The sequence below is a fragment of the Neomonachus schauinslandi genome, chromosome 9 (assembly GCF_002201575.2).
Source record: "Neomonachus schauinslandi chromosome 9, ASM220157v2, whole genome shotgun sequence".
NCBI classification, from domain to species: domain Eukaryota; kingdom Metazoa; phylum Chordata; class Mammalia; order Carnivora; family Phocidae; genus Neomonachus; species Neomonachus schauinslandi.
Window position 1 is genome coordinate 119,820,559 of NC_058411.1, and position 144,179 is coordinate 119,964,737.

General features: G+C 36.8%; 3 protein-coding genes, 1 long non-coding RNA gene, 3 other non-coding genes and 1 pseudogene across 10 annotated transcripts; 2 read left to right on the forward strand and 6 right to left on the reverse strand.

Moving 5' to 3' along the window:
* Positions 1–47,064: 47,064 nt before the first annotated feature.
* LOC110572236 lies at positions 47,065–51,418 on the reverse strand. The gene is made up of 4 exons (XR_002479838.1): positions 50,945–51,418; positions 50,379–50,490; positions 49,035–49,191; positions 47,065–48,032 (listed from the first exon to the last, which is right to left on the reverse strand). It is a non-coding gene; the product is annotated as an uncharacterized LOC110572236 (long non-coding RNA).
* An 11,771-nt stretch (positions 51,419–63,189) lies between these two features.
* LOC123325950 lies at positions 63,190–63,259 on the reverse strand. Its single transcript, XR_006540783.1, has one exon. It is a non-coding gene; the product is annotated as a small nucleolar RNA SNORD108 (small nucleolar RNA).
* Positions 63,260–64,999: 1,740 nt separating this feature from the next.
* LOC123325944 lies at positions 65,000–65,066 on the reverse strand. The gene has a single exon (XR_006540777.1). It is a non-coding gene; the product is annotated as a small nucleolar RNA SNORD64 (small nucleolar RNA).
* A 3,593-nt stretch (positions 65,067–68,659) lies between these two features.
* On the reverse strand, positions 68,660–68,732 carry LOC123325951. Its single transcript, XR_006540784.1, has one exon. It is a non-coding gene; the product is annotated as a small nucleolar RNA SNORD107 (small nucleolar RNA).
* A 4,084-nt stretch (positions 68,733–72,816) lies between these two features.
* Positions 72,817–84,282, reverse strand: SNRPN (small nuclear ribonucleoprotein polypeptide N). The gene is given in 9 exon segments (XM_044918343.1): positions 72,817–72,989; positions 73,096–73,221; positions 73,587–73,725; positions 74,164–74,181; positions 74,183–74,317; positions 74,736–74,856; positions 76,733–76,884; positions 78,112–78,258; positions 84,229–84,282. Coding segments are annotated over 8 exon segments (732 nt in total). The 5' UTR covers positions 78,115–78,258; positions 84,229–84,282; the 3' UTR covers positions 72,817–72,951.
* Positions 83,305–99,465, reverse strand: SNURF (SNRPN upstream open reading frame). Of its 4 annotated transcripts, none has more exons than XM_021680479.1 (4): positions 99,341–99,465; positions 89,934–90,029; positions 84,229–84,381; positions 83,305–83,491 (listed from the first exon to the last, which is right to left on the reverse strand). In XM_021680479.1, the coding sequence occupies exons 1-3, from the start codon at positions 99,352–99,354 to the stop codon at positions 84,276–84,278; spliced, it is 216 nt and encodes a 71-aa protein (XP_021536154.1). In that variant the 5' UTR covers positions 99,355–99,465; the 3' UTR covers positions 83,305–83,491; positions 84,229–84,275. The 4 variants fall into 4 exon arrangements, with proteins under 4 accessions (XP_021536154.1, XP_044774280.1, XP_021536156.1 ...); XM_044918345.1 differs by having other exon boundaries at positions 83,436–83,462; positions 99,341–99,429; XM_021680481.1 differs by having other exon boundaries at positions 83,439–83,491; positions 84,256–84,381; positions 99,341–99,429.
* A 2,986-nt stretch (positions 99,466–102,451) lies between these two features.
* LOC110572175 lies at positions 102,452–119,726 on the forward strand (annotated as a pseudogene).
* Positions 119,727–123,424: 3,698 nt separating this feature from the next.
* On the forward strand, positions 123,425–123,703 carry LOC110572239 (40S ribosomal protein S26-like). The gene has a single exon (XM_021680483.1). It carries the CDS (start codon positions 123,425–123,427, stop codon positions 123,701–123,703), a length of 279 nt encoding a protein of 92 aa, XP_021536158.1.
* Positions 123,704–144,179: the final 20,476 nt, after the last annotated feature.

The following is a 144,179-nucleotide window of genomic DNA, read 5'->3' on the forward strand; positions in this document are numbered from 1 at the left end:
ATTGGTTTATTGACCATATCTGCACAAGCACATATTTGTATCATTTTACATAAATGAAATACAATGTTATTGCCTCAAACATACTTGGTACTCAATAAGTGGTAGATAAACTTCTGAAAAGCTTGGATTTGCATATCAATTTAAACATACATTACCATATATAACAATATAATCCAATTGGATAAATGTATCAACATTAATTTACTTAGAATTATGATTTTAGGTAAACAGGTTACTTACAATTTTAAAAGTACAACTAAAGCTGTAATGATTACCCTTGAGTTTACATACATCTTTGAACACCTCCTATTACATACTTAGGTAAATTTCTAAAAATAAAATTGTTAGTCAAAATGTGCTAATTTCCACCTAATATATTATTTTCCACTGTCTTCTGGAAAGACTATAACATACCAGGGGTTCCCAATTCTCCACGCTTGGTTAACAAATGTACCTGTTAATCTGATAGGTGAAAAAAGATTGTTGATTTATTGCATTATGTGTGTGTCTATGTGTGTTCACACACATTTAAATTTCATTATATATTTATAATTATTTCATATATATTTAATCATTTAATTATAAAGATTGGTAGAGTTGAGCATATTATTATATGCTCTTGGCCATTCACAATGCTTTTCTCTTATGAATTGTTCATTTATGTGCTTCCCAATTTTGTACTGGGATGCTTGTCTTTTTCTAACTGATTTGAGTGAGGCTTTGATAGAATATTAACACTAAATTTGTCACATAAATTTTAAGCAAATATGCATATGTATTTTTATTTAACTGCAAAGAAATAGCCCAATCTTAAGTTACAAGGTTTTAGTGATTCTGTTTTTCTCTCCTCTAAACCCTCCATGCAGATAACATGAGAAAACAAGAGTAAACTTAGAAAACACAGTTTAATTGGGTTAAATATTGTATCCATTGCCTATGTATATTGTTGACTCAAGTTTTTATAAACTAGATTAAATATTAGCCTTGAAATATAGGAATCTTACTTTGAGATGTTGAAAAATTTACACCTGCTCAGATAAAATCAAAATAGACTGAAGTCATTGCATAAGGAGACTGGATACCATGAAGGAAGCTTAGAGACAACATTTCAATTCAAACTATGCTAAAGGAGAAAAGAAAGCAGGCAAGATTTTGGTCACTAATTCCCTGGTGCCATTACAGATGAAATGTGGCAGAAATACATTCAATTTTGAAATTTAAATTATTGGTTATAAATGGAAAGGGGTTCATATCACTAATTCCTTATACAGTGCTGGTTTCACATTGTTTAGTTTATGATGGCATGTAGCACTGATTTATATGACTCTCTTGTGAGGAAAATACAGCAAAGGAGCTAAAATAATTTTAATGAAAATAAAATGGAGATATAATTCTCATATATTTTTACCATGTGTCTGAGTTAATCTGATCATTGTTCAGGTTCTTGTTTAACCAATGCTCTAGTTCAGGGATTGGTAAACTCAAGCCCACAGTCTGCTGTTGGAAACAAACTTTTGCTGGAATACAGCAACACTTATTCAATTACACATTATGTTTGGCTGCTTTCATACTACAACAGTAGAGTGGAGTAATTGCAACAGCCTGAAAAACTAACATGGTTATTTGGCCCTTTACAGAAAAGATTTGCCAACCCTTGGTCTACTATAATAGAGACTGAGGTGATAATTCCAAGTAATTAAAAATTGAATATTAAAATATGGAAGTATAGGAAGACTGGAAAAGTAGAGTCCTCATATTTAGTTTGAATTTTCTCATGTCAGGCTGACATACAATGGAGGCAACTCTATTTTGATTTTTTGAGTTCAAGCATAGTAATAAGGCCAGAGTTCCTGCTAGGCAGGTCCCTGAATTAATGGTCCTCAGTCATGCTTTCTTTTTGCTTTCTCCTTCTATACATCATCACCACAGAGACCACTGTTACCACTGTCCTCACACATGGGAAGTAATTCCATTGGTCCTCCATTTCTATGTTCTTCTGCCTCTTAAATCTAATGGCAGAATGGATACACAGATAGACAGGCAGACAGATAGATGATAGACAAACAGGTAAAATGGATGACAGACAGATTATTGATAGGTAGATATATACAGATTGATTATGGAAAATAAATTGGCAGGTAGATAGATAGATGAAAGTAGAATTGGGCTGAATTTGAGAATCATTAACATAAGACCTAACAATATCAATCAGAGTGTTTCTCAAAACAGCATTTGTTTCCACAAAACCATATTTATCTTACATGTCCATTGGAATGCTAGTTCTAAATTTCTCACAAGATCATAGAAGAACAATAGTATGTTTTGTGATGGTGTGCATGGCAAAAAACTGCAACAGCGTTCCTCTTCTGCATGGTTGTCATGGGGGTTGACATGTTGGAGTCATGCCAAAGTGAAAAAAAAATGCCATTCGTATCAAATTTTATCTTTCCCAAATTCAGAAGTTATAAAATGCCTCTGCCCCACTTATCTTCAATAAAAAGATGGTATTTCAAGAGCTAGATCAATTCTGTGTTAAGAGAACTCAATTCAAATGTTTACAATACAGGACAACTCACAAAACATTCCATATTTCTATGCTTTGACCATAATGGTAGTGTTATCAATTAATTAAATGAAATTATTTCTATCATCAATTCACCCCAATCTTTTTACCCTGCTTTTTCTCATTAACACTCTTGCAACTATAAGTCATCCACACACTCTCTAACTTATTTTTTCACTATACATACCATGAAAGCAAAACCAGACATTTAAAATGTGGAATGATTATTTTTTATATGACTTTGCGTGTAAGATAAGAATGTTAAAAAAACTGAATTCCCTGTCAAAGGAGCTCATTTTTTTAAAAGATTTCATTTATTTATTTATTTGACAGAGAGAGACAGTGAAAGAGGGAACACAAGCAGGGGGAGTGGGAGAGGGAGAAGCAGGCTTCCCACGGAGCAGGGAGCCCGATGCGGGGCTTGATCCCAGGACCCAGGCATCATGACCTGAGCCGAAGGCAGACGCTTGGTGAACTGAGCCACCCAGGTGCCCCTCAAAGGAGCTCATTTTATCAAAACCATGAAACAGAAACAGAGAGGAAAACATAAGACAAACTGTTTAATTAAGAGCTCTTCGGAACTACCCTTTGTTAAAATACCAAATCCTGCTTTGTTAGCCAAAATTTTTGTTCCTACTATTTTCTACAACTATCCAAAGAAGGAAATGGTTTTCTCATAGAAAAAAATGTGCAATATTGTTTTTATTATCTTTAAAGTACTAGGGATAAAAAAGTCAAACCAGAATTCTACATTCAGTAACAACATTCCTCAATAAAGAAGGCTAAATTTTTTAAAAATGCTAAATAAAGCTACTGTCAGTTAAAAGAAAACTGTCATATAACAGAAAACTGAGAAAAATTGCCACCAGTAGTTCTGGTGCTAAAGAAAATTCTATAGGAAGATATATAATAATAACAGAAGGAAACCTGGATCTTGAGGATAGAAAAGCACTGAAACTGGTTTATATTTAAGAAATAGGATTTTTTTCTCTTATGTTAGGAAAATATACCTATTTAGAACAATTATATCACTGGCTGTAGAGTTTATTGCAAATGTAGATACATGACAAATCTAGCATAAAAGGGGACAGGAACTAGGGAAATGGACATATATGGTTGTAAGATTCTTATGTTTATGTGAAGTGATAATATTTAGTCTTAAAATATTGAAAACAACTAAATATGTATATTTTAATCACTAGAATGTGCACTAAAATATGCAAAGAGATAGAGCTAAGAAGGTAAAAGAAGATGGAATTCTGAAAAAAAAAATGCAATCAAAGAAGGCACAGAAGAAGGAATAGAAGAACAAAAAACAGAAGAGAAACAAGGGAGGGGAGTTCACACTTAAAAATAAATGATAAAAATGGTTGACTTAAATCTACCATTTCAAAAATTATATTAAATGTAAATTGGAATAAATAATCCATCTGTTAAAGCTTAAAACATATACCCACTATATGCTGTCTAAAATGACAAAACTTTACATTTAAAGATATAGGTTGGGAAAAAAAAGATGAAAAGATATACCATGCAAACAGTAAGCATATGAAGACTAGAGTGGCTTTATTAATTTCAGATAAAGTAAACTTCAAGACTATGTTACCAGAGATAGAGACATTTTATAAGAGGGTCAAATTATAAGGAATACATTAATAATTATGGATGTTTGTCAATAATAACGGTTTCAAATTACGTGAAGTGAAACTGATAGAAATAAAAGGAGTTATAGACAAATCCATAATCATAGTTGATGATTTTAAATTCAACTCCTTTGGTAATTTATAGAACAAGACAAAGTATCAACATAGAAGAATGCAAAAATACTACCAAACCTCTCCTAATGGACATTTATAAAACACTATAGCCAATGACTTTAGAACATATGCACTTGTTCAAATTTTCCATGGTATGTTCACCAAGATAAACCACATATTAGGCCAAAAACCAAGTCTCAAAAACTTTAAAATCATTCAACTGATAAAGAATATGTTCAATAACCATAATAAAAATTAGAAATCCATAAAATAAAATATCTTTAAAGAAAAAGAAATGGTGAAGGACGTATATATTTGTGTAGCTAATGAGATTTGTATAGCTAATGAAACTCTATGATTTTTCACTGTTTCAAAGTTTCATCCTCACATGAAAGAGTAAGTCTGCAAAGAACTAAAATGCCAATTCCTGAATAATGGTTCCACAACTCAGGAAAAGCTTTGGCAGAAATAAATATTTACTGTCATTAAAGTAAGGCATCTTACCTAAAGCTAAGAAAACTCCAGTTATTAAAATATCATTGAGTAAAATACTTCAAATTTGGGGAAAAAAAAAAACAATGTTAGAGCAAAGGGAATAATTTTGACTGAGAGCCACAATTCAAAACTATTGAGAATCAATAAGATGGTGACTCAGGAGGTTCCTGAGTTTATCTCCTCCCTCAGACAGACTGAATGTATAGCTACAGATTGAACAATTTCCTCTGAAAGAGATAAGAAAATAGCTGAGCTTCTAATTGGCAATCATCTAGGAGCTGGCTGCAATCTTCTACAGAAACCAAGGATGCAGGTGGATACTTCTCACACCTTTTCCCTTTATCCTACTCCAATAATAAAACCAAGTTTACCATTATTTCCCACTTTTGCAACATTCACCTGAGTGACACGCCCTAAGATCACCTGGCTTTAACAGCCCAGAGGGCTTGCATTTACAAATTCCACAGGACTTTAGAAAACAAAGTTCTTAATGGGTTCAGGAGCATACTTCCATGGTTATACACCTAAGCCACAGGAGAAGAAGCAGGCAAAAAAATCCAAATCATGTGTGGAACATAAGGAATAGCATGGGGGACATTAGGAGAAGGAAGGGAAAAAGGAAGGGGGGAAATCGGAGGGGGAGATGAACCATGAAAGACTATGGACTCTGAGAAACAAACTGAGGGTTTTAGAGGAGAGGGGGTGGGGATGGGTTAGCCCAGTGATGGGTATTAAGGAGGGCACATATCGCATGGAGCACTGGGTGTTACACAAAAACAATGAATCGTGGATCACTACATCAAAAACTAATGATATATTGTATGGTGACTAACATAACAAAATAAAATTTAAAAAAATCCAAATCATGAAAAGATTTGGGGGGCGCCTAGGTGGCTCAGTCGTTAGGCGTCTGCCTTCGGCTCAGGTCATGATCCCAGGGTCCTGGGATTGAGCCCTGCATCGGGCTCTCTGCTTGGCAGAAAGCCTGCTTCTCCCTCTCCCACTCCCCCTGCTTGTGTTCCCTCTCTCGCTGTGTCTCTCTCTGTCAAATAAATAAATAAAATCTTTAAAAAAAAAAGATTTGGCAGCAATAAATATTTTTATTTATTTATGAACACACACACAGGTTCCCCCTGGAAGGGGTTTAACTATAAAGTTTCACACCTGCTGCCTAAGGGGCAAGCTTCTAATCAGCCTGCATCTAGGTGCAGACTGACCCTCCCCTTTGGGACACTTATGGATCTTTCACACCCTCAATTAATGAGAGCCACAATGGTACAAAGAAGGCGTGGACAATCATGAAGGTTTGAAAGACAACTAGGAACTCAGGATGAGTTGATCAGTGTGGTTCATCTCCTATAAGAGACCATTCTGTCTAATTAATAAATCTAATTAGTCTTAAAAAATCTTAATAAAATGGAGATAAGTGATTTACCTGATCAAAATATGATCAAAATAATGATCACAGATACGTTCACCAAGGTCAGGAAAGCAATGCATGAACAAAGTAAGAATTTCAACAGAGAAAGAACGTTTTTAAAAATATTTTATTTTTAAGTAATCTCTACACCCAACATGAGGCTCAAACCTACAACCCTGAGATCAAGAGTCACATATTCTCCTGACTGAGCCAGTGAGGTGCCCCTATAGTATTTTTTTTCCTAAATACCAAGCAAATGAATGGATAAAGGAGATGTGGCATATATATACAAAAGAATGTTACTCAGTTGTAAAAAAAGAATGAAATCTTGTCATTTGCAGCAACACAGATACACCTAGAGGGTATTATGGTAAATAAATGAAAGGAAGAAAAATACCATAGGATTTCACTTATATGCGTGATCTAAAAACCAAAAGAACACACACACAACAAAAAAAGTCTCATAAATACAGAGAATAAACTGATGATTGCCAGAGGGAAGGGTACAGGGAGGAACAAAGTAGGTGAAGGAGATTAAGAGGTACAAACTTCTAGTTATAAAATAAATCACTAATGAAAGTAGAGCTTGGGAATGTATAGGCAATAACATTGCAATAATTTTGTATGGTGACAGATGGTAACTACACTTACTGTGGTGAGCACTGCATAATGTACAGAATTGTCAAATCACTCTGTTGTACACCTAAAATGAATGTAACACTGTATGTTAACTAAAGTCCAATAAAAAAGTGTAAAAAAGGGTGCCTGGGTGGCTCAGATGGTTAAGCGTCTGCCTTCGACTCAGGTCATGATCTCAGGGTCCTGGGATGGAGTCCCACATCGGGCTCCCAGCTCCTTGGGAGCCTGCTTCTCCCTCTGCCTCTCTCTCTCTCTAATGAATAAATAAATAAAATCTTAAAAAAAAAAGTGTAAAAAAAAGTAGCAAACATGAACCACAAAGGTAAAGAATACAATAACTGAACCAAAAAATTCTATAGAGGGGTCCAATAGTAGACTAAAACAAGTGACTCTGGATTAGCAAAATTGAGGAAAGGGTAATTTTTCAGGCAGGTTAGCTAAAAGAAAAATAAATGAAAAAGTGAAGACAGCTTAAGGGACTTAGGAAACACCATCAATTTGACTAATATACACTATATTATAGAGGTCCCGGAAGAAGAAAACAGAGAAAAAGGGATCAGAAGACTTATTTGAAAAAATAATGGTTGAAAACTTCCTTAAATGGGGAAAGAAATAGAAAACCAGATCCACAAATCCCAGACAATACCATAAAAGAAACCTAAAAAGATTCACATGAAGACATAATTACATTGTCAAAGACAAGGAAGAAAATCTTAAAAGCAGCAAGAGAAAGCAACTTGTTACATACAAGGCAATCCCCATAAAACTATCAATAAATATTTCAGCAGAAACCTTGCTGGCCAGAAGGGAGTATGAGGATATATTCAAACTGCTAAAAGAAAAAAACAAAACAGGGGCACCTGGGTGGCTCAGTCATTAAGCGTCTGCCTTCGGCTCAGGTCACGGTCCCAGGGTCCTGGGATTGAGCCCTGCATTGGGTTCCCTGCTTGGCGGGAAGCCTCCTTCTCCCTCTCCCACTCCCCCTGCTTGTGTTCCCTCTCTTGCTGTCTCTCTCTCTGTCCAAAAAATAAGTAAAAATCTTAAGAAAATAAAAAATTTTAAAAAAGAGAAAAAACAATAAAAACTACCAACCAAGAATATTCTACCCAGCAAAGTGGTTCCTCAGAATTAAAAGAGATACAGAGTTTTCCAGGCAAACAAAAGATCAAAAAGTTCATCACTACCAGACAAGCCCTACAATAAATGTTAAAGGGTGTTCTTCAAGCAGAACTGAAGGCATGTTAATTAATAATAAGAAACTGTATTAAAGTATAAAAATTAATAGTAAAGTTAAATATAGAGATAAATTCAGAATAGTCTAAAGTTGTAATAATAATGAGTAAATCACTTATAACTAGAATAAAGAGGGATGCCTGGGTGGCTCAGTCAGTTAAGCATCTGCCTTCGGCTCAGGTCATGATCCCAGGGTCCTGGAATCGAGCCCTGCATTGGGCTCCCTGCTCAGCAGGGAGTCTGCTTCTCCCTCTGCCTGCTCTGCCTGCCACTCCCCCTGCTTGTGCTCTCTCTCTTTCTGACAAATAAATAAATAAAATCTTTAAAAAAAAAAAAAGATTAGGGGCGCCTGGGTGGCTCAGTCATTAAGCGCCTGCCTTCGGCTCAGGTCATGATCCTACGGTCCTGGGATCGAGCCCCGCATCGGGCTCCTTGCTCGCCAGGAAGCCTGCTTCTCCCTCTCCCACTCCCCCTGCTTGTGTTCCTGCTCTCACTGTCTCTCTGTCAAATAAATAAAATATTCAAAAAAAAAAAAAGATTAAAAGAAAAAAATTAAGTAACTATAGTAACAATTTATTGTGGATACACAATGTAAAAAAGATGTAAACAGTGACCTCAAAAATATAATAAGTTGTGTTAGGGCATATTTGTATACATTTGACATTATTATCAGCTTAAAATAGACTGTTATACATAAAAGATGTTTTATTTAAGCCTCAAAGTATAAGCCTATACTAGAAACACAAAATATAAAAACAAAGGCATCAAAGCATACTACTATAAAAATTATCAAATCATAAAGGAATAGATTAAGAAAGGAAAAACAAACCAAAGGCATTACAAAACAATTTCTAAATTGTAAATAAACAATTAAAATAGCAACAGTAAGTCCAAACCTTAATTAACAGTAAGTCCAAATCAATAATTACTTTAAATGTAAATGGACCAAGGTCTCCAATCAATAGACAAAATGGATAGACAGATTATTTTTAGTTGATAATTAAATAAACAAACAATACCTAACTATATATTGCCTATAAGACCCAATTATATATTACCTACAAGAGACTCAAGTAAACATTAAGGACATACATAGAAATAAAGTGAAGGGATGGAAAGAGATATTCCATGCAAATAGAAACCAAAATAATGCAGGGGTAGCAATACTTATATCCGAAAAAAATAGACTTTAAGCCAAAGACTGTAAGAAGAGACATAAAAGTCATTATACAATGATAATGGGATCAATTAAGAGGATATGTCAACTGTCAATATTTATACACCCAATTAACACCTAAATACATAAAGCAAATATTGACAGATTGAAAAGGAGGAATATATGACAATACAATATTAACAGGGAACTTCAATAATCTATTTTCAACAAGAGATAGATCATCCAGATGCAAAATCAATAAGGAAACACTGAATTTAAACTACTTATTGGACCATATGTACTCTAGACATATACATAAGATTCTAACTAAAAGCAGCAAAATACAAATTGTTCTCAAGTGAACATGGAACATTTTCTAGGACAGATATCAGACTACAAAATAAGTCTTAATATATTTAAGAAGATTGTTTATAGCAGCAATGTCCACAATAGCCAAAATATAGAAAGAGCCCAGATGTCCATCAACAGATGAATAGATAAAGAAGTGGTATGTATATACCATGGAATATTATTCAGCCATCAAAATAATGAAATCTTGCCATTTGCAAAGGTGTGGATGGAACTAGAAAGTATTATGCTAAGTAAAATAAGTCAGAGAAAGAAAAAATCGTATGATTTCACTCATGTGGAATTTAAGAAACAAAACAGATGAACATAGGAAAAATAAAATAAGATATGAAGGAAAAAATAAAATAAGATGAAAACAAAGGAGGTCAAACCATGAGACTACTAACTATAGGAAACAAACTGAGGGTTGCTTGAGGGGACGTGAGGGGGATAGGGTAATTGGGTGATGGGCACTAACAAGGGCACTTAAAGTAATAAGCTCAGGGTGTTATATGCAACTGATGAATCACTAAATTTTACCTCTGAAATAATATAGTATATGTTAATTAAATTGAATTCAAATTGAAAAAAAAATTAAAGTAAAAAGAAGATTGAAACCATATTAAACAGCTTTTCTCCACAATGGTATGAAATGAGAATCAATTACAAGGAAACTGAAAAATACACAAATATATAGAGATTAAACAGTATGTTCCAGAAAAATCAATATCTCAAAGAAAAAATCAAAAACAACATATAAAAACTTAAATATGCAGCAAAATCAGTTTTAAGAGGGCAGTTTATTGTGATAAACACCTACATTAAGAAAAAAAAAAGGTCTCAAATAAGCAAACTTCACACCTCAAGCAACAAGAAAAAGAACTAAGCCAAAAGTTAACAAAAGGAAAGAAATAACAAACATTAGAGCAGAAATCAATAGAGACTACAAAAACAATAGAAAATCTCAATGAAACTAAGATATAGTTTTTGTGAAAAGATAACCAAATAACCAAAATAGAAAAACAAACAAAAAACCTTTGGCTAGACTTACCAAGAAAAAAAAAGACTCAAAATTATAAATGAAAGAGTAGACACAATGGCTAATAAAAAGAAATTAAAATAATCATAAGAGACTACTTTAACAATGTATACCACCAACTGGATAATCCATTAGAAATGGACAAATTCCTAAAAACATAATACCTATGAAGACTGAATCATGAAGAAATAGAAAATCTGAACAGATTAACTACCAGTAAGGAGGCTGAATCAGTAATCAAAAATTCCCCAACAAAGAAAAGCCCAGGACCAGATGGTTTCATTAGTAAAATTCTAACAAACATTTAAGTAAGAAGTAATCAATGCTTCTTAAAATATTCCCAAGAAATAGAAGATAAGGGAACACTCCCAAACTCATTTTATGAAGCCAGCATTACCCTAATACCAAAACCAGACAAGGACACACATGAAAAGAAAATTATAGGCTGATATCCCTGATCAACACAGATGTAAAAATTCTCAACAAAATATTAGCAAACCAATTCAACAATACATTAAAATGATCTTAAGACCATAGATCATAGACCATCAAATGGGATTTATTCCAGAGATGCAAGGTAGTTCAGCGTCTGCAAATCAATAAATATGAAATACACCATATAAACAAAATGAAGAATAAAAATCATAGAATCTTTAAATAATTTTTAAAAATCAACATCTGTTCATGATAAAATCTCTCAACATGATAAAATCTCTCAATTTTAGAGGAAATATATCTCAACATAATAAAAGCCATGTATGACACACCCACAGCTAGCATCATACTCAAAAGTAAAAAAAAGCAGAAAGCTTTCCCTCTAAGTTCAGGAACAAAACAAAGGATGCCCACTCTTGCCACTTTTATTCAACACTACTGGAAGTCCCAAACAACACAATTAGGCAAGAAAAAGAAATAAAAGGATTCCAGATCAGAAAGAAAAAAACTAAAACTGTCACTATTTGCAGATGACATGTTATATATAGAAAACTCCAAAGACTCCCAACAAAGAACCGTTAGACGTAATAAACAATTTCAGTAAAGTTACAGGACACAAAAATCAATACATAAAAATCACTTCTGTTTCTATACACTGACAATAAACTTTTGAAAAGAGAAATTAAGAAAATAATATAATTTATAATAGCATCAAAAATAATAAAATACTTAGGAATAAATTTAAGCAAGGAGGTGAAAGATCTGTTCACTGAAACCTACAAGACATTAGTGAAATAAATTAATGAAAGAAATATTCTGTCTTTATGGATTGGAAGAATTAATAGTTAAAATGGTCATACTAGGGGCACCTGGGTGGCTCAGTCGTTAAGCGTCTGCCTTCAACTCAGGTCATGATCCCAGGGTCCTGGGATCGAGCCCCGCATCGGGCTCCCTGCTCGGCGGGAAGCCTGCTTCTTCCTCTCCCACTCCCCCTGCTTGTGTTTCCTCTCTCGCTGTCTCTCTCTCTGTCAAAAAAATAAATAAAATCTTTTTTTAAAATGGTCATAATACAAGCAATCCACGTTTAAATTAAATCTCTATAAAAATTCCAATGGAGGGCGCCTGGGTGGCTCAGTTGGTTAAGCGACTGCCTTCGGCTCAGGTCGTGATCCTGGAGTCCCGGGATCGAGTCCCGCATCGGGCTCCCTGCTCGGCGGGGAGCCTGCTTCTCCCTCTGACCCTCCCCCCTCTCATGTGCTCTCTCTCTCTCATTCTCTCTGTCTCAAATAAATAAATAAAATCTTTAAAAAAAAATTCCAATGGAATTTTTTTAAAAAGTAGGAAATTTTCTGAAATTTTTGTGAGACCAGAAGAGACCCTGGTCAGTCAAAGCCATCTTGAGAAAGAAGAACAAAGGCAGAGGTATCACACTTCCTGATTTCAAACTATATTACAAAGATATAGTAATCAAAACAGTATAGTATAAAAACAGATACATAGATCAATAGAACAACATAGAGAGACCAGACATAAATCCATTCAGCTTTGGTCAATTAATTTTCAACAAAGAAGCCAAGAATACACAAGAAGGAAAGAATAGTATCTTCAGTAAATTGTATTGAAATCCTGGACAGCCACATATAAGAAAATAAAATGAAATAAAACTAGACCCCTATTGTACACAATACACACAAAAAAATTAACTCAAGATGGATTAACAACTTGAATATAAGACCTGAAATCATAAAACTCCATAGAGACAGGTCCTTGACATTGGTCTTGGCAATAATTTTTTGGATTTCACCTGAGGCTACATCAAACTAAATAGCTCCTGCTCAGCAAAGGAAGTCATCAACAAAATGAAAAGGCAACCTATATAATGGGAGAAAATATTTGCAAACCACATATCTGATAAGGGGTTAATAGCCAAAATACACAAGGAACTCATAGAACTCAATAACAAAACAAACAAATAACCCAATTTAAAAATGGGCAAGGACCACTCTGGAAAACTGTATGGAGGTTCCTCAAAAAGTTGAAAATAGAGCTACCATATGATCCAGCAATTGCACTACTGGGTATTTACCCCAAACATACAAAAGTAGGGATCCAAAGGGGTACGTGCACCCCGATGTTTATAGCAGCAATGTCCACAATAGCCAAACTGTGGAAAGAGCCAAGATGTCCATCGACAGATGAATGGATAAAGAAGAAGTGGTATATATATACAATGGAATATTATGCAGCCATCAAAAGGAATGAGATCTTGCCATTTGCAACGACGTGGATGGAACTGGAGGGTATTATGTTGAGCGAAATAAGTCAAACAGAGAAAGACATGTATCATATGATCTCACTGATATGAGGAATTCTTAATTGTAGGAAACAAACTGAGGGTTGCTGGAGTGGGGGGTGGGGTGGGAGGGATGGGGTGACTGGGTGATAGACACTGGGGAGGGTATGTGCGCTGGTAAGCGCTGTGAATTGTGCAAGACTGTTGAATCTCAGATCTGTACCTCTGAAACAAATAATGCAATATATGTTAAGGAAAAAAAAAAGAAGAAGAAGGTAGCGGGAGGGGAAGAATGAAGCGGGGGAAATCGGAGGGGTAGACGAACCATGAGAGACGATGGACTCTGAAAAACAAACAGGGTTCTAGAGGGGAGGGCGGTGGGAGGATGGGTTAGCCTGGTGGTGGGTATTAAGGAGGGCACATTCTGCATGGAGCACTGGGTGTTATGCACAAACAATGAATCATGGAACACTTCATCTAAAACTAATGATGTAATGTATGGGGATTAACATAAGAATAAAAAAAAATGGGCAAGGACCTATGTCTTCCAAAGACATACAAATGTTCAACAGGCATATATAAAGGTGTTCAACATCACTAATCATGAGGGAAATGCAAATCAAAACCACAATGTGATATTACCTGTCACCTCCTAGGAGTTCTATTATTAATAAGACACCAGTGGCACCTGGGTGACTCAGTTGATTAAGCTTCTCACTCTTGGTTTCGGCTCAGGTCATGATCTCATGGGTTATGAGATAGAGCCCCAAGTCAGGCTCTGCGCTCAGCAAGGAGTCTGTTTGAAGATTCTCACCCTCTACCCCTCTCCCCACTGTCACAGGTGTGCACGCTTCCTCTCTCTCTCTCTGTCTCTATCTTTCTAAAGTAAATAAATTTTTAAATTAAAAAAAACAAGACATGAGATAAATGCTGGTGACAATGAAGAGATAGGGAACCTTGTACACTATTAGTGGAAATATAAATTGGTACACCCACTTGGAAAATAGTATGCAAATTTCTCAAGAAATTAAAATGGAACTACTACATCAACCAGCAATCCCACTTTTGGGTATACATACAAAGGAAATAAAATTATCTTGAAGAGGTAGCTGTACTCCCATTTTCACAGCAGCATTATTCATAGTAGCCAATATATGGAAACAACTTATGTGTCTGTTAACAAATGAGTCAATAAGGAAAAATGGTGTGTATATATAAGATAGATAAATATAGATAAAATGGATTAAATTATAATTATATGTAATTTATAATACATAATTGTGATTATGTAATATTTCATTATAATATAATGGACTGTCATTAACCCTTAAAAACAAAGAAATCTTCTCTTCTGTGACAACATGGATGAACCTGGAGGTCATTATGCTAAATGAAATAAGCCAGCTAGAAAGACAAATCAAATACTGCATGGAATCACTTACATGAGAAATCTTTTTACAAAAAAAAAGTCAACCTCATAAGCAAAGTAGAAAAGCAGTTTCCAGGGGCTTGGGGATGTGGTAGATAGGGAGAGGTTGGGAAAGGGTATGAAGTTTCAATTATAAGATGAAGGACATCTGAGGATCTAATACAAAATATGGTGACTATAATTTGTAACATTGCATATGTTAAGAGAGTAGAATTTAAATATTCTCACCAAAAAAAGAAAAGCAAATATGTGAGGTGATAGTTGTTTTAATTAACTTGATGGGGAAAATCCTTTCACATTGTGTGTATGTGTATATACTATATATATACACGTGTATATATACACATGTTAATTAAAACATCTATATACATATGTGTATATGTTTGTGTTATATAACATACATATATATGTATATATATGTGTGTATTATATATATCAAATCATCTCTAATTATCACTTTATAGATCTTACAATTTCATATCATACTTTAAAGATCTTACAATTATATATGTCAGTTATATCTCAATAAAACTGACAAAAATTTAGGAAGATTTTTTAAGCAGTAGCAACTGACACAACTAAGCCCTTATATTTCCATAAGCAACAAAGAGAGCATTTCCCTTGCATCACAACAAACCTGAAGACAGACCCAAAGTGGTATCAGTGCTGGCCCTCTCCCTTCCCTGCATAAATTCAAGAGTTAGCCAAGTGCCAATGCTAAAATAGAATTATACAACATGCACATGGAACATACTTAGAAGGGAGGCCCAAAGAATAATCCTGTTCTTAGGTAGCAAATTCAGACATGTTTAATGGGTTTTATCCACTATTTTTAAATACAGACATCCCTGACTTACGATGGTTTGACGTACAATTTTTTGACTTTATGTTGCTTAAAAGTGGTACATACTCAGTAGAACTGAATTTAAAATACTGAATTGTAATCTTTTCCAGGGCTAGTGACATACAGTATGATACTCTCTTGTGATTCTAGGCAGAGGGAGCAAGTAGCAGCTCCTAGTCATCCAGAGGATCATTAGGGTAAAAAATTGATAAACTTATAACCACTCTATACCTATATAACCATCCTGTTTTTCACTTTCAATAATCAACAAATTACATGAGTCAACATTTTATTATAAAATAGGCTTTGTGTTAGATGATTTTGACCAATTGAGGCTAATGTAAATGTTCTGAGCATGTTTAAGATAGGGTAGGCTAAGCTATGATGGTATGTTGGTATGTTGGGTGTATTAAATGCATTTTCAACTTATAACATTTTCAAATTATGATAGGTTTATCAGTACATAACCCCACTGCATGTTGAGAAAGATCTGTAAACCATTTTATTCTCAGAGTTAATATCTACATGTCTATGTCTCAGAAAAAAAAATAATCACTAAATTTTGTTCTTCTCTTTCAACATTGTCAAACATGAGGTTCTCAAATTACTCAAATAATATCACTTGTCTCTCTGAATCACACTCTCATTCCTTTGTTATATTCTCTCTCATTATTTATGACCTCTCATTCTTTCACAAATTTGTTTATTTCTGAACTTTAATAAAATTCTTACTTTTAGATATTGCAGCATAAGACAATAGAAAAAAAATCCCTGTCAAGTAGGAGCTCATTTTATATGTGTGTGTGTGTGTGTGTGTGTATATATATACATATATATATGTAATCTAAAGGTAATGTAGTCAGAAGATATCTTAAACTTACTTGGAACAGTTGATTAAAAGCCAGAAGGAAAGCAAGGAATACAGATCCTATTTACCTATTGTTTTCATTGTCTTTCTAGAAATCAACACTTTCTGACAACTTGGTCAGCCCTTACTGAAAGGGCAGTATTCACCTCTTCACAGTCTCCACAAAGGTGATTGTTCTTACTCTTCTGGACTTTCCAACCTAAGAGTAACGAGAAAGGCTCATGTACAGTTCCTTCTTTTCCTTATTGTTTCTTCTGGACTACCATTTAAAACACATAAATATCATTCTCATTCATCATTAGTCAGTAGACTTCTCTTCAGGACTCCTTGAATCTTAATACTAAACAAATAAACTGGATCAAATAAATGGTTATAACTAACATACTCTTTTGGGAAATACCCATCATACATAGCATGGTAGAATCGCATATAGATACACAAAAGAATAATTTTTAAAAGTTAGAAAATTCAAAGACAGCAATATTAATACAATATTATAGGGACACTGAATGGTCTCACTGAAATCAGTCATATAGGCTGTACTATATTGTTCCTTTCCATGATTGCATGCCATCAGTGACTATATTGTACAACTTAATGTGTTATTAAACTGACCTGTCCACAGTCTCTCCCCAAGAACAATTCTTCTCTTTCAAGGTCATTTTATTTTATTTTTTCCAAGGTAATTTTAAAAGTAGAGAAGTGTAGAATACATAGAAAATAAATGTATTCTAGGGACAGATTACACATAAAAAGATAAATACTACAAAACATGTTCATTCTATCCAGAGGGAAAAGTCTACCATCCATAAGGCTTCCTATCTGGATTATTTTTGTATGAGGGAACACCGTAGAAAAAAAGGACACCAGTGGTACATGCCATATAAGCAGGAAAGAAAACAAGGGCCGCATTCTACTCCTCCACAATTATCAATGGGAATTTTTAACTCAACCCATAATGTTCAACATAAAAAGTCTAATCCAGCAGATACTCAATTTCCCTATACTATAATCTACATTTGCAATTTCCAACACAGCAGAGTCTAAAGAATCTATGATTTCCTCAGTCATGGCCAAAACATTCCCAGAAAATATCCTCAAGGAGCTGCCTCATATTGGGTCTCTATAAATTTTAATTTCTTAGCCCTTTAAGTGAATAATTCATCAAAATCTTACTCATCCACACACTAAACAAGATGTTAGTGAACACAATTATAAAATTACATTATCTGCTACATACTAGGCTCTGTAAGGTAATGGAAAGTTAAATATGAATAGGAAAACATCCCTGTCAAAAGGAGCTCATTATTTCTAGTCTATTAAGACACATAAATAAAAGAAAATTTGGTAATTGAAATGTTAGAGGCATAAGAATGATATAAATTAAACGGTGATAATTCAGACTGGCTGGATAAAAAATTTCTAGACTCATTCTTAAAACATTAGGGAATGAAAATGTATAATAAATTTATAGAACTATTCCAGATTCAATTTAAAAAGATCACCTTCCACATTCTTATCTTCTCCTTGACCGTAGAGATGTTATTTACATTTATTATCCTACAGAACTAGTATTTAAAATGTACCTTCAGCACACTTTGACCTTGTTCTTATAGTTCTTTCCTTCAAAATTCTGCCTTCTGTACATTTTGTCTTGCTTCACTCACTTGATTTGTAACACCATCCTTTCTTCATGCCTTTTCACTTGTTCATGATTAGGCTGTTAATTTTTCTTTCACTTGGCTCCTCACCTGTTCCTTTCTTCAACAGTCTTTGCTCAACATCTCACAAAAACAAGACCTCTGGAACTAGCAAGCAATTTTACCTTAATGAAATATTCTACTGTGTTCAATAGATGTAGGAGCCGATCAACACAATGTAAGTGGGAACTCAATGGATAAAGTCACACAAAGATAATTATTGGAAGACAGAGTAGTTGTAATGAAGACAACCAGCTCTGTCCCATATGCATATAATGTGCAATACTGAAAAGGATCTCAAATTGTACAACTGAGATGTATCTTCATTTTATTATGATTCATGCAAGCAACTCACAACACATCAGCATCTGTCTGTGCCAGGTTGACACTGGTAACAATATTACAGAGCAAATTGTGGACTCAAGAGGGCTCCTTTGATTAAAAGCACTACCTACCCTCCCCACCACACAGCACTTTTACTTAAAATCAATGACATTCTCTTTATTTCCAAAATTAACTGTGCCTTCCAATGTCATTGAAAGCCAATTGCTAACCCATTATTATTATTATTTTTTAATTCATTCACTTCCCTTCAGGAACAATGAAATCCTTTAATTTTCATTCAGTAACTCTAGCCACGCTTGACAATCTCTTTTAATGAATTCTCCTCATTTACTCAATATCTAAATTCTAGAGGTGGCACAGTCTTAAGGTGAATATATTCTTACTCCCATGTATACACCATCTCAAGATGTCAACCTTTCACATGGCCATAAGTAACAGCCTGTACCGACTCATCCAAAGTAATATCCCAGTCCCCAATCTACACCCTGTGCTTCTGTCTGAGTCCTATTTCTACATTAAAATTCAACATCTTAACCCATAGGTTTAATATGAATATGAAACTGGCAAAACAGATCAATTTCTTACTATGCATTTTGAGGAAATAAGCATTGCCTAGCATAGTAAATGGTATTACCATTTACTCAGTTGCTGAGGTCCTGATCATACTATCCTATTTGAATCTTCTTGTTTCACCCAGTACCATTTCAATACTTTATCAAGTAGGACTGACAATACTTTCAAAATACATCCTAAATCCCATTACTTCTCAATACTTCCATAGCATCAACCCAGTACAATACCTTTCATATGACTTTTGAAATAACCATGTACCTTGCCTTCTTATTTCAGGTCTTGCTATCTCATTAGTATTTTATTCACAGTGATCTTTATCTTACATAACTTGTTTATATAAAAATGTAGAAAACATAAGAATGATAGAAGTCAAAATTTGGAAATTTTAAAAAAATGAAAGAAGTTGGCATGTTAATTATGAATAAAATACAGCCATTGAACAGGACAATAATTCTTGCCCCAAGCACTAAATGAGAACACTCTACCTTAGAAAATGTTGAATGAGAAATGATGGGAGGGACTTCTTAGGGCCTAAAATTTCTGAAAAAAAATGATGTATCAATTTTAGAATTTATTTTGTGGTAAAATGAAAATAAAGATAACATGACTGTTACATAATCTCATATGATGAACTATATAGAACAATATAGCAGAGAATTATTTCAAACTGTCATAACTGTAGTATTTTTAACCAATCGCATAGTTTTTCCTTGGAACTAACTTAATGTCCTATCCTATTAAACCAATTACCAGAAAAGCCACAGGCCTGGGTTTTAGTGCAAATGATCTATCAAAGCAACAAAACTCAAGAGACAAGGAGAGAAAAGAAACTCCAATCTTCTCCTTAAATTTTTTTTCTTAGTCACTTCACACTACTTCCTTTGGGAGGAAAAGGCTTCACCGTGATTGAAGAAACTTTACAGTAATTACCGGGCCTCTCTTTAAGGGGACTTCAGTGTTGTGAGGTCAGCCTTGTGTTTATTCTCATTTGCATTCTTATTTGAAATTCAAGGGCTGCTACCTTGACAGTGCCTTGCTTGATGAAAAGACCCAGCTGGGCGCCTGGGTGGCTCAGTTGGTTAAGCGACTGCCTTCAGCTCAGGTCATGATCCTGGAGTCCTGGGATCGAGTCCCGCATCGGGCTCCCTGCTTGGCAGGGAGTCTGCTTCTCCCTCTGACCCTCTTCCCTCTCATGCTCTCTGTCTCTCATTCTCTCTGTCTCAAATAAATAAATAAAATCTTTAAAAAAAAAAAAGACCCAGCTATACTGCCCCCCTGCCTTCTTCTACAGAGTAGGGCCATATTGATTCCATTCAGATTTGAAATTTGAGAGGCTGTTTTCTTTGGGACTACTCTACTACTACTCAATACTTTCCTGTATCGAGAAGTTTTTGGCAGCACAGTTTCTATTATCATCTCAGAGAATAATTAAATAGTAACATGCTCTCCTGTTGTGATCTATTTATTTTTTTAAAACTCCCTTCACATCATCGAAAATTGTAAGGGTTTGAGGCTCAATTTATGAATCTGGTAATAAAATTGGTCTTAATCACATCAACACCAAAACAATAATCTGATACATCTGGCCTCATAAAAGAGAGGAGGATGTGTTGTAGCCAGGCAGATTTCAAAATTTCCAATATACCCTTATTATGTTATATATGAAAGTAACAATATTTATATTAATACAATACAGACTTCTCTTGGACCCTGGCTGCCTTCTTAAACTGTTTTGCCTTCTTCACATGACAGCTTTCTTCACTGGTTATTTATTTACCTATTTGCATATTCATTTAGCTGATACTTCATTTGTTTACAATCAGTAATTTTTGCCTTGCTTCTGTTTTCTCCTCTATGCATTTAATGATAACATTTACTGAGCCTCTGCTAACAGGCTTGTCACTAAAGACAGTACAAAGTTAGATACGGGAAGCAGGGAGAATTCAGATTACCATTTGGATCCAAAGCCTTGGGCCATATCCATGCTTCTGTAAATATACTGCCTTAGTTTACAATTTATAAATTAGTATGACATTTCTATTCATATCAGGTGGCCTGCACTTCAGCAAAACTGAGCTAGACTTTGAAAATCATATTCAGATGACTAAAAACATTTCATCAATTCAACTAAGTCATTTTTGGAAGCTTAAAACCTCTTCATTCTGGAAACCTTCCTTAAATAGCATGAAATTTGTGATTGTGAGTAGATTTCTTAGAATTCCCTGGTTACAGAGAACATAGAACAGACTTTATGGGTATATAGGTTTTAGCCAACATAACCACTGCCACAATCCATATCATCGGCACAGACAGCACCACACAGAGCTGGAGAAATAGTGAAAGTTAAAACATGAATAAAAGCTCAGAAAGCGGGGCACCTGGGTGGCTCAGATGGTTTAGCATCTGCCTTCGGCTCAGGTCATGATCCCGGGGTCCTGGGATCGAGTCCCGCATCGGGGTCCCTGAACCTTGGGGAGCCTGCTTCTTCCTCTTCCTCTCTCTCTCTCTCTCTGTGTCTTTCATGAATAAATAAAATCTTAAAAAAAATACTCAGAAAGCTGAGTGTTCATCTTTAGATAACACCTCAAATAAAGTTCCTTCACCATCAATCTCAAACTCTGTAAAGGTTTATGGAAACTTAAAGCAATGAAGAACAAAAAGAAGAACACTATTGATTTACCATCTGCATAGAATATCAGGTGCATCTGAACCTGGGCTCCACTGCCATGCCTCACAGTTCAAAAAAATTTTAAAAACCACCGTTGAACACCTTGCCAATAATGATGGCACCGTCATATTCCCTTGCTGGAACTTATTGCTAAAAACATGCTCTTCTCGAGTGCCTGGGTGGCTCAGCTGGTTAAGCGACTGCCTTCGGCTCAGGACATGATTCTGGGGTCCTGGGATCGAGTCCCACATCAGGCCCCCCCTGCTCTGAAGGGAGTCTGCTTCTCCTTCTCCCTCTGCCTACCACTCTCCCTGCTCATGCTCTCTCTCTCTGTGTCAAATAAATAAATAAAATCTTTAAAAAACAACAACAAAACAACATGCTCTTCTTCTGCCATGTGAATGCATTTCATCAACCAGCTCTAAAAAAGTTCTACCTGCCACCTCCATTTCACTCCATAGTTAGACATAAACTTCATTAAACCCTTTAATTAACTCTTCCCTGCCTTGTCCATGATCTCATTTTTTCGCTAAGTATTTTCAGTAAACACTTTGTTGAACATTTCTCACAAGCCATTATGCACAAATTCCTCCTACGAGAATACCAACTAATATGCGTAACCAATTACAGAGATTTTGAAAAGTCACCAATGATTCTCCCTAAGAATCACCTGTAACTGCTAAAACTACTAGCATAAAAGTTTGATGAGAAATAGGAAATTTACATAGTTTCAAATGATTTCCCTACAGAATATTTACTAATTACAAAGGAATGTTAACTTTAAAGTGGATAAATCTAGTGGACATCAACTGAACCAAGAGATCAAAATTAATGCCATTAATAATAGGATAAAATGATATCATTTTCCACCTGTTGTGAATCACTGAGGTAGACGGACATAAGTTATGAAATATTCTTGCCAAATTTGCATAACCTAAATCTAATCAGGAGGAAACATAAAAAAAATTCAAATTCAAGAGATCTTTCAAAAACTATGAGCCAATATTTTTTCAAGAATACTGATGTCATCAAAAGACAAAAATGAATGAGAAACTGCTCCAGATTAAATGAGACTAGAGAAACATGACACTTGAACACAATACAGAATCTTTTTTCCAGGTCCTGAAGGATGAAAGAAATGGACATAAAGAACAGTATTAGAACTGGTGAAATCTAATAATAGATGGTATATTAATATAGCATGTTAGTACTATTAATAAATTTCCTGATTTAAAAAACTGTACCAGAGTTAAGATAAGAGGATTTGCAGGCTCTCAGAAAGTGAATGCTGAGGTATTTTGGGTTACAATGACATGATATCTCTACCTTATTCACAAATATTTAATAGAATAAGAACAACATAAGGTCGGGGAGAGAGAGAGAAGAAATAGAAAAAAAGAGGGAAGGAGGGATGAAGGAGGAAGAGCAGGAAAATAAGAAAAAAAGAAAAAACAATGTAGAGAAAAAGTCTGGGTAAGAGTGTCTAAGGGTGGTCGCTATATGATTCTTGCCACTCTAAATTTAAAATTATTTCAAACATAAAAAGTAAAAAAAACCAAAAACACACTGGTATAAGGTATGCTTAAGAAGTTCATGTACAGGGGCACCTGGGTGGCTCAGTTGGTTAAGCATCTGCCTTCTGCTCAGGTCTTGAGTCTGAGTCTTAAACTTGAGCACTTAGGAAAACATCAACTCTGGTCAGGATCCTGGTATTGATCCAGCCCCGAATAGGGCTCCCTGCTCAGTGGGGAGCCTGCTTCTCCCTCTCCCTCTGCTTGCTGCTCCCCCTGCTTGTGTTCTCTCCCTCTCTCTGACAAATAAATAAAATCTTAAAAAAAAAAAAAAAGAAGTCTATGTACCTCCAAGAAGCACTGTACAGAGAAAAGGTCAATGGTTTCTACCTCTAAACAAACAGGATGACTCTTGTGATTGAAGGAAATGTGTACTATTGTTTTTTTTTTTCTTTCTTAAATAAATAATATACCCCTTTTGGTCTTTTTTTTTTTTAATCCATGGCCATTTACTATTTAAATTATACTTAAGTTAAAAGTATGGTTTTCACCTATTAGATTGGTTAAAAATTTAAAGGATTGATAATATATACCCTGTACAGGTTTTTATGAAAATTATGCACTGCCATTACACCACAGCTGTGTGCTGGCAATTTCACAATATCTACTGAAATCAAAAGTATGCAGAACTGCTGATCCAACAATGCCATAACTAAAAATCTATCTTACAGAAATAGAATCCCAAGTGCTTTAATATATTATATATATATAACATATATATAAAACATAATTATATACATTAAAACATTTTATGCAGCAACAAAAATAAATAAACATTTAATCTGCACTTCCCAAGATGGAGAAATGGCTAAACACATTATGATATCTACTTTACATCCAATGAAAAGTTTGTAGGTAAGCTACATTTATTGGTTTAGAAATATATTGGTCCACAATATATTAAAGAAAAAATACAGTTGTAAAACCATAATGATGCCATATATATATATATAATAAATTCCAAATAACTTATATAAGCTTAGAAATGTTATAGACCACTGGCACAACTGATTAACTCTTGACACACTTAGGAAGTAGGAATGAAAGATGGGAGGATGAATGACCACATTTTGCTTTAAATTGTTTAATAACCCATTCATTCCTTATGGCCTTGATTCAATGTACTAGGGGTCAAACTTGTCTATTGAGACAGGCTGGACAATGCACTTCGTAGTTCTCTGATGACAGTGCAGTTTGTGTTCCAGAATGGTCAATTAAAACTTCCAACAAACACAGCCATCTATACTAAGCCCATTTAGGTTAAACAGAAAACAAATGAAAATCAGGATAATGTGAATGAAAGTGAAATATCTTTGTTGCTTGGGTTTTTTGGTCCAATTCTAGTAATAGCAATAAAATGTTAGAACCGTGTGTTCTACAGGATGGCAACACCATGGCTGTAAATGTCAGTGCAAGAATCTGGCTCTACCTTACATAACCAGAATTGTGGTAGCATCTGAGTCTTAAATTTGAACACGAAGGAAAACATCAACTATGTTCAGGCTCAGATCCTGTTCTAGAGGGAGACCTACTAGGTTCCATAAAAAGGAAAACTACAAATGGTCTATTTTCAGGTAACACAAATGTTTGAAGAGGATCTTGTTTGGGACCTCTCTAAAAACTGTGAGCTCATGATTCAAATGAGGAACAAAGTATTTTACAATTAGTATCCAACTGGCATGTGGGAGGTACTCAGCTTGTGAGAAAGCCTGGTTATAATGCTTTAGTGTGACCAAGGTGTCCATGGGATTGCATTAACTACATTTACCACATACAAATCTTACTCCCACTTCTAAAGTAAAACATAGAGAAAAAAAATCAATGAGGTAAATAACAATAGAGGAAAGCATAAGATATATTCAGAGAAGAAAGAAGTACTTAACATTCTGGGCAGTTACTTGCCAAAAAGCAGACCACTTCTATTCCTGGTGGTACATATATAAAACTTGTGCCTTTTGAGATATAAAGATGCAATGAGCTTCAAAAAGGGGAAATAAATGACAGCAATTGGGTCATTATTCTGTGCATGGTACCACCGCAGAAGGTATCGATGATCCTCTTGTACACATGTTCACCACCTGGGATAGTACAAAGGGATAGATTGCAAATGGAAATAAACAACAAGTTATCACAAAGCCATGCATCGGGACAGATGGATATCATCTTCAAGTCAAGTATTCTACTGGTATCCATGAAAAACAATTCCCATGATCCAGACACTAAGTATCTCCAATCTACAAAAAACAGGTATATTTACAGTAGGAAAACGACAATACCATAATTTTACTTCCTCAGCCCATTTACTATGATTTGAGTACCAATCTTATATTCCAAATAATTTTCATGTCATTTAACCATCCATACATGCATTCTTTGAACAACCATTTCTTGTGTAACTTCTTAGTGTTAATTTATATACCAGTCTAGTGTTAAAAAATAAAAGCCAATGATACAAGGAAATACTAATAATGTGCTCTGTAAATTTCATAGTGTTTCATAGAAATCTTTCCAAAAACCAAAACCCATTATCACAATACCCACATATCTATTCTCCCTGCTTTCCCAGAAGCTTATGGTGCAGCTTTTGACAGCCCTAACTAGAAGAAAACTTCTATACCATTAAGTGTTGCTTACAAACAAGTGACAACACTAAAACTCTAGGTTAAACTATAACCTCAAAATAATCATGTAGGCCTTATAAGAGGTTTGATGAAAAAGAAATTTAGTGTCAAATAACTCAAATAAAAGTCCAAACCATCAATATAGCCAAAAAAAGAACTCTTAAAAATCAGAATATACGCCTTAATGTCCTTACCTGTAGACAAAGTCTCTTTGGTCCTTGCTTATGAAACATGCTTGTGAAAGAAAAAGAAAGAAAGAGGGAGGGAGGTTGAGGGTGGGAGGTAAGAAGGAACAAAGGAAGGAAGGAAAGAAAGAGAGAGAGAGGAAGGGAGGAAGGAGGGAAGGAAGGGAGAGAGAAGCTTGAAAATATCTGAAAAAAAAATCTTCATTCATTCATCAAATGAAAGGGTGTTAAGGATCTACTTCATTACATTAATACTGGAATATTCCACAACGCCTGTATATCCACCTTATCTACCCACTGATAATATTAGCAATACCCTAAATCAGGCATCTGGAAAAAAATTCAACTTTCTGCTATCATTAAGACCCATATTATTTGCAGCAAATTGTACTTCCTAATGGCTTTTCTTTCTAGTGCCTTTTTATCCTCCTTTCACTTTTTTCCCCACCTGCCTGACTTCTTAGTCTCCCTTTATCCATCCATCACTAATGCATGTGCTTCAAAGCATTTAATATTTAGGGGCCCCTTGGTGGCTCAGTTGGTAAGGCAACTGCCTTCAGCTCAGTTCATGATCCTGGAATCCCAGGATCGAGTCCCGCATCGGTCTCCCCGCTCAGTCGGGAGTCTACTTCTTCCTCTGACCCTACCCCCTCTCGTGCACTCTCTCTCTCAAATAAATAAATAAAATCTTTAAAAAAAAACATTTAGTATTTAAATAAATTTAACATTTATGGAGTGTGCTGACAGAGATTATAGTCTCTGCACAACATCACATTTTATGGTAAGAGTATATAAAAAGTAGTAAATGAAAACCTACACAATCTATGTATCAACACTGCATCAAAATTTAATAGCTTTTTAAAATCTATTCTATTCCATCTAATTGGCAATCACTCCACAATTTATAATACTGTTTTTTTGGAATTCATATATGGCTTGGAATCTTAAAATATTACAAATTGATTCTACAACAAACTGGTCAAAAAGTAAACAAATAGTACACCGGTGTTACTGATTCTTACCAGTACTTTTGAAGAACGAAGTCCAAAGAAATGAGAAACAAGCACAAGAATTTGGACTGATATAGAAATGTCAGGTATTGAAGCATCTAATATGTCTCACTTCTTAAGCTGGTTAACACCTCAGTTAAAACTGTGGAAAATATGGGAAAATTGTCATATATACCATGACCAACATAAAATACTGAAGGTAAAGTTGACTCTTTGATCAACCTCTTAAGAGTCTCCATATTATTAAAATATAAAACACTATCATAGAAAACTACTCTCATAATCTCACTATATTTGGTTTTTGGTTTCTGTTTTTTGGTTCTGTTTCGCCCCCCGCCCTTTCTTTTAATTTACTATCAGAACACTTTGAGACAGCAATCATTAAATTTTTTCTAATTTTATAAATAACAAATTGGCCTATATCCTTCAACAGTCCCTCCATTTTTTTCACTCAACTTTATATATGTGATTTTATTTTATTAGTCTATTCTTCCAATAATAAAATTCCTGTACCATCCCTTCTTGAATTAAACCATCTATGAATCAGCATATCTATTAAGCCACCCTGAAAGCATCAATGATGCTATCACACTCACACAAACCATTTATGCATGCATTAATCCCTACATTCACCATTACTGTAGCCAGCCATATTTGCATCTATTAATCTAAAAACCCATTTATCTGTTGATGATGCATGCATCCAACAATCCATTCTGGAATCCACTCAAATTCTAACATCTAGGTATCTGATGAACTGTACCTTCACTGAACATTCCACCAATCCATACATACCTCCAACATTTTTTTCATAACATTAATTCTTGATCCTTGCATCTAGCAATCCAATTAATATTCTAGTTTCCATCCATTCTTTCACTCATCCAATTTTGCATTAATTCATCCACTGTTGTACCCTCAATTACATAAAGCAGTAGTTCCTTATATCCACCTTTACAGCTGACTTTTAAAATACTCCATCTGCATTCTTTCATCCACTAATTTTTAAATCCATGTAAGTTCATATTATGCAGAAATTTCATTTACCATCCTTACATTCTTTCTTGTATCTATCCACCACTATAACCAAGTTATAAACCACCAATCCAACCCTCCATTCTGTGCATCCATCCACCAATCCTTGAATTCTTACATGTAATTTTTCCATTTATATTAGTGAGTTTGAAATCACAGCAGCTTCAAAATATCACTGGCTTAACAAAACAAACATTTACTTCTCACTCATGAAAATTCTGTGGATCTGATTCAACGTATACCCAAAATAGCATTACTACATATGACACTTTGTTATTCCAGGCTATTCTCTTTCTGGCACCTCTGATTCAAAACATTGTTCTATGATCACCACCAGTAAGAGATGAAGGAGAATCACATATGGGCTACTCATGGCATAATTTGACTGAGTTTTACTGCCCAAGGAACTAAAAAATGTGTGATTATTTAAGACTTAAAATGAACTTTAGGCCCCCACTCTCTATGAATAGAAAAGTTCTGTAGCTCCCTCTCTACACTGCGTATCTTAAAATTAATTAAGCAGGATAATAGGAATGGAACAATACATCAGAAGGCTGAGTTAGGGTTAGGAAGAACACAGGACAAGTAAGCATCTCCCAAGTCCTAGTAAAACATTCTCCACCCCCAAGGTATCACAATAGATAATGTAATATATTCCCAGTGTATATGTATTTCTCATTGTACACTTTATGTTTTGTAGCTTTTATTATGGTTTCCTTGTTCTTGCTCCATAATTAAACACTGGGAAGTGATTTACAAATAACTTCTTTTGTAAAGTTCCTATGTCTCCTTTCTGATGAATACCTCCATTTGCATCAACATGGATGGAATTGGAGGGGATTATGCTAAGTGAAATCAATCAGAGACAGACAATTATCATAGGGTTTCACTCATATGTGGAACATAAGGAATAGTGTGGAGGACCAAAAGGGAAGGGAGGGAAAGCTGAATGGAAAGAAATCAGAGAGGGTGACAAACCATGAGAGACTCTGGATTCCAGGAAACAAACTGAGGGTTACAGAAGGGAGGGGCTAACTGGGTGATGGGTATTAGGGAGGGCACGTGATGTAATGAGCACTGGGGGTTATATGCAACTAATAGTTGAACACTACATCAAAAATTAATGATGTACTGTATGTTGGCTAATTTAACATAATAATAAAAAATAATAAATAAATAAATAAAGTTCTTATGTCTCGGGCTGCCTGGATGACTCAGTCAGTTAAGCGTCTGCCTTTGGCTCAGGTCATGAACCTGGGGTCCTGGGATCAAGCCCCACATCGGTCTCTCTGCTCGGCGGGAAGCCTGCTTCTCCCTCTGCCTCTGCTGCTCCCCCTGCTTGTGCTCTCACTCTTTCTGACAAATAAATAAAATCTTTAAAAAAATAAAAATAAACCCTTTAAAAAAATGAAGTTCCTATGTCTCTGTATCAAGAGTAGGCAAAATGAGACCTGACACACAAATCAGTGCAAATCACGTACTGATAACAGTGCACAACTGAGAAATACTGGACTTTTAGCTAGGTGAGTCTTTTTTGTTTGTTCTGAGAAGGCCACATAATTTAATGTGTAAGTAGAAAGCAAACTCAGTATTTGAAGGTAGAGAGGTATCCTATGGTAGACATTACTATTGCTTAGTGTGTTCTTTCTACTCTCCCTTTGAAGACATGGAAGAAATACACTTTGTAAACCCTCTAAGTTTACAGATATTTATATGATTGATTTGTTTTGCCCAAGACAAAACTTCTAAAAAATTATTTCTCAAGTTATCGTGCAATTTTCCATGTTCTCTCCCCACGAATAAACTATAAAATCTTCTGTTGTGATGGTAGCGACAGGCGACAATCATGGTCTTTCTGATATTTGGCCTATTAGTGACTGCCATGAACACAGGACCCCTAACAAATTCCTATTGAACAGTTTCTGTAAGAAATACATCTTTGTAATTTAAAGTAACTGAGATTTAGGAATTAACCCTTCCTGGATCCACCTACCTATATATTCTTTGAGGCCTATATCCATCAAATCATTCATCCTTATGTCCATCTATTAATCTGTTCATTTTGCATTATCAATGTATGTCCACACATCTGTTTCTTATCCACACTCACTTCCACTTCCACATCAACAGAGCCGTGAGTACTAAATAGGTCTTAAATTATTTGCCTAAATGAACTTTTGTTTCACTAAAGGGCATCAAATCAGCCTGACCCACAGGATTAACCTCAAGTAACCTCTCTTCTTTACAATCTTTGCATAGTTGTGATGAGCACTGGGTGTTGTATGTAAGTGTTCAATCATTATACTGTACACCTGAAACTAATATTACACTGTATGTTAACTGAAATTTAAATAAAAACCAAAATAAATAATAAAATGAAATCTTCCCATAGAATCTCAGGTATCTCTCTTATGAGTTTGCAATATTGACCAAATCCTTCAAGAGCTACCTCAAATCAGTCTGAGGGAAAATGAAAGAAAATCTCAGGATTTTGGAAATGTTCATTATTTCTGGTATAAAAAAAAAAATACTGCCTTTACACTTACACAATTTTTAAAGGAGTACCTATTCTTTTCTCTAGGATACTAACAAAACCACGAATCCCTTGAATTCCTACCTAAATCAAAATTTATCCCATACTTTTATTTCTAACTTATTCCATAAAAACACCATTTATTACATAGGACATTGAATGTGAGAATTAGCTATTTATCAAAATTCTGTTGAACGCCCTGTACTATTTTTAGATACCACCCAGGCAACAGAAACAAAGACCATTTACATATTTGTGATGATAAAAACATCATTTTGGGGCAACTGGGTGGCTCAGTTGGTTAAACATCTGCCTCTGGTTCAGGTTATGATCCTGGAGCCCCAGGATGGAGGAGGCTCCTGGCTCAAACTTGGGAGTCTTCTCCCTCTGCCCCTCCCCCGCTCATGCGTGCATATGCGCGCATTCTCTCTCTCAAATCAATAAAATCTTAAAAAAAAAAAAAACACATCATTTTAGGGACACCTGGGTGGCTCAGTCGTTAAACGTCTGCCTTTGGCTCAGGTCATGATCCCAGGGTCCTGCGATTGAGCCCCCCATCAGGCTCCCTGCTCAGCGGGAGGCCTGCTCCTCCCTCTCCCACTCCCCCTTCTTGTGTCCCCTCTCTCGCTGTCTCTGTCAAATAATTAAATCTTTAAAAAAAAACACATCATTTTGCTGTCATCACTTCCTATATCCTGACACTATCTTATTTATACTTATATCTCAAAAATTATTCCATAGTAAATTTCATGTATTCACCAATTCATTATAAGGTTACATATTACTATATGATGTATTATGTATTTGCCACAGATTAATTCACTAAACACTTAATTCCTATCCATAGAAATTTTACATTTTACACTACCACCATCATATGATTTTGCCAGATTCCTCTCCCCTCAGCTTGCTGAAAGAGAATGTTGTCAAATGTCTGGACTTCCTGCAAATCTAATAGTTGAGACGTTTATTATATCCTGTTTGTATTGTTAATTGTAATTATACTTAGTATAAACAAATCCAAGGATACTTCCATATGATTAATAGCAATTTCCATTTCTTCTGTGACTATCTCTTTATGAGTTTTCCTTAGATTTTATTGGTAGTTTTCTTCCCGATTATTAGGCTCTGTCTATATTAGGGTATTTCAGCATTCTTATATTACAAGTATCTTTCCTGAATTATGATTCGGTGTTTGCTTTGCCCATTAAGTTATTTTAACATTATCAAATTTATCATTCTTTCTTAACAATTCTAGAATTTAAATAATCAGAAATAAAATTTTCCTCACTCCTAGGATAAAGAGAAAATCATCATGTTCTGTAATTCTGTAATTTCTTCAGTTTTAATTTAAATCTCTGATTCACATAAAATCCTTCCTGTTCTATACCAGAAGAAATGGGTCGGGCGCCTGGGTGGCTCAGTTGTTAAGCGTCTGCCTTTGGCTAAGGTCATGGTCCCAGGGCCCTGGGATCAAGCCCCAGATCAGGCTCCCTGCTTCGGCGGGAAGCCTGCTTCTCCCTCTCCCACTCCCCCTGCTTGTGTTCCCTCTCTCAGTCTCTCTCTGTCAAATAAATAAATAAAATGTTAAAAAAAAAAAAGAAATGGGTCAAACTTAATTTTTCTGCATTTGGCTAACAACTTCCTCCAATGATTGCAGATAACTCTCTTGCATTTTCTATTTGCTAATGCACCTATAAAGTTCTTGATTTTCTGTACTATTGCATTACTGTGCATTCATGTGTAATAAATTACTTTCTTTGATTTTCAATCTTAAGATAAACTTAGTGTCAGTTATGATTGCCAATTTTAAAACCTCAACTCTGAAAAGTATTAGGTACATCCTACCTTTGCAGTGACAGATATGAGGAATAGATCTATTGAGAACAAGACTCTTCTGTGACCTATTTACTCCAAATATAAATATCTGAGTCACCCTAGAGGAACCAGATAGCCTGTACTGACACATGTTCTCATAAATATAATGCTATCCTTATCCTGGAAAAGAGCCTTTTATTTGACGTACTGGGCTGTACTGAATTTCATTAATACTTCTGTCTACTCTTTCACCTTAATATCAAAAAATGTTGCTTTGGTGATTACCAGACACGTGATGTAACTAGAGCAAAAGGTAAAGAAAAAGATAATAGGAAACAATAATCAAAGAAATGGTATTGTTGTTTTTTTAAAAAGCTAACCAAATATCATTATTATTTCACTCATATGTGGAATTTAAGAAACAATACAAAGAAAGAGACAAAAAGAAAAAAAAGTCCTTATATGAGAACGGATGGTTACCAGAGGGAAGGTGGGTAGGGGGATGGTGAAATAGCTGAAGGGGATTAAGAGTACACTTACTGGGATGAGCACTGAGTAATGTATAGAATTGTTGAATCACTATATTGTACACCTGAAACTGATACAATAACATTGTTATGTTAACTATACTTGAATAAAAAAATTACATTTAAAAGCTAACCAAAATAAATTTATGTATATACCTCCAGATTCTTTGCTGTCCACTATTCATCACTTATCTACATTAGAAATTGTTTCTCTATCATTTTCCATTAAGAAGTGACTAAGTCTTCTTGCACTTTTTCCTAATCAAAATCTTCCATGCATTTTCTACCCATGAACACAAAGAAAGGGGCCAGATATGTGAGATGAAATGCAAACAGACTAAAGATGGCAGGGGAAGGCACTACACATTCAGTGTAGAATATTATGTGACTTCTACTCTAAAACAAACCTGAGAAAGTACTATCGTTTATAACTAAAAGAAATTAAACACTCCTTTCTGGGTGCCACTTGCTAAAACTTATAGACCATAGAAAAACAAAAAATAACAAAATAAGATCCTCCACTATTTTTATGAACTAGTTTAGGGGCGCCTGGGTGGCTCAGTCGTTAAGTGTCTGCCTTCGGCTCAGGTCATGATCCCAGGGTCCTGGGATCAATCCCTGCATCAGGCTCCCTGCTCCGTGGGAAGCCTGCTTCTCCCTCTCCCACTCCCCCTGCTGTGTTCCCTCTCTTGCTGTCTCTTTCTGTCAAAAAATAAATTAGAATCTTAAAAAAAAGAACTTGTTTTCAGAGAATAATTCAACAAATTGCCACTGCAAAATGGCATCAGAATCACTAACAGCAAACTCATTTACTCAATTCTGATACATTTATATTCATTTTTATTTGCTAATCTAATGCACTCCCTCTTCTTAAACATATGAAAACTAATATTCATGCAACCTACAGTCTTCAAGTAACATATGATGTATTACTCTTTATATTGAGTTTGTTTTGTGATGGAAGTTGCATACAAATTTTAAAAACATACAACTAATTGATAATGAGCCTTTCTATTTTTTATAAAGCAGACAGTAAGTACATTGGGATAGAATTTCAGCTGACCTTTGGGGGACCCATTCTTCTACTTTTAGAATATAACCAGATAGAGGCCCCTGTGGTGGCTCAGTTGGTTGAGTATCTGACTCTTAATTTTAGATTAGGTCAGGATCTCAGGGTCCTGGGATCAAGCCCATGTTGGGCTCTGCACTCAGTGGAGAGTCAGCTTGAGTTTCTCTCTCTCCCTCTTCCTCTGACCCTCCTCCTGCTCGCACTCTCTTTCTCTAAAATATATATATATGTATCTAGAGAGATAGATAGATAGATAGATAGATATAGATAGATAGATAGATAGATATAGATATAGATATAACCAGGTAGAGTTTTGGACCTAGTAACTGACCTCTACAATAATGAATCTCTGGCCATAAAATAAGAAGCTAACACTCTACTTGCTACATATGGAACTGCTTCTTAACTGGGCTTCTGTTACCAAAAAATCTGACTGTATAATCAATTAATTTATAAAGTAACTTAATGAAAATGGATATACTAAATATATATTCAGTGGCAGCAACCAAGTATTACTCATGAGTATATGGGATTATAGCATTAAAGTTATGGACCAAAGACTTAAAATGAGATAAACCAGATCCTACCTGAATAACCTACATTACAAGTATAAATACAGTTAGAAAAAGAGCACTGGGATAGCCAAGACCTCTTCTTAGCTGTTTGTGTATAATAATCAATTACATATTCATGAATTTTTTGAGATAAACACATTATTTGTCCTTACTTTAATGCTGACTAAACTAAGACATATCTACGGATGGAATAAAAGTAAAGTACCTGTATCACAAGAGACTTGCAAAGCTATAGAACAAAGTATGTAAAAATAATAGAGTGACAGTTAAATTTGGTTGCTGAAGGGAAGGTGGGTGGGAGGATGGTGTAACTGGGTGATGGGCATTAAGGATGGCACTTGATGAAATGAGCATGGGGCATTATATGCAACTGATGAATCACAAAATTCTACCTCTGAAACTAATAATACAGTATATGCTAATTAAATTGAATTTAAATAAAAAATTTTAAAAAACAATGTTCATGGTTACAGTCCTATTCTTTGGGTACTAATATTTACAGTGAAATATGGGAACATGTTATTATTTTCAACCTTCAAAAATGTCAAAAATGACATATTTGCTAATTTTTCAAAAGCTCACTCATGCTCTCTCTATATATGTATATGTGGAATAAAACTGAATTTTATAAAGCTTGAGAAAAAACATAACTACAAGCTGTAAAATAAATTACAAAAATTGAATACATATTTGAATAAATTGAAAAAATTAAAATGTGGGGCGCCTGGGTGGCTCAGTTGGTTAAGTGACTGCTTTCGGCTCAGGTCATGATCCTGGAGTCCCAGGATCGAGTCCCGCATTGGGCTCCCTGCTCGGCAGGGAGTCTGCTTCTCCCTCTGACCTTCTTCCTTCTCATGCTCTCTGTCTCTCATTCTCTCTCTCTCAAATAAATAAATAAAATCTTTAAAAAAAATTAAAATGTGTATTACTTATTTTTCTGTATCTATGTGTTTATTGATTTCAGTAACTACGTTTAACACTGTCATTACCTTTGCAATATAACTTAAATATTCAAATTGCTTTGCAGTTCTATCTTTACACTATAGCACATATACAAATCATCTGGTGACTGATATGACATCAAATTAATCACTCTATAATTTCTAAGTAAAGGAAAAGGATCTAATATGCACCCTACATTTTCTTTTAAATTAAGAATTTAAAATGGTTGATTTAGAAAACTCTTGTTTAAAAGAAATTCCATATTAAGAGTAATTTTACTTAATTAGAGCAAAAGTTCACCTACTGATAAAATAATGACTCGAGGCCATGATTTTTAGATTTAGATGGAGAAATTAAACACTGAATGATTCTCGACACTGTAGAAAGACAAACAAAACATTATAATGTGATACAATAAGGGGTGTTCTTCTAGGACTGATATGGTGTTGTAGGAGGACTGTAACCTTACCCCATTCCAGATTTACAACAAGGTATCACATCACTCACATCCAACTTAATAAACTGGAGAATGATCCGAAGATTACAGAACAAACTCCACAACTAAATGTTTAGAAGTTGCATTGGAGAGGTTGACACCACAGAGAGCAAGCATAACCCACAACAGGCAGAAAAGTTTGTGCAGACATTTGGAATAAAAGAGAAAGCTACTCAGTACAACAGCACAATGCAAGCAAAACCCACAGGAGACTCCCCTAAATGCAAGGTTCTGGTGAACCAGGGACATGGCACTACAGGAACTCTTCATAAAGTCACTGCATTCAAGAGCAGAGGATGTAACTGACTTTCCTAACACATAGAAACAGACACAGACAAAAGTAGGAGACAGAGAAATTTGTCAAAATGAGAAATCACTATAAAATCACAGGAGAACAAGAAAGATAAGTATGTGCCTGATAGAGAATTTAAAGTAATAATAATAGAGATACACACCAGACTTAAGAATAGAAGACATCAGGGCGCCTGGGTGGCTCAGTTGGTTAAGCGACTGCCTTCGGCTCAGGTCATGATCCTGGAGTCCCTGGATCGAGTCCCGCATCGGGCTCCCTGCTCGGCAGGGAGCCTGCTTCTCCCTCTGACCCTCCCCCCTCTCATGTGCTCTCTCTCTCTCATTCTCTCTGTCTCAAATAAATAAATTTAAAAAAATCTTTAAAAAAAAAAAAAGAATAGAAGACATCAGTGAGACCCTTAACAAAGAGAACTCAATAAATGAAATTAAAAATACAGTATATGGAATAAACAGTATGTTACAGGAAGCAGAGGAACATATCAGTGACCTGGAGGACAGAGTAATGGAAAACAATCAACTTGAACAGATTAAGTAAAAAACAAAACAAAACACTGCATGAGACTAGACTTATGAGAACTCATTGACTATCAAGCATAGTCACATTCACATTATAGGGATCTGAGGAGAGAAAAACTGGGGTAGAAAATATATTTGAAGAAAGAGCTAAAAATACCCTTTATCCAGGGAGGGAAACAGAAATCCAAATTTGGGAAGCACAGGGATTCCCCATGAAATTCAATTCAATCAGGTCCACACCAAAACACATAGTACTTAAAATTGTAAAAAAAAAAAAAAAAAAAAAAATAGTGATAAAGGGATTTTAAAGTTTGAAAGAAAAATGAAGACATTTACATACAAAGAAAACCCCAAAAAGCTATCAGCTCATTTTTCAGGAGAAACCTGGCAGGCTAGAAGACAGTGGCATGATACATTCAAGGTGCTGAAAGGTAAAAATCTGTAGCCCAAAATATTCTATTCAACAAGACTATCATTCAGAATAGAAGGCTACATAAATAGTTTCTCAGAAAAACAAAAGCTAAAGTTCGTCTACTAAGCTACTAAATACTAAAGGGTGACTGAGTGAAAAAGACCAGGGGACCCTGGGTGGCTCAGTAGGTTGAGTGACCAACTCTTGGTTTCAGCTCAGATCATGATCTCAGGGGTCAAGGGATCCAACCCCATGTTGAATAAATCTTTTATTAAAAAAAAAAAAAAAAAAAGGAAAGTCCATATGTAAGAGCATAAAAAGTAAAAAACATAAGAGCAGTAAAAATAATTATTTCTGGCAATGCCTAGGTGGCTCAGTTGGTTAAGCGTCTGCCTTAGGCACAGGTCATGATCCTCGGGTCCTAGCTCAGCACGGAATCTGCTTCTTGCTCTCCCCCTCTGCTACTCCGTCTTTCTCTCTGTGTCAAATAAATAAATAAAATATTTTAAAAATAACTATTTCTATAAAAATCAGTCATGGTATTCATAAAAAGAAAGGATGTAAAATATGATACCAAATATCTCAAAACTGGAGTGGACAGGAGTAAACAATGAGTTCAACAATAAGCAAACATCAGCTTAATGTAGACTGCTATATGCAAAAGATGGAGTATATAAACCGAATGGTAATCACAATTAAAAATGCATTAATAGATATGAAAAACAAAGAGTAAAGAACCCAAGTATATAGTAAAGAAAACAAAAATCTAGGGGTACATGGGTGGCTCAGTAGGTTAAACATCTGCCTTTGGCTCAGGTCATGATCCCCGGGTCCCTGCTCAGCAGGCAGTCTGCTTCTCCCTCTCCCTCTGCCTGCCACTCCCCCTGCTTGTGCTCTCTCTGTCAAATGAATAAATAAAATCTTAAAATCTTAAAAAATAAATTGAAAGATCAGAAAACAACCTACAGAAACTATTAAAATCCTAGAGGAGAATACAAGCGATAACCTTTGTGACATTGGCCATAGGAATTTCTTACTAGATAGATAGGTCTCCTGAGGCAAGGGAAACAAAAGCAAAAATAAATTATTGGTACTACGTCACAGAGAAGGAAAACAAAAATCAAGAAAACTGAAAGGCAGCCAACAGAATGGGAGAAAATATTTGCAAATGACATATCTGATAAAAGGCTAGTATCCAAAATACATAAAGAACTTATAAAACTCAACAACCAAAAACTGAATAATCCAATTAAAACACATTTTTCCAAGGAAGATATGCAGATGGCCAACAGACACATGAAAAGATGCTCAACATCACTCAAAATCAAGGAAATACAAATCAAAACTACAATGAGATACCACCTCACACCAATCAGAATGGCTAATAATACAACACAAGCAACAGCAGATGTTGGCGAGGATGGCAAGTATAAGGGGAACCCTCTTATACTGTTGGTTGGAATACAAACTGGTATAGCCATTTTGGAAGACAGTATGGAAGTTCCTCAGAAACTTAAACAAAAAAATAGAACTTCATTACAATCTAGCAATTGCATTACTGGGTACTTATCTGAGAATACAAAAATACTAATTCAAAGGGATAAACGCACCCCAATTTTTATATAAGCATTATCTAAAACAGCCAAAATATGGAAACAACGCAAGTGTCCACTGATGGATGGATAGAGAAGTTGTATATATACACAACAGAATACTACTCAACCCTGAAAAAGAAGAAAATCTTGGCATCTGCAACATGGATAGAGCTAGAGTATTATACTAAGTGAAATAAGTCAGAGAAAGAAATACCGTATGATTTCATTCGTATGTGGAATTTAAGAAAAAAAAAAACGAGCATATGGAAAAAAAGAGCCAAACAAAGAAACAGACTCCTAACTATAGATAACAAATTGATGATTACCAGAGGGGAGGTGGATGGGATGATGGGTAAAATAGGTGATGGGGATTAAGGAGGGTACTTGAGATGAGCACTAGGTGTTGTATGCAAGTCTTAAATCAGTAAATTGTACACCAGAAATTAATATTAAGACAGTATATTAACTAACTGGAATTTATTTGGAACCTCAAAAAAAGAAAAAAAACCACCACCACAAAATAAGTAACAAAATGCAATAAATACATATCACTAAGTACTTTGAATGGAAATGGACAAAATGCTCCAAAAGACATAGGGTATAAGATTAGATGAAAAATCAAAACCCAGCGTTCCCTGACTGGCTCAGATGGTAGAGCATATGACTCTTCATCTTGGAGTCATGAGTTCAAGTTCCACGCTGGGCATAGACTTTACTTAAAAATATATAAAATATTAAAAAAAAAACAGGACCCATCTATATGCTACCTACAAGAGATTCATTTCAGACTGAAGTCATCCACAGATTGAAAGTGAGGTGGTGGAGAAACATTTATCATGCAAACTGGCTTAGCCAGAATAGCAATACTCATAGTGGACAAAACGGACTTTAAAACAAAGTCTGTAAAAGGAGACAGACATTTGGTCCTACATGGCCTAGGAGTATGAAACCTTAGTTTTTTCTGCTCCCAGGAATTCAGCTAGATAGCTATCAAATCATTCTGAACACCCGTGAATTCAACCAGAGATCTGAGAACAGAATAGCTTCAACTCTACAATAAAAAAGTAACCACTTTCTTCAAGTTGGGAGGTGTGGAGAAGTGAATCCCAGGAGATATATGGGAAGCTAAATCATGGGGGGAGGGAGCCTACATAAGCTGGCTACCAGAAAGTGATAAAGCAGCAGAGCACAAAATCATAACTTTTAGAAGTCTCCTCCTATGAGGGAAGTCCCTGTCTGAAAGGCACTCAGTTGGCAAAGCCAGGTGAAATCCTAGGCAGGACAGTGTGGACTCAGGACTCAGGGGTCACAAGAAGACCCAGTACCTAAGTGAGACAGAGTTTCCAGGCATCTGAATAGGGGAACCAGCTACAATGAGGGACCCCAGGAGTGGGCTTTCAGCTCAGGGTTGCCATATACATTGAACCATAGCACAGGGTGGGGACTGCTCCCCGAGCAGGGGCCCAGCAAGGGCAAAATTAGCAAGACCCCCTTCTTCCCCAGGGAGGAGCAGTGCATATACATAAATTTCTTTACAATTTTAGGATGCAGTTTCTTCTAACAAACAGACCAAAATACTCCCAGAATCAGTTTATGGCTCTGTTCTCTTCACCTGTCTGATCATATTTTTTATTCCTTTGTTTTGTTAAAGCCTTTATTGATTTTCATTTTTAGTTACATTCTGTCATTTCAATTTATTTTATTTTTGTATATATATGTTTTTCTTTCTTTATAATTTGAGATGTAGTTTTTTCTAACAAAGTGACCAAAATACACTGAGGATATAATATATTGCTCTGTTCTGTTCACGTGACTATACTCCTTTTCTCTTTAAATTTTCATTTTTACAGTAAATTCTATCCTTTCATTGTATTTTATTTTTGTAATACACTAATCAGAAGAGACCCAAAACCAAAAAACTAATAATAAGAAGATTTTTTAAAAAGAGAATATAATCAGACAGGTGAACACAGAGCAATACACCAGATCCTACGTATATTTTGATTTGTTTGTTAGAAAATAAGATCCCAAAATTGTAAAGAAAAAATAATGGAATAATATAGTCTTGGTTTCAGGTCTCTTCTGATTTGTTTAGTGTATATTTTGATGGGGTTGTTGTTACCATTTTATATTTTGTTCTCTCATTCATCTAGTCTTCTCTGGACAGAATGACAAGATGTAAAAACTTGCCTCAAAAAATAGAACAAGAGGTAGTACTGACTCCCACAGACCCAATCACTATGGATAAGTAAGATATCGAAACTAGAGGTTAACAGTAATGATTATAAAGATTGTAGCTGGGATTGAAAAAAGCACAGAAGTCACTAGAGAATCCTTTTCTGGAGAAATAAAAGAACTAAAATCTAATCAGTTCAAAATCAAAAAGGCTATTAATGAGATGGAACCAAAAATGGAGGCTCTAATGCCTAGCATAAATGAGGCAGAAGAGAGAATTAGTGATATAGAAGACAAAATGATGGACAATAAAGAAGCTGAGAAAAAGAGAGAAACAACTACTAGATCACAAGGGGAGAATGTGAAAAATAAGTGATGCCATAAAGAGAAACAATGTTAGAATAAATGGGATCCCAGAAGAAGAGGAAGGGGGGAGGAGCAGAAGGTATAATGGAGCAAATTAGAGAATTTCTCTAACCTGGGGAAGGAAAAAAAAAAACATTCACATCCAGAATCACAGAGAAACCCCCTCAAAATCAATAAAAATAGGTTAACACCTTGACATGTAATAGTGAAGCTTGCAAATCTCAGAGACAAAGAGAAAATCCTGAAAGCAGCTTGGGACATGAGGTCGGTAACACAGAAGGATAGAAACCTTAAGACTGTCAGCAGGCCTATCCACAGAGACTGGCAGGCCAGAAAGGACTGGTATGATATATTCAAGGTGCTAAATGAGAAAATTTATGTGGCCAAGAATACATTATCAACCTGGGATATCATTCAAAATAGAAGGAGAGATAAAAAGCTTCCAGGACAAACAGAAACTAAAAGAATATGTGATCACTAAACAAGCCCTACAAGAAATATTAAAAGGGATCCTTTAAGCGAAGAGCACAAAAGTAACATAGATTAGAAAGGAACGGAGAAAATATACAGAAATGGTGACTGTATAGGTAATATAATGGCAGAAATTCATATCTCTCAGTAGTTACTCTGAATGTAAATGGGCTAACTGCCCAAACCAAAACACACAAGGTATCAGATTGGATAAAAAAACAAGACCCCAATGATATGCTCTCTACAACAGACTCATTTTAGACCCAAAGACACGTCCAGTTGAAAGTCAGGGGGTGGAAAACATTTATCATGCTAATGGACATCAAAAGGAAGCAGGGGTAGAAATCCTTTTATCAGACAAATTAGATTTTAAACCAAACAATGTAGTAAGAGATGAGGAAGGACACAATACCATAATAAAGGAATCTATAAAACAAGAAGATCTAATAATTGTAAATATTTATGCCCCTAACATGGGAGCAACCAAATACAGAAACCAATTAATAACAAAATTAAAGAAACACATGGATAATAATGCAATAAAATGGACAGATCATCTACGCAGAAGATCAACAAGGAAACAAAGGCTTTGAATGACACATTGGACCAGAGGACCTTCACAAATATATTCAGAGCATTCCATCCTAAAGCAGCAGAACACATTCTTCTCAAGTGCACATGGAACATTCTCCAGAATAGATCACATCATGGGTCACATATCAGGTCTCAACAGGTACCAAAAGATGGGGATCATTCCCTGCCTATTTTCAGATCACAATGCTTTGAAACTGGAACTCAATCACAAGAGAAAATTTGGAAAGAACTCAAATACATGGAGGTTAAAAAGCATCCTACCAGGAAATGGATGGGTCAACCAGGAAATTAAAGAAGAATTAAAAAAAAATCATGGAAAACAAATGAAAATGAAAACACTGCAGCAAAGGCAGTCCTAAGTGGGAAGTATATAACAAAGAAGCATTTCTCAAGAAACAAGAAAGGTCTCAGATACACAACCTAACCTTACACCTACACCTAACGGAGCTGGAGAAAGAACAGCAAATTAAGCCTAAACCTAGCAGAAGAGAATTTAAAAAGATTAGAGCAGAAATTAATGAAATAGAAACCAAAAGAACAGTAGAACAGATCAAAGAAACTAGGAACTGGATCTTTGAAAGAATCAGTAAGATCAATAAACCCCTGGCCAGACTCATCAAAAGGAAAAGAGAAATGACCAAGATAAAAAAATAATGAAAGAGGAGAGATCACAACCAACACCACAGAAATACAAACAACAAGAACATATTATGAGCAACCATATGCCAACAAATTAGGTAATCTGGAAGAAATGGATGCATTCCTAGAAATGTATAAACTACCAAAACTGAAACAGGAAGAAATAAAAAACCTGAACAGACCAAAACCAGCATAACAATTGAAGAAGTAATCAAAAATCTCCGAACAAACAAGAGTCCAAGGCCAGATGACTTCCCAGGGGAATTTTACCAAACATTTAAAAAAGAAATAATACCTATTCTTATGAAGGTGTTTCAAAAAATTGAAATGGAGGGCATCTTCCAAACTCATCCTATGAGGCCAGCATTACCTTGAATCCCAAATCAAACAAAGACCCCAACAAAAAGGAGAATTATAGACCAATATCCCTGATAACATGGATGCAAAAATTCTCACCAAAACACTACCCAGTAGGACCCACCAGTACATTAAAGGATCATTCACCACGACCAAGTGGGATTTATTCCTGGGCTGCAAGGGGGGTTCAACATCAGCAAAATCAATGTGATACAATATATAAATGAAAAAAAAAAATATGATCCTCTCAACAGATGCAGAAAAAGCATTTGAGGGCGCCTGGGTGGCTCAGTCATTAAGCATCTGCCTTCGGCTCAGGTCATGATCTCAGGGTCCTAGGATCAAGCCCCACATTGGGCTCCCTGCTCAGCGGGAAGCCTGCTTCTCCCTCTCCCACTCCCCCTGCTTGTGTTCCCTCTCTCGCTGTGTTTCTCTCTGTCAAATAAATAAATAAAATCTTTAAAAAAAAAATTTGACAAATACAGCGTGCTTTCATGATTTAACTCTCCACAGTGTAGGGACAGAGGGAACATACCTCAGTATCATAAAAGCCATATAGAAAAAGCCCACAGCAAATATCACTCTCAGTGGGGTTTTTGAAAAACTGAGAGCTTTTCTCCTTAGGTCAGGAGCACAGTGGCTATCACCACTCTTGTTCAACATCGTACTTGAAGTCCTAGCCTCAGCAATCAGACAACAAAAAGAAATAAAAGGCATCCGAATGAGCACAAAAGACTCATCTCAATCTTTGCAGATGACATGACACTCTAGCGGAAAACCCAAAAGACCCCATCCCAAAACTGCTAAAACTCATACACGAATTCAGCAAAGTGGCAAGATACAAAATCAATGCACATATATCAGTTGCATTTCTATACACAAACAATGAGACTGAAGAAAGAAATTAAGGAATTGATCCCATTTACAATTGCACCAAAACCCATAAGATACCTAGGAATAAACCTAAACCAAAGAGGTAAACGATCTGTACTCTAAGAAAATACAGAACAGTTATGAAAGAAATTGAGGAAGACACAAGGAAATGGAAAAATGTCCCATGCGCATGGATTGGAAGAACAAATACTGTTAAAATGTCTATGCTACCTAGAGCAATCTAAACATTCAATGCAAACCCTATTACAATACCATCAACGTTTTTCACAGACCTGGAACAAACAATCCTAAAATTTGTATGGAACCAGAAAAGACCCCAGATAGCCAAAGGAATGTTGAATAAGAAAACCAAAGCTAGTGGCATCACAATTCCAGTCTTCAAGCTCTATTACAAAGCTGTCATCAAGCCAGTGTGGTAGTGGCACAGAAACAGACACATAGATCAAGTAAGACAAAGTCATGGTGGGAGACAAACCGTAAGAGACTCTTAACTCTAGGAAACGAGTTGCTGAAGGGGAGTTGGGTGGGGGATGGGGTAACTGGGTGATGTAATGAGAGCACTGGGTGTTACATGCAACTGATGGAAATCACTAAACTCTACCTCTGAAACTAAAAAAAAAGTCTGTTTTGTCAAAAAAATTACAATTTATGAAACACCACTGTGTATTAATTATTGCAAACAACAATACGGTCTAAAATTTACAGATAAAAGTATTAACAGTATTTGGAGTATCTTCCCCTAAAGATACTTATTATGTAACGCTACATAATCAAAGTAACATTGCTAGTCACAAGGTACACAACAGTATGTGATCTCTAGTGATGAATTCAGAAAGGAGTACCATTTCTGTAGTAATCTTATGCACAACCTAAATTTCAATGACAAAAATCACACAAACCCATAGGGAGTAACATTAATAGTTAGGTATTTTGTAGACTGTCCAAAACATCAAAACTGTGAAAAATCAAAGAACACTGGGCAAATGCCCCAAGCAGAAGGACATTAAGGAGACTATGACAACTAGGTGCAAAGTAGGATTCCACTTTCAACCATGGATTATAAAAAGATCAGTTAACAGGACTATATCAATTTCCTGGCTTAGGTAACTGTGTAATACAAATGAACGATGTTAATATAAGAAGAAGGTAGAGAACAATATATATTTTTGTAAGCCAAGAGTTACTTCAAAATAAAAATTAAAAAATTATTGCTAATACTTATTGTTTCCAGCCTATAAAAAATAATACTCCAAACATTTTGGTAGAGCAGGTACACCAAATACAAAAACCTGACAAAAACAGAACAATATAAGCTGTTTATTTAGGATTATATTTTCAGAAATTGCAAATAAAATTTAACAATTATAATAGGGAAATGTTTATGAATATATATACACAAACAGACATGCACATTCACACATACACAAAATATAGTTCAAGAATGTTCGTTTTTAGGAAAAGTTAGTTTTTAGCCTAACCAATAATTATAATGGCAACTAAGATCACCTATAATACATGACAAATACGAATCATTTTATTAAACTGTCAACAAATTTTGCCAAAAATGCCCAATAAAGATAGGAAAGTTACCTAAAATGACCCTTAACTAAACGAACCCTAAACTAATAGGATTAATATTCACTGTCAAATAAGCAAGGGCCATTTCTTCTTCCATATATTCTGTAAGAACAATGAATTAAAAAAGAAAAACAAAATTTTGGAATTTTAATGAAATGCCACTAGAAAAGTAAACAAAAATATCTCTTATATATAAGTAAGAAAATAAAGTAGTTGTACAATCCCCATCACTACATTAACAAAACTATGAAATGACTGGGACTGAATAAAAAAATTACACCAGCAGTTTTCCAACATAACAATTTGATTAAAAATAGAATGACGTACCTTGCAGTTGGATAGGATGACTCAATTTTAAAGAGATCTATTCTCTCCTAATTAATCTATTAAATTTGGTGCAAATGAAATTAAAACTGCACTTTTTTCCAACTTGCAAAATAATTTTAAGCATCAATTGAGAGAAAAAAATGTGACTATAGACAGGGGATATTCTGAAAAAAAGAAGAGAAATGAGACAGATCTCAATGGAATAGGCTAAAAATCATCAATAACTTTAAAGTATCAATAGACAGTAAGGCAAACAGAGAAATGCAGTTGATTATATGTGGGAATTTCTAAATAACCTTAAGTCAAGGTAAATAATTTGAGTGGATAATGCTTTAAAACCACAGTAATGATTGATGGAAAAAATAAAATGACAGAATTGACAAAAAAAAATGGAAGAAAATACAAAGAATGCATGAGAGTGATACACACGTTTTTGAATAAAAACACAAAACTCAGAAGGCATAAAGCAGAACATTATTATATTTGAATACACAATTTCTGTACAACCAAAAAGTAAAACATCACAGTAAAACGGTGGTGAGAACACATGGTATTTCATTAGCAATGCATGGCAAATGTTTAACATCCTTAGTCATAAATAATCTTTTAGAAACCAGTAACAAAAACACTAATACTCTGAGGGAAATGAAAAAAAAAAATTAAAACCCACAGAGGAAAATGAAATAAGTGACTAGTAAGGTTTAAGGACATATGAAGATGACTGAACTGAACAGTAAGGGAAGGAAAGCAATTTTTTGTAATACCACATTTTCAAAGATTAAAACATTGAAATGTAATATTTCTACTGTTCAAGAAAACAGAAGTCTCATAAACAAACAGTGGGTTTCAAGATTGATGAGGACAATCTATACCATTTGGGGAAAATTTCCACTGTTGACTCAGAATATAAATTTTGGATATACTTAATTCCAATAAGGTGGAAATACTAAGACTGTTTTCAACAAATTAGCCAGAGAAATTAAAAATTATTTCTATATAAAGCATGTAACTGCTTAGAAAATTTGTAGCTAATGTATGTGTCCAAAGGACTACTAGCATAACCATTTGTTCATCAACATACCCCAAAAAGATACGCACAAAACTCCATTAACAGTAGATAATGTTGGGAAGTAGAATTAGGAGGGGAAAAAAGCATTTAAGTAAAAAATACTATCCTTCACAAATTTCTGTGCCTTTTGAAATATGGAAAAAGGTAATTTTTTTATCAATCAATTTTAAATTTACCCTGTAGTAAATGAAAATTATAAATATATGCACTTTATACTTATGGGAACACTGAAATGAAGCCTTGCAATCACAGCATCCTGTGTAATAACATTTCTGTGTAATAACATCTCCCGCATTCAATCTCCTGAGATTTAGTCCAGTGTCAATAATGAAAACAGTCAACATGCCTGGTTACAATTCCCTCCAATGACACTCTTTAGGTAACTTTCAAACTTGAGCTTTCTCAGTCCAGTTTTTCTGATCTGTGAGGAATAGCCACTCCAACACATGAAAGAGAAGTCTCCATACACTATGAAGACTGTCTTTTGGATTTGAAGATGGTGACAGAAGCAATAGCATCAGTTTTCTGTTAAGTCATCACCTGAGAGGATACATTAGGAAATGGGTAAAAGTTAGAAACAACACTTTTACACAATTATCAGTAGGAGCTAATAAAATTATGTACAATGAAATGCAACAGCCATTTAATTGTAAAGAAATAATAGATGGATCAGAATTACTTTTTGAATTTCTAGTAAGGCTAGAGATGGTAACTACACTTATTGTGTTGACCATTGCATAATGCACAGAATTTCAATTCACTATCACTATTCACTAATTGATACACCTGAAGCTAATGTACCATTGCATGTTAATTTTAATAAAACCCAGTTCTTTCTTCTCATACCTTGATAATTCTCATGTCTCTGTTCAACTATGTATTTGAATGGTTGCTTGTATCTCTAGATTGCTTATTCACATACAGAAATATTTCATGTAATCTATATGCATTTCTGTACAAGAAACAGGACAGCAATGCCAAAAAGTTCCAAAAAAATAACAAAAGGACCTCAGTCCATTTGATGAGAAAAATGGTAACTATACTAAAGATATAGATGCTACAGTGGAACTTCAGAATAGATTTAGATCTTAACCCATTATTCCAGCTGGCTACCACAAAATTGTTGAGTAGGCACTTCCCCCAAGAAGTTCTTAATCTTCTATTTAGTAATGATTAATTCTAAGGAAAAAAAACTTTATTATTAAAGTCTTCACCTTTAAGGTTATTCTGGGATTAACAGGTAGGCAGCCAAGGCTCTCTGAAAAACAATGTCTAAGGAATTTGTCTGCATTCACGCTTGGCCTTATATCCCATGAATTAACCTTCTAAAGGAGTACAGTGGGAAAAGAAAGAAAAATGAGAATTTATTTATTTATTTGAGAGAGAGAGAGTTCATGAGAGGGGGGAGGGTCAGAGGGAGAAGCAGAATCCCCGCTGAGCAGGAAGCCCAATGTGGGACTCGATCCCGGGACTCCAGGATCATGACCTGAGCCGAAGGCAGTCGCTTAACCAACTTAACCACCCAGGCGCCCCAGCACTTACCTGTTCTTACAATAATTTCGCCAAGGGGTATTCCTGGGACCAGATATCGGAGGTGAAGAACACTTGAATAAATAATACTGTCAATGAGAGGTCTGGTGATACCAATTCTTGCAATTACAAAGAAGGCAGAAGTGTGTTTCCATGGAACTATCATCTCCTAATAGGAAGAAAAAAGAAACATAGTAAGGTAAGATATACACCATTGTCCTAGAATAGCTAACGCAGCAGGTAAGTAGAAGCTCATCTTGAACTTTGTTATAAATTTCTTTTAATGCTTAGAAACAATACCTCATTAATCAATCCCATAGCTGATGTAACTCTCCAACATCAGCCATTACTTTACCAATACTTTTAAGTTTTTATTTAAATTCCAGTTAGTAACATACAGTGTACTACTAGTTTCAGATGTACCATTTAGTGATTCAACGCTTCCATACAACACCCCTTGCTCATCACAAGTGCCCTCCATAATCCCCATCACCTTTTCATCCATTCCTCCTACCTACTTCCCCCTGGTAACCATCAGTTTGTTCTCTTTACTTAAGACTCTGTTTCTTGATTTGCCTCTGTCTCTTTCTTCCCTTTGCTAGTTGGTTTTGTTTCTTAAATTCCACATGAGTGAGATCATATGGTATTTGTCTTTATTGACAAATATATGACTGCAATCCTCCTCACTGCACATGGCAAGGTCTCATTCTTATTTTATGGCTGATTAACATTCCATTGTTTATTTAACACTTCTTCCTTATCCATTCATCAGCTGATGGACACGAGCTATTTTCATAGTTTGGCTGCTGTAGATAATGCTGCTATAAACACTGGGGTGCATGTATCCTTCTGGATTAGTATTTTTGTATTCTCTACATAAATGCCTCATGGTTCAATTGTTGAATCATATTTTTAACTTTCTGAGGAAGCTCCACACACTTTTCCACAGTGGCTGCACCGGTTTGCATTCCCACCAACAGTCCAACCCACCAACAGTCCAAGAGGGTTCCCCTTTTTGTTCAGTTTCCATGAACTTCTCCCTTTATCACACTATAAAATTTACTTGCAAAAATTCTTTCTGCCCAGCTAATGAACAATTGATCACTTATTTATAACATTACTTATGTTATGACATTTGATTATAAATAAGGTAATTAACTGAAAGAATACACAAATAATCTCCTACATTCTACATATACTCCACATCTCTATTTCAGTAAAATTATCTTTGGAAAGCATTAATTTTCTAATTCTCAGACATGGTTGAATATTCCAAAGTCTGCACCAGTGACATTTTCCTGAGCCTAGACAAAGACTTGTCCTAAAACAGCACTTCTTGATCCAGTACCTTCTTACCTGTGGTTCCCAGATAAGACTTTTAAATTAAGGAAGTCCATAGCATGAGGAATGTTCCTGATGTCAGCTGTCCTCAGGTTATCTATAAATCTCTTCTTTTCATCATGTACATCTGATAATTAAGTATACAATGTAGCCAGTTACAAATGAGACACCAGGACACACAAGTTAGGATGACTTCAGAATTATCAGGAATAGCGAATGGAGATAAACCAGCAGTTAACAGCACAGTTAACTTTTTAAAAATTTTCTTACCTTATCAGTGAACGTTTAACACAAATTTATCGAAATGTTTCTCATTTCTGAATATTAAAAAACGTAAAGACCTACTTGAAATCCTTCTGACAGACTCAACTACCATATAAGAAAGTAAAGAATCCATTCTCCAATTACTCCCATTAATTAAGAGTAACTTATTATAATACTCTCCCTCAAACAACGTGATCTAGTCAGTAACCACAAATATGGCAATGCATTATGAAAATTTACCCTTTACAGAAAGTTTCAATGACTTATTTTAATCATTCATGTGATTGTAAACCCAAATATAATTGTTTAGCACCTACCTCAAATCCCATCTTCTCCCATACTCTTTTCTTGGATCCCTCAGTACTGTTTCAGTGTGTATAACTCTCTGCTGTACTAGAGTCTCTTAACCACACGTTCTTCGTGATCACTGACAAACTATTCAGAATGGCCACTGGGAATACAAAATTGGATATAACAGCCCAATACTCCCAAGACGTCAACAGGCAAGAATACAGAGATGCACAACTTGGTTGTATCTTTAAAATTCCCTTTTGTTGTTTTAATGTTCCTTTTGAAATATCTTTAAAATTTCAATGCAGAAAGCAGATGCAGTCCTTCCATTCCCAACTCTCTACACAGTAATGTTAAAGTTTTGCTGTATGATCTTCCAGACAACTTTCTATTCAGCAATTCATATATTCATTTCAGATTGTCATGTAGCAATATACAGATAACAATGTTTTACCATTTAACTTACACATGTACAAAAATCTTAAGAATGCTAAAATAATCACCAGTATAATAACACTGATGAGTAAGCATTACTTAACTCTATAATCATGTCAGGATAATTACATTCCTCAGGAATAGTAAATATTACCATTTCCATTAGAACAACAAGAGACATATGGACACAACTCTGTAAACACACTATTAGTTGATATTTGTTCAAAAAAATGAAATAATTTAAAATACCCACTTAAAACACCCTTTCACATCAGAATGTCTTCCAGTGTTTAAATTATATTCATATGATGAAAGATACAACCATTATGATCTTTTATGGATATATATTTCAGATGCTCAATTATTTGATCAGGAATCAATATTATTTGATACTCAGTATATAACATACTTTCTTCATTGTAAATTTGAGACTTGGAATAGATAAAATCCCAGCAGCAAGTTATACCACTTCAAATGTTTACACACTTGAATTTCAACGCCAAACTGCTGTTCAAAAAATATACTAATTTATATCTTTGTTTATACTTTTTATTTCTTTCTAAGCAATTTTCATAATTTATTACAGGCTACTAAGATGGAACACTTTTGACATTTGTTTGACTACCGCATAACATACAAATATAATTACACACTGGACAAAATTTTCAAAAAGCTCTTATAATAATAAAATATTCATAATCACAGAAATTCTATTTTCATTTAGATGTATATATACATGGTAACAGAAAACAAATACATATGGACCTACTTAATTTTATATTAAAAATAACATACATTTAGATATACCATGAAGTGGGATTATAAAATGTTTAAGCTTAGATTCGAAATACTATTTCCATAATTTTCAAAAAAATAAAATGCAAAGCAATAAGCTAATAAATGAGAATGAGAATACCATCAGATTTATGCTCCTAAAACTAATTTTACTGTATACAGGTGCTTAACATTTATATTATATAAGTATACGCATATACACATATAAATTTGCTATAAGTAGATCTTTATAACATAGTAAAATAACAATTACCTAGCAATACAAGTATCGTTTAACAATGAACATATCTGTGGTTTTAAACAATTCCATTTCTCATGTCTTCCTTCTTCTTTCAAGGATAAAATACATCCTGGGTATTTTCATTCATTTTGTAAGTATAAAATCTAATCTTTTCTTCTACATGAGAACGTAACAATCTGTAGAAAAAGGAAGTGATCGGTCTATCCCTCTGCCCAAAAACCCACCTAACAAACATCAAAATGGTACATAATACTAAAAGAACAATTATTAATTACTTATTACACTGACAAAATATTTAGAAAAAACAATTTATGGTATTTGACAAAGAAATATTTATAAATGTTATGTTGTGAAATTTTGTGCATCTGGAAAAATTAGGTATTTATAAATATATTCATCTGTTATTTACAAAGTTGTCTTGAATGTTGTCATGCTGTCCAGTTAAATACGAAACTGAATAGCTTAAGGAGGGAGAATAAACTTTCTTATATAACATATTTCCTATGATTAAAACACATAATGCCCTTTCAGCAATACAGCTGTAAAATACTGACTTAGGATTTTTAATGTATAAGAGTGTATAATAAATACAAGAACTAAACAGTGATTAAAATGTAAAATTTTCTTTTAGAGTATGCAAGAGTGGAAGTACACCCTTTTAACATTCTCCCCCTAACAACTCAATAAACAGATACCAAAATATGTATAGCTCAAGAAACCTAAAATTGTTATCAATTGCAATGCTATTACAATACTTGATAATAATGACTATGATAAAGTTTACAATGAATTATTTACAAAATTATACTTTGTGAGACTCTACACATCTAGAAAGACTAGATGTTAAAAATTAAAAAAATTGCATCTATTATTTACAAAGTTGTCTTGAATATTGTCATGCAACCAAAGGAACACATACAGAACTGTATATTGTTCCAAGAGGTAGTATAAAATCTCTTTAAGAAAGTCATTTATATCTCCAATGTAAACAACAACCATAAAAATAAATATGAGGGAGGGATGAATAGGTGGAGCACAGAGAATTTTTAGGACAATTAAAATAGTCTGTATAATACCATGATGGATAAAGGTCATTATACATCTGTCCAAACTTAACAAAATGTACAACACCAAGAGTTAACCAAAACAAACCATGGACTTTGGGTTATAATGATATGTCTATGAAAATTCATCAGTAGTAACAAATGTACCAGTCTGATAAGGGACGTTGATAATGGGGGTGATTATGCATGTAGAGAGTGGATAATGATGGGGATTATATATGTGGTGGGCAGGAGCTGTATGGCAAATCTCTGTACCTTGCCCTCAATTTTGCTTTGAACCTAAATCTGCTCCAAAAAATAGTCTTAACATAAAAATAAAAGATATACACACACACACATATATATATATATGTATCAGGAAGCTCCTAATGAAATACATTATGATACATTCAGAAATATCAAATGAATTTACATGGTACAAGTTTTTTAATATACAATTTGTACTTATACAATGGCGTACTATTATACTATGAGAATGGGGTAATGCACAGTCTTTCTATTTCTCCTTTAACAACCAAATTAATATAAATGTTGCATAGCTCCAAGAGCCTGCATATCAATGATCAATTTCTCTGCCATGCTGATTTTAAAATACAATAATCCTAACACATTTACAATGAAAACATTTATATTATACCATGACACTCAATACATCTAGAAATTTAAATGTTTAAAAATAAATATTTCACTTGCCCATTATTTACAAAGTTGTCATACTGCCATATAACAGATGAACATAGTTTTGTAATTTAGATTCTATAAAATGTTCTTTAGAAAAGTGAATTTCATCAACGTAAGTATATCTGAGAAAATAAGATATACCTAATGTCCCTTAAGTAGGCAGAAATATGTTTATATAAAATGGGTACAATTTAATTATTGCAGTCTAATTTTTCTTCTAAATGAAATTGTGAGACAAAACTTTTAACCACTCTATTCTCCCTGACTATATACATGTGTGTGTGTGTATAAACACACATAAATGTTAACAAAAATATAGCTCAGAATCTTTTAACTCAATTTTCAAGTCATTTGTCTTTAACAACCCCAGCAATCCATATAATCCTATACAAAGGTGAACAGTATCAAAAGAATACTGTTTCTACCCTCTATCATGTTCAACAACTCTATATATTTCCTAAGTCAAATGTTATAATTACAAATACCACTGTTTAACAAACCACAAAGAGCCACCCATATAGAATTCTTAGAATAATTTGCAAATATTAAACATGTCAAACTTATAGTTTATCAATAGCATGACTGCAACATATACATGTTCACAATTTTAAACCAAAAAGAATAGTTAAGAAGCAAAAGAATCATACCTTATAGATGAGATTGGAAAACATCCACCCCTCCCTCCATCCATAGCCCTCACAACAAACCACTGAACATGCAGAGAAACTAATTACTATATTGATTTTAAAAAGTATGATATTTGGGCACCTGGGTGGCTCAGTTGGTTAAGCGACTGCCTTCGGCTCAGGTCACGATCCTGGAGTCCCGGGATCGAGTCCCGCATCGGGCTCGCTGCTCAGCAGGGAGTCTGCTTCTCCCTCTGACCCTCCCCCCTCTCATGCTCTCTCTATCTCATTCTCTCTCTCAAATAAATAAATAAAATCTTTAAAAAAAAAAGTATGATATTTAAAAGTATGTTTGTCAGCAATGGCTATGTATCTAGAAATAACAAGTGTTTTATAAATAATTACATACACAGCATTCTAGAAATTATACTAACAATAGAAGCTTATTTTACCATTTCACATCTACAAGCATTTAAAAAAAGTTTATGTGCTCTAATTTTAGGTGAAATATATTCAAATACATAACAGAAATGTCTGCACATCTAACAAGTTATGTTATAAAAACAAAGATCTGATCACATGTGCACAACTACCTAATAACAACCCCCCACACACCAAGTGAAAACATAGGAGTGGTCTTGTAACACTTCTATTGGTAATATATTAATTTTTGCCGTAGCTGTCCAATGTTAATAGATTTACTCTGTGTGTGTATGCATGCTGTGTGTGTGTGTGTGTGTGTGTGTGTATGTGTGGAGGGGGTATTTCTACATACCTAGGAAATTAAGATGTTATATAAGCCAGTGAAAGGCTTCCCTGCTCTGTTCTCAACATTTAACATCAAAAATGTATATCGAAATAAGAAATTATTCAAGTTTCATATTTAAAAATATGAATGGCAATAATTCCTGTACTTTAACAAAAATGTCTAACTAAAAAAATCTCAATAAAACAAAGGAAGAGAAAGAAAGAGGCAAACCAAGAAACAGACTCTTAACTATAAAAGAAACTGAGGGTTACCAGAGGGGAGGTGGGTGGGGACACAGATTAACCAAGTGATGGATATTAAGGAGTGCTCTTGTGATGAGTACTATGTGTTGTATGGAAGTGCCAAATCACTATATTGTACACCTGAAACTATTATTACACTGTATGTTAACTAACTGAAATTTAAATAAAACCTTAAAAAAAGACACAAAAATTTAAAAAAAATCAAAATCAAGCCTAACTCATGAAGATGCTCACTCTATCTATACTGAATGTTTCCACCTTTAACGTTTCATATGAAAATATATTTCCAAAATTGATAGAAATTATATATCCAAGTGTTTTCTAAAATGACACTGTTCTATATCCAAAAAAATAATAATAATCTCCATCACCAAATGCATCCCAAATAGACATGGTATAGTGATTCAGCTTGCCAAAATAAAATGTTTTTACGTTGTCTCTCAGATTGGTATTCAAAAAATACGTGCCTATCAGCAAATCCTATGCAGATGTTCTGAAACAAAAACTAACATTGGTCTATAACTTAAGTAGCAATCTAACAATATCTTCAGCAACTAAAGCTCAAACTGAAACTCCCTGTATCATGAACCACAAAAGGACATGAAGAACAAACTAAAGCCCAGTGATACTTATTGCCAACAGTGTTTCTTTGCTATGAATTTTAATAAACACTTATTTTATAGCCATGTATACAATACACCTGCGTGTATATATACAGGTGTACATGAAAGCAACCCCTATAAAATCAAGGATTAAGTTTAAAGCAAAAACTATTATATATCCTATTTTACACAGAACAACCTAATCTGGTTTCTCTTCAGATCGCATAAATCTTTCTCGCCTTTTACACAGAACAATCTAACAAAATACCCTGAACTTCAGCAGCCCAATTATTTACTAAGAGATAATCCGACAACTGTTTTGGTAATTTTTCACTCTCTATATAATTAATATATTTACAAAACATGCTGATATAATAGTTCCTTGGCTTTAAGAAAACATAGTAACTGTGTCTATTATATACACATTATATAAAACATTTCTTGAATTAGCCCATCCTTTAATAACCATAGGTTTGACAGACAATTTTGAACTACCTCCATAAAAACTTATAGTCACCTACACCTATACAATTAGATGTATTTTAAAACAAGAACAATTCAGTTATCATTAAATGTCAAATTCCACTGACATGAAAACTCTTCTAACCTGTTATGTTTAACCACAAGCAGAATTTATCTAGTAACTGTATTTTCTGTTTGTATACAAACATCTGAAAACCATGAACAGAGGCAGACCATAATTACAATGACATTTCCACCATGATGAATCTTATATAAAACAATAAGAGATTATACTAGACACTACACATTTACCACAACCTAAAAATTGAGCCTAGAGATCTGATGAACATACACAGAGAGGCTAGATATATTATCACTTTTGGGAAATAAAAAAGTCTATCCTAATAAGGTGATACATATTTACAATGATGCCTATCCATGTAGAGAATCTGATGTTAAACAACAACAAAAAAAGTTACATTATATATAACATTGTAACAATATCTACTGAAAAGGAATTAATCTTGAGAGGCAATTCAACAATTCCACTGATTAAAACAATAACAAAAACCCACACCTGTTTAACATTACATTAATAAAATATATGTAGATTCCCAACATCTGAACATGGAGTAAAGCCTGGCTGTTCAAGAACTATCTCTGTACATATGCATACACATATAGTCCTCAGAAATTCCCTATTCTCCAACTTCTAAATTCTTTTATCTGTCTAATACAAACAAGGCAGTCTAGAAACTCCTCTCAGTAACCAACAAAATTATATTCTGACAATTAAAATGCCCTAAATGTCGGCCATCACCATGCTTTATAAGATGTTTTAACATAGTACTTTTTTCTATTATATACAGAGAAATAAAAAAGCCCATCAAATCCTAGCCCAAACATGCACCGAGGCTGGCCTCTTATGCAGCAATTCCATCATGAGAATTAAATCTCATACCATACAAATATTAACATAAATAACATTTACAGAGTAACATCTACATCCACATACAGCAGCCTTAACAAAATTTCTTATGTGACAACTGCACACAGAACAATCTCCAACCCCTCCAAAAAGCCACAGCAATAATCCAGTCAAATGATTTTAAATGTCCATCATTCAGAGGTAACTTCTATTTTTATAGTCACGTATTAAAAATATTTCTTCTGCATATGTTAGCAACGGCTTTCTTAGCAATCACAATGCCTTACGGTCACAAAGCAGTTATATTTGGTTATTTCGTATACAATATTCTCAAAATGCACATAAATAACTAGTGCCTTACATTCTTTCCTGATTAATATAGTAAACACTCCCCATGCCCATTTCCTCTTTACTATCCATAAGCACTCAAACAATAAATACAGAATTGAAGATATCTTTACAAAATGGCCCATTCTTTTCTAAAATATTTTCCAGGACGCAGTTTTACCAAACATGTTTTTAGAAACTTCCCTACAAAACCAGCTCTATTATCACAGCAACCATTTTTAAAAGTATCTAAAAACAATAGATTTGTTTATAAATGTAGGCCTCTGTGCTTAAGCATTAGATTCCCAAAAAGATTAAGAATAAAATACAATAAAAAACTATTACATGTTGAATTTCATTTTCTTCACCTCCAAACATCCAATGAACAGTTCATGCATATTCATCATTTACTGAGTATTTTATATTTCCATTTCAGTATCATTACCCAATCACAATTTTCTTACATATTTAAATAAATTCTTAAGCTATATATGTCCAGTAAATTAGTTAATAGATTAGGTTCCTAGCTGTTTTAAAATGGCAGGTAGGGGAAGAAAAAAAAAAAGAAAACTAATATTTGTGTTTACCACATAGGCAATAAATGTCACATATGCAGGGCTCTTACTGGTAAATATTTTGATGGCAAGTTGATAACTCTATAGAAAGAAAAATTTTGAGACTTTTTTCCAAATGCAAAGACTGCCAATGAAATATAAATATTTGAAAGAAAGATGAATTTCAGGACAGTATATATCTCTATTTATTTTGTCAGTCATTTTTTGCAGTTGGTGAAGCTTCTAGATGAATTCAGGATGTGTTGTCCTTCCCCTTCTTTCCACATATTCCTAGAAGGCTAGCTTATATTTCCTTGAGATTGTCCACACTAGACCAATACTACAAGTGCCATCCACCTGAAATAATTTTCAATTCAGTAGATACCTTCACATACTTGCATTTTTGGGAATAATTTGGAATGAGGGATGCTGTGCTGATCATGTTGGACCATGAAATAGAGTTTAAGAGCTAGAGTGTCTCTACAGGAGGGTCCTGGTCAATGACCCCTTAAATCATTGTCAGGTTTAGACTTCTACAGCAGTCCATAAGTCAAATTGCAAAGGATTCTCCAGAAGAATTTGAAAACTACAATTTTATCAATGCAGAGGCAATCAGGCTATCCTTTCCTGTTCATGTTAATGGAAAAAAGGTTTGCACATTATCCTGTATCATCCTGGATTTTAATCACATTTTTTCTTGCTGTACAAATTTCTCCAGATTCTTATCGGGAGCATCTTATTCAGGGGATAAAAGTAAAGGAACATCACAAAATTTATAAATCCAAATGTTCAGCGACTAGAAAACTTCCAGTTTTGTCAGTGGCAAAGATGCTCTAAATATTATCAATTTATATAATCTTTGTCCTCTTCTCTGATTATTGCTTATTTCTAATGCTCTTGAAACATGTCAACTGCAGATTTTTGAAGCAACGTAACGAGGTTTGTCATATCTTTCCAAAAGACTGCTCTGGCAGACAGATGAAACAGAGAATCTGAAGCTAGAAGTAAGGGGACCAGTTAGAAGTTTTAATACAGTTAAAAGACAGCAATAACAACAAAACTAATCTAGAAAGGCAGCTCCAGAACAACCATCTAATGGAGTTAACAAACTCCAGCATCTACTGTCCAATAAATTTTCTAAGTTTCTGGATGAAATACCTGTCCATGTTTCTTAGGCTCCGTTCATGTCCATGAATGACAGCCACTTCCTGACCTAGCTGGCATAGCCTTTTTACATCTATATAAAACTGATAACTAAATGTGTCAGTGATTTTTAAAGGATGCTTGTAAGTTATTTTTAGACATTTCACTTTACTTGGCTGTATTTTCTTCTTTGAATTATCTGTACATGTTTTTGTCATTTTGAATACAATTGTTCCAAGTCTTTTCTTTTAGAGTTGTACAGATGTTTATATACATTACAAAAAACAAGAAAATAAATAAACAATGTATTTTGCCAACCTAAATAATGACACATTTTCGTATCTTTTTATGGGGCCAAGTACTCTATTACCTACTGACAAGTAAACTGTCATAGATCCTAAACAATGCTCTCTTGATTTCTAAGGGATTTGCACAAAGGGCTAAGTTCAACTGAACACGTGCTTTTTTAAATATTTAAACATGGAAGATTTATTCTCCTGTGAGCTATCCTGAAACAGATAGAAATATCCAATAAGAGTAGACACCTTAAGGAACACCCTTTTCCCTTTCCATCAAGGCCCCAAATTAAAATTTGGCACTCTCTAAATGACAGAATGGGCAAGTTGACATCAAGATAATATCACTTAATTCTGTGCCCCCAGCAATGTGGCACAATAAAATGTCCATGTTTCATGACTCAAAAAATTACAAAGAATGAGAAATTTGAGCTTTAAATTGAAGCCAAGCTTTGCCTATACCATAAGGAAATTTGTTATGCCTTTTGTTCAGTTATGTATTGATTCCACCAATAACTGTGTTAACAATATACCAATATAACAAAAATTGCTAACTATCCAAACTCCTACTAGATTCCAATTATTAATGTTTTGTTCTCCCTAAAAAGGAAGAATAAGTCTATGCATTCTTGTAACCATTTTTACAAATCTTCCATGTTATAATCTTAGACATAGAAATATTCTTTGGTAAGTCAGGCCTTTTATGCATTGTTTCTCCACTGTGACTTCAGCAATCTTAGAGGAAGCCAATACTTCTATTGTTACTTTGATATCACTTAGGGCCATCATTCACTCAGTTGAGAAAACACCCCATCTGGGACACCTGGGTGGCTCAGTTGGTTAAGTGTCTGCCTTTGGCTCAGGTCATGATCCCAGTGTCCTGGGACTGAGTCCTGCATTGGGCTCTTTGCTCAGCAGGAAGCCTGCTTCTCCTTCTGCCTGTTTCTTCCCCTGCTTGTGCTCATTCTCTCTCTCTCTGTCTCTCTCTGACAAATAAATAAAATCTTAAAAAAAAAAGAGAAAATACCCCATCTATCTAAAATACAAAGCCATTGTCCAAAAAAGCTCACTAGAGAAGGTAATAAAATATAAATTAAGAAAAATACAATGCCCCAAATGTTGTGTCATCCTTCAAAAATAAGAAAACCAGTTTCACTTCAATAACTTATTTTCAGAAATCATAAGTTATAATATTAAAAAATCCTCTGTAATTTATTTTACTCACTCGAAGCCACAGAAAAGAAGTCCCCTCATTTCAATTGTGGGTTCCTTATTTGCTATAGCATGGATGTGTGACTCTGATTTGAACTATACATTCTTCAGCACTTTCAATTCTGGAGAAATCCTAGCCTAATTTTCGTTGTTTCTAAGTAGAAGTAGACAGTGCATTGTAAGACTATGCCCATAAAGAAGCATCATTAAAAAACAGCATTAGATTTCAATAACCAAATAGAGCCACCGCAGTATTCACAGCCAAGCTGTAACACAGTGGTTGAAATTTCCCCAGAAAACAGACTCAATCCCAAACACAACACCCAGAAATCCTTTGGTATTGCCAGTTTCTGGCCTAATACTTAAAACGATCCAGAAGTGGATGCTTAAAATAAAACAAAACAAGGGCACCTGGCTGTCTTAATCACTAGAGTGTGTAACTCTTGATCCTCGGGATAATTATAAGTTTGAGTTTCATACTGGGTGTAGAGATTACTTAAAAATAAAATCTTAAAAAACACAAACATATGCCCAAATGCAAAGTAATTCAAGTAATGTTGTTTTATGACTAATAGAACAAAACCAGATAAACCTTGCCCCAAACATAGAATTGTTATGCAGAAATTACCATGTCCTGGAAATCACACTATTCACTGAGATCGCATCCACTTTTTAAAAAAAAATTATGTTTTTTTAATAAAATTTTTGTTTATTGGTCATTTTACTGAATGTGAACTTGGTGAAAATTTGTGTAGTTGATTCATTATCAAAAATAAATTGAAGGGGCGCCTGGGTGGCTCAGTTGGTTAAGCGACTGCCTTCAGCTCAGGTCATGATCCCAGGGTCCTGGGATCGAGTCCCGCATCGGGCTCCCTGCTCTGCGGGGAGCCTGCTTCTCCCTCTCCCACTCCCCCTGCTTGTGTTCCCTCTCTCGCTGTGTTTCTCTCTGTCAAATAAATAAATAAAATCTTTAAAAAAAAATAAATAAATAAAATAAATTGAAGTACATTATTTAAATATATGCTGGCATTTTGTTCTCTGAATAAAACCCAGTTTTTTTCAACATATGGTGCTGAAATCAGCATCTGTCAACTTCTCAGACCTAGACCTACTGCTGATCCAAAAACTCTCACTCAAACTGCACAAGCCCTCCTAGTGACTCTTTTATTTTTTTAAGATTTTATTTATTTATTTGAGAGAGAGTGAGCGAGAGAGAGAGAGAGCCCAAGCTGGTGAGAGGCAGAGGAAGCAGCAGACTCTGAGCAGGGAGCCTGACATGAGGCTTTACCCCAGGACCCTGGGATGATGTCTTGAGCAGAAGGCAGACACCTAAACAACTCTAGCTGCCCAGGTGCACCAACCTCCCAGTGACTCTTAAAGTATACTAAAGTTGGAGAAAGTTTGATTTAATCTAAGTTGCCTAGAAATATACAACTCCACCCATTCCAGTAAACTGTATAATGAACAGCTATTTGATCAGCACATCTTACTAATCACTGTAATTTCAACAGAGGACATAATACTGCCTAGTCATCTCAAGAAAAGGCACACAGAATTTAACATTCCAAAGCTGGCTGAGACCCATACACTCAAGTTAACGAAAAAGGAGAGGGTAAATGGTAGTTAATTCTGACTCCTAACCTACCCTGACTGGTAAAATATTCAAACAGGGGAGCTTTCCTATTTCCAACAATTGAAAGAATCCTAACACTGCTCTCGACTTACAGGTCTCCATCACACTTCTACAACACAAAGGATATGCTATAATCACTAAACCTTGTCTTTTTTCCTTCTTACCTTCCTTTCATTCAACAATGCTCTCACCACCTATTGCTAACTCATTCCTTCTAATACTCTCTCAACAAAGCGCTCCTATCATAAATTAGCTTGGCTGAACCCCACATTCTCTTTTAGGAATGAGCACTTTCATCAGGTTCAAGAAACAATGAGTCTGATCATCAAGCCACCCGCCCCCAAAAGAAAAATAAAAACTGAAAAACTAATCATCTTCCAGGGATTCCTATTATAGAGGATTTTCTTTAGATCACTTATAAAGAAGCAGCACCCCAAGAATGGAATTATCAGGGGGCGCCCAGGTGACACAATCCACTAAGAAGCCTACTCTTGGTTTTGGCTCAGGTCCTAAACTCAGGGTTGTAGGATTGAGCCCCATATCGGGCTCTGCACTCAGTGTGGAGTCTGCTTCAGATTCTCTCTCTCTCCCTACTGCTTGTGCTTGCTCTCTCTCTCTCAAATAAAGAAAAGAAAAGAAAAAAAAGAAAAGAAAAGAAAAGGAAAGGAAAAAGAATGAGATTATTTGGACAGGGCTGAGCCAGCAAATACCACTGCATGCTTTCTCACGGTAATAATAACTGACCACCCCAGGCTGTACCAAACATCCAAGATCAAATGACTAAGTCAACAGACTCCAATGTGTATTTCCTTCCTTCCTTATCCAAATGTTACGTTTCTAATTTAATTCAATTAGTAGAAAGGGTAGCTCATTTCTCTCAATTCATCCAGCATATCCCTATTTGTGAAGAATCAGGAACACTGAGAGAGGTCAAACAAATATGAGGTTATAAATATTCTAAAATTTCTATCAGGGACAGAGACTTAATAAGGGAAATACCTGTGAAAAGACTTACTCCCCTTGCTCCTTAAAAAAAAAAAAAAAAAAAAGGAAAGTAATTTTTCTGGACCTCAAAAGATTTCCCTATAAACTATCAGTTGTCATTTATCAATACCCACATTATTTATATACACACACACACCACACATTCTCCTTAACAAATTAAGATAACTATTTAAGAATAAGATCCTGGTGGGGCGCCTGGGTAGTTCAGCTGGTTAAGAATAAGATCCTGGTGTATTCAACTACCCATGGTACATTTCTATAGGTTTTTCCCTTATTACCTGTTTAATTACTATTCAACTCCCTCATAACTAAAATAAGCAAATCACAAGGACCTAATTGTAGAATGGCAATCACAGATAACAAAAGGTCCATTACTTATTCGAGTAAAGATAATAATAAAGAATAATGGGAGATTAAAGTCCTGATTCAAAAGAAAATGCATGGTACTTAGCAAATTAGCTCCTCTCTAGGGCTCAATATTAACAACTGCAAAATGTCACTTTCATCCCCTTGAATCAGTAAAAACTTCTAAATCTCCATCTACAATTTGCTAAGATACAGAAAACAGTACCTTATTAACAGAATTCTAGTAATCCATCTGATGTATCTTTAGCATTCTGCTTAAGGTGTAACTCTCATTTCAGACCAAAGCAATATCTCAACAATAAACTAGCTATTTCTTATTCATATGGGAATTGGAGCTGCCTCATAGTTTGGGGACATGCTCTTGGGAAACAGGTATAAGGTTGGACCTGAATGATGATAATTAATATAAAAAAAAACCCAGCATAATAGCTACCAAGTCTTTACTCTCTTGAAATTATTACTTGAAATTCATAGTGAAAAAGACAGGTGAGATATACAAATGTTACAAACATAGAAGATACTCTATAAGGAAACTGCAGTAGTGGAATTTAGAATTCACTTCCCTTTATCTCACTGGAAAAACCCACACTTCTATTCTCCCTAATCTGCACAGTATTGCTCCAAATAATGTGAAATTTACAGGCTAAGAACTTATGTTCGGAATACGTGTGTCCCAAGTACTTGGAATGACTCTTAGGCTGGACTTCAGTGTACTCACATTGAGCTTCACTTCTTCATGCTCTGTAATCATAACTCATCATAAACCCAGTTAAGGTCTTTCCCAACAACTACTACTGTAGTTGTAAAGCAAGTAATACCTGCAGACAGTACATCTCTACTAATGCAAAGTCTTTTATCTTGGGAAAATGAATGATCATCTTCATTTAACAATGTAAGTTAAATGGCAGCAATATCATTCAACTTACACAGAATTAAGGTAACAATATGGGAAAAAATTAAAGACAGTAAAACCGAAGCAATGTGACAGAATAACATTAAGATCTTTGGTGTCTTAGAACTAAATATAATAGTTTATAAACTACTTCTACAAGCAAATTATCCAACAAACTGTAAAATGAAATATTCAAGTATCTTAAGGACCTAGATTACATTGAAAACATCCACCAAAATATTCCAGAGCTAAGTGAGAATCAATGTGAATGGTCAAATAAAATTAAGGAAAATCAAATAGATAAAACACAAAGTCCACTCCAGCAAACCTCAGTTTGTTTCCTGAGATTAAGAATTCCTGCTGGAGTGGTGGGGGGTGGGAGGCACAGGGTGGCTGGGTGATAGACATTGGGGAGGGTATGTGCTATGGTGAGCGCTGTGAATTGTGCAAGACTGTTGAATTACAGACCTGTACCTCTGAAACAAATAATACAATATATGTTAAAAAAAAAAAAAAAGGAGATGGCAGGAGGGGAAGAATGAAGGGAGGGAAATCGGAGGGGGAGACGAATCATGAGAGACTATGGACTCTGAAAAACAAACTGAGGGTTCTAGAGGGGAGGGGGTTGAAGGATGGGTTAGCCTGATGATGGGTATTAAAGAGGGCACGTTCTGCATGGAGCACTGGGTGTTATACGCAAACCGTGAATCATGGAACACTACATCAAAAACTAATGATGTAATGTATGGTGATTAACATAACAATAAAAAATTTAAAAAAAAACCCACAAAGTCCAACAACAAGTCCACTGATACACAGTGTTGAGGATTCTGAAGGAGGTCTAATATCTCTAATACAAAGAACCAAAGTGATATGACAATATAATCCAAATTATCATGGAAAGAATAGAGCAGACACTACTTTTCCTAATATAGATCTCCTAATACACAATAAATTACTCCTATCAGGAACTGTACTTTTTAACTTTCTTTCTGTTAATAATTGCACAAATAAGGGGAGGTGGGGGGATGGGTGCACTTGTGATGCACCAGGTATTGTATGGAAGTGTTGAATCACAATATTGTATACTGGAATCTAGTATTACACTATATGTTAACCAAATATAATTTAAATAAAAATTTTAAGATTTTATTTATTTGACAGAGAGAGACATAGCGAGAGAGGGAATACAAGCAGGGGGAGTGAGAGATGGATAACCATGCTTCCTGCTGAGCAGGGAGACTGATGTGGGGCTCAATCCCAGGACCCTGGGATTTTGACCTGAGCCGAAGGCAGGGTGCTTAATGACTGAGCCACCCAGGCACCCCTAAATAAAACTTTTTTTAAAATAAAGGGAAAAAAAGAAACTATATAGGGGTAAAAATAAATTTTATATAATATGAGAACAGATATTACCATTTACATCGATGTGGATGGAATTGGAGGGTACTATGCTGAGTGAAATAAGTCAATCACAGAAAGACCATTATCATTTGGTTTCACTCATATGTGAAATATAAGGAACAGTGCAGAGGATCTTAGGGGAAGGGAGGGAAACTGAATGGGAAGTTATCAAAGAAGGAGAAAAACCATGAGAGACTCATAGGTAATTAACTACAGGAAACAAACTGGGGGTTCCTGGAGGGGAGGTGGGCAGGGGGATGGGGTTATGGGCATTAAGGAGAGCATGTGATGTGATGAGCATAGGTGTTATATATGGAACTGATGAAATTACTGAACTCTACATCTGAAACTAATGATGTACCTTAGGTTGTCTAACTGAATTTAAATTTAAAAATATAGGAACAGAAACGCCCATGATTTCAGATGTACATATATCTAACCTCTCTGGGTCACTGTGTTCTCATCAACTGTAAATCTAAGACAAATGATTCAAAATCATCAAACATCTGGCTGATCTATGAGGCTTTTCATTGAATCTTGGCTATGTCATCTACTTTTTAAGATTAATTTTGCTCACCAAAGAAAATTAACCCAGTCAAGTCTTCTCCTACTATTTCTATTCCACATTAGAACTTCCTAAATTATAGGCAAAAAACGTGAGTTAACAACATGGATTCTGGAGCAAAACTGAGGTGATATTGAATGCAGAAGAAAAACTGGGACAATTTCTGCCAGTCTGCATCCTTGCCACCAGAAGATACCAGGGCCCAAACGGCACATCCCTTTTAGCACACAGAAAGTCCCTTGAGGTTCCTCAACTATTATCTGAGAAGTTGAATGAGGTATACTGTAGCCAACACCCAGTTGCTCCCCTTCATGGTCTACTCACTTTTGGCAGGGATGGACTTGCTGCTAATACCTGAAGCCGTTAATCAACATTCACATCTAGAACAAACACATCCTTGGAACTGGATTTCAAATACTGCTCTCTTATTGAGCCTTCATCATCTCACTTAAGCAAGAGAGATCCTCTCACCCCTGTAAAATCCAACAGAACTTTATTTCTACTTTTTGACCAAAAATGACTAAAAGGTATCCCCACAAACACATTGTAAACTTCATAAAAAGGTACCTAGCTTCACTAAAACAAGTACAGATAAACACCAAATAGTTCTTACTGGCTCCTATTTAGGAAGAGCTGACCACTTCCATGTTAAGAGTATAGAGCTAGATTATTAGATAGGCATAGATTCTAATCAGACATTCCACTACATGGGAGGAACTATAATAAATCTAAAAATTTGCGGGGCACCTGGGTGGCTCAGTCAGTTAGGCGTCTGCCTTCGGCTCAGGTCATGATCCCAGGGTCCTGGGATCAAGCCCCGCATCGGGCTCCCTGCTCAGCGGGAAGTCTGCTTCTCCCTCTGCCTCTGTCATTCCCCTGCTTGTGTTCTCTCTTGCTCTCTCTCTCTGACAAATAAATGAACAAAATCTTTAAAAAAATCTAAAAACTTGCACCCTAACATTTAGAAAAATTAGCAATGCTGACACATTTCTTAAACATCTACTCTGTGATAGGTTCTATGCCCATTGATCACTGCACACAACTGAAGAAAAACAAAACCAAAAAAATTGTCCTCAAACACCAATGGTGTCCCTGTAAAGACACTTACCATACTCACTGTATTTCATAATACATGTTCCACAAATATTAGTTCCCCTCTTTCCTGGACATCATCAGACACCTCCAACTCTGGCATTCAATGTTTGATCAAAGAGGTAGTTGTCTCCTTTTACATGTCCTTACTTCCGTCTCAGCATATGTGTGTGCCTTCTGGGATCTAAGGAGGAGTTTCCTTTTTTGCTTTCAACAGCATATATGTTTAAAAAAAAAAAAAAGGGAAAAATAATGAGCTCAGAATATCTTTTGAAAATTTAAAAAAGAAGACTTGGCAATGTATACGGCTACACCTGCCATTTCTAAGTATTCAAAGTTTTCACAGTAAGCCAAATTTTCTGTTGAAAATAATGTTCCCCGAAAAGTCTATTGAGGCACATTGACTGGATTTCAGAGTGTCATTTAAGCTCAAATTTTGAAATCATTATGTTCAGACAAGGTCCTTTGTCATCATGAACCTAGCCAAGGCCTCTATAATACACTATTACTTTTCTTTACAAGGTTATTTTACCTGGAGTGGTTTATGTTTGTCCTAAATGCAGCTAACACCGTTTTCAGCTTCCTTGCGATACTACTGGGTGGGATCCACAGTGACATGTCAGAAAATTGAGTTGTCAAATTCTCTCCTCCTTTCATAGTCATCAACTATGTGGGCAAAAAAGACCTTCATAAGACTAAAAAAATTGCAACACAACAAAAATTATAAAATATCTTGCTTTACTTATTTACTATAATTCAAATATTGAGCTTTATTATATGAATGGCCAGTCCCAAGGGAACTAGAATGCAAAGATGAGTAAGAATTTGGCAATGTATTATCAACTGGATAACATGTATTTGAAAACTTCATATAATCTCAGAGGCTGTAACTGACTACCTGCTGAAATCAATTAAGTTTTATTGGAAATAAACACAATAAATTGTTTTCCTTATCTCTGAAATCAGATTATAAAAATTCTAGACAAGCATTACTATTATCACATAATTCCATAAGTTACTTTCTACTACATTATTATTTTACTACAAGTTAAGACCTACAAGAAATAAAACATCAGTTCAGTTTACAAAAATTACAAGATTTTTGGGCAACCCCCTCGGGTTCCCTCCCTCCTTGGGAGCTTTGTACTACCACTTTGCTATCATTCAATAAACCTTGCACTGGGTGTTATACAAAAACAATGCATCTTGGATCACTACATCAAAAACTAATGATGTATTGTATGGTGACTAACATAACATAATAAAATAAAATTAAATTAAATTAAAAAAAAAAAAACAAACAACCTTGCTTTGCTGCCCACCAAAAAAGAAAGAAAGAAAAGAAAAAGACTTCTGGTATCACCTGCATGGGAATCCTGAAAAAGTTAAACTCACTGAAACAGACTATAATGGTGGTTGCCTTGCGCTGACGGGGTATGGAAAATGGGGAGATGCTTATCAAAGGGTATAGACTTTTTTTTTTATTATGCTATGTTAATCACTATACATTACATCATTAGTTTCTTATGTAGTGTTCCATGATTCATTGTTTGCGTATAACACCCAAGTGCTCCATGCAGTGTGTGCCCTCTTTAATACCCATCACCAGGCTAACCCATTCTCCCACCCCTCTCCCCTCTAGAACCCTGTTTGTTTTTCAGAGTCCATCGTCTCTCATGGTTCATCTTCCCCTCCAATTTCCCCCCCTTCATTCTTCCAAAGGGTATAGACTTTTAATTATAAGATGAGTTAAGTTCAAGGGATCTAATATACAGCATGGTGATTACAGTTAACAGTATTGTATTATAATATTTGAAATTTGCCAAGAGTAGATCTGAAATGTTCTTGCCACAAAAAAAAAAAGGTAACTATATAAGGTGCTGGAGTGTTAACTAACCTTGTTGTAGTAATCTTTTCACAATATAGATGTATAGTAAATCATCATGTAACACATCTTAAAATTATACATTATTTATCAATTACATATTGATAAAGCTGAAAAATTACAGGACTTCTAAAATTTTACATGATTGAAGAGTAATGAGTTTATGAAGTCAGGAAGCTACATCACTTTTTACACACTTTTATACTAAGTCCCAGTTTACCTATCAGATCATATAAACACAAAATACCACAAAAAAACTCAAAACCATAAAGATTTAAGGTAACGTAACTATTAAATCCCAGAATTCTATTTGAAACTGTTATGTGAACCACAATGAGAAACCTATATTGGTGTGCAATGTGTACATATTCATGAAGTTACTGTTAATAAATATGACCAGGAAATCAAGATGTCATTGCCCAACTGTGCTTTAGATATAACATATAACTCATGTGAATGCAGAATGGGAAAAATCCTAAGGGAAAAGTATTTACTGCCATGAATGTTTGAAAACTCTTATGTTATTATGTGTTCACAACGGAACTCTGTAGAAGCTTCTATCTAGCAATCTATAACAAAAGATCCACATTCAACTTACACACCACATGCAATTATAGGAGTATCTGTGCCAAGTATTTTTTCAATATATGTTCCCACAATCAAGGTTATCAAACAATTCAAGGAAGTTCTAGGCAGAGAATATTACCACCAAATCAAAACACCCATTAGAAGTAAGCATCTTGCAGAATCCAGAGTTCTTGTCACATGCGAAAGTGGCGTTCAACTTTACTTAAGGCAATATGAGAGAACAGGTTTTCTTTGAATATGATGCACAATTGGGGTGCCTGGGTGGCTCAGTTGTTACACCTTCGGCTCAGGTCATGATCCCAGGGTTCTGGGATCAAGCCCAGCATCAGGCCCCCTGCTCAGTGGGAAGCCTACTTCTCCCTCTCCCATTCCCACTGCTTATGTTCCCTCTCTCGATGTCTCTCTCTGTCAAATAAATACATAAAATCTTAAAAAAAAAAGATGCACAATCACTCATGCCAAAATCTAAGGACCATCCACATTAGCAGATCTATGCAAGTAGGAAAGTTTTCCTTTCAAAACAGGAAAAAATACCATAAATTATTCAAAAGTAGGTCCAGAGAGCCAACTGCATATAAAACAAGGCTCTTTGCATACCACCCACACAATTTAGAGCAGAAGTTCTAAGTCATATATATCAGAGTCAATTTTATCTTAACAGAAATGCTTTGCCTTCAAAGATCCTGATAAAGTACTTTGCCTAGGGCTCTAGTAACCAAGAAGTTCCATTGTAACATTCACAATCTCTAAAATAAGTATCACATCTCTCTTATACAAACCAACTAAACCAAGGAGGACCTGGCTACTTTATGTTCCCTTCCTGATAGTGGCCATCAAGACTAGATACTACTTTGGGAGAGACCATATAAATTTGGTGACAACAACTGCAGTAATTTTGAGGGTCCCTTTTCCTTGGGAGACTATTAGTTGAAAGGTCATGCTTTAAAAGATGGAAATTGAAGGGGTACCTAGCTGGCTCACTCAGTAGAGCATATGACTCTTAGTCTCAGTGCTGTGATATGGAGCTCTACTTTGGATATAGAGATTATTTAAAAATAAAATCTTTTTAAAAATTAAAAATAAAAAATACAAGATGGAAATGGTGATATACACACAACCTTTATTTGGTAAAAATCAAAGAAGGCGGTGGCGCAATCTACCAGTCTGAAGTTACTAAGGAGTTAAAACCAATCTTTAACTCCTATTTTATCAACTACTCTTTCAATCAATAAATATTGACTGATTGCCCAGTTGAAAGCTTAGCAGTGAAATCTAAAAAAACTCTTCCCTCTTCCTTTTAAAAGTGAGTTCATCACTATTGCATAACCAACTCAAACTGGACCTAGATATTTGGGCATCTGGAAGAGATTGTCCACTCCTCTAAACACTTTCAGTACATCACTAAGTGATGCAACTGGATAATTTGTACTCAAGAGTATCAACTACATTTTAGGGTATAAGTTATCTGTATTTTAAGTAACACAACTTACCCAAATATAAAATCTCCCTGGCTCCCAGTACCCAGGTTCTTCCATTAATTTAAAAATTTATAAGGAAATACTTACTGGTAGGTAGTGATGATTATTCCAGGATCATATCATCTATTCTGATCACACAAGTCACAAGGGCACTGTAGAAGCTCATCAACTGAGATAATCTTCCATGAAAAGGAGTATCTCCAATCCCAAATGCTTTGATTTAATGAGCAAAGTCTGATTCAGTACCACAGTTTCCTTCCATAGGTGGCCTTACAAGGCCTTTCATCCCATCCTTTCTTCCCTTCAGGTATGTATGAAAGAGGAAGATGCCATATGTGAGGCTTAGCTTAGCCACTTAACCTCCTGGTTAAGGGTTTTCTTTTGTGTTAAGGTTATGGACTGATACCACTCAATGCACAAACTGAAAATTAGGAAGCTTAATCAGGTATCACAACCATTTTATCTTAAGAATTAAAGAGAAAATTATTTAAATGCATTGCTTATCAGAATTCACCTAGTCCATAATAACTTCAAGACCAGAAAAATCCCAGTCTTCACTTTGATCTCAATAAAATCAACAGGCAAAAAAATGTACAACATACAACAGTACCTCGCAGTTTAATTGCTCTGTGCATTTATTAGCTAATATTAATGCAGCAAGGAGGAAACAATAGCTCACAAACACTCTACACAATTTCACAAGACACATTGCAGGGAAAAAAGTGACTTAGGAAGGATCAACAGTATCCTAGGGTCTTGGTGGACGCATTCCTGGGGGAGGTGGACCTGGGGGGGAAAAAAAAAAGCAAAATTCCATGGGACCATTAGAAAAACATCACGTAAGTATTAAGGGGCCCAGCTGGCACCACTGCACAAAAGTGTAGCCACTCACCTCTAATTCCTGGTGGAGGGGGTCTCATTCCTGGAGGGGGCATGCCTATTGGCGTCCCTCGAGCAGGGGGAAGCCCAATTGGTGGGCCCATGGGTGGTCTCATACCAGGTGGAGGAGCCATAATGCCTAGAGAAGAAAAACGGCAGAGAGAAAGTCCTCATAAATAAGCTCAGCTAAGATGACAGAATAAAATACAAGATAATATTTAAAGAAATGGGCCCAGATACTAAGTAGAGAGTCGAACAATTTTTCCTGGACCATTACCATGTAAGCCATCCCCAACAATAGAGTCCACAGCTTTTCATTAAAAACTACTGTTTAAAAGTGGGAAACATAATCTAAGCAACTAGTTAGGTACTTCGGCTGTTCCTTAGTTCAGTGTCTTCTTAAGAGTATTTTTAGTCCTCACTTCCTCCAGATAAAGTATTTTTTCACATAACTATATATATATATATGCGCCAAATTCTCTTACTTCTCTATAATTTCCTTACCGGGAGGTGGTGTTGCTCGGCCCACAGGAGTGGGTGGGGTCCCCCGTCCTGGTGGGTACTGAGTTGGGGCTCCAGCAATGCTGGCAGTGGCAGCAACTGCAGCAGCCGCTACAGTGCCTCTTCCCTGTGGAGTCATTACCTGAGAAGGCACGGTCAGATACAGTTAAGGTAAGGCACATCCTCTCCTTGTTCAAACACAAAATAATTGGTGGATACCACGGCCTATTAAATATGAAATAATTATAGCAATTTTGTATTTCTCCCATTATTTTCATTTTAAAAATCTTGGCACACTAATACATCCTCCTAAAACCCTACATTCCCTTTTTTAACCTATTAAGTCCTTTCACATTTTCTCAACTCTGGTTTACCCATCCGTATTTCTCCTTACTCACCAATGGTGGTGAGTTCCTCTTATCACGATGGCTCTAATCCTTTCCCCTCCTAATGTGTATTTGTCTTTCAGCACCCTCTGTAACATGCTGCTTACAGAGCATAGGATGTGCACTCAGGCTTTTAAACCTATTCAGCCTCTAGGCACTTTCTCTCGGTAATATAAAACCTTCTAGTTCCTCACCTGTTGGGATGGCCCCCCCAACCCCTCGGACAGGGCCTGCTAATCCAGCAGGAGCTTGGGGAATTGGAACACCAGCTGGCACTCCTCTGCCAGCTGCCCTGCCAACCCCAGGACCTCCTGCAGCTCCAGCAAGTGGTACCCGAGCAATGCCAGTCTGAAACAAGAAAAATTATTTGAAATCAAATGACTTACCAACGTTATGAATAGTCTTATTCCTAAAAGATCACTCTTCCCACTATCTTCCCACACCACCTAGCTTGTATTAATTCTATATTCAAAGGAATAGACAAGTACGCCATGGAGGCATTCAACAGATTAAATGTACATATGTCAAATTTTGAGGAAATATAAATAACCACTCCCACCCTTCTCTAGGTAGTCCCCAGCACATAGAATAATATATCATAAAGTCCTTAATCACCAAATATGGACAAGTCAGCACTGACATTAAGTGCTGGGCACATTTTACTTGACAAATGTATACTATTATTGTGCCTCTTTGTACCCTCATTTAGCAAACATCTTAAATAATGTGATGTCTTCCACATTACTATTCTGTCCTACCCTACAGCTTCCTTACATCTTTGGGGGGGTGGTCCTTCCACAGTCATGGAAACCAAGTTCTCCCCACGTAGTAACACCAGACCCAAAACCCGCTTTTCTTCACGCTCTGGCTGCTTCGCATTCTTTGGCCTATAAATCAAAAGTAAACTTTGTTAAGATAAGTTAGCGATCACTCACTAAAATTTACAGTTAAGTATCAACTAAGACAATAACTGATGGAAGACAATAATTGATGGAAGATATTCATGCTAAGTTATGACAAAACAAAGACAAAATACAAAAACACTAGACTCACTGACATATAAGGGTAAATGGTAAAGCCCTTTTCCTATCAAAATTTTCCAGAATGTTCCTCAGTGTTATATTTCAGCAAGATTAATTTCTTCTTTGTTAAACAGAGATGCAAATTATGTGGCTAAAACTTTTAAGACAAGTAAACTGAAATGTGTTTTCATGTTTACATGGGAAGTAAGTTTTTTAAAATTATTTTTTTAAGTAAATCTGGATGACAGACAGCTAAAATAGTAACAGTAACAGGCAATGATGTCATACCAAATGATAAAGAAAAAAATAAGGCTTTGATAAGAGATGCCTATGCATTTCTGGCCTTACCACTTATTATATAACCATGGGGAATTAAAAACAAATTAAAAAAAAGAGAAACCTTGTGTAGAGTCACAACTGTCGGCAGCAAAAATCATACATTCATGAGGCATATACTACATAATACAGGTAAAAGCAACTGACAGTGCCATTCAACAATCCTCACTAAGTATTATCAGAGAATAATGTGCAGCTTAAAGCATTATGCATGTGCAATTATCTCTATAACTTAGTGAGAAAAGTGAAACAGAAATTAGTATGCCTAAAACTCTCAAATACCTTTAGAATTTTCACTATCATAGGGATTCTTGTATTTTAGGGAAAAATTCTGGATTATTTACACTCACAAAAAAAAAATAACACTGAAACATCCACCATCCTAGAATATCTGAAATAATCCTACTTGGTGTGCGCGGAGGAGACTGAGAATACATGAAAAGGGAAAGATGAGGAATGTTTTTTGCCTGAGAGGAATAGACTTAAGAGTACACCAGACAACTGGTGCTGAGCATCGCCTTTTTCTTCGTATTTAATAAAACCTATGTGAAGTAGGCAAATTAAACGTCTGTACAGTTTATCACTGACTGTTGAAATAAAGTAAATCAAGCCAAGAATCCAGGGTGATGCCTCTCAAGTTCTGCCCCATGATAAAAGCCTGAAACAAAGCCATCTTGAATGTCCAGAGATGATATTACAAGCACCAACTCAACTGCTCTGAATGATAAGTCAACTGGGTGGAAGTAGGATGCCACTAAAATCCACCAATTTCTGTGATCTTATTGCAGATGGTCAACAGTTCCCTGAGAAAGGAAGCTCCCTGGTCACAGGTATAAACCGGGTAGCCTCATGTGGTAAGGCACAAACATAAAGGTTATTCCTGAAGAAATGAAATGGGCAAATCACAAATACAATAAGCAAAGAGGGTTAAGAATGGACACCAAATCAACACTGCACATGATGATTTAGACAAAACAAGGACCATGCAAAGAGGCTAGCAGAACAAATGTTAAAACTAGCCTGGCGTATTCTAATATCCTAACTCCTCAACCATTAAGAACAAATTATTATTCTTACAATTCCTTCAGTCTGAAGAAATGCTACAGAACCTAACCTATCAATAACATTTCATAACTTTTTAAATAAATATAACTTGATACTCTGCTCATACTGTAAGTTCTTTCCGAATTAAGTTCATGAGTATGTTTGCAAACTTAAAACAGTAGTGTAAATACACTGACTTTAAGATGGGGAGACTCTGATCCAATTCAGTGATGGTTTAGGTTAGACAATAGATTAGCCCTGCCACATTTTCCCTCCCTCCTTATCAGTTATCCTCTATCATCCCTTACTCCTATTACCCTCTCCCTCTGTCTCTCACTGTCCAAACCCAAAGTGGTCTTACTTGATCTTTCTGAATTCATCACAATCACAGAGGATCAAGTTCATATGCTTGTCAAAAGCCTTAAAGGTGCCAATGAAGATTCGGCCATCTTGCAAGATACATCTCATTCTATAGTCAATGTGCTGCAGCATCTTGCTGCTCTTTCCCACAGTCTGAAAGGAGTAAGAAAAGTTGTCACTCATCAGCTTGTCTCTCCACCATGTCTTCCCTATTTCTGCATCAATCCAAACTTGGTTTCCTTAACACGTCTTCCTTCACATGTTTTCTCCAAAAATCCCTTCAGTCTCAAGATGCTGGACCAAATTTAGGCCCAGGACTACTATACTCCTCTGTGGAACCTCTACTTCTCAGAATGTCTCCCTATGCAGTTTCCCATCATCCTAACTGTATTTCCCTAACTGTATTTCTTCCCCAACAGATTCACAAACCTAGTTTCATGTTAGTATTCTATCATTCTAATTCCTCTCCTTTCCCAATTTTAATCCCAAATCCCACCATCTTTTAGAACACTCGACCCCATGGCCTATTTCTTTTCCCCTAGACACGTACCCAAACAGTGGGAAATTCCTACCTCCATCAGAAACTCTCCAATTCCCATCAACCCAATGCAAATACAAACTACTATTTAGTTTCCCAAAGACCTTTATCCTACTTATATCACACCCCACATCCCCTCCCATTCAGAACTTGGGTCGGTGTTTCTCAAACTTTCTTCAGTTTCATTTATCCTACTAAGTCACCTTTTAAAAATATTTTTATCCTAAATCACCCACTCCACTGAAAGTTTAATATGTTGATAAATCTGTATCTCTATTTATATACTGTAGTCCTCAGGAAGACCACAAGCTATTGTAAAAATCTAATATTCCTTCCACTTCTCCAAATCAATTTTTGCTGCTTTGAGGTATCTTTCCTGTTGGGAATACATGCTGTAAGTCATTTAAACTTTAACAGAACCACAAAACCGAGTAGTGTATTTTATCTCTACAGACTGTTTATTACTGTATACTTCTCATGCCGTGAATTGCTAAACCCCTCCATTTTTTTTTCCATTTTTAATGTAGACTTTATGTCTATTATAACCTGAGTCTTCCATCTACTAGATTGTCCCTTACTATTGTAAATCAAAATGAAAATTTTCTTCTGTATTTTCTCACATATAAGATCCCCCTTAAGATATTTTCAACCATTTAATCACTACAGTAGAACAACAGACATAGCTCTCCTTCAGCTGATACATCATACAATGAGATACCATCTCTAAAGATTGATTCCTTATTTCTAACATTAAGAACCCAAAGACACCCCACACTCTGGTAAACCATTATATTAGGCCCTTCCAGTACCTTTTCACCCTTCTGTCTTAATATACATCTTACCATGGTTGCTGTTCCACCAAATCCAATGTCCACAGTAAGGTTTCAGGATCCTTAAGACCTAAGGGAAGGCTACAGATAAAGGTATGACGCAGGTTCTCCTATAAACAATGCAAGCTTGGGGCAGAAGCTTCAAACAGTAGATGGAGCCTGCAGAGGAAAGCATGATCTAGCTGCACTGCAATCTACCATGTTTAAAAACAGGCAGACAATTTTTTATGAAAATCATTTTAACAGACATGTTCAAAAGACTTCCCATGTTCTTATACCCACCAAGTGAACACCAAATTTCACTATTCCCTCACCTTAATTCCCCCATTTTATGCACTTAAAATTGACAAAGTTTATGAAAGTTTTGCTTTATGCAGAAATTTTTAAATGTTTCAAAAATTGCTTTTATTTTCCATTCCAAAAACTGATCTTTTTTCTTTCCATTCTTATTTTAGGTAGTGCTTCATTCTCTGGTCCCAAGTCAACACCGTTTCATTGCAATTTCAACATTTTGATATCCTTATGTTTAGCCATCTGAATTACTGTCCTGAGGTAGGTTAAAACTTTTGCTTCCTAGTTAAACCACCTAAATGTTTTCAACCTCAATCTCCCCCGACTCCTCAACCCTGCCAAAAGCATTTCAAAATAATGCCAGATTATCTTTCTTTACCAAGAACCAAATGCATTATCATGTACCTGCTTATGACTTCCTACATTAAAATAGGATACAACTGATACTTGTTTATATGGATATATGGGCAACTTTCTTAGCAATCAAAAAAAACATGCATTATTACAACAGTGTTATTTTTCCCAATATACTAATGAAAATGTTCTTGAGTCTGGAAACCAAATATAGTCAAAACTGGAAAAGGGTCTCAAGCTAATTATACTTATTTGAAAAGTAAACACACAAATTAGACTTGAATGGGAATTTGGCTTTATGCATAAATGTAGCCCCATATCATAAACAAAATCTGATATAATTTTACTTTTAACAATACAGACATTAAAATTGCTGTTTTCAACAGAAACGCTTTTCAAACAGCAATGTACACTGGTTAAGTAAATTATGAATTATTTATTTCAGGATGTGAAAATAAAATCATTTAAATTGTGGGTGTGAACTGTAACATCAAAACAATATTGTATATGTTTTGAGGATACAGTTTTCCGTGTGGAACTACAGGATACTAAATAAGAAGGAAACAGAATAGTATGAAAGAAAGAATTCAGTTAAGGGTGGCAAGATGTAGATGTTGCCCCATAATTATAAAAATCTGATGGCTGTTAAATGCATTTTATGAGAATTTGGAGTATCAGATCGTCTAAAAAAATAAATTCATCATTACTCAGAATATCTCTTAACCTTTCTTCTCCAAATGCAAATTGCCATGCACCATTTGTGCCTTTTTTCTGAAAGACAATCTACCTATATCCTCAACACTGTCCATATTTCTCTAAAATTTATCTTTTTTAAAAAAAAATTACTTATTTGAGAGAGAGAGATCGCACAAGCAGGCGGATGGGAGTGGGGCAAAGGGAAAATCAGACTCCCCACTGAGCAGGGAGCCTGATGTGGGGCTGAACCAAAGTCAGATGCTCAACAGACTGAGCCACCCAGGAGCCCATCCAGCATTTATCTTAACTGACTATAATACCTATACACTTGTTTCTTCTCCCATCTACCTAATTTACGTCTTTAAAGATACAATGACATCAGGGATAACCCCCCTTTTGTAGCATCCAATATTTGTACATGAATTAATGTTTTGCATAAAACTGACATGTAAAGATCTCAAAAGATCTATTCAAATCAGCAGACTAATGTACCCAACCCTCCCCAAATAAATGTAGTTTTTTTTTATTTGAATTCAATTAGCCAATATATGAGTAGTTTAAGGCCTATAATATAGATGTTCTTAATCCTGACAGGATTACTTATGAAGCTGTCTAAATCCTACACTTGTTTATTTTTAAAGTAGCAATTTTCATTTTTTAGCAATTTTTATAATATTGTATCTATGAAGATATAAAGTCTTCAGCAATCCATTGTTAACAGAAAGTAAATTATCTACAGAAATAGAAAAAATACACATAGAAACAGAAAGTAAATTAAATGGTAACCTGAAGTTGGGAGTGGAAACAGGGAATGTATGTAAATGAGCATGAAGGATCTTACTTTGGTAATGCAGCATCTTTAAAGTACCTGACAATGGTTGCAAAAGTCAGTATATTTATGAAAAAATTAGGTGCATTTTATGGTATATAAACTATAAATCAAAAAAGCTGTTTTTAAAATGTAAAATGTCAAGATCTTCACATAATGTACAAAGTTTGTAACATTACTTTTTATATCGCCATTAGTGAAAAAAAATAAAAACAAAAACAAAGAATGCTAACCATTCAACAAGACACTATTACTGGAGTACACACCCTCTACCATCAACAATGGAGACGTACTACCAGACACTGCAATGCAAGACCATGATTATTAGAACAAAAGAAAAAAACAGTAGGGCTAGATTTCAAGAGTTCATTTAAGGGAAAAAAAAATGTAATCACTGAGAAGTTTCTTATGTAAGGATGTAATGGAACCCAGCATCAAATGTGCATTTACAGTGAATTTGTAGTCAGTCACCTTTCCAATAAAAATTTAAAATTCAGAAACAAAATTTTACCTTCAGATGCCAAAAAGATTTGAGTACAGATTTCCCTATCAGCTTCAGTTTAAATGTTCTGTCCCAACTGACATTTCAGTGAACACATAACTATCAGGCTTAATTCGTAGTTTAACTTAAAGAAACCAACAAATCCAAACATTTCCTTTGTATAGTGGAAGGGTAAAAAGGAAAGGCCAGTCGCAGTCCTGTTTCTGTCCATCACCTAACCTGCTGAGTTTATAAACCCTTTCCACATCTACTAGATATTGTTAACCAGTTATCAAGTATAAAAATGTACCTGCAGATGTGAGTCATAACCTAAAGAACTGGGAACACAGACGTGTAATATAATATAAAATATTGTATATAAATAAGAGATATACATTTTACTCACAACTCAGAATAGGGGTTGACTGAAGTGGTTAAGGAAAGACTCTCCTTAACGAATAGGATCTAAGATTTAGAAAGTTATCTCTTATTCCTAAATTTAGTACACAATCATGAACCCTTATAAGGGAAAGGATGTTTCACTTTGGAGATTGATCACATTTATCTCCATAGCAAATGACATCAACATGCTTCATGAAGAAGAGCGTAAGAGCACATCACATTGCACTGATGAATTAGCAGTTATGATAAATCTCCTTACATCAAAAAGCATAAGCAAATAAATGGCCCCCTGACTCAAACATCCTGAGATTCCTCACAAAAGAAGTTCTTAAACTTTTGGAAAGTCTGGACTTTCAAATGATTAAACTTTATAAAAATTTAAGTGAAAAGATAAGATGGTCAAACTTGTCCAAGATACATACAACAAATGAGAAATCATATAATAATGGTAATGCATTAGTGCTCACTCAAATCTGGTAAAATATCACACCCTTCACAGAAAATGTGCAAAAAAGTTTAACAAGTAAAAGGAGAAAACACAATAAATGGAAAAAAGTATTCATCCACAAAGCAATGCCAATTAAAACCACACACACACAAAAAAAAAACAATTTTCCATTTTTGGAACTGTTTATTTATCAAAGAAAAAGACACACAAAGATGGTACTGAGAAACTAACACTAGTAGTAATTATTCTTGATGGCAAACAATGCTTATGATGCTGTCAGAAAGCAATGTAACAAAACATTTAAGAGTCATACTAATGTGTATACCCTACAGTCCACAATTGGATCCTTATCCTAATAAATTTAAGATACCAAATATATCTTTTAAATATAGAATTTATAAAAGCATAGCAAACTAGAAAAAAACAAGGATAAGGAAAAGTAAATCATGAATAAACTATCATTTATTCATTAGAATAATTATCATTATGATGACTAATAAAATGAGGAAACAGTGATATACATTTAAGTGAAATAAATACAAAATAAATTCATTTAAAAGCATGATTCCAACTTAAAAAAAGCAAATGGGGAAAATGAAAGAAAATTCAACCTTATGCTGTGGCTGAAACATGGGTTTTAAAATCTTTGGTTTAACTCCCCATTTTTCTTGTCTATCACTTGGAAGCTTTAGGTTTTTATTGTAAAAAAGGAAACATACCAATTGTTAAAATGTCTTTAAAAACTACCCATCTACATTTATCCTTTAGACATGATTCTTAGACTTGACCCTTATCCCAGAAATTTATCTGGTCCCCTACCCTGTAATGTTCACTTTCATATAACTTCCTTTATAACCCCTTTCTCTTCACCAACTTCTATAGTATCACCAGTCCCCCACTGTCCCAACTTGGTATTTTCATCTTCAAATGTGATTCTCTAAGAAAGATGCCAGAGAACTTTCTTTTAAGGAAGAAGATATATTTCAAGCTTTACCTGCCATTCAATCTGTCACAACTACTCCAATCTGCTGCTGTAGTGACAAATACAGCCACAGACCATACACAAACGAAAGGACATGGCTGTGTGCCAATAAAATTTTCTTTAGGAAAAGTGAGTGGGTCAGATACTTTACTAACCCCTGCTCTAAAATAATCCTAGTAACAAGTGCTGTTTAACTAGCACTTGAAACTAAAATAAAAAATAGTATCAGAAAACCAGATGATCCTATATGAAGATCATAATGTATGACTTAAATATTATACGGGTGCTTGGCTGGCTCAGTTGGTAGAGCATGTGACTCTTGATCATAAGCCCCAGGTAAATAAATAAATAATTATACTTAGGAACTTACAAGAGTATATGAACTACACTGAAGAGCCAAAAAAACTCCTGGTTAAAAAAAAAAAATCTGCTTTTCTCACTTAATCATTTAAAAATGGCCTTACTCTGGGGAATAGCTGGGGACAACGATCAGATTCCACTGTCTGAAATCAATGCCACTGCCCTGCAATCAGCTCCAGGTAATTACTGGAGAATGCTGAATAAAGGATGCAGCAGGGGAGAATTCTCAGAAAATCTGTTTTGTATTTTTTAATTTAAAACTCAAAATAGTGGCTATAAACAGGCCTAATTAATGTGAGTTGAGAGGTAATACACCAAAACAGAAATAAAGAAAATCTAGAACAAAACTCATCAATAGGCTCTGTCTCCTAGTTTCTAAAAAGTATATTAAACCCTTTGCATTACAGGCATTCAAATATTAAAATTTAAAAAAGGTCACATAAAACATTAAAAGACAGACTGTAAATAAATCTACATCACATTGAAAAAATCATGGATAATATTTTTATTACATTGTCAGCTGAATCAAATACATTGATACATTGTCAGCTGATTCAAATACGTTGTTGAAAACAAAAAAGTGAAAAAAGACAAAACAAAAAAAGCAATAATTAGTAAATATGCATGGAAAATTATTTAGTTTATTTGGTTATGAATGTGATGTGTATTTTAATTCAGTAGGCACAAATGATACGTAATTAAAACAACCAATGCAGGTAAAAGTGTATCGTAACTGGCATTCCATTTTTTTCCCATTATTTATTCAGGGTAATGGAGACTAATACTTTGAAATATAATTTAGAAAATGTACCTAAGCTAATATTTCTGATTCAGTTTATTTTCACATCTTCATATCTGAGTAAATGATCCTATCTAATATGTTATGCTTGGCAGTTCACTGAAGCTTTATTGAAACTACCAGGAAAAAGATGAAGTTTCTCACAAAAGGTAATTACAAAACATTCATTAGCAGGATATTCAGCATCCATTTATAATGCAGTATGTTTATATAATATTAATTAGAAAACCAATAGAAATTAGATACAAATAAACTACCTAAAAAGCATGCACTAAAATGACTGGGAAACTAAGTGTCGGGTTAAGACCAAGGTCCTATTGCTTGTTTTTACTTCTTTAATCCTTCTGCAATGTGATTATATGAATTTTTTTATTTAAATTCAATTATGAAATTTTTAAGAAAAAAAATGTATTTTAACGTATCTCAAGTAATTAAGTGACCTCCAAACACACTATTTATTCCTAACCATGACTCAATCAGTTCTAACCTGTTTTTTCACTTGGAAATCAGCTACCTGGATGTTCCAATACTGCTTTAACCACCTCTTGGTGTCTCAGCTAAGAATGCCTGTCTCAGTTCCGCCTGGAAATCCACCACAGGTATTTGCTGCTGCTGAGATCGCCTTGGGTACAGCTGACACCTATGACAAGAGCACAATATGTAAAAATGAATATAAATGAGAACAGATTTTCCTATATGGGTAACAATATGAAAGAAAATGTGTAGACCCTTACATTTAAGGAGAGACTCAATTAGGATCAGAGCTTCCCATTACCTTGTGAAGAGACTGGAAGAAGAAATAGGAGTCTCTGTACATAGAATGTGCAAGGAACAGAAGGATACTTACTACTTTAGGGATACTACCCAAGAAACTTTAAAATAAAAAAAAATTCTTTTGTTTTAAAAAGCCCTGTGGAAAAACCATCAGAACCATATGCATTACTCACTTTCCAATCCTATCTGGAAACAATTCTTTAACCCTTAGCAAGAAGAGGGAGGCATTTGCTAAGGCCATTTCCAGCAAGATATTAAGGCTGTTATCCATACTAAATACTCCAGGGAGTAACGCTAATACGATTATTCAGGACAGGGGCTGGCCAAGCCACAAAGACCAACTATGTGATTAGAGTGTGGGGCCCGTGGTCAACCACATGGTCAATGATTCAATCATGTTTAAATAATGAAACTCTAATAAAAACTCTAGAAGGCAGGGTGCCTGGGTGGCTCAGTTGGTTGAGCGTCTGCCTTCAGCTCAAGTCATGATCCTGGGGTCCTGGGATCTAACCCCATGCTGGGCTCCCGGCTCAGCAGGGAGTCTGCTTCTCCCTCTGCCTCTCCCTCCCCCCTGCTCATGCTCTTTCTCTCTCTCAAATAAATAAATGAAATATAAAAAAAAAAAAACTCTAGAAAGCACCCAAAGTTCTGGTGAGCTTCCTGTTTGGCGATACACATACATTGATGAGCTGAGAGTATTACAACCTAAGGACATGAAGTTATGGATCTTGTCCTATTAAGTCTCTACATTTGCCTTATCCTGACCTGTATCCCCTATAGTAAACTTAATAGTAAGTGTAGTGCTTTTCTTGAGTGCTGTGAAAATTATGGAGCCTGAGGAAATAGTGGAAACCTTAAATCTCTATCCAGATGCTGAGAAGTGCAGGTGGCCTAGAAACTCTGGGGCTTGCAGTTGGTATCTGTTTTGAGGGTAATCTTAGGAGGGACTGTACCCTTAACATGTCAAAACTGCACTAACTCCATTAAGAGTCTTCATTACATTGCTCATGCTTTTTAAATTGTCCCATTTTTATTTAGGTATTCTTAGTTCCAATCCTTTATTACCAAATGGCAACTAAGAGTCTGACCTAATATGGTTCTAAAAGTGTCTCAGAGAAAACAAAAATATATTCCTTGGCCCTCTTAAACTCCTACTGGAGTGTTCCTCTTGGGTTTAACCTGAAACCCAGCTGCATACTAAACTAAAACTGGAGAAAATAAAATGCAGTACATGTAATATTCAGTTCATAAAATGCAGAATATAATTTAGAAAGACATATAAAAGGGTGCATAAAATAGATTCTCCAGAAGACTCTCCAGCCCCAATCTCCAAATTCTCTCAAATTTACAATGCATCAAGAAACAAGAAAGACATTCACCAGCCCCAAAGATCAAAAACTGATTTACTTGATAGATCTATCGGAAGATGGTATAACCATCAATTCCAAGAATAAAAACCAATGAGCTTCTATTAACAATCACTGTTGGTCTGTGAGAGGTTTCATCTGCATCGTTTTGGTTTTTATTCAATTTTGTTTTGTATCTTGGATGGAACATGAATAGCAAATCTTTATTAGCATTAGAACCAGTACCACACAATTAATCAGGAATACTGACTTTTAGCACTTATGGTTTGGGAAAATGTGGGATATTGATGGATTATCATCAAAATAAACAGACTGTTAACTATCCCAATCCTGAGAGAATTCTGAGCATATGTATCAGTATGCAAGGCTTAGCGAGTATCAATACTGCTTACCCATTTTATAATCCACTTACTCTCAAAATGGAGATAAATGACTGGGGAAATTACACTATTTCCCTAACTCAAAACTCCCCTGCCCATTTAGCACCCTGTAGTATTTATACGTAATATAAACAGCAGAGGTCAGGAAATGAACTTATTTCTTCTTTGAACGCAACAAAATGTTTCCATAGCTTTAGACAAGAAAATGACACCTAAAGAGGTCTTAAAGAAAATGAGATTACCTGTTATGCTGGTTCACACTGGTCCTGCATAAGATAAAAGCTCTAACAAAATTTAACTATGACAGAACCATTACCCACTAACAAAAGATCCTCCCCTCAAGAGAACCCCCCATACCTCAATCACAATCTCTAAACAAACTCAAGATACTTCCAGAGATTCTGGGTAAAAATGCCACTTTTAAACGTTTTTAAGTTACAAAAGACATTACCATACAAAAGAAAATTAATATGGCAAAAAGTTTATCATGCAATGAGGGGTACTGAAATGAATTTAATTAATGAAAGAAACCTACGCTTATAATATAGAAGATAATGCAAAACAGTTGAATCAACCTTAATCAGGTAGTACTAACTTATGTTAAATTTTAGTAAAATGCATTTTTTCCCAAATGTGTAGGTGAGTTTTATCAATAAAATTCTACATCCCTCATATTTGATATTTATATAATTTCTGTTTTATGTTACTAAATCACTTCTATGTTTGCAAAATTTTTTATTCATTGACCGAATGCTAATTTATGTATTCACATATATGCTGCATTATTATGTATCTCCTTTATAAGGACAAATTATAGGGGCAACTGGGTGGCTCAGTTAGTTAAGTGGCCAAACTCTTGATTTTGGCTCAGGTCATGATCTCAGGGTTGTGGGGTTGAGCTCTGCTAGGGTGCCATGCTCAGTGGGGAGTTTGCTTGAGATTCTCTCTTGCTCTTCCCCTCTCCCCCCCTCACTTGCACATGGCTGGTGCTCTCTCCCTCTCTCAAATACATAAATCTTTTTTAAAAAAGAACAAATTACACAGAATATCCATTCACAAAATACTTCTTTTAAATTCCCAAAATAAAAATGTAATAAAAGAGTGAGCTCAGAAGAATAAACAAACAGGGAAAATGGGGAAATTGTTGGCTTCACCAGTAATTTAAAATGTGCAACTAAATATATTGCAACTTTACCACGTAAAATGAGCAAATAACAAAAAACAGAAGACAAAATTCTACCCCCACTTTATAACGTCTTTATTATTTTTTTAAGACTTTATTTATTTGACAAAGAAAGATCACAAGTAGGCAAAGAGGCAGGCAGAGAGAGAGGGGAAGCAGGCTCCCTGCTGAGTAGAGAGCCAGATGCAGGGCTGGATCCCAGGACCCTGAGATCATGACCTGAGCCAAAGGCAGACGCTTAACTGACAGAGCCACCCAGGCTCCACTATAACAGTTTTTTTAAAAAGCTTTATATTTGAGGAACTGAAATAAAATGTAAATAATTAATATTAATAAAGAATATTAACTTTCAAATTGACTGCCCTTATCTTTGTTGATAATAGCAAAGAAATGCAAATCAGTAAGCTACTGATAAATGAAATTGTTATTAAACCACCCATATTCTACAATCTGTAAAATAAATGAGGTGGGGTGCCTGGGTGGCTCAGTCATTAAGCATCTGCCTTCGGCTCATCAGGTCATGATCCCAGGGTCCTGGGTTCGAGCCCCACATCGGGCTCCCTGCTCAATGGGAAGCCTGCTTCTCCCTCTCCCACTCCCCCTGCTTGTGTTCCCTCTCTCGCTGTCTTTCTCTCTGTCAAATAAATAAATAAAAATATTTTTAAAATAAATAAATAAAATAAATGAGGTATTTATATGCATTGAAATAGAAAGATCCCCAAGACATATTGTTGCACAACAATAAATCTCGCATATGTAAAGTGATCACAAGTAGGGGCGCCTGGGTGGCTCAGTTTTAAGCCTTGATCCCCAGGTCCTGGGAGGGTCCTGGGATCAAGCCCTGCATTGGGCTCCTTGCTCTGCAGCCCCGCGGGAAGCCTGCTTCTCCCTCTCCCACTCCCCCTGCTTGTGTTCCCTGTCTCGCTGTGTCTCTCTCTGTCAAATAAATAAAAATCTTTAAAAAAAATAAAAATTAAAAAAAGGAGATCGCAAGTATGCCTCTCTCTCTCCCCACTTCCACATGTGCATACACATGAATGAACAGGAAAAGGTCTGAAAATATAGACATCTACATACCTGTGAATTATCTCTAGGGAGGGAAGGGCAATGGTAAGTTGAAGTAGATACTTTCTATCTCAAAGTTAAGTGTTTTATAAAGAGACGATATTCATGTATTTTTAATATTTGTAATTTTGGAAAATAACCAAATAGAACCGCTTTGGGAAAGGGAAAAAAATGATACCCACTGATTCTGTCATGATTTGTGATAATAACAAAATGCAAGATCTAATAAATACTATGTATGTATCATGTAATTAAAAATGTTGGTATATTTTGTATTAAAATCACCCTTCTGGAAACCTAAATTTAAAAGTGCGTGGGGGTGCCTGGGTGGCTCAGTTGGTTAGGTGTCTGACTCTTGATTTTGGCTTCAATCAGGATCTGGGGTCCTGGGATGGAGCCCTGCATCAGGCTCCATGCTTGGTGGGGAATCTGCTGCAGATTCTCTCTCTCTCCCCCTCTGCCCCTCCCCCAGCTTGATCTCACACTCTCTCTCTCCCTAAAAGGAATAATTAAATCTTTAAAAAATTAAAAAAAAATAAAAGTGTACCTCTGTGTAGATATCCTATGTAAAGAGAGGAACAAATGTATACATTTCAAGTTATTTTTTTTAAGATTTTATTTATTTATTTATTTGAGAGAGAGAGCATGAGTGAGAGAGCAGAAGCAGCAGAGGGAGAGGGAGAAGCAGGCTCCCCACTGAGCAGGGAGCCCGATGAGGAGCTAGATCCCAGGACTCTGGGATCATCACCAGAGCAGAAGGCAGTCGCTTAACCAACTGAGCCACCCAGGTGCTCCACATTTCAAGTTTTTTTTTTTTTTTAAAGATTTTATTTATTTGACAGAGAGAGAGACAGCGAGAGCAGGAACACAAGCAGGGGGAGTGGGAGAGGGAGAAGCAGGCCTCCCGCCAAGCAGGGAGCCCGACGCGGGGCTCGATCCCAGGACCCGGGGATCATGACCTGAGCTGAAGGCAGACGCTTAACGAATGAGTCACCCAGGTGCCCCCACATTTCAAGTTTTTAATTGGATAAATGTATTAACCAAAAATAAAAATCTGAATAATGCAGCATATGTGTGAATACATAAATTAGCATTCGGTCAATGAATAAAAAATTTTGCAAACATAGAAGTGATTTAGTAACATAAAACAGAAATTATATAAATATCAAATTTGAGGGATGTAGAATTTTATTGATAAAACTCACCTACACATTTGGGAAAAAATGGATTTTACTAAAATTTAACATAAGTTAGTACTACCTGATTAAGGTTGATTCAGCTGTTTTGCATTATCTTCTATATTATAAGCATAGGTTTCTTTCATTAATTAAATTCATTTCAGTACCCCTCATTGCATGATACTCTCTTCAACTTTGAACAAGAATTCTAAACTAAATTGATTCTCAACCCAGACTATACTCACTCTTGGTTGCTCAGTGAGGCTGTCCTTCTACGTTTGACTTGGACTTCCACCTCTGGTACGTGCTGTTCCGTAGTCCGTCTCAGGTGTAAGCGGTCCCTGAAGCAGAAAGAGAAATTTATTTTGTAAGACTTCATCAACTTTAAAATAACCACTTATTTAAAGGCTGTATTTATTTTTAAATATTTTATTTATTTATTTGCGAGAGAGAGAGCAAGTGAAAGAGCATAAGCAGGGTGAAGGGCAGAGGGAGAAGCAGACTCCTCACTGGGCACGGAGCCTGATGTGGGATTTGATCCCTGGACTCCAGGACCATGACCCGAGCTGAAGCCTTGGCTTAACTGACTGAGGCACCAAGGCGCCCCTGAAGGCTGTATGTAGAACTATATTAATATAATGGAGTTTTTAAAGTGCTTATAATATAATTAAAACAAGGTACAATAGTAATGTAAGTCAATTGTATCTCAGTAAAAATGGTAGAAAAGAAACATGGCAAAATTTTAATGAAAATATCCTCCAATAGTCAGGATCTATCCTAAAACCACTTTCTCCCTTTTGAAACCCCTAACATCAGGTCACTTGGGTGTCTCAGTCAGCTGAGCATCTGACTCTCCGTTTGGGCTCAGGTCATGATCTCAGGTTGGTGAGATGGAGCCCCATGTTGGGCTCTGTGCTCAGCAGGCAGTCGGCTTGAGTTTCTCTCCCCCCCCCCCTCCCCCCACTCATAAACACCCTTTTTCTCTCCCTCCCTCCCTCTCAAACAAATAAATTTGTAAAAAAAAAAAGAAAAGAAAAAAGAAGCGCCCTGGGGGTGCCTGGATGGCTCAGTTGGTTGGGTGTCTGCCTTCGGCTCAGGTCATGGGATTGGGCCCCACATCAGGCTCCATGTTCAGTGGGGAACCTGCTTCTCCCTCTGCTGCTCCCCGTGCTTGTTCTCTCTCTCTCTGTGCCAAATAAATAAGTAAAATCTTAAAAAAAAAGAAAAAGCTCCCTAACATCAGAAAACTGGGGGGGGGGGGGTGGGATATATCAGAGAATTAAGCAAAAAGAAAATATTTCCACTTATTTTTATATTATGCAGACATAAAGCTATACATTTACAGAGATATACTTATATGCACTAACCTACTACCCATACCTACATACCCTCAAAAAATAGATGGTTTGGTTAGATTCCAAAACTGGTTTGAAATATTTTTAAAGATATTTTTAATTTATTTGAGAGAGCAAGCGGGAGCGGCGGGGGGCAGGGGAGGGAGGTAGGCAGAGGGAGAGGGAGAAGCAGATTCCCTCTGAGAAGGGAGTCGGACGAAGGGCTTGATCCCAGGACCCTGAGATCATGACCTGAGTTGAAGGCAGAGGCTTAACTGACTGAGCCACCCATGTGTCCCTGGTTTGAAAATATTTTATTAGGACAGATCTTCTAGTATAATGGAATAAAGCATAAAGTTTAAATTATAAAATTTCTACTTAAGCAACCTCCTGTGCAAATGTTGTTTTCCTAGGATTTGTAAAACAAGAAATAAAAGGGATGCTTAAACAAAAAATAAATACATAAAACCAACATAGCTACCACCACCTTATGATCTGCAGAACAGCTCACAAAATGGCTGCTCAAGGGATCTGAGCATGTAATCTCCCACCTGGGTCATCCACGTTAGAAACTACAGGAACCACTCTTACAACTGCAATTTAACAATGCTAATCAGAGAGGATAGAAGAAAAGCAGTTTACAAAAATCATGCAATGTAATATTTCCAGGGCAGAATTCATTTTTTAAAATATTTTATTTATTTATTTGACAGAGCGCGAGCACAAGTAGGCAGAGCAGTAGACAGAGGGAGAGGGAGAAACAGGCTCCCCGCTGAGCAGAGAGCCCAACATGGGGCTGGATCCCAGGACCCTGAGATCACAACCTGAGCTGAAGGCAGCCACTTCACCGACTGAGCCACCTAGGCTCCCCTCCCTCCACTCCAGGGCAGAATTCAAGGAAGCATCCCCAAAACTCATTCTTTGAACCCTTGCTATCAAATTCATGTTAGATTATGCAAAATAACCCAATCAAATAGCTTTCCAATAAACCCAAGTTGCTTTACTGCTTCAAAAACTTTAGTGTTTCAATCAAGCATTAGAAATCATTTAAGGGGCGCCTGGGTGGCTCAGATGGTTAAGCGTCTGCCTTCGGCTCAGGTCATGATCCCAGGGTCCTGGGATAGAGCTCCGCACTGGGCTCCTTGCTCAGCGGGAAGCCTGCTTCTCCCTCTCCTTCTACTGCTCCCCCTGCTTGTGCTCTCTCGCTCTCTCTGTCAAATAAATAAATAAAATCTTAAAAAAAAAAAAGAAATCATTTAAAAATCACAAATGTACATAACAGATTTTTAAATCATAAAAGTATGTAATTTGCTAATCTCCTTGACCTTTGATTAGGCAATGGTTTCCTAGATACCTGAAGTACCAGAGAAAGGAATCCATAAATTGGATTTCATCAAAAGTAAAATACGTATTTGCTTCAAAGGACACTATTAAGAAAGTGAAAATGTAACTGGCCAAATGGGAGAAAATATCTGCAATTCACACAGTTCAAAAACGCTTACAACTCAATAATAAAATGAAAAAACTCCACTTAACAATGGGTGAAAGATTGGAACAGATTACTTTCCACAGACATACAAATTTATATCAGCACAAAAAAAGGTTTTTAATATCAGTATAGTCATTAGGGAAATGCAAATAAAAACTACAAACTTACTACTTCACACCTCTGGAGTGGAGGAGGAGGTGGAGAAACTGGTAGTGGGAATGTGAAATGGTGTAGCCTCTGACACTGCCTAAAAATGTGAACCACATAGTTTAGCATTTGACACTAATTCAACTCCTAGAGGAAGTAAAATATATGTGCTGCCGAAGTGAACACCAAGAGGGAGTAAAAAAAAACAAAATCATATAAACTTGAGTGTGAATGTTCCTAGCAGCTTTAATCTTAAGAGCCAAAAAGCAGAAACAACCCAAAGTACAACCACTAAAAAATGGATAAACCAAATATGGTGCAGTATGGTATATTCAATACAATGGAATGTCATTCAGTGCCAAAATGGAATGAAGTATTTATCGATGAAACATGGCTTCACAAATATATTTGTTAATATTATATTAAAATTATACAATAAAAAGAACTATCATAGACCTCTATGTCATAGACCATCAATTATGATTAATCTAATAGTATAATTGAAAATACCGCATTACCAAAAAATAAAAATAAATAAAAATCTTCAGTTCCTTTATCCCTTCATAGCAGTTGCGCAGTATGAAAAAGTCTGAGTTCATGGGAGAAATTAAACAGCACACAAAATTATTCAATTTTCTAAATCCATTTTTAAAGCTACATGTATGGGGTGCCTAGGTGGCTCAGTCATTACACGTCTGCCTTCAGCTCAGGTCATGATCCCAGGATCCTGGAATCGAGCCCCGCATCGGGCTCCCCGCTCTGTGGGAAGCCTGCTTCTCCCTCTCCCCCTTCCCTGCTTGTGCTCCCTCTCTCACTGTGTCTCTCTCTGTCAAATAAACAAAATCTTTAAAAGAAACTTAAAGCTTCATGTAAAATCAAGGAGCAGCACTGTTTTCACAATATAGGAAGTTTGTTCTAAATATACATACATGTGGGTTTATAATCTTCCTACTGCATTCACAACCTAGAAACCAGCTTTCAGAAAATAAGCATTTAAAGGAAAAATAGAGGGCGCCTGGGTGGCTCAGTTGGTTAAGCAACTGCCTTCGGCTCAGGTCATGATCCTGGAGTCCCGGGATCGAGTCCCACATCCGGCTCCCTGCTCAGCAGGGCGTCTGCTTCTCCCTCTGACCCTCCCCCTTCTCATGCTCTCTCTATCTCATTCTCTCTCTCAAATAAATAAATAAAATCTTAAAAAAAAAAAAATAAATAAAGGAAAAATAGAGAGGTGCCTGGCTGACTCATTCAATGAAGCATGCAACTCTTGATCTCAGGGTTGTGGGTTCAAGCCCCACATTGGGTGTAGAGATTACTTAAAAATAAAATCTTAAACAAATAAGTAAACAATAAAGGAAAAAAAGATGGGGTTTGTTGGCTCAGTCGGTGGAGCATGTGACTCGATTTCAGGGTTGTGAGTTCAAGCCCCACACTGGGCATAGAACATACTTTAAAAAGTTAATGGAAAAAGTTGTATGTGCACAATGTTAATTTTTTTGCTCCAAAATTACTTTCATTAAAAAAATAATACTAATTTGGAAATACAATGAGAAGCAACAAGGATGAGATCACACAATGTTTTTCCAAATAGCCTAACATTCTGTCAAATATATAATATCCCTTACATCCTGCCCAAAAAACCTAATAAAAATTCAACTACTAAGATCTCAAGAATGAAAAATAAAAAAAGAAAATGTGAGGTAATCTCAGTCTACAGATCTTCCCATAATCATGAGAAAATCACTGCCTCTAAACCAAAACCTGTCGAACCATCAAAAAGAAATTTCTAAGCCAGCCAGCATTCAGGAACTAGAAGGCAAAAGAAATGACTCCCTTATACAACCTTTGTTAGTGAGAGAGACAACCTTAACCATCAACAACTCTTAAGCTTTCTGGATCTGGGCCACACAAGTGGAAGGGGCAAAGGAGACCAGCAATAAAATCCTAATGTACACTGAAGAAAGACAAAAAATCTCATTGTCCCTGTCATGTTGAGTCAATACTCATACCCTGCTTAATTCAAGGATTCTTTCTAAATATAGCTAAGTAGCAGAGTACAATGTCAAAGTAAGAGATTGAACTCAAAATGGATTAAAGACCTAAATGTGAGACCTGAAACCATAAAACTCCTTAAAGAAAATAAAAGCAGTAATTTATTAGATGTTGGCCTTAGCAAAATTTTCCTATAGAGGTCTCCTCTGGCAAGAGAAACAAAAACAATTAAACTATAGGGTCTACATGAAAATAAAAAGCTTTTGCACAGCAATGGACACACCAACAAAAAACAGGCAACCTACTGAATGGGAGAAAATATTTGCAAATGATATATCTGATAAGGGGTTAACGTAATGTAATGTATCTGATAATTTAATGTATCTGATAAGGGGTTAGTATATAAATAACATACACACACATGCCCACACACACACACACACAAATAAAAAAATCCCATTAAAAATGGGCAGAGGAACTGAACAGACATTTTTTTTCAAAGATATATAGAGCGCCAACAGATACATGAGAAGACGCTCAATATCACTAATCATCAGGAAAATGCAAATCAATACCACAGTCAGATATCACCTCATACCAGTCAGAATGGCTAGTATCAAAAAGACAAGAAATAACTCTTTGTAAGGATGTGGAAAAAAGAAACTCATGCACTCTTGGTAGAAATGTAAACTGGTCCAATCACTGTGGAAAACAGTATATAGGTTCCTCAAAAAATTAAAAACAGAAATAGCACATGATCCAGTAATTCCACTTCTGATCATTTACCCAAAGAAAACAAAAGCACTAATTCAAAAACATACATGTACTCCTGGGTTGACTGTAGCATTATGTATAATAGCCAAGATAGTAAAGCAACTATCCATGTGTCTGTCAATAGATGAATGGATAAAGATGCAGTATATAAATACAATATTACTCAGCTATAAAAAAAAATTTGCCATTTTTGACAAGATGGATGCACCGAAAGGGTATTATGCTAAGTGAAATAAGTCAGAGAAATTCAAGTACCTTATTATTTCACTTATATGTGGAATCAAAAAAAAAAAAGAAGAAGAAGAAACAAAAAAACAAACAGAAACAGACACCCAAAAGAACAGAGATGAAACTGGTGGTTACCAGAGGGGAGAATGGGGAGGAGGGGCAAAACAGGTGAAGGGGAGTGGGAGGTACAAGCTTCCAGATATGTAATGAGTAAGTCAGGGGAATGCAATAGAGAATATAGTCAATGATATGTATTTCAACAGCACTGTATGGTGACAGAGGGTAACTACACTTATGAACACTGCACAACATAGAGAGTTGTTGAATCACTACGCTGTGCACTTGGAACTAATGAAGCATTGTGTGTCAACAAAACTCCAATTAAAAAAAAGAGTAACTTTGAGGCCTTGACATCTTAAATGTGGAATTTTTAAAAAACAAATCTGAGCACATTCAGAGGAAAGGGCAGGAATAAAGATGTAGCATCACCACATATGGGGAAAGTATTTCAGTAATGAGACATGTGACAGATGCACTGGGCAAACCAATATAATACAAAATAATCTGAATAAACCCAAACCAGACAGTACCTTGCCTTAGATAGCAATACAACAATCCCTGGACTGTTTCCTTGCACTAAACCACAGAAAGGGTTCACACTGCCTCGTCATTTTCAAAAAGCCCTGCTACTAAGCCAAATATTCAGTGGGCAGGGCAGAGACCTTGAAACCTCAGAGGTCTTTCCAAAGGGATCCGCCATATTGAGGTCCTGAGTCTCCGTGAAAAACTACAAAATGGCTGATCAGGATAATACACGCTCATTTTGCAAATAGCCAAAATGATCAGAAGTTAAGGCAAAATATAATTCTTTGAAGCAGTATGTGTATACAAGTAGGAAAAAATGAGCAAACCGTAAGTATCACAGAATTCCAGCCTCCTGCTATTTCTAAAACTACTCAAAAGAAAATTCCACAACAAAGCTTTCCAAGTCTTCTGGGTTTATGTTTTCCTTAATTACATTCCAATTTAGCACAACCATATTGTTTGTGATAGAGAGGAAAAAAAAAAGGCAAGCCCATCAACATTCTGCAAAGTCCTTGAAAATGGTCCCCTTCAAAGGTGGAATACAGAACACTGGAATAGTTACTTTCTTAATTATATTTTCTCACCAAATTTTCATAGTAGGTCCAACTTCAAAATGATGGGTCAAAAGCATCACTTTAAAAACCTGACTAGGGCAAGAATTCCCTAATCCAACATATACTTACAGCCGTCTAGCATTCTACTTTTCTGATTCTCTGCTCTGCTCCCCTTCAGCAAAGAAAACTTACAGGTCTCAGCTCCTAAAAACCCTACAGGAGCCCTGATCCCCGATTTAAGGAAACGATATATAAAGGCCGCATCACAAAAACAACATCCACAGATTAAGAAATACGACACTCTTAAAGGTGATGCAGTTGTGCAATTATCGAATCTGTAAAGTGGAAATCAAATGTAATAAGGGGTTTTCTAAAGGGTTACTGAATCCCCTTTGAATATTAAGAGACCGCTCATAATACAACCTAGGGAATCTATAAAAATGAAAAGGTGGACCTCTGTAAGTCAGAAAACATTTAAAATCAGCACCATTGATAGAGGCTGCCTTAAGTAAAAGCACTGTGGATCATGGGATGACTTCGCCTTTCTTGCCCTGCCTGCAGGCCCCCATCTCTCCCTTCTGCGGCGCAACAGAAAAGTAGGGGCACAGCATGGCTGCCAGTCTAGGCAGGCATAGAACATACAAATCCTTTGCCCCGTTGCCCCCTCCACTCCAATGTGGCCTTATGGGCAAGGGGTGGCCCAAGGTACAAGCTCAGCAAATCCACGTCTTCCTTCCCTCCATGCACTGCAGCACAAGAGGGCAGGAGCAGCCGTTACAGCAGACAGGTGAAGGGGGGGGTAGCTGCCAGCCCCACCAAGCGGATGCTGCGCAAACCCCCTCCCCTGATGCCCGCCCCATTGCCGGGCGGAGACAGTGTCTTCCCAGTTGCGCCTGCGCACCCAAAATCCCGCACCCTTCCCCACTGCGGCACTTTGGGGAGGGGCAGCTTGCCCACGTTGCTGGCCTCCTCCCCTCAGCACTGCGCTTTGAAGGTGCCGCCGAAATTGCCGCCTGGGAGAAGCTGCATAGACTACCCTTCCCCCACTGCGGCACTGGGGGAGGGGTAGGCTGCCCCCAACCCTGTCACGCCTGCGCAGATCCGCACATCTGCAGCGGCAGCCATCTTTGGCGAGCCGCACAATGGTCGTGACGCGGCAGCGGACCGCTGAAAACCTTATTCCGAATACAGGAAAAATCAGTGCAAATAAGACACGCCTCTGCAGTGTTACATCCCAGAACCTGGTACGACTCTCACAAGTTCATAAAGCAAACTCTGCATACCATATCCCTAATCTTACACCAAAACCACAAAAGCGAGGAATTATGAAGGAGTAAAATATCTAAAGACAAACATTTGTGCAGCTATCCCTTCAGATGAGTAATGGATAGGTTCGCCCTAATATAAACTCTTTAGACTGCCTCAGATTAGAGAACAAATGAACGGTCTCCCCTTTCCCTCAAACTAAGGGTTGTGGACCACTCGCTGCCCCTTCCACCAGCCCACTACCAGACTACAGATCCACTGCCTTCGCCGCCTTTTACTGCGTTCATTCAACCACCACCATGGCGGCCACTCTTCCAAGGTTCCCACACACCACCATGACTGCCCCCACCACCACCTGATCGCCCCTCCCGTCACCACCGTCATGGCTGCCTCACCGCCCCCACACATACCGTATCCAAGGTGGGTCACCCCTTTCACCGTGCCACCCTCTTTGTAGCACCCTCACGGTGGCCTCCCTGCTACCCCCCTCCCAAACACCACCATGGCAGCCACCCCCACTGCCCCTTACCACCTCCGCCCCTCCCTACCACCACCATGACGGTCACTTTGCTGCCTCCCCCCAAACCATGGCCACCATGATCACCTTGCTAGTCACCCTGCCATCTCTTCCGTATCACTGCCACAGTGGCCACCTTGTTGACCCCCAAACCACCAGCACGGCCACCGTGGCTACCCCCTCACTACCATCACAACCAAGAACAGCCTACCCTCTACTCCCTCCCACCACCACCATGGCGGACACCATTGCTACAACATGATCACATCATAGTGGACACCTCACCCTAAAGACCCCTCCTTATCACCACTTCAGCCACCCTGCTACCCCCAGATACCACAGTCACCAATACCCGATGCCCTACCCTGTCACCCCCTCCTTGGTACTGTGGATTCCCCACTGATCCCACCCCATCGTACCTTCCCCTGCCTTTCGCACCACAGCCATCACAATATACCCTCCTCAACCACAGTCATGGCCTCATATCTCAAGGACAAAGGGCCACTCTAGAATGGATCTGATGGGACACAATACAGTGGCGTATACCGGCTGCAATATGACACGGCACGGTCAGAGTATCGTCCAAGGAGGTCCAACCAATCCCCAAACCTTCAAAAGTGTACCATTCAATTCTCTAGAACAACGAACTTTAGAGCCAGATTCCCACTATATACAACAATACTTTAAATTCTAGGAACTTGGAACACTGAACAAACAAAAATGACTATTCCTCAGGCTGTCTCTAAGGGAAGAGATCCACACAGCTAACCTGGCCCGCTCCATCGCGCTGCTAGCCGCTCCTCAGTACAGACCGTCAGGCATCTCCGGCGACCACTCCACTCTGCGCTTGAGTCACTGCAGCAACACTAACTAATCGCACCAGTTCCACATGCGCATGCGCAGCAAACCTCCCCTCCGGCTTTGGCTGCGCAACCGCAACAGTTTGCCGCAGTGCTGAGGTCCTGCCGCAGTGCAGGGGTGCCAGCGCCTCTGCTAAGTGGAATTACCGGGGCCTGATGTCTGCTGGATTCCAAATAGCCAAGGCATTAGCGCCTTAAGAGAGGGACTCCAGGGACGACACCACCACCCTGGGGTTCAATGGCAAGGTCTATTTTTAAATATGTGTAAAATGTTGAGGAAATAATTCAAATCTTTGCAGGCACCATGGGCCAAGCAATCCTGATTTACAATCATCTTCATGTTTTCCTGCACCATGTCAGAAATGCTGATTTGGAAAAGTTAAATTGATGCAAAACCACAGTCAATATTGCTAGATAATCGAAGCTAGAAGAAAATCCCTTTTAAAAGATACTATATTATTTGAATTTGGTGGGATTTCTTTCCTTCTTTTTCTGCTTTATACAGTTTTTTTTTTTTTGCAAATTGTCAAAGCTATGCCAAAACAATCATAATGTAATTAAACTCTCCAATACAGAATGGATAAGTAAGTAAATTGGAAAAGTTGTCTACCCAATTCATATAAAATGAAAAATGAATTTGTATTCCTACATAAAACCTTTACATAGGTATATTGAAATTTTTACCAATAATCAGTGATAGTTGGAGTGGGGAAAATAACACTTTCATACAATAGGAATGAGCAAGTAGATACAATGATTTTTTTTTTCTTTCCAAATAACACCCTCTACAGATTTAAGAGACACTTTGGTAACTCCAAAATTGTTACATATGTATAACATGGAAAAAGACAATGCTGAGGAGAGAAAGCTAAAGAAATAATCCCGAAGCTGTATTTGCATAGAATTTTACATAGCTTTGCTATTTTCTCAATTCGCCATGTCAAAGAACTGAGGGTGAGGGTGGGCTAATGGTGACTAAACGGCTAAAATCCCCCCCCACCCCCTAAGCTAGTGCTCTGTTCCCAATTATCTTGTACTATACAAACAAGTGTGAAGAGACATGTCAATGCAGACATCTATCATAATAAAATCTTGAAAACTATGTAATGTGCCTCATGAAAGATATACAGGCTAAGTAAATTTTTACCTATGTATATAAACAATAATAGGCTGATATATAGAAATATAATACAGCTCATGTAAAGAATGAATCATTTGAAATTATCAATATTAAACAGATTTTGATCTACAAAATTGCACTAATAGTTCATTTTTACACATTCTTGTGAAGTAAAAATGAAGTTCATAACATACTATCCCAAAATATGCCACTCTGGCATATTGACTATTTTTAGTTACTCCCCTAGAAATAGAAAGTCAACTCTGATCATGGGAGTGAATAGCAAAATATTATGTAAAATTAATGCTATGTGAATATTTTATGTAAATATATGTTTACATGCACATTAAAAAAATGTATGAATGGACACAAACCACTATAGTGTTGAAAACCATCCTTGGACTCAGACTCATTTGATTCAAATTCTAGTTGTGAAACTTGACAGCCATGTTACTTTAGGCAATTATCTAACTTTCTGTGCCTTATTTTTTTTTTAATCTGTAAAATATGGAGGATTTGTACTTATCTTACACAATGATTTGACAGTTAAATGAGTGATTATGCATATATAGAATAGTGTTTGATTCAGACCAAAAACTCTATAAATGTGTTAGCTCTTTGGGTAGCCCCAATTATTACAGTGGTAACTTCCACTGGGAAATAAAAATTGGGTATATATGTTATTGTTGTTAATTAAAATTTGTACCTTACTCATATTTCCTCAGATTTTTCTTAATGTCATTTTCTTGTTGCAAGATACCATACACATGTTCAGTAGTCATGACCCTTTAGGCTCATGTTGGCTGTAACAATTTGGGTATTTGTATGTTTTTTTTTTTAATGTTTTTACCATGTTTATACTTTATACAGTGTTAATTACCTTTAGAATTAAAAAATAAATATTAAGATAAAACAAAATTATATTTAATTCTCAACTCTAACATACTTGATTGTCTAGTTTATTGACCCATCTTCCAAATCCTTTTCCAGCCTGCTCTTTTTGACAACTCTGCCCACACTCCTGATAATTTTCTGGCTGCTCTACCACCGTAAGAAGCTGGCTTTAGATGCCAAAGAAGACACGATAAGCTCCCTGAGCCTCACACACAATCCAAAGAGAGCTGCCATATTGGATCACTCATATACTTAAAGAGTATAATTTATATCAATTTACAAGCCTGATTGAGCATGCCCTGCAAATGGGAATATACAAAAAAAAAAGGGGGAGGGGGACTTTACCAATATGCTTTGTTAAAAGGACTGTGTTGCTAGACAGATATGTCTCCCAACAATTCAATTTTTTCCAAAGTCTAGACCTATCCCCAAGTCATACACTCAAAGGTATAAGCTTAAGGGACAACAAATCTGGAGTAAAACTATTCTCAAAATTAAAACAAAACAAAGCAAAAAGAACTTTTCTCTATACAACTGAAGCTAAAAAATCTGTAAAACTGATCAGAACTCCTATATCATATATAAAAATTAAATCAAAATGGATTAAAGACTTAATGTAAGAGTTTAAAATATAAAACTCTTAGATGAAAACATGGGTGTAAATCTGTGTGATATTGACTTAAGTAAGCAACGTTTTCTTAGATAGGATACCTAATGCACAAGCAGCCAAAAAAATAAAGTGGACTTTATCACAATTACATAGAAGTTTTTGCTTCAAAGGACACTATTAAGAAAATAAAATGACAACCAGCAGAATGGTGGAAAATATTTGCAAATATCATATAAAGGAAGTCTCACAACTCAACAATAAAAAGAGAAAATAAATTAAAATGCAAAAGATTTGAATAAATAATTCACCCAAAAAAACGATAAACAAATGGCTAATCAGCACATGAAAAGATGTTCAACATCAATAGTCATTAGGGAAATGCAAAAGATTAGCTCAATGAGGTGCCACTTCACACTCAGCAGGAGGGCTATCATCAAAAAGCCAATAACAAGTGTTATGGAGGATGTGGACAAATTGGAACCTTCATACGTTGCTGATAGGAATGTAAATTAATGCAGCCACTTTAGAAAAAAGTTTGGTAATTCCTAAAAATTTAACCATAAAGTTATCCTATGACCCACAACTCTACTTTTAATATATAACCAAAAAGAAATGAAAACACACATCTATGCAAAAATTTGTACATGAATTTTCTTAGCAGTCATTATAACAGAGAGAGGAAATAACTCAGATGTCTATCAACTGATAAATGGCTAAACAAAATATGTGGTATGGCATATCTATACTATATCATTTAGCCATAAAAAGGAATGAAGTATTGATTCATGCTGTAAAATGGATGAACCCTGAAAAATGTTATGCTAAGTGAAAAAATCCAAACACAAAAGGCCACATTTTGTATGAGTGACTTATATGAAATGTTCAAAATAGTCAAATCCATAGAGACAGAAAGCCGAGCAGTGATGGTCAGAGAATGGGGGAAGGATGAGTAGGGAGTGATTGCTAGTGGTTATTGGGTTTCTTTATAGGATGATAAAATGTTCTGGAATTAAATTAAATTAAATTAAATTAAATTAAATTAAATTAAATTAGGGATGTTTGTAAAACATTGTCAATATACTAAAAATCACTGAATTGTACAATTTTAAAAAGGAGGATATTATGGTGTGTACATTATATATATATTTTTTAATTTCAATTGAGGGAAATTTTACAAAATACCTGAATAGTAATCCAAAAACTGTCAAAAACAAAGAAAGTCTGAGAAGCTTTTTGGGTTTTGTTACAACCAAGAAGAGCTTTGAGAGAGGAGTATTAAATGTAATATCCTGGATGAGATCTGGGAGCAGAGAAAGGACATTATGAAGAAAGTGAGGACATCTGAATAAAGTATGAACTTCAGTGTTGGTTCATTAACTGCAACCAATGCACCATACTAACGTAAGATGTTGATAACAGAGGAATATATGTGTGAGATATAGAATAACCGCACTATCTTTGAAAGAATTATGTAAATATAAAGCTGTTCTGAAATAAAAAGTTAATTAAGAGAATAAACTGATCAGAAATTATATACAAAAGTGTCCTAACATAGTCACCTACAAAGGAGAAGGTTAGTGGATAGGATAGAAAGATGTACCACTGAAGCATCTCTGTAAGCCTATTTTTTTAATTGTCATTTGAATTTATGAACTGTACCAAATAAAAAGTAAACAATCAAATGATACAGAAAAAGTTGTTTAAGGACACTTGTCTGGCAAAAGTATATAATAAAGAAGGTTAAAAGAGACAGGAGAATCCATTTGCAATATCCTTAATATATACTACATCAAGAACTCATAGAAATCAATAAGGAAAAGAGAATTTCAAAGGAAAAAGTGCAAGGATGTTCAGTCATTCTGAAGTACTTGCTCTTTGTGATCTCTCTACTCTGCACCTGCTGCAGATCTCTCTACCTAGGTGGTCCTTCTCACCTTCTGCTTTTGCCACAGTCAAACCTACACAGCACACAGACTCCCCACTCTGGCCCTTCTAATTCCTCTGGCAGGTGAAGAACAAAGAATACCAGGCTCCCTCCCTAGCAGTGGAGCCCACCCCCCAGCCACTACAAAACCCAAGCATACCATCCAAGGAGGAGTAGAAGGCAAGCAGGTAAATAGAAGAGATCAAGAAGAGGCAGCCAGCCAAAAGAAAATGATTAGATTCTAACCATGAGGTCTTCCAATTTAAACACATTCTGGTCCTTAGAAAATCTGCTGCTTGGCCAAGGTCTGCATAAATCCCAACAGCATTATTTTGAATTTCTTGCTTTTTGAAATAATCCAAATAGACAGTGATAAGTTCAAATATACAGACTTAACATTTTCTAAAGTAACTCAGTCAATGTTAGGGGAAAAGCTCGAGGACGGGAAGAAGCAAAGAAAAAGTTTGTTTTGAAAGTGGATTTCCATTTTGAGTTTGTTATATTGTGAAATTATTATATGCTGAAAATGTATATAATTAATACATTAATAAATTTTCATTGAAAAGTAAGTGATAGATTGTGATTATCTTGACTCATATAAATTGTTTTGTATTTCCTGAATGTGAGGGAAGTATAAAAATCCTGCCCTGGTTTGAAAATAAGATGTCCTGCTAATTGGTAAAAGCCCCTGTTTTAATCTTGTAGAGTAGTTTATATGTTGCTCTAAGAGTGAAACATTTTCTAATAAAATATCTATACTTATGTCTTCTGATCTTTATTATTAAAGATATGTTGACTGGGACTTACACACATTGATCATTCATGTACACACATTTATTGAGTATCTGCTACGTGAATGCCCTGGACATCCAGAAACAAATGAATAGTCCCTGCCTTTGAAGGAGCTTGCAGATATTTCAAGCAAAAATAACATAACTCCTTCCAAAAAGCATAATTTTTTAGAGATTTAAGTGGTTCTTAATACATAATTTTTAATTTTTCAGTATAAGTCCATAATTTTCAATGTAGTTTTAAGCACTGTAGTTAATATTTTTGATTAAATGATATATGGTTATGTTTGAGGAAGGGAAAAGGCAAATGAATAATAGGCTTGAGTTTCTTATTTTAATACAATATATTTTCTTTTTTTTTGGTAAAAAAATCCTTTAAAATAAAATAAATACAATTATATATATAACAGAACAAGGTATAAAATTTTTAAGTATAAAATAAGATATTATGAAATTTTGTTTGTGGGACCACTAGACAATCTCCAGTCTATCTTTTCTACCATTAGGAGGACTTTTGTGGAAGAGCCTTTAAAATATGACATTAGTAGGGGATGCCTGAGTGGCTCAGCCAGTTAAGCAGCTGCCTTCGGCTCAGGTCATGATCCCAGGGTCCTGGGATCGAGTCCCACATCAGCCTCCTTGCTACTCGGGGAGCCTGCTTCTCCCTCTCCCACTCCCCCTGCTTGTGCTTGCTCTCTGTCTCTCTCTCCCTGACAAATAAATAAAATCTTTAAAAATAAAATAAAATAAAATAAAATATGACATTAGTCTTTTTTATTTAAAAACATTTTGGCTAGTATGAAAATGAAAATCATACCCACTAAAACAACTTTTTTGAAATTTTTATTCCAACTATCAGAACTAAAACAAATACAGAAGTTAAAATTATAAAATAAGATATAATTTGAGATACAAGTAAAATGATTTCGTATCTTAAACATTTGCGGAACGTGGACAGTATTTGAAATGATACTGCAGACAGGCTAAAGTCCTTTTTATGACAAAATTTAAAATTCAGAAGCAGAAATTCAAGGGAATAAAGACTACATGGTTTGAAGTCTGCACTCTATGTAAACAACTATTTTTCCTTATTCGTTTATTTATTTTACAGACACATATTCTGCTTACTGTGTATCAGGTGATTTTCCAGATACTTTATCATTAATCCAAATAACCACCGTATGAGTTGCTTTCTATTTCCATCCCTCTTACATATTAGGAAACTGAGGCCCAGAGAGGTCCAGAACCACACATGAAGTCACACAGTTGACAAGCGGTTTAACCCAGATTCAAGCCCAGCACTCTGGTTACTTTGCCCCTGCTCTTAACCACTACCCTATGCTGAAGTGACTCTTAGGGGCAATGACTCTCATTATAATTCCTCTTCCACAAACCTACAGCCCAAGCGGAAAGCTGGGTCAAAAGACAAAACAGAACACACACTTCGAGCACAGAAGCCCAGGAGAGCGCCTGCAGGCACTTTGCTCAAGGCACTGGGCGGCAGCGTTTCCCTACAGGCACAACCCATTCAGAGGAAAACTAGGAGAGATTTTTGCTATAGGCTCCCTTCCCCCAGTCTGGGGAACAGCATTCTTGAAAATCCCAAGACCAGCTCCAGAAGAGGCTGAGCTGAGGAAGGAAGTGCCCCTCCTCTTGAGAATACTCCCGCAGGCCACAAGTAACAAAAAAGACACTCTTCCACCCATGGCTTTTGCACACATTCTCACTGTATCCAGGCTTCAGGCAAGAACACCCCAGATGGTTAGCAAACAACACCAAATCTCACCTACTGCCTGTCCATTTTTTAAGTAGTTGGGAGGGAATCAACAGAAAGGCAATTTGGGGACACATGAAAATTACACAAAGTTCAAATTTCAGTTGATTTAACTCAACTCTGATACTGTCCTACCTGGAAGTAGTGTCAGATCCTACAGTTAAGCCTCAGTCCCAGAAGATTGCTCCCATCCACTTGAGAGGCCAATTGCAAGTAGCAGGTCCAGAGGTTCCCCACAACGTCTGTCTGGCGTGGCTACAAATCAGAGGTTTCTGTGATCTCCTGTGCCTTTTGGTTTAATTAATGTGCTGGAGTGGCTCACAAAACTCAGTGGAACATTTACAGTTGAACCTTGAACAACACAAAATTTGAACTGCATGGGTCCACTTTATAGGTCGATTTTTTTCAATAAATAAATTGGAAAGATTTTCGGAGATTTGTGACAATTTGAAAAAAACTTGCAGGTGAACCATGTAGCCTAGAAATACTGAAAAAATTTAAGAAACAGAATGAGGGTTACAGAAGGGAGAGGGGGGGGGCTGGGGTAACCAGGCGATGGGTATCAAGGAGCTCACGTGTGTGTTGAACACTGGGTGTTATACACAACTAATGAATCGCTGAACATTACATCAGAAACTAATGATGTACTATATGTTGGCTAACTGAACATAATAATAAAAAAATAAATAACAAATAAATAATAAATACATATCAATGCTTTCTAATCAAAAAAAAGAAAAGAAAAAATATTGTTGTAAGAATATAGTTTATAATACGTGTAACATACAAAATAGATGTTAATCCACTATTTGTTATCAGTAAGGCTTCTGGTCAATAGTAGGCTATTAGTAGTTAATTTGCGGGGGGGAGGAGTCAAAAATTATACATAGATTTTCAACTGTGTGGGAATCGATACCCCTAATCCCAACATTGTTCAAAGGTCAACTGTACTTACATTGACCAGTTTAATTAAGGATATGATAAAAGGATACAGATGAACAATCATATGAGGAGATACACAGACCAAAGTCTGAGAGGTTCCTAAGAGCAGGAGCATTTGTCCCATGGAGTTGGGGTACCGTGCACTGGGGATTTTTGTAGAGACTTCATTAGGGAGGCATGATCAATCATTAGCTCCATTTCTAGCCCATCTCCCCTTTCTACAGAAGTGAGGGGTGGGGCTAAAAAATTCTAAGGTTCTAATCATGACTTCATCTTTCTGGTGGTCAGCTCCCATCCAGGAGCCATCCAGGAACCCACCCAGAGTTGCCTCCTCAGAACAAAATATGCTCCTAGGGTTCTTACCACTAAGGAATTTACAAGGGTCTCAGGAGCTCTGTGTCAGGGATGGGGTCGAAGACCAAATATTAAAACAAGAGTTGCTCTTAGTGTTCTTATCAATCAAAAAATCACAAGGATTTTAGGAACTCTGTGTCAGGAACTGTGAGTGTGTGTGTGTGTGTGTGTGTATTTTTTTCTTTTATTAAAGTATAGCTGATATTTACTTTTTTCTATTATCTCACACAGTCAAGCCCATTTGTTTATATATTTATCTATGGCTACAACTTCACAGTTGAATAGTTACAATTGATGGGGTTCAGGCCACACTACCCCAGAATATGGCACCTTGGCATATTGAATAATTTAAGCTAATGGAGTTTGAGAAAATTGCAGAAGAATAAAATTTCACTTTGGTGGCACCTGGGTGGCTCAGTTGGTTAAGCGCCCCTCTTGATCTCAGCTCAGGTCATGATCTCAGAGTTGTGAGATATAGCCCTGCATTGAGCTCTTTCTCAAACAAATAAACAAAATAAAATTGGCTGATTATAGGTTCCCTATGATCATATGATAGAGGAAGAGAAAACTCAGGCCTGCAGGATATGCAGACACCACCCAAAAGTACACAGCAGCAGCACTATGTCCCTTTTCTGGGATATTCCTGAAGCAACACAAGAAAGTGGTAAAGGGAAGTCCTTCCGGTGGGCAGAACTTCCAGCAGTGCACCTAGTTGTTTACTTTGCTTAAGAGAAATGGCCAGAAGTGTGATTATATGCTGATTGCAGTGCTGTAGCCAATGGCTTGGCTGAATGGCCAGGGATTTGGAAAGAACATGATTGGGCAATTGGCAATAAGGAGGTCTGGGCAAGAGGTATACAGATAGACTATTCTGAATGGGCAAACAATGTGAAGATATTTGAGTCCTGTGTGAATGTTTACCAAAGGGTGAACTCAGGAGAGAAGGATTTTTAATAATCAAGTGAACAGTATGACCTATTGTGTGGACACCAGTCAGCCCATTTCCCCAGCTACCCATGATCGCTCAACAGACCCATGAACAGAGAGACGATGGTGGCAAGGACAGAGGTTATGCATGGGCTCAGCAACATGGACTTCCACTCACCACGGCTAACCTGGATGCAGCCACTGCTGAGAACCCAATCTGGCAGCAGCAGATATCAACACTGAGTCTCTGATATGGCACCATTCCCTGGGGTGATCAGCTAGGTGCTTGGTGGCAGGCTGATTACATTGGACCCCTTCCATCATAGAAAAGGCAACATTTCATTCTTACTCAAATAAACACTTACTCTGGATATGGATCTGCCTTCCCTGTGTGCAGTGTTTCTGACCAAACTGTCAAGCTACCATCTATGGACTTGTAGAATATCATATCCACTGACATGCGTTGCTTCTGATCAAGGAACCCACTTCACAGTGATGTGGTTCAGGACCTGGTACCCCCCAAGTATGTCACCTTAGCATATTGAATATTTGAAAATGAAGGAGTTTGAGAAAAAACAGAATCAGGAAATTCACTCACACTCCACCCCCACCTCCCCCTTCTTCCCTAAAACAGTCCATAAAACCTACATGTGAAAGTATCCAGTATCCATAAAAAATAAACATCCTTATCTCTGAACACAAAGGGATACTGAGGAAAATCTGAACAAACAAGACCTTTTATGTTTCCCCATGTTTACTACAATTACCTCATACTCCTTAATGTATTCCTCCATGACTGCCCACTTTTCAACAAACCTATCATCAATAATACTCAGGTCTGTTTCTTTGGGTCTTCATTTCTTTATTAAGGCTCCCATGTTACATACAATTTATATTCAGTTAATTTGCATGATTTTCCCATTAATCTACCTTTAGAATATTCAGATCCAGGGACATCTGGGTGGCTCAGTCAGTCTGCTTTCAGCTTGAGTCATGATCCCAGGGTCCTGAGATTGAGTCTCACGTTGGGCTCCCTGCGGCTCCACCTACCCTTGCTTGTGCTTGCTCACTCTCTTTTTCTCTCTCAAATAAATATAAATAAATAAATAATAAATAAAATCTTTTTTTTTTTAAGATTTTATTTATTTGACAGAGAGAGACACAGCGAGAGAGGGAACACAAGCAGGGGGAGCGGGACAGGGAGAAGCAGGCTTTCTGCGGAGCAGGGAGCCCGATGCGGGGCTCGATCCCGGGATCCTGAGATCATGACCTGAGCCGAAGGCAGCCGCTTAGCCGACTGAGCCACCCAGGCGCCCCAAATAAATAAAATCTTTAAAAAATATTCAGATCCAGCCAGAGACCCTAGAAGGGTAAGGAAAACTTTTTCCTCTCCAACAACAGAAAATGAAGTACAGCGATGGTTGGAATTCACCCGTCTTACCATGTTTCTCACCATCCTAAAGCTGCTGGCTTGATAGAATGGTATAACAGCCTTTGAAATACTCAGAAGTGGTGCCAGCTAGTGGCAATATCTTGCAGGGCTCGGCATGGATTTTCCAGGATGTATATACCATGAATCTGCATTCGATATGGTACAGTTTCTCAGACAGTCAAGATTCATGGGTCCAGTAATTAAAGGGTAGAAATGGGAGCGGCACCATTCCTTATTAATCCTAGTGACCTACTAGCAAAGTTTTTACCTGTCCCTATGACCTATGCTTTTCTGGCCTAGAGATTTTTATTCCAAAGGGAAGGATACTGGGATGTCTCGGTGGCTCAGTTGGTTAAGTGTCTGCCTTCAGCTCAGGTCATGATCCTAGGGTTCTGGGATCGAGTCCTGCATCAGTGAGGAGCCTGCTGCTCCATCTCCCTCTGCTTCTCCCCCCACTTGTGTTCTCCCTTGCTCACTCTCAAATAAATAAATAAAATCTTTAAAAAAAAAAAAAAAGAAGGAAGACAGATACTTCAAAAAGAAGACAAAGAGAGATTCCACTGAACTGGAAGTTAAGACTGTTACCCAGCCATTTTGGGATCCTTATGTCTCCAAAACAAGAAATAAAGGAGACACTGTGTTGGCCTGGGTGACTGCTCCTAATTACCAATGGAAAATTGGACTACTAACCACAAGAGAATAAGGAAGAGGATGTTTGGACTGTAGGATATCCCTTAGGACAACACTTAGTATTACTATATCCTATAATTAAAGCCAGTAAAAACCTACAACAACAAAGAAAGACTACTCATGGTCCAGACTCTTTAGAAATGAAGGTTTGGTTATACCACCAGGTAAAGAACCACAACCAGCTGAGATGCTTGCTGAAGGCAACGGGGATACAGAATGGGTAGTAGAAGACGGTAGTTATAAATACCAGCTAAAACCAAAGGAAGGAGGACTGTAAGAGTAATATGTATTTCTCTTCATTTTGTTATATGTTTGGGTAGTTGTGTGGGCTTATGTTTTATTTAGGTACCATTAACTTTACATCATAGTATTTCAGTTACAGGATAGCAAGGAAAAAAGTTAAGATCCCCCAAAGACTCTCTATCCTTTTCTGGGGAAAGAGTTAGTGAGTTTTTAGTTTTACTCAAAATAGTTGTATCATGGGGCGCCTGTATGGCTCAGTTGGTTAAGCGGCTGCCTTCAGCTCAGGTCATGATCTCGGGGTCCTGGGATCGAGCCCTGCATCAGGCTCCCTGCTCAGTGGGGAGCCTGCTTCTCCCTCTCCCCCTCCCCCTGCTTGTGCTCTCTATCTCCGTCAAATAAATAAATAAAATCTTAAAAAAAAAATAGTTGTATCATGTTAGGCAAAAGTAGGACATTGTTAATATCTTTATGTGGAGATTAAGTATGTTTGGATTTTTTGGGAGGGAGGGGTAGAGGGAGAGAGAGAATCTTTTTTTCTTAAGATTATTATTTATTTGATTTTTTTTAAAGATTTTATTTACTTATTTGAGATAGAGAGAGAACACAAACAGGATGGAGGGGCAGAGGGAGAGAGAGAAGCAGACTCCCCACTGAGCAGGGAGCCTGATGCGGGGCTTGATCCCAGGACCCTGAGATCATGACCTGAGCCAAAGGCACCCCAAGAGTATTTATTTGAGAGAGTGAGAACATGAGTCAGGGGGATGGGTAGAGGGAGAGGGAAAAGCAGAATCCCTGCTGAGCAGGGAGCCCTCTGTTGGGGGACTCAATCCCAGGACCCGTTGATCATGACCTGAGCCCAAAGCAGACACTTAACTGACTGAGCCACCTAGGCGCCCCTGGAGATTAGTATGGTTTAAGGAAATATATGAGTGCCAAGTTGACAAGAGATAAATTTATGATGGTAATTTTATATGTCAACTTGCCTGGGCCACAGCACCCATATATTTGGTCAAACATCAGCCTGTATGCAATTGAGAAGGTGTTTTTTGCAGGAGATCAACATCTAAATACACCTTTAGTAAAGTGGATTAACCCCCTTAATGTGGGTGGGTCTTATCCAATTAATTGAAGGTCTTGAGAGAGAACAGACTGAGGTTTCCTAAGAAAGAGGAAATTTTGTCTCCAGCCTGGTTTTGGATTTAAGTATGCAACTCTTCTGTGTCTCCAGTCTACCAGGCTACCCTTGCAGATTTTGGACTTGTCAGCCTCCATAATTACATGAGTCCATTTCTAAAAGTAAATCTCTCTGTCCTTAATAAACTAGCCCTTTAGAAAAAAGTTTTGCTGATCTGTATCCTAGTCACATGGCCTATATCACGAAAGTCGTCAGGGATTCCTAGTCAGAATAGTGTGATTTAAAATTTTCCTCAGGGGCGCCTGGGTGGCTCAGGCATTAAGTGTCTGCCTTCCGCTCAGGTCATGATCCCAGGGTCCTGGGATGGAGCCCCACATCTGGCTCCATGCTCCGCAGGAATCCTGCTTCTCCCTCTCCCACTTCCCCTGCTTGTGTTCCCTTTCTTGCTGTGTCTCTCTCTGTCAAGTAAATAAATTCTTTAAAAACAAACAAAAGAAAACAAAACAACAACAAAAAAAACCAGTGCTCTAGAGATAATTTAAAAAAAATAAATAAAATAAAATCTTCCTCATTGTATTTATTCTTAAAAGCTCTACTAGGAATGCTAACTTTGAAATGTAAAGCCTAAAAAATATTTTTTAAAAAATGCAAAACACATAGACCAATGGAATAGAGCCCAGAAATAAACTTTTGTCTATAGGTCAAATGATTTTAACAAGAATACAAAGACCATTCAATGGGGGAAAAGACAGTCTGTTCAACACACAGTGCTCAGAAAGTTGAATATCCACATGTAAAACAATGAATTTGGATCAAAGACCTAACCTAAGAGCTAAAATTATAAATCTCATAGAGAAATGCTTCATGACAATAGATTTGTCAATGATTTCTTTGATGACACCAAAAGCAAAGGAAACAAACAAAAAATAGATTAAATGAAAGTACACCAAAATTTAAAACCTCTGTGTATCAGTAGTGTGGAAAAAAAACAAGCTGCAGAATGGGTGAAAATATTTGCAAATCATATATCTGATAAGTGGATAATATCCACAATATATAAGAATTCCTACAACTCAACAACCACCACCACCACCAAAATAACCTGGTTAAGAAATGGGCAAAGGACTGGAATAAACATTTCTCCAAAGAATATAAACCAATCAGTAAAAAGTCAGTATACAATGAGATACCACTTTATACCCATTAGAGTGGCTATTACATTAAACAAAATAACAAAAACAGAATAACAAGTATTGGCAAGGATATAGAGAAATTAGAACCCTTGTGCTTTGCTGTTAGAAATGTAAAATGGTACATCTGCTATGGGAAACAGTGTTTCCTAAAAACAAAAAACAGAATTACCGTATGTCGCACGTGTATGTAGTATACACATGCAACAGAATATTATTCAGTTTTAGGAAGGAAGAAAATTCTGACTCATGCTACAACATGGATGAATCTTGAAGACCTTATGTCAGTGAAATATGCCAGACAGCAAAGGACAAATATTATATGATTCCACTTATATGAAGTATCTAGACTAATCAAATTCAAAGAGACAGAAAATAGAATAGTCATCCCCAGGGGCTGGGGATAAGGAGGAATGGGGAATTGTTATTTAATGGGTACAGAGTTTCAGTTTTGCAAGATGAAAAGAGTTCTGAAGATGTATGGTTGATGATTGCAAAGTAATGTGACACACTGAATGCCACTGAGTTGTACACTTAAAAATGGTTAAGATGGTAAATTTTATGTAATATGCATTTGAACACACACACACACACAGATTTGTAATGCAAAGTATTATGACAAATAAGCAAATACTAGATTCCTGAAAATCAAGTCCAGATGCAAATTTTAAAGTACTAAAAATGTGGGGCGCCTGGGTGGCTCAGTCGTTAAGCATCTGCCTTTGGCTCCGGTCGTGGTCCCAGGGTCCTGGGATCGAGCCCCACATTGGGCTCCCTGCTTCGCGGGAAACCTGCTTCTCCCTCTCCCACTCCCCCTGCTTGTGCTCCCTCTCTCGCTGGGTCTCTCTCTGTCAAAAAAAAAAAAAAAAGTACTAAAAAATGTCAGTATATTATACATGTCCAGGGAAACTGTTTTGGTTTTACTAATTACTTTTTAAGTTACTAGTAAAACATATTTATTTTTATCAACTATTATTTTTAATAATCAATTAATTCTGTTGATTATTAAAAATAAGTCAAAAATTTTTTTGGTCCCCATCCCCTGGCCTCAACCGTCATTAGTCCATTGATCCATACCTATGCTATGCTCAAATCTGACTCCCCTACCACTGAGATTCTGGTTCCCAACCCCCACACCATTCTTACCAGATACCAGGAATCTGGGCTCCCTGAAAGTTAATATGACATAAAACTTGGCCTCCCAACTCTTGATGATAAAGGTCATGTTAAGCTATCCCTGATTCTTAGAGACAAGTTTTAAGCAAAATCAAGGAATATAAATAAGTATATGTTTTAACAGAAGATTCATTATTACACAATTCACAGGATACCCATGATAATTTTCAGTGGGAAGGAGCAGGAAGGGTGCAAAATGGAGAAATAATATAAATAATGCAAAAAATGAACATCTACAGTTCACTTTTCCCAAAAGCAGGAATGACCTTCTGATACTTAACCTTATTTGTGGGCAACTTTTCAGATTTCCATGGTCCGGAAGATCTCTTGTTTGAAATTTCCCTTGATTGCATTTGCTCCAAACAGACAACACATGCTAGAGATGACATGTTTAGAGCAACGCAATCTCCAGTCCAAATGACTTGGCACGTGTCACTCCCCTTGAAACCTTTCATGACTCCTCTCTCTTCCCAATACTGTCCTCAAAACACTTCCCACTTCATACTCAAGAAACACTCCCCATTCCTCCATGGTCCTGTCACATCTAAATCTCAGGTCAGACTCTTGCCTCTAGCCCAGAACCTCTTTGTCTCCATCCTTGCATCAGTTTGGACAGTAAAAACTGCAGGAAGCCTCCCTCAGGAGGCTTTTGGAGGTAGAGACACCTTAACACAAAGCACATTCCTTATCCCAGTACTTCTACCTGAATTTCAAATAAACCCACCAATTAAACAAAATCTCTCTTCCACCAGAATGTCATCTCTAAGATAAAAGGGGTCTTATCTTCCTAACTTGTGATCTCCCACAACATACACACAAGTAACTGAATGCCTGCCCCCACACTGAGGATTCCACAACAATTTAATTGGATTAATCAGAGGTCTGCAACCCTTTTCTGTAAAGAGCCAGACAGTAAATATTTTAGGCTTTAAGAGCCATAATTCTCTGTAGCAACTACTTTGCACTCTTTAGTGCAAAAGAGCCATAGACAATGTGTAAATAAATGGACATAACTGTACTCCAATAAAATTCTACTTATGGACACTGAAATTTGAAGAAATCATATATTTTTTTGAAATTTTTCTCAACTACTTGAAAACACAAAAATAACTTTTAGCTACATGCCACATACATACAGGTAGCAATCTGGATTTGGCCATAAGTTGTACTTTACTGACCAATGATATAAATTAATAGAGTTTAAGTCGGTTCCAGATGTGTGTCTATGATCCCATTCCTTGTTTTTCCAGTTATCCTACAGATTTCTCCATGCATTCCCAGGGAACTACCCCAGTGGAAATCCTTCAGTGTGTGTCATGTGCCCCCCCTCCATTCTATGGGGCCTGTAAAACCATTAAACCCCATATCCTGCCTCTCCAATCTCACTCCATGTTTGTGAGGCAGATCATTTTCCTTTTTGGCAGTATCTCCAAGTGATTAATTTCCTGGTCTGTGAACTTCCATCAAATCCAACCCTTTATATACCTGGAACCCTAACCCAATCATTGTCTTCCCTAAGAATCCCTACCTGGCTACCCTCTGCTAGGGTCCCAAACTCTACATTCCCAAACATGGCTGTACTTTGCTCACTGTCCTGTCATGGACAGCAGGCTGATTGCTTACTTTCTCTCTTTTCCAAATCAGCTCCCCACAAGAGCCATAGACATCGTACCAACAATTCCACAAATGGGCTGGCAAAAAGTGTATTTTCAATCACTATTATATAACTAATGACTCTCACTGCTGGGAAACACATTATACTTCAAAAAAAAAAAAGAAGAAAACTGAAATAAAATGGAAGTCATTTGGTATATGTGACATCATTGCTAATGAGACAGGGACTAAGTTTAGTATAGTACACTTAGGAGAGGGGTGTCGCCAGGCAAAACTAAGGAATCCAAGCAGCAGTGGCTCAATGGTACTAACAGATGAGCTGGGGAGAGTACCCTAATGATTGAAACTTGCTAGCAGCCTGGCTCACAGAATATGGAGCTCCAGTCCCAAAGGTGAGAGCCTTATCTCTGGAACTAGCTACCTGTGATACTGTGATTTAGAATAAGAAATATATAGTTGGGGCACTTGGGTGGCTCAGTTGGTTAAATGTCTGCCTTTAGCTCAGGTAATGATTCCAGGGTCCTGGGATATAGCCCCACATCGGGCTCCCTGCTCAGCGGGGAGTCTGCTTCTCCCTCTGCCCCTGCTTGTGCTCTGTCAAATAAGTAAATAAATAAATAAAATCTTAAAAAATAAAGAAATATATAGTTGATCTTCATCCCCCTTTCTGTCACAGAGCTCCTAAAATTCTTGGAATTTCCTGTGACAAGATTGATAAAAATACCTTCTGTGATGTTAATGAGGTAACACTGGAAGGCCCGGAAGGATGGGGGCTGGTTTGGATGCCAGGAGGATCATGTGATTAGAAGGTTGGAATCTGGGGTGCCTGGGTGGCTCAGTCATTAAGCATCTGCCTTAGGCTCGGGTCATGATCCCCGGGTACTGGGATCAAGCCCCGCATCCGGCTCTCTGCTCTGCGGGAAGCCTGCTTCTCCCTCTCCCACTCCCCCACTTGTGTTCCCTCTCTCGCTGTGTCTCTCTCTGCCAAATAAATAAAATCTTTTTTTTTTTTCTTAAAGGTTGGAATTTTCAGTCCCATCTCCCTAATGTTGGGGGAGGGGAGACAGGCTGAAGATGGAATCAATTTCCAATAGCCAATGATTTAATCAATCACTCCTATGTAATAAAAGCTCCATAAAACCCCACAAAGATAGGGTTAGGAGAGCCTCCAGGCTGTTAAAACAATGATTCCATGTGCCATTGTGCTGGGCCCAAACTCCATGGATAAACAAGTTCCTTTGTTAGGGACCTCACGATATGTATCTTTTTTTTTTTTAATTTATTTATTTGACAGAGAGAGACACAGCAAGAGAGGGAACACAAGCAGGGGGAGTGGGAGAGGGAGAAGCAGGCCTCCCACGGAGCAGGAAGCCCGATGCAGGGCTCGATCCCAGGACCCTGGGATCATGACCCGAGCCGAAGGCAGACGCTCAACGACTGAGCCACCCAGGCGCCCCGATATGTATCTTTTCATCTGGCTGTTGATTCCTATACTTTATATCCTTTGTAATAAACTGGCAATCTAGTGAATAAACTAGAGTCCTGTGAGTCAATCTAGCAAATGAATCCAACCCAAGGAGGAGGTCATAGGAATCTGATATATAGCCAGTTGGTCAGAAGCACAGGGGACAACCTGGAGTTGGCAACTGGCATATGAATTAAGGGGCAGTCTTTTGGGTCTGAATCCTTAACCTGTGGACTCTGATGCTGTCTCTGGGGAGATGGTGTCAAAATGGAGTTGAATTATACGTCACTCAGCTAGTGCCCGTGAGTTGCTTGATGATGTGGGAAAAAATTCCCCACACATTGTAATTGAGTGCCGGAGAATATAATACCCAACATTCAGCCCCCGTGAGTACCACTCTCCTTCATCTCCCACACCAACACCAGCTTCAGAACTCCACTGGTCAGGAGAGAAAGTCAAAGAGGTGGGGAACTGAAAGAACTGGTTAACTTGTGGGCTTCCCGTCAAGTACTCCAAACATGGTTTTTTGTCTGAGCTTATTTTCTAGCACATTCTCTGAAAAGAGTAAGGAAACCGATACACAGGCAATTTAAGTGACTTGCCTATGTTCCCACACCTTTTTTTTCCCCCCTATTATTATCATAAGGCTAAGAAAATCACAAGCACATGCCAGTGAATCAGCAAGAATTAGACCAGACAGTACTACAGGTGTGGAAGATGTTAAGATGCTTAAGAAGAATTTACTAAAGAATGTGAAGAGGGGTGCCTGGCTAGCTCAGTTGGTGGAGCACATGACTCTTGATCTCAGGGTTGTGGTTCGAGCCCCATGTTGGGTGTAGAGATTACTTAAAAAATAAAAGGAATATGAAAGAACATGAAATGATAGGAAGGAATATTAGAATAAATTATCACTTGTTTATAGAGAGGGTCACTGATTCAAAGGCTCAATCATCATTATTAGTTATACAGGTGAAATGTCTGACCACTGAACTCAGTTAATGACAGAAACTCCTGAAATAATTCCACTGAATAAAGTAGTTCTGGTAACATAAGGAAGAGTTCCAAAAATTAAGACATGATTTTGAAGGGTACTGGCTACTATTTATTTATTTATTTATTTATTTATTTATTTATTTATTTTTAAAGATTTTATTTATTTGACAGAAAGACACAGCGAGAGAGGGAACACAAGCAGAGGGAGTGGGAGAGGGAGAAGCAGGCTTCCCGCTGAGCAGGGAGCCCAATGCGGGGCTTAATCCCAGGACCCTGGGACCATGACCTGAACCGAAGGCAGACGCTTAACAACTGAGCCACCCAGGTGCCCCAAGGGTACTGTCTACCATTTAGTCAAAGAATGAAAAAGGAAGACTTGGAAAGAGAACAAAGGGTTGGATAAATAGCAACAGATAGTGCAATCTCTTAATGTACTACACAATGAATTGAAGCATCACGTAGTGACATTTTCTGAATTGAGAACTTTCAATAAGCTGAAAATAAAAAATATTTAAAAGAGGGGCATCTGACGGCTTAGTCAGTAGAGCATGTGACTATTAATTTCAGGGTCACAGGTTCAAGCCCCTTGTTGGGCATACAGCCTACTTTAAAAAAAAATGATTAAAAGAGTAGGAGAAACTCTTGATTACCTTGGGTATCCCGAAGACCATTTTCCTCCACCTGACAGAAATGTTAAAGAGAAAAAAAAATTCAAGAATCAACTGCATAGGAGCACCTGGCTGGATCAAATGGAAGAGTATGAAACTCTTGATCTTGGAGTCAGGGGTTCAAGTCCCATGGTGGGTGTAGAGATTATTAAAAAATAAGTAAACAAACTTAAAAAAAAAATCAACTGCATAACTGACAGCACTGCGTGAAATGTTACAGATTCATATAAATAGATTAGATGCTACACATGGTCCATGTCAAAACTAGTGATTCCTTTTAGCCACTTAATGGAATTGCCTGGAGACATCCAGAAGATCCTACCCAGATAAGATTGAAAACATTCCATCAGTGAAAGGATGGTCTCTTTTTCACAAAGTACTTAAAGAATCTTGTCATTCAAGGATAATGGAAGCACTGAGGACTACTTGGACAAAGAACATATTTGCAAATCAAAGCAATACGCCATCTTCCTTTTATCATTAAAATGCAACATGCCACAGGGGCACCTGGCTAGCTGAGTCAGTAGAGCATATGACTCTTGATCTCTGGGTTGTAAACTCAAGCCCATGTTGGGTGTAGACGTCACTTAAAAAATGAAATCTTAAGGGTGTCTGGGTGGCTTAGCTGGTTAAACATCCTCCCTCTCAAGTCATGATCCCAGAGTCCTGGGAGTGAGCCCTGCATTGGGGTCCCTACTCAGCGGAGAACCTGCTTCTCCCTCTCCCTCTGCTGCTCCCCTAGCTTGTGTGCACTCTCTTTCTCTGTCAAATAAATAAATAAATAAATAAATAAATAAATAAATAAATAAATAAATAAAATCAATCTTAAATAAAAGGCATATGCCACAATCTATTATTTATTTTAAATTATTTTAAAATGATCTTCTTTCATTCAGTCAGTGCTTTAGAGTTTTAAACTGTATGGACAAGAATGCAAGTAAAAATATTCTAGGCTTGGGGTGCCTGGGTGTCTCAGTCATTAAGCGCCTGCCTTCGGCTCAGGACCTGGTCCAGGGGTCCTGGGATTGAGCCCTTCCCGGGGGCCTAGGATTGAGCCCCGCATTGGGCTCCCTGCTCCGCGGGAAGCCTGCTTCTCCCTCTCCCATGCCCTCTACTTATGTTCCCTCTCTCGCTATGTCTCTCTGTCAAATAAATAAATAAAATTTTTAAAAAATATATTCTAGGCTTAATCATTATAAAATAATGTACTTTACTTCATGCAATATTCTTTGGAAAATTCTTTAATTTATGATGTTGCTAATGTAATATTTTCCATTTAAATTTCAGCAGGTTTCAATGCATTTAAGTTCCATTTATGGCTCAACTCTTATATTTAGGAATTATAATACTACATATATTAGTATATACATACATATATATATCTCTCTAACAGATCAAAAGATGCTCAACATCACTCATCATGAGGAAAATGCACATGAAAACTACAAAGAGCTATCACCTCACACCTGTTGGAATGGCTAAAATAAAAAACAAGAAACAACAGGTGTTAGCAAGGATTCAGAGAGAGGGGAACTGTCTGTACTATTTGTTCCTGGGAATCCAAACTGATTATATCCACTCAGGAAAACAGTTCAGAGATTCCTCAAAAGGCTAAAAATAGAGCTACCCTATAATCCAGCAATTGCACTAGTAGGTATTTATCCAAAGGATACAAACATACTAATTCAAAGGGATACATGTACCCCCTTGTTGTAATGAACACCAGGTGTTGTATGGAAGCATTGAATCACTATATTGTACACCTAAAACTAATATTACACTGCGTTAACTGGAATTTAAATAGAAACTTTAAGAAAAAAATTCATTTCTGGAGCACCTGGGTAGCACAGTCCATTAGGCATCCAACTCTTGGTTTCAGCTCAGGTCCCGATCTTAAGATCATGAGATCGAGCCCCGAGTCAGGCTCCACACTCAGAGCAGAGTCTGCTTAGGATTCTCTCTCCTCCTTCTGCCCCTCTGCTTGTGAACTCTCTCTCTCAAAATAAATAAATCTTTTTAAAAAAAATTTCATTTCTGGGACACCTGGGTGGCTCAGTCGGCTAAGTGGCTGCGTTCTGCTCAGGTCATTATCTTGGGGTCCTGGGATGGAGCTCCAAGTCCTTCTAGTTCCTTGTTCAGAGGGGAGTCGGCTTCTCCCTCTCCCTCTACCCCTCCCCCACACTGTGCTTGTGCTAATAAATAAAATCTTAAAAAAATAAAAAACTAGGGCGCCTGGGTGGCTCAGTCGGTTAAGCGGCTGCCTTCAGCTCAGGTCATGATCCCAGGGTCCTGGGATCGAGTCCCGCATCGGGCTCCCCGCTCTGCGGGGAACCTGCTTCTCCCTCTCCCTCTGCCTACTTGTGTTCTCTCTCTATCTCTCTGTCAAATAAATGAATAAAATCTTTAAAAATAAAAATAAATAAATAAATAAATAAATAATAAATAAAAGAAACCTTCATTTCTGATAATGTATAGATGGAACAGGACGACTCAGAAATTTCTGGAGATGGTGATCTATCTTCTGAGAATTTAAACTAAGGACATAGGGCACCTGGGTGGCTCAGCTGGGACAGCCTGCTTCTCTCTCTGCCTGCCACTCCCCTGCTTGTGCTCTGCAAATAAATAAAATCTTTTTTTTTTTTTGAGACTTTATTTGACAGAGAGACACAGCGAGAGGGAACAGAAGCAGTGGGAATGGGAGAGCGAGAAGCAGGCCTCCCGCTGAGCAGGGAGCCCGATGCTGGGCTCGATCCCAGGACCATGAGAACCATGAGATCATGACCTGAGCCAAAGGCAGACGCTTAACAACTGAGCCACCTTGGCACCCCAATAAATAAAATCTTAAAAAAATAATCTATTTAAAAACAAACAAAGGACATGGGCAGAATGAAAGAAAAATATTTATAAAATATCCTTTGCCCTCTTAAATAAAACAATATAACATTGTTATTACCTCCATATTACCTCCTTTATTCATTTAACTTGAAAAACATGAATTTTTCTCCTGTTGCAGAGACTGGTTGTTGACACAAACAGTATCACATGGACTCTGACCTCATGTTCACTATTCCACAGGAAATGTTGGATCCAGCTTGGCAAAAAATGCACATATGCCTTTTATGGGAAATTGTGTGGCAGCCCCATGGAAGGTTGTTGGGGCCTTGGCACAGGACTCTGGGCTTCTTCTGTCACCCAAGGCTCAGGCAGATAAGCTACCATCCTCATGAGGGGACACTCACCTGACAGGGTTCCTGCAGCTTCCCTGAGTCAAGGTCACTTCAGACCCTGGGTGCTAGCAAGTATTCTTCATCCCCCTAAACCAAGCCCCTTTTACTTTCCAGAAAACTGCATTTTCTGTGACATTTTTTAAAGTTTGATGTTAAACCTATGATGCCTGCATTGTGCACCTCTGGTCTTTCAGCCAATGGGAAGGAAGGGCAACAGGAGATGAAAATGGAGGGGAAAAAAGAGGAGAGAAGCCAAAACAGGGAAGAAGATTCTGGGAAAGAGGGCTATCCATGTGGAAAAGGCAATGCAAATAGGGAATGGAGGAAGGCAAACCAAACCTGTGTGACTAGATTGGGATTGAAAGTATCATTATAAACACATGGAAAAAAACATGCACACATGCAGGTTTATATATCTATATATCTATACACAGATCTTCCTCAACTTATATTGGGGTTATGTCCTGATAAAGCTGAGCTGAAAATATTGTAATGTTTAAGACACCTAACCTACCAAACATCATAGCTTAACCTAGCTTACCTTAAACATGTTCAGAACACTTATATTAGCCAACAGTTGGGAAAAATCACCTAATGCAAAGCCTATTTTACAACAAAGTGTTGAATATCCCATGTAACTTATTGAATACTGTACAGAAAATGAAAAACAGAATCGTTGCATGGGTCCAGACTGCATGGCTGACTGGTAGCTATGGCTCCCAGCCACTGTCCTGCATCATGAGAGTATCATGCCTCGTATCACTAGACTGGGAAAAGATCAAAAATAAAATTTGAAGTACTGCTCTCAGGTTCTTGCTTCCAAGATGCCCACAGAAAGAAGGAACCATGATTGTGCCAAAAAGGGCCACTTGCTGCCCATTCTCTGCACCATCTGCAACCATTGTATGCCCAAGGATAAGGCCATTGAGAAGTTCATTATTGGGAACATAGTAGAGGCCACCGCCATCGGGAACATTTCCAAAGCAAGGGTCTTTGATGCCTATGTGTTTCCCAAGCTGTGTATGAAAGTCCATTACTGTGTGAGCTGTGCCATTCACAGCAAAGTGGTTAGGAGTTGCTCTGGTGAAACATGGAAGGACTGAACACCACCACCCCAATTTAGATCCGTGGGTGCTGCCCCACCACCTCCACCAAAACCCATTTAAGGAGCTGAGTCCTTAAAGACTGAAGGAAAACTGTTCCAGGAAAAAAAATAAAATGGAAATTATACTATAAAAAATTTTGAAGTATGATTTCTTCTAAATGAGTATTGCATTCACATCATCGTAAAGCTGAAATATAATGTCAAACCATTGTAAACTGGGGACTATCATATTTATATACAACTACATATAATCATATATATAGTTATATACATAGCTATATCTATATATCTTTTTTTTTTAAGATTTTATTTATTTATTTGACAGAGACACAGCGAGAGAGGCAACACAAGCAGAGGGATTGGGAGAGGGAGAAGCAGGCTTCCCACAGAGCAGGGAGCCTGATGCGGGGCTCGATCCCAGGACCCTGGGATCATGATCTGAGCCAAAGGCAGACGCTTAACGACTGAGCCACCCAGGTGCCCCTATATCTATATATTTTTATTTGAAAGGACATAAAAGCAATATTAGTAGCACTGAGACCTTATTTTCTAAACACCGTTCCCCTATGCCTACTTTTTTATTTATGAATTTGAATGGCTAATATAGTCACATGTTGAAAGATCAAAATGTACAAAATGACATACCATGTAAAGTCTGCCTTCCATGCCCGATGACCATATATCCCCATTTTCCTGGTGAAGACTCATTTTACAACTGCTGTCCTGGCATAATAATGAATAGAGTCTTCTTTCTCTCAGGAGTGTGCTATTTTGGATGATAATTATACAGACATTCTACTTGGAGCCCTCTTCCTTCACCATGCTGTCATGGTGTCTTATGTCAAGACATAAAAGTCACTTGTGTTATCAGTGTCTGTGTATACTTCTGGAGGAATTCTATGTGTATGTAAGTAAATACATACATAAATAGTTTTTTTGTTTTGTTTTAACCAATTGAGCCACACAGGCATCCTCCCCTTTTTTTCAAGAATTTATTTGTCAGAGACAGAGAGAGAGAGAGAGCACAAGCAGGGGGAGCTGCAGGCAGAGGGAGAGGGAGAAGCAGGCTATCTGCTGAGCAGGGAGCCCGATCCTGGACTCGATCCCAGGACCCTGCGATTATGACCTGAGCTTAAGGCAGATGCTTAACCGACTGAGCCACCCAGGTGTCCCCTGTTTGTTTGTTTTTTTTTAGTTTTAAAGAAATGGGTATATTCATGCTATTTTTAAGTTTATTTTGAAGCAAACTTACCTATATAGAAATTGCAACAATATTAAAAAGAATTCACATTTACCCTTTACCTAGGCTCACTAATTCTAAATATTTTGCCACATTTGGTTTGTCATGTTTTGAGCCACCATCACTTTCACCTGGATTGCAGTTTCCAACCCCCTCCCTCTCTCAGCCCTCCTTCTAAATAATTTGGGAAAATTAATACACAAAGGAAGACTCCAAGAGGACAATATTGAAAACTTCATGAAATAGAACACTGGCAGAAAATGATAGCAGAGAAAGGGGAGTGTTGAGGCAGTAGAGAGTGGGGGGTACATACGGAAGCCTTGTAATCCTAATTTTGAGAATCAAAGAATTACACAATCAGTAGGTATATAGATGCTTTACCTGTGATTGATATCAAGCACTGAAAATGTCCTTTCTCCCAGGAGCCCTTTATAAACTTAGTAACACATGTACGATGGACTAGGTGGCATAGGAAAAAAAAAAAAAGCTGAAATTTTAGCTTTTCCTGCCTCAACTCTGAATAACTTCAGTACAAGCCTTCATACACAATTCTATTTGTCAACAAAGAAAATAATCATGTGGGATTTTGCCTTATTGTGTTCACAGTCCAATAAAGAATTAGAAGTAGTTAATGAAATTTGAATTTAAATAGTAAGAAAATAACTACAGCTAAACCGCAAGTCTCTGTCCCTCAGTCTGCACCCAAACCTCCTACTAGATATGCACAAATCTATTGACAATAGTCATTTATCAGTTTTCACATGGCTGAGTGTAAGGGTCTTGTCTAGTCTTACTTTTAAGTGTAAGGGTCTGAGGATACACACATTTAAAAGTTCATGGCAGCAATGTTGGTGATAACTGTACACTACACAGGACCCAAAAATCATCAGGTACAGAAGGGCCCCATCTATTTTGGGATTTATTTATATATCATATAAAATGGCATCATTCATACATATATAGATATATTTAATATCACTATGTACACAGATATGCATAATTGTTGGTATTAGATATATAGTGGTGATGGGCGCCTGGGTGGCTCAGTTGGTTAAGCAACTGCCTTCGGCTCAGGTCATGATCCTGGAGTCCCGGGATCGAGTCCTGCATCGGGGTCCCTGCTTGGCAGGGAGTCTGCTTCTCCCTCTGACCCTCCTCCCTCTCATGCTCTCTGTCTCTCATTCTCTCTCTCTCTCAAATAAATAAATAATAAAATAAAAAAATTAGATATATAGTGGTGATATTGATAATGATAGAATACTGTCTAGAGATGAAAATGAAAAATTGGAGCTACATACAACATAGATAAATACTGAAAACTTAACAGCCTTACTTTGGAGATGTGGGTTTAGTTCCAGACTACCGCAACAAAGTAACTACCACAATAAAGTGAGTCAAATGAATTTTTTGGTTTTCCAGTACATATAAAAGTTATGTGTACACTATACTGTAGTTTAAGTGTGCAATAGCATTATGTCTAAAAAAAGTATATACCTTAATTTAGAAAAATATTGCAAAAATGCTAACCATCATCTTAGCTTTTGGTGAGTCATAATCACTGTCATAGATCATTGTAACAAAAAATTTAAAGTTTTAAATTTTATGGATGTGATAGAGACATGGAGTAAGCAAGTGCTGTTGGAAAAACGGCATGGGTACAGTTGCTTGATGCAGGGTTGTCACAAATCTTCATATTGTAAAAAATGCAATGTTTGGGGCTCCTGGCTGGCTCAGTGGGAAGAGCATGAAACTCTTGAGCTTGGGGTTGTGAGTTCGAGCCCCATGTTGGATGTAGAGATTACTAAAAATAAAATAAACTTAAAAAATGCAATGTCTGTGAAGCACAATAAAATGAGGTATGCCTATAGTAAGTGGGAAAAAACAAAAAAATATGCATTTAAGAGTAAACTATAAACTCTATAACTTAAATATGTAATCTCAAGGGATAAAACTGTAAAGACCACATGGCAGATTCATCTCCATTGGAAGAAGACATCAAGTTTGGGAAGGGATGGAGAAAGAAGGTGATAAATCATTTTACGGGGGAAAAATTTACCCTCCCTGGATCACAGTTGTTAATCCTTTAACAAATATGTCCTAAGTAGGCTTGAAAATTTTTCAGTCCTCAAAATAAGAAGTATCAGAGAAGTTTTGCTGAAAAGTCTTGCTTTGCATTTATTTCACTTTTTTTCTGTTTAATAGTATATGAAGATCTTCAATAAAAGCTGTAATTGCTCCTCCCCACTCTGCAAAAAACCAAAAGATTGAGAAGGGATACCCAATGGTTATGAGAAACCCAGGGATCTTCCTGAAGATTTTACATCACTGTTACTTCCACTCCCTTACCTGGAAAATTAGTTGGGATCTCCTTAGACTAATAGAAGAAAGACTCATTCTTGAGTGCAAATAGACATGATTCCCAGCTTACTCTGCAGCAATACATTCTGGGAGTGGCTACAACTACTCTAGGATCCCTGTTTTTCAAGCACATCCACCTGCTTCCCTATTAATTCCCCCAAATAAGCCTCAGGGCAAACTCTGTTCACCTGCTAATGTCAATCTTCTTAAACATGGCTGCGTCAGAAACCTTCACAAAGCTGAACTTGGATTTCCAGTTCCATTGACTTTGGATCCCATTCAGTCTTGCACTAAGGCAATCCTGTCAGAAGAGCATTACAGTTGGAATATTTTAACTGTCTTTAGATCTATGGTAATCCCAGAATTTGTGAGTGTCCGCACCAGGCAACTTGTGGATATCTCTGCTCCGTCAGTTAGAAGCTCTTCTGAGATGGAAAGGTTTATAATGTACCTCTACGGCATGCTCATTAAGTCCCTAGTTGGAAGGGTGCCACATCTGGGTAACTCTCCCAAACAAATCTTAAACAGCAACTGACTTAAAACATAACCACAAAGCATTAGCTATCTAAATGCTCTCTGAGCTGAGCTCTGCTTCAGGGACTTTAGATTTGGAGGAGAGCCTAGTCCAGTGCTTTTCAAAGTATAAGGAGCTTTGGAATCACTGGAGACCATATGGATTTTGATTCAGTAGATCTGGGGTGAGAGCTGAGATTTGCATTTCTAACAAGACTCCAGCTGATGCCAATGGTGCTTGTTCCGCAAACCTCACTTAGAGTAACAAGGATTTAGCATCCTACTTAAGGTTGTACTTGTCAGGGAGACATATCTGGATAGAATCCTAATTTTAACTAAACTGCTGTGGGATCTTGAATAAGTCCTTTCCCTCCAGAGTTGAGTTTATGATTAACCCCCCTCCCACATCTGCCTTGATGGAGTTTGAGTATGTAAAGCACTCATTTACATATTAAACTAAGCTTCAGTTCTGCACTCTCAGACTTGGTACATTTCAGTGATTTTCTCTATCCCTGTCAATGAACCCCAGTCTCACTCACTAGTTGCACTATTACTTCTCTCAGAGTGTGGTCCTCAGATCAACCCTGGCACCTGTTAAAAACAAATTCTCAGGCCCCAAACCAGACCTAGTGAATTAGAAACCTGGGTGGGGGTTTCACTCTCTTTTTTTTTTTTTAAAGATTTTATTTATTTATTTGAGAGAGAGAATGAGACAGAGAGAACATGAGGGGGGAGGGTCAGAGGGAGAAGCAGACTCCCCGCTGAGCAGGGAGCCCGATGCGGGACTCGATCCCAGGACTCCAGGATCATGACCTGAGCAGAAGGCAGCCACCCAACCAACTGAGCCACCCAGGCGCCCTCACTCTATGTCTTAATAAGCCTTCAGATTATGCTGATACACACTCAAGTAGGAGGACAATTGCCTTTGCCAGAGGAATATAGCAGAGTCAAGCAGAACCACTGGAAAAAATAAAATATCCAAACATTATATTTATAATTGCACAATATTATAATTGAAATGACAATTGCTTTATTGATATGAAAAACGTTTCTTTTTTTAAAAGATTCATTTATTTACTTGAGAGAGAGAGAGCATGAGTGGGAGGAGCAGAGGGAGAATGAGAAACTCAAACACACTTCATACTGAGTGCGGAGCCCCACATAGGGCTTGAATTTATGACCCTGAGATCACAACATGAGCCGAAATCAAGAGTTGGCCGCTTAACCGACTGTGCCACCCAGGCGCCCCAAAAATGTTTCTGAAATTAAGTTAAGAAAATTTTTCTAAGCATCTCTAACAGATAGAGGAGGTGGTGAACTTGACAGGGCATATATGTAAGTAGAGGGTAAGGAGTGAGAAGCTAGAGACAATAGAAGATTTCTACTCACATAAGAGAAAGTACCTTCAGTGACTGGTTAAAGGGGCAGAAAATTCTAAGACAGCTTCACATACACTGAAGTTGAGAATTACAAAGAGAAAAGCTGTAACACACTGTTCAAAATACAAGTATATCAGTCAGAAAATAATGCAATAATATGCGTTTTTGTCCCTTGGAAAGGGGAGATACAGATGGGAAAGATGGAACATTTTATAAAAAACTTGATTTCCAGGGTGCCTGGCTGGTTCAGACTAGACTGTGCAACTCTTGATCTCGGGGCTGTGAAATTAAGCCTCATGTTGAGCATAGAGATTATTAAACAACAACAACACACTTGATTTCCTACATGCACACACACACAAAACTGAAATAAACAATATACTGATATATTGTACAAAATCCACAATCTTTTAAGATAAAGTAAGTGGCACTGTGGCAAATTTGCTCTAAGCCCTTGACTCTGCCCTATGTGAGCAGACAGACTTCAGAGAAAAGTGATAGAGTGATGGAATTAAAACTCTGAATATTTTTTTATAATAGGGGTCTCATTAAAATAAAAACAAAATTAACTCTACCATCACTTACTGAAAAATATCTCAAACGTTTTGACAAATATGTTAAAAACAACACAAAATAATTGTTTTGAAAGGAAGGGACACAAGCAAATTTGCTCACAGATGATTTCTGTAGCCACAGAATTAATGCAAAAATATTTTCATATTGTTCTGTATAAAATTCAAAGCTCTCTTCAGGACACATTTGTAAAGGCAGAACTAAAGGAAGAAGGTAAAAGATAAATGGGGAAAATTAGATCATTTAAAGTGTGTATTATATAGGGTACATTTCTAAGACTGTAGCTGCAAATTCATGTTTTAAAAACCTAAATCCTGAACATAAAAACGAAAGCACCCCAAAACTCAAATATGAAACTGATAGGTTTCCCAGGGCCGCAGAAACGAAAACAGGCAGGGGAAGAACACAGAAGCAGGCAGGATTGACCCCTGCGGGCCCCCGTCAACCAAGTCACCTTCCCTCAGTGCCGCAGGATGGGGGCGGAGCCGTGCTGGCGGGCCAGGCTCATTTCCTCCGGGATGTGGTCCTGGGATGGTTTGCAGGAAACAGGGCGTGCGCAGGGCAAGGGCTCAGTAGGCACGGAACCTCTAGAGAAACCTTATATTATCTTTTAATATAATAATTTTAAATAATAATATAGCTTTTTAATGATTTTAGTTTTCAAGATAGGCAACACTGGTCTGAAAAAAATACTTCGAAATTACTTAAGTTCATGCCTTCAGGATGCTCCAAAATTACTAGTTTTAAATAATTAGGACAGTGTAATCCCATGATGAAACATATGTCCGTTTCAGAAGTGTTTGATTCAGAGGAATTGAATCAGTGAAAAAAAAAAAAAGGACACCATATTATGTCAAAGGAAATTTTCCTTTATTTCGTTATTTCCCATTTTTCAGACATTTGGGACCTTCAAAAATTCGTTCTTAATTAAAATTTCAATCTTGGTGTATATTACATACTGAACAAATAAATGCTGCTACTGCCTAAATTTAGTATTAACATGATCTATATAATACATATACCTGTATACAGTGAAACACATACAGAAGCATACAATGGTGGTATTTCTTAAGTGGATATCTGAATAGAAAGAAACCAAAATGCAACGTTGTGTAACCGCACAACTCAGAGAATGAGGTGGATTTTATTCCCTATTTTTGACTATTCTTTCAATTACGTTAGCACACATTCCTCCTTAAGAAAAAAAGTCAAAATGGTGAAATTTTGACTTTATTTTTTCAATTTAATTTTTAAACATTTAATAGAAATTTGATTAAATTAATTAATAAAAATCAATAAAAATTTATTTAAAAAAGACTGGACATAGTTGAGGAGTTATGTTGGAATTATTCTCTGCCTCCCCTTAGCTTTTCTATAGTCCTAATATTTTCTACCATTACATTAAAAATACATAATAAGGGGCGCCTGGGTGGCTCAGTCGTTAAGCGTCTGCCTTCAGCTCAGGTCGTAATCCCAGGGTCCTGGGATCCAGCCCCATATCGGGCTCCCTGCTCCACAGGAAGCCTGCTTCTCCCTCTCCCACTCCCCCTGCTTGTGTTCCCTCTCTCACTGTCTCTCTCTCTGTCAAATAAATAAAATCTTAAAAAAAAATACATAATAAAAAATTAATAGAATTATAAAATATAAGTCAACTTCCAAATAAGAATAAAGGAAGTAAGGAATCCTATTTTTTGGAGTAGTTTGGAGCATTGACTTGTTAAGTTGTGGAATGCAACAGATACACATTTATGCTATATTTTTGTAATATACATTGAAACCAGAAAGTGGAGACCAGCGGGAAATGGATCCAATGGACAATAAAGTTGAGGCAGAAAAGTGAGCCCCAGTGCAAGCTGGTGAGAGGAAAGAAAGGGAGCAACGATGGATTCAGTAGGGGTGAAAATAATCAAAGTTCAGTAGCTACTTAGAAAACAATTTTACTTATTTCAAAACTTTGCAGAACACGCAAAAAACTGTCAACGTACGAACAGTTTTAAAAGTCAAAATTTCGTTATTTTTAACATAAATCTTGAAACTCGACTGAAATTTTGTCCCAATCAAGCAAATGTTCTTCAGGTAATTTGATTTTTTTTAACAGAAATTGCCAAAGAATGCAAGACAAAACCTAAAATTTCACTTTATTAAAATGGCATTCCCATTTACATAAATGAATGAAGCATAATAGCTTGCATATAATTTTAAAAGTATTTGAAAATTCAGACCAATGAAATTAAAGAGAAATAAAAACATTATAAATGCTTATGTGACGTTTTACAAACAACAATTATAAAACAAAAAGTCTATGGACATAAAACACCACATTATTTTTCTGAGTAACTGCTAATTACTCTATATGCATAAATTCTAAAATCAAAGCACAAGAATACCCCCTCCTTTCCCCCACCTTCCTAGGTGGTCTTTTTCTCCATGGAGCAAACTACTGATGGAAATTCCCCTAATGGAAGAATCCCACAGAAGCCAGGAAGACAGAGGCCAGGAGCCAGAAGGAAGTCACATGGGGCCCCACACCCCCATGCAGTGCAGAAGCTCACCTGATCATCCCATGTGGGCCACTGTCCTTTCTGCCATTCACTTGACCTTCCCTGGTGCACTGGGGAGACCCAGCAGGGCGGAACAGCTGTGTGTTTTCTGCTGGACATAGTGCCAGGCCTGGCATGGTGATGGAACCTGGAGTGACGAATTCCCAGCCCCTAGGCTTCAGGACAACAGCTGCATTGTTTCTGGTTTCCTGCTACCCTGCAGATGGTCCAGAAGTAAGATTTTCAGATTAATGCAGAAAATTAAAAATTGACTTAACATAAAATTCAATCTTCCATAAAAGCATTATAAACCAAAACTCAATATGTACCAACATGTTATCAGGAAACCACAGATTTCAAGACCGTTTTATCCTGTTTTAAAATGTGAAATGCTCTGTAAGTTAACAATTATATTGTTATATAATTTTGATCATATGACAATGATTTCAAAGAACTATAGAAAACAAATGGATGAAGTAAAGACATCAGGTATCTGAGGGGGAAAAATGCTGATAAAACTTTAGTTGTTAGAAGAATAGGAAAATTCAAAATTAGTAACTGGACTCCTTCAGGTGAAAAAGTAGCAAATCAAGGAAAGTGAGACTATGATACACTTAGAGAAACTCCAACAAGGTGGATATAAAGTGATAATTTTTTCTCATTCACATTGGAATACTTTTTAAAAAAAACCTACCAAGGATTTAGGCTGTGAGATTACATTTATCTTATGAACCACCTTGCAATTGAAGAGGAAAAGGACACACACACACACACACGTTTAGGGAAGGATGAATTTGACACAGGACAAACACAACTGTGAACAGGTTTTACAATAAAATACGAACTATATATGTGCCCACGGAAACACACTCCTGAAGTCCATGTTTGTAAATGAAATCCATCAACCTAATAGGGCTTCACACCAGCCTGAACAATAGTCAACTACAGAAAGTGGCGTCAAAAAGTAGATACGGAGCCAGGCTTCTCTGTGTTTTTACTGCAAATAATTCTGAGTTGTGTTGTTTCCCTGGAGGCAAAACATACCATTATGTTTCAGTTTTGAAATAAGATTTAAAAAACAGATTCCTACTCAAATGAATGCAGTTATCTTTGGTGTTTGGGCTCATCTTTTCCTTGTTAGGACTTTTTCTCCTTTTAGCCTTTTGAGACTTGATCCCTCCCATCACAACTCTGCATTATCCCCGGCAGCTGCTGATAACAACATACTGTGAGCTTTTCAATGAGATGGACTTTGTTCTCTCATTGTCTTGATGCCAGATGGCGCTGCAATCCTGAATCCTATATATGAAACAAAGTTTCTATTCCTGAAACATGAGCTATAAAGGCATGCAAATAACTTATGCATGGAATATTCACGGACTGATTTGGGATCTCACACAGGAAAGTCTAAGTGGATGAAGAGAATGGTGTGAGTCGTAAACCATAATTCCTCATGAGCTTCTCCTTGGACTTCAGGATTTTTTTTCTCTCTCTGCCAAACCCTTTGTCCTTTTGCCTGCACAGACTCTCTTTCTAAAACCAAGGGTGTGAATTAGTAAATTTTCAGATAATAAGAAAACAAGATTTTCAATTTATAGGCACATCAGCAACATTCCTATTGAGAAGATGTCAAATGTAGCTAATGAATACAAGAACAGCATACAATGACAATTGAAGTGTCATTAAACATTTTCAAAACTTAGACCCTGCATGTATGTTCCTCTTGATTCAGGTAGATGAAATATTTTCTGCTTGTGGTACCTCAAATATTTTGTCATCTGTTCATACCCTATTTCCTACCCAGAATGGAAATCCTATTTTTGACTTCCCTGTTCTATTTTCCTTGAGTTTCTACTACCTACATTTTATGTCTCTAGTCATCATTTGCTTCCTCCAGGGAGCCTTCCCTGATCACTTAAATCTAAACTACAGGCTCATATAACCTCTGAAATCCTCCAGTACTGGGCACAATCCAAATCACAGCTTTTCTACTATAGGAGAGGAAAAAAAAAGTTTTTCTTTTTACCGTTCTAGATTCCTCACTGGGACTGTAACAAAAGCCAGATTAACAAGAGAAAAGTGTACACATTAAGTTTTACATGATATGGGAGCCTTCATAATGAAATGAGAGGACCCACAGGAACATTAAACCTGAATGTTTTTACACAAGGTTTGGTAAGAGCAGAAAGTCATATGAAAATGTGATAGGACGAAAGGGTAAGGGCTAAGTATAGTAAACTGGAGGAAATTTAACAAGGCCTATTCATTTAGATTCCTCTTGGTGTCTCTCTGTCTTAGGAGTTCAGGATGTTCCTTTCCTCCTTTCCTCCGAGTATGGGGAAGGCACCTCACACTGAAGTGTCTTAGCACTTGCTTCAGGGAAGAAGGTTAGCAAGCCCTTTCAGTAACTCTTTCTCAAATTCCTTCATTTAAAATAATATGCCAAGGTGCCATATTTTGGGGTAGTGTCCCCAGCCCTGTCACTATTCACAACTTAATTGCCTATTAATTTATCTGAATTCCTATTCCATTGATGTTAAATACCCAAGGAAAGCTATGTTTTTCATTCAGCTGTTCATCCACTACAGGTAACAAAGTAGATGCCATGTGGTTGCCACTCAAAATTTGTTTGCATACATGCAGCAGTTTCCTTATATCCATCTACCTTTCTCCAAAATAAGCACAATTTAGCACTTAAATAGTGCCACCCTAAAGCCCAAAGATGTTATTAGAGCTTTTCCCACATGACAATTTCTCAGTTTCTTCTAAGTGCACAGAGGTAAAAATGACATCAGTCCTCCCTGCCTGTTCTGTCTCATCTCTTTCTCCAAACCTCCATTTACAACTCTGGGAACAGGTCATTCTGGTTTTTGTTTTGTGTGTGTTTTTTTTTTTTTTTTTAATTTGTCAGTGTGCCATCCTTCTTCTTGCCTCCTTATACTTGCAAATTTTCCATTCTGCTTGTGTGTCCTTTTCTTTCTAAGTTCAGTGCACTTGAAATCTGTATTCACCCTCTAAGAATGAACTCACTCATTATTTTACTCCAGAAACCAATGTTCACATCCCATGTTATTTTAAGGTACAAGTTGATCCTCATTATTTGTGGATTCAGTATTTGCAAATCTACTTACTAAAATTTACTTGCCAAAATCAATATTTGTGACACTTTCAGGGTCATTTGCAGACAAGAGAAGAGTGACAAAAAATTTGAGTCATTCTTTGAGAGCATGTCCCCAGCTAAGATCAAAGAAGGTGATTTGACTTTTTATTTCAGCTTTGATACTGTTAAAAAAAAAAAGCGTTCTTTTCATGGTGTATTTAATGCCACTCTGAGTCTGTGATTGACTTAGGTTTGGAAGCTAGGTAGAGATCTGTTGCATTTTTGGTTTTTCCTCTTATATAGATCAAGCAATACTCCAGTAGGTTTCCCATCTAATTCTAGAGACCCTCTGATCAGTTAGCTACTATCATAAATCCCCGTGTGCTAAAACATTCTGATTACTGGTATAGCCCCACTTTATGGCAAATCATACACCAGGCCTCTGGGAGTTCAGCTCTCACAAGAGCAAACTTCAAGCCTTCACCAGCTGCATAAGACAACGTGATAAATCTTGAATCCTTGCACTGCTATCATGAATTCAAACCAACCACGTGTTGTATTTTTCCCTCCTTGGTGTGACCACCTTAGGCTCTACTTCCAAGAATGCAGTAGTTTCAGAGATGGCCTAGTATCCCTTTTAAAGGGTTCATCCGATCAGGTGATGCTCACAAAGGATAATCTCCATTTTAATTAATTAAAAGTCAGTGATGAAGTATAGATTCGAAGTCCTCTCAGGAGATTTCCTGGTATAATCTGTACTCAGCATAGGTCAGGGAAAGACTGAAGAGGCAGGCCACTCCAGGTTGGTAGGTGGTAGTTTTATTTTATTTTATTTTTATTATTTTATTTTTTTTGGTCCATGGGAATTTTAACAATAATAATAATGATAATATTATTATTATAATCACACCCACTCACCAAATCTTAAAAGTTTACAAAAAGGCCCTAACTGGACTCAGTCACCTTTTTTTTTTAATTTAAATTTTAGTTAGTTAACATAGAGTGCAATATTGGTTTCTGGAGTAGAATTCAGTGATTCCTCACCCACATATAAAACCTAGTGCTCATCACAAGTGCCCTCTTTAATACTCACCCCCCATCTAGCCCATCACCAACCTCCCTCCCTCCATCAACACTCAGTTTGTTCTCTATCATTAGGATCTTTTATAGTTTGTTTCCCTCTCTCCTTTTTTTCTTTTCTCCCTTCCCATATGTTCATTTGTTTTCTTTCTTAAATTCCACATATGAAGGAGATGAAGTATTTGTCTTTTTCTGACTGACTTATTTTACTTAGCATAATACACTCTAGCTCCATCTACCTTGTTGCAAATGGGAAGATTTCACTTTTTTGACAGCTGAGTAATATTCCACTGTGTATATGTACCACATTTCCTTTATCTATTCACCAGTCAGTGGACATTTGGGCTCTCTCCGTAGTTTGGCTATTGTTGGCAATGGTGCTATAAACATCAGGGTATATGTACCCCTTTGAATCTGTATTTTTGTATTCTTTGGATAAATACCTAGTATTATAATTGCTGAATCATAGGGTAATTCTATTTTTAACTATTTGAGGAACCTCCAAACTGTTCTCTAGAGTGACTACACCAGTTTGCTTTTCCACCAACACTGCAAGAGGGTCATCCTTTCTCTGCATGCTCGCCAACACCTGTTGTTTCTTGTGTTGTTGATTTTAGCCATTCTGACAGGTGTGAGGTGGTATCTCATCGTGGTTTTGATTTGCATTTCCCTGATGATGAGTGTTGTTGAGCATCTTTTTCATGTGTTGGTTTAGGCTCAGTCACTTTTAAGGTGAAGGTGTTTTCTTTCTTTTTTTTTTTTAGATTTTATTTATTTGAGAGAGAGAGACAGAGATAGTGAGAGAGAGAGCACAAGTGGGGAGGAGAGGGAGAAGCAGGCTCCCCACAGAGCGGGGAGCCCGATGCAGGACTCGATCCCAGGACCCTGGGATCATGACCTGAGCCGAAGGCAGACGCTTAACCCACTGAGCCACCCAGGCACCTGGTGAAAGTGTTTTCAACATTGTATCACTAACTTAAGGCTCATGTTCTTGGAGCAGCCCCTGGAGCAAAAAAGGCAAGTGGAACCCACATTCTGAGGATGGGGGAGAGAGGTGCAGCAGAGCCTCCAAGTTCCTGGGTCCAGCTCGTGGTTCAATCAGGGGTCATATCTTTTTTGGTCACATTCCCCTACATTCTACCCCTTGTGACTGGCTCTTAAAATATCATGTGCCCCTCTTTTTTTTTTTTAAGATTTTATTTAATTACTTGACAGAGAGAAAGCACAAGCAGGGGGAGTGGCAGGCAGAGGGAGAAGCAGGCTCCTTGCTGAGCAGTGAGCCAAATGCAGGGCTTGATCCCAGGATCCTGGGACCATGACCTGAGCTGAAGGTAGATGCTTAATGGTCTGAGCCATCCAGGCGCCCCTCATGTGCTTCTCTCTTCTTCAGTGGGCCCGACTGGTCAGCAAGGGGTTTCATTAACATGGAGGTGGCTCTTCTGGTGGCTATCTGGCTGCATTGGAAATAGATGTCACAACAACAAATAGGCACATGCAAGAGAAAATACAGATAAAGACAATAATTTTTAAAATTAGTAAAAACTTTTTCTACCAAGATCCCAAGATCCAAACCATTAATTTATTAAATCCCCTAGGCTGGGGGTTGGGTCACTCAGGACATTTACTTGTGTCCTCATGTGATTTAATAAAAATGATATATTAGCAAGCTCATCAGGTACATCATTCTGTTTGGATAATGATACAGGTGCCTTCTTATGAGGCAGTAATAATGTCTAAGGTGATCCTATGTAGGAAGACATTAGAGTCAATTCAGTGTTTAGTAGGATCAGGCTTTGTTGGTTATCATGGAGGGCTTGATGAGTGAATTTAGTAAGGGCTTCTATGTGTGCTATGACATCTTCTAGGCCTATGGAGGGAACAAATGCCTTGACCAAATGATCATACCATGAAAAACAATGTCTACATGGCCAAGAGGAGAGGGAGTTTGGCAGCTTAAAAGCTTGACTTGGTTGTAAATACCATACATATTGGCTGGGGGAGGAAGCATTACCAGTCATGAGAAGATGAACTGGGGGTGGGCTGTGCAACAGCAGGACAGCCAACTTCTCCACTCTCTCAAGGTGGATGTTCCATCTCAGGCATAGTGCATTTCTACAAGTCCAGCTTTGCAGCAGGACAGTGGGATCCCAGTGGAGACTGAGTAGTCCCCCCTTACACAGGAACTTGGTAAAGTAACTTACCAACCTTGATGAGATGTCCCATTGCCAATTCCAGTAAATAATGCCTTTATGAGGTGTGATGGAGCTTGGAGTTCTCAGCAGCATAGCATGTTGATCCACGGTGACAGTGGGGCAATGCTGTTTCCTATGACTTCGTCACCTTTTCACTGTTGGGTGACATGGCAGGGGTCCCCAGACTGGGGGGATAGACTGGGATATGGGTCAACAAGCCCTACTGGTTATTTAAATGTATGAAAGCCTGGGATAGTACTTTAATCCACCTGACCAAAGTGTGTTATTTTATTTTATTTATTTTAATTTTTTATTTAAATTCAATTTAGTTAACATATACTGTATTATTAGTTTCAGGGATAGAATTTGGTGATTCATCAGTTGCATATAACACCCAGTGCTCACTACATCAAATATCCTCCTTAATTCCCATCACCCAATTACCTCATCCCCCCACTCAGCTCCCTTCCAGCAACCCTCTTTGTTTGTTCCCTATAGTTAAGAGTCTCTTATGGTTTGCCTCCCTCTCTGTTTTCATCTTACTTTATTTTTCCTTCCCTTCCTCTGTGTTCATCTGTTTTGTTTCTTAAATTCCATCTATGAGTGAAATCACATGGTATTTCTCTTTCTCTGACTAATTTTGCTTAGCATAATACCCTCTAGTTCCATCCTCATCACTGCAAATGGCAAGATTTCATTCTTTTTGATGGCTGAGTAATATTCCATTGTGTATATATACAACATCTTCTTTATCCATTCAACTGTTGATGGACATCTGGGCTCTTTCCATAGGTTGGCTATTGTGGACATTGCTGCTATAAACATTGGGGTGCATGTGTCCCTTTGAATCACTGTGTTTGTATCCTTTGGATAAATGCCTAGTAGAGCAATTGCTGAGTTGTAGGGTAGCTCTATTTTTAACTTTTTGAGGAGCCTCCATACCATTTTCCAGAATGGTTGCACCAGTTTTCATTCCCACCAACAGTGTAAGAGGGTTCCCCTTTCTCCGAATCCTCGCCAATATCTGTCATTTCCTAAGGTGTTAATTTTAGCCATTCTGGCTGGTGTGAGGTGGTATTTCATTGTGGTTTTGAATTGAATTTCCCTGATGCCAAGTGATATTGAGCATTTTTTCATGTGTCTGCCAACCATTTATATGTCTTCTTTGGAGAAATGTCTGCTCATATCTTCTGCCCATTTCCTGACTAGATTTTTTGTTTCTTGGGTTTGAGTTTGATAAGTTCTTCATAGGTTTTGGATAATAGCTCTTTATCTGATTAGTCATTTGCAAGTATCTTCTCTCATTCCATAGATTGACTTTTAGTTTTTTTTTTTTTTACTTTGACTGTTTCCTTTGCTGTGAAAAAGCTTTTTATCCGATGAAGTCCCAATAGTTAATTTTTGCTTTTGTTTCCCTTGCCTTTGGAGACATGTCTAGCAAGAAGTTGCTGAAGCTGAGGTCAAAGAGGCTGCTTTTTTTCTCCTCTAGGATTTTGATGGATTCCACATTTAGGTCTTTCATCTATTTTGAGTTTATTTTTGTGTATGGTGTAAGAAAATGGTCCACTTTCATTCTTCTACATGTGGCTTTCCAATTTTCCCAACACCATTTGTTAAAGATATTCTTTTTTTTAAATTAAATTAAATTTATTTATTTGTCAGGGGGCGGGGCACAACCAGGGGGAGCGGCAGGCAGAGGGAGAAGGGGGTGGTTCCTGGCTCAGTGGGGACCCTGATGTAGGAGTTGATCCCAGGACTCTGGGATCATGGCCTGAGCTGAAGGCAGATGCTTAACCGACTGAGCCACGCAGGCATCCCTTAAAGATATTCTTCAATTGGATATTCGTTTTTGCTTTGTCAAAGTATTTTTTTTTAATTCCTTTTCACATTGGATATTCTTTCCTGCTTTGTTAAAGATTAGTTGACCATAGAGTTGGTTCTCTATTCTGTTCCATTGATCTATGTGTCTGTTTTTGTGCCAGTACCATACTGTCTTGATGATTATAGCTTTGTAATACAGCTTGAAATGTGGAATTGTGATGCCTCAAGCTTTGGTTTTATTTTTCAACATTAATTTGGCTATTTGGAGTCTTTTCTGGTTCCATAAAAATTTTAGGATTGTGTATTCTAGCTCTGTGAAAAATGTCAATGATATTTTGACAGGGCTTGCATTGAATGTGTAGATTGCTTTGGTTAGCATAGACATTTTGACAATATTTTAATTCTAATCCATGAGCATGGGATGTTTTTCCATTTCTTTGTGTTTTCCTCAATTTCTTTCATGTGTTCTATGGTTTTCAAAATACAGATCCTTTACCTTGTTGGTTAGGTTTATTCCTAAGTATTTTATGGGTTTTGGTGCTATTGTAAATGGGATCAGTTCCTTGATTTCTCTTTCTTCTGTTTCATTGTTAGTGTATAGAATGCAACTCACTTCTGTGCATTGATTTTATATCCTGCAACTTTGCTGAACTCCTGTATCAATTCTAGCAATTTTTTTGGTGTAGTCTTTTGAGTTTTCTACATAGAATGTTATGTTGTCTGTGAAGAGTGAAAGTTTGACTTCTTTGCTGATTTGGATGCCTTTTTTATCTTTTTGTTGTCTGATTGCTGAGGCTACAACATCTAGAACTATGTTGTACAACAGTGATGAGAATGGACATCCCTGTGGTGTTCCTGACCTTAGGGGAAAAGCTCTCAGTTTTTCTCCATTAAGGATGATATTCACTGTGGGTTTTTTGTATATGGCTTTTATGATATTGAGTTATAGTCCCTCTATCCCTACACTGCAGAGGGTTTTTGTCTAGAAAGGATGCTGTATTTTGTCAAATGCTTTTTCTGCATCTTCTCAATATGGTTCTTGTCCTTTTTTTTTTTTTTTTATTAATGTTGTGTATCACGTTGACTGAATTGTGGATGTTGAACCACCCCTAGAGCACAGGAATAAATCTCACTTGGTCATGGTGAGTAACTTTTTAATGTACTGGTGAATCCTATTAGCTAGTATCTTGGTGAGAATTTCTGCATCCATGTTCATCAGGGATACTAGTCCGTAATTCACCTTTTTAGTGGGGTCTTTGGTTTGGGGATCAAGGTAATGCTGGCCTCATAGAATGAGTTCGGAAGTTTTCTCTCCAATTCTATTTTTTGGTAACAGTTTCAGAAGAATAGGTATTAATTCTTCTTTAAGTGTTTAGTAGAACTGGCCTGGTTGTTGGGAGATTTTTTTTACTTCTTCAGTTTCTTTGCTGGTTGTGGGTCTGTTCAGGTTTTCTATTTCTTTCTGTTTGAGTTTTGGTAGTTTATATGTTTCTAGGATTGCACCCATTTCTTCCAGATTGCCTAATTTGTTGGCATATAATTGCTCGTAATATTCTCTTATAATTGTTTGTATTTCTGTGGTGTTGGTTGTGATCTCTCATCTTTCATTTATGATTTTATTTATTTGGGTCCTTTCTCTTTTCTTTTTGATTAAGTCTGGCTAGGGGTTTATTGATCTTATTAATTCTTTCAAAGAGTCAGCTCCTAGTTTCATTAATCTGTTTTACTATTATTTTGATATCTATTTCATTGATTTCTGTTCCAATATTTATGATTTTCCTTCTTCTGCTGGATTTAGGCTTTATTCGATGTTCTTTTTCCAGCTCTTTTAGGTGTAAGGTTTTGTTGTGTATTTCAGAATTTTCTTCTTTCTTGAGTAAAGCCTGTCTTGTATATACTTCCCTCTTATGACTGCCTTTGCTACATCCCAAAAGTTTTGAACTGTTGTGCTTTCATTTTCATTTGCCTCCATGTTTTTTTTTTTAATTCTTTAATTTCCTGGATGACCCATTCCTTCTTTAGTAGGATGCTCTTTAACCTTCATGTATTTGTGGTCCTTCCAATTTTTTCTTTATTATTATTATTTTTTAAGATTTTATTTATTTATTTGAGAGAGAGAATGAGAGAGAGCATGAGAGGGAAGAGGGTCAGAGGGAGAAGCAGAACCCCGCTGAGCAGGGAGCCCGATGAGGGACTTGATCCCGGGACTCCAGGATCATGACCTGAGGCAAAGGCAGTCGCTTAACCAACTGAGCCACCCAGGCACCCCTTCCAATTTTTTCTTGTGGCTGACTTCAAGTTTCATAGCAATGTGGTCTGAAAATATGCATGGTATGATCTCAATCTTTTGTACTGGTTGAAACCACTTTTATGACCTAGTATGTGATCTATTCTGGAGAATATTCCATGTGAACTCAAGAAGAATGTTTATTCTGCTGCTTTAAGATGCAATGCTTTGAATATGTTAAGTCCATTTGGTCCAGTGTGTCATTAAAGCCCTTGTTTCCTTATTGATCTTCTGCTTAGATGATCTGTCCATTGCTGTGAGTGGGGTGTTAAAGTCCCCTACTATTATTGTATTATTATTGATAAGTTTCTTTATGTTGGTTTAATTGGTTTACCATATTTGGCTGCTCCCAAGTTAGGGAGGGGCATAAATATTTACAATTATTAGATCTTCTTGTTGGATTGACCCTTTAATTATGAAATAGTGTCCTACTTCATCTCTTATTATAGTCTTTCATTTAAAATCTTGTTTGTCAGGGGTGCCTGAGTGGTTCAGTCATTAAGCATCTAACTTCAGCTCAGGTCATGATCCCAGAGTCCTGGGATTGAGCCTCAAGTAGGGCTCCCTGCTCAGTGGGAAGCCTGCTTCTCCCTCTCACACTCCCCCTGCTGTGTTCCCTCTCTCCCTGTGTCTCTCTGTCAAATAAATAAATAAAATCTTTAAAAAATAAATAAAATCTTGTCTGTCTAATATAAGATATAATTATTGCTACTCTAGCTTTCTTTGGATGTCCATTAGCATGATAAATGGTTCTACACCCCCCCACTTTCAATCTGGAGGTGTCTTTGGGTCTAAAATGAGTTTCTTGTAAGCAGCATACTGATGGGCTGCTCCCCCGCCCCATTCTAATAACCTATGTCTTTTGATTGGAGCATTTAGTCCATTTACATTCAGAGTAATTGTTGAAAGATATGAATTTAGGGTCATTGTATTACTTGTAAATTCACTGTTCCTGTAAATCGTCTCTGTTCCTTTCTTTTTTTTTTAAAGATTTTATTTATTTATTTGACAGAGAGACACAGCGAGAGAGGGAACACAAGCAGGGGGAGTGGGAGAGGGAGAAGCAGGCTTCCCGCGGAGCAGAGAGCCTGATACGGGGCTCGATCCCAGGACCCTGGGATCATGACCTGAGCCAAAGGCAGACGCTTAACAACTGAGCCACCCAGGCGCCCCGTCTCTGTTCCTTTCTGGTCTGTGTTACTTTTGGGCTCCCTCTCTGCTCAGGAATCCCCTTTAATATTTCTTACTGGGCTTAGTGTGGGGTTTAATGGTCACAAATTCCTTTAGTTTTTGTTTGTCCTGGAAACTCTGTATCTTTCCTTCTATTTTGATTGTCCGCCTTGCTGGATAAATTATTCTTGCCTGCATATTTTTCCCATTTAGCATGTTGA

Excerpts from the sequence above, each read along its gene's own strand:
- SNURF (XM_021680479.1), bottom strand. Across the intron at positions 84,382-89,933 it reads GCCTCACTGAGCAACCAAGA|GTGTCAGCTGTACCCAAGGC; the intron begins GTGAGTATAGTC and ends CTCTTGTCATAG.
- LOC110572239 (XM_021680483.1), top strand. The coding sequence starts at position 123,425 with ATGCCCACAGAAAGAAGGAACCATGATTGTGCCAAAAAGGGCCACTTG.